Source organism: Zootoca vivipara, chromosome 8 (assembly GCF_965207765.1).
Source record: "Zootoca vivipara chromosome 8, rZooViv2.hap1.1, whole genome shotgun sequence".
NCBI classification, from domain to species: Eukaryota; Metazoa; Chordata; class Lepidosauria; order Squamata; family Lacertidae; genus Zootoca; species Zootoca vivipara.
Genome location: NC_142591.1, coordinates 86747528 through 86852103, shown reverse-complemented (window position 1 = coordinate 86852103; position 104576 = coordinate 86747528). Strand labels below are relative to the sequence as shown.

The following is a 104576-nucleotide window of genomic DNA, read 5'->3' as shown; positions in this document are numbered from 1 at the left end:
GTGTCACCATCTTTCTGATTGGCCAAGTTGAGCCACGTCAGGCAAGCACTGTCCATTGGGAGGGGGATAAAACTTGGAGATGCAGGACTCCTTTGGAAGCAGGGAGGTCTCGGTTCCAGTTTGGGGAGAAGAACCTGTGTCTCCTGTCCCACCGAGAGCAACAGACGCTTCTGGAGATCCCAAGAACGGGATCCCAAGGTAAGTTGGGAAAACCCACTGGACGTGATTTTTGAAGTCTAGAACTTCCTACCTTACCACCTCTGCAAAAAAGAAGGTCCTGATATGACAGGGGGACTCCCTACAGGGAGCCTCCCCCCCAGAACATCATCCTGACCAGAACTTCCCCCAGCGACAGCGCTAGCAGCGGGTCAGGGGAAAGCGGAATGGAAGGGGGAAGGCTCAGCGAGGCATCAGAGCCCTGGCAACACTCTGGGGAACAGACGGTGGAAGAAGGACTCAGCGACGTATCAGAGGCCCTGCACCACTCTGACCATCTAGGGGAGGAGGGGAGGAGGGACGGCTCAGGTAGGTGTCAGAGTCCAGGCACTGCCCCAGCCAGCAAGGGGAAGAAGGGACACCGTTCTTTCCGGCGCCCAAATTGAGGCGCGCGCCCAAACGCAGGGCAAAGGGGCAGCGTTTTGGGGTGCCCAGGTTATTATGCTGGCCCCGAAGCCGATGGACGCCATTCCCGGGTTCTGAGAGTGACCAGGTGGTCATGTTTTCTGCTATCTCTGCACTGTAAATAGCATGCACAATAAAACCTGGACTGGAGTGACTTTACTCGGGAGTAGCCGCAACAACTCCCTGACATGATCCTTATTGGGTAGATCTAAAGCTGTATTTTTATTTTTTTTAAGTATGTTAAAATTCTGTTAGGGATCTCTAACACTTTGGAGAATCTTAGGACTAGCATGGCCCTTGATTCTGAATGCCCCTTTGTCAGTCTTGGCTGTCACCCAAACCCTGTGATGGTGTTTAGGGACAGCCAGTGTGATGTAGTGGTTAAGAGCAGTAGACTTGTAATCCGGGGAACCGGGTTCGCGTCTCCGCTCCTCCACATGCAGCTGCTGGGTGACCTTGGGATAGTCACACTTCTCTGAAGTCTCTCAGCCCCACTCACCTCACAGAGTGTTTGTTGTGGGGGAGGAAGGGAAAGGAGAATGTTAGCCGCTTTGAGACTCCTTTGGGTAGTGATAAATCGGGATAAGATGGTTGGAGAGTGTTCTCGAAGCTACGAACATGAGTTTGACCAGGCTGCGGGAGGCAGTGCAGGACAGGAGTGCCTGGCGTGCTGTGGTCCATGGGGTCACGAAGAGTCGGACACGACTAAACGACTAAACAACAAAGCGGGATATCAAATACAAACTCTGACGTCTGTCCTTCCCCTTTGCAGGATGCTTCCCACCTGGATTTGGCTGCTGGCCCTGGCGCTCCAGGGAGAGTGTGCAGAGGCCCAGAGCTGCAAGCCTGACCTGCGAGGTGCTGGTACGACCTGGGGAAAGGGAAGGGTCAGGGAAGGCTGGTTTGTGGGCAAAGCCAAATGGTGCCCCCACCCCCTTAGGGCACTCTTGCTTCTCCCCGAACCAGTGGCCTCTAAGCTGCTTTGTGACAATGAAATTGTGGGCATCATCTTACCCAGTGGGTGGTGATTTGGCATCATTTTCCCACGATCCATTGCAAAGCCTGAAGGGTGAATCAAAGTCTTGACGCGACAAGCCATGATGGGAGAGTAATTCCACCCTCTGCTAATTCCACATCATGCCTTTCAGATGTCTTCTAAAAGTCGGATAGTTGTTTATTTCCTTAACATCTGATGGGAGGGCGTTCCATGGGGTGGAACCCACCACCGAGAAGGCCCTCTGCCTGGTTCCCTGTAACCTCACTTCTCGCAGGGAGGGAACCGCCAGAAAGCCCTCAGCACTGGACCTCAGTGTCCGGGCTGAACGATGGGGGTGGAGACGCTCCTTCAGGTATACAGGACCGAGGCCGTTTAGGGCTTTCAAGGTCAGCACCAACACTTTGAATGCTACTCAGAAATGTAGGTCTTTCAGGACCGGTGTTATATGGTCTCTGTGGCCACTCCCAGTCACCAGTCTAGCTGCCGCATTCTGGATTAGTTGTAGTTTCTGGGTCACCTTCAAAGGTAGCCCCACGTAAAGCGCATTGCAGTAGTCCAAGCGGGAGATAACCAGAGCATGCACCACTCTGCTGAGACAGTCTGCGGGCAGGTAGGGCCTCATCCTGCGTACCAGATGGAGCTGATAGAAGAGGTGAGGTCCTTGCAGACTGGAGGCGGGCAAATGTTGTCCCCATCTTTGAAAAGGGGGGAAAGAAAAACCCAGGTAACTACCAACCAGTGGGAAAGATTGGGAAAGATGGAGGGCACAAGGAGAAGGGGACGACAGAGGACGAGATGGTTGGACAGTGTTCTTGAAGCTACCAACATGAGTCTGACCAAACTGCGGGAGGCAGTGGAAGACAGGAGTGCCTGGCGTGCTATGGTCCATGGGGTCACGAAGAGTCGGACACGACTAAACGACTAAACAACAACCAACCAGTGAGCTTGACATCGATACCAGGAAAAGTCCTAGAACAAATAATTCCACAGTCCGTCTGTGAGCACTTAGAAAAGGATACTGTGATTACTAAGACCCAGCATGGGTTTTGCAAAAACAACTCTACAACTCTACGGATCTATGAATCTCATTTCTTTCTTTTTTTTGCTACAGTTACAAACTCATGGAATGCTGTTCCTCTAGTCATGTTCTTCTTTCTCTCCCCCATCTTCTTTCCACCATGCTGTTTCTCCAGCTCGCAACCTGGCCAGAGGCCGCCCAGCCTGTCAGTCCTCCATCTACTCACATCCAATTATTCCATCAGCAAGCAAAGCCATAGACGGGAATTGTGACGGGAACTTCTTCCATGGCTCCTGCACCCACACCAACGCTGAAAAAGAACCATGGTGGCACGTGGACCTGGGCGAGCAGTTTGCCATCTCCACTGTGGTGGTGAAGAACCGCGAGGACTGCTGCAGTGAGAGACTCCTGGGAGCCGAGATCCGTGTGGGAGACTCCGTGGCTGACCATGGGAAGTCCAACCCCCTGTAAGGACCAGTTGCCTCTCCCCTCCCCACCTGCTCTGCAGCAACTGCATCCCTTAAGATCACTTGTAGTCCCACCCCCAATTCATAATTGGTGAGAAGGGAGAGTAGGAGAAAAGTGGATCCTGCACATCTTTGAAGACCTCCTTCATATTAAGTTTGCGTCAGCCTTCAGGGAATCTGATCCCTCCCACGGTGTCAGCCAAGAAGCAGATAAACAAGTAGAGTTCTTACCAAGTGGTTTATTCAATATTCACAGAGAGAGACGAAGGAATGCCACCTCTCTTAGATAATGGCGTTGCTCCGAGAAAATTCCCACCCCCTCCGTCCCTCCTATTCTATGTCATCCCTGCGCCGGCTGATCAGTGCTTTCTGCGTCTGAGATTTCTGTTCTACTACTCTCAATACACGCCTGGTCCTGGGAGGGTGGGGGGCCAGGAATGCTTTCTAAAGACACTGACTCTGTCAACTGTCTCTCCCTTGATGTTTCTTCTTCCTGCTGTTCTTCTCCCAATATTTCCCAGCTTCTCCCCTCTGCAGCCTCTGAACTATGACCTTCTGCAAACCACCGCTCTAAATCTATACCATTCCTCCTCAGTCCAACCCCTAACAGTTTGTTGCCAACTCATGTTTCTTCTCTCCTATATTAAAACTTTCCCACATTCTGGTCACCTCTTCTCTGGTCTCCTGCTTATTCTCCCAACTCCACTGGTGAGCTGCCCACTTTCCAGCACCAAGATGGCTAATAAGCTTGGAAAGGCAGCCGGCAGAAGCTCACTTCTCAGCTTCGAACTGTAAGTCTGTTCCCGTAAGAAACCGTGACCCCCACCATCTTGGGTGGCGTCAAAAGAGGATTAGACAAATTCCTGGAGGATAAGTCTATCCGTGGCTTCTAGCCATGATGGGTATTGTTCTCCCTCCACTTTCAGAGGCGTATACTTGTTTCTGGGACTCCCAGGCATAGCTGCCAAGTCTCCCGTTTTCCCCGGGAAAACCCCTTTTTTACTTACCTTTTCCCGGTGGTCCCCCGTATCACTTCGTCTCCCGTTTTTCTCCATTATTTTCTCCTGCCGGCGGCCATTTTTTTCCTTTCCGATTTGCCCTTCTATGGGCACCAAAAATGGCCGCTGCCAGCTTCAAAAGTCGCATCTACGCATGTCCGGAAGTGCATAGACGCGACTTACGGTGTCGGCGGCGGCCATTTTTGGTGCCCATAGATGGGCGGAGCGACACCGGAAGTTGCGTCGGCACACTTCCTGACATGCGTACAAGCGGCTTTTGAAGCCAGCGGTGGCCATTTTGGGTGCCCATAGAAGGGCAAAGCAACACCGGAAGTTACATCGATGCAACTTCCGGTGTCAAATGGCTGCCGGTCCCGGATTCTGCAGTCCGGAACTTGGAAGGTAAGCTCCCAGGGAGAGGGGAGAGCCCTGCTGCTCTGAAGTCCCACTTGTGGACTTCCATTGGGGCACCTGGTTGGCCACTGTGGATGCAGGATCCTGGCCTAGGTGGCTTCAGGGGTCTTCCAATGCAGCTAGGGATGGTTTTGTGAGTCCAGTGCCATACAGAGGCGTCGGGACAAAGACATGGCTGACCTCCCTTTTCTCTTTGCAGCTGTGGGAACATCACCGACCCCAGACGTGGCTCCTTCACTAGCCTCAACTGCCATTGGCTCAAGGGCCGCTATGTCAGCGTGAATCTCCCGGGAGAAGCATCCACCCTGACGCTGTGTGAGGTGGAGGTCTATGGGACGAAGCTGGGTGATCAGTGTTAGGGATCACTAGAGGGGTGAAGGGACAGAGCTAGTTGAACCCATGTTGACTGTCCAATAAATATCCACGGAACAGCCTTCTTTTGTCTCTCCAATTTGTTCATCAGGCCGTCAAAACCAAGAGGGCGCATGGTTTTGCCCGTGCTAGAGAACAGAGCCCGAAAGCGGGCTGACCGTGTGTGGGAACTGCAAGTCCCGTTTGCTAAGAATCTATCACAATGGGAACTGAAACTGCCTTGGTCCTGTATACCTGAAGGAGCGTCTCCACCCCCACCGTTCAGCCCGGACACTGAGATCCAGCGCTGAGGGCCTTCTGGCAGTTCCCTCGCTGCGAGAAGCCAAGTTACAGGGAACCAGGCAGAGGGCCTTCTCGGTAGTGGCACCCGCCCTGTGAAACACCCTCCCACCAGATGTCAAAAAGAAAAACAACTACCAGACTTTTAGAGGACATCTGAAGGCAGCCCTGTTTAGGGAAGCTTTTAATCTTTAAGAAATTAGTGTATTTTAATATTTCTGTTGGAAGCTGCCCAGAGTGGCTGCCCAGAATTATTATTATTATTGTTAGTCATGCAACTAGAGATCTTGGTGAATTCTGCTCTAAGAGGAAGCAGATACAGAAATTCCCTCCGTTCTCAGTGTTCCTCAGTGTTCAGAGCCACAACTCCTTGAAGCGATTCCTGATTATAGTGCGGGGAAGGGAGGGGTTAACACCAGAAATTAGATATAATGCCTGGGTTGTTGTTGTTTTTTGACAGTTCCTAAAGCTGTTATCATGAAGCTCAGGAGAGGTTTACAACCCGTCAGGAAGATGGGCCATTATTTAGGAAGCGCCAAGGTCAAGGTGTTTGTAAGACAACCCGCAAGAATAACTACCGACTGGTTACCTTGACATTGATACCAGGAAAGGTCCTAGAACAGATCATCAAACAGTCGGTCTGTGAGCACTTAGAGAAGAGTCCTGGACCTCCTCTTGAGCAGCCCTGCTGGTTTTATCTCCCTCGTGATGGTCAGCTCTTGCCTGGCTCAGAAAAACCTAAGCAGATCCGAAAGATGTTGAGACCAAGAGATTGAGGACATCAAGTTTTCTCCTTCCTGTCCTCAGTTTCTTTCTTGTTCCCGTGTGCCAACACCTGTGGGTCCAGTTACACAACCCACAACTCTGGTTATGGGTTGTGTGTTCTCCAGCCTAACTGCAAGTGCATGCCACAGGTGGAAATAAAAAAAGAATTCACTGGCTAGTGCCAAATGATTTGAATGTAAGAAATTTATCATGCAAAGAAACACGGAAAAGGGTATTTGTTTTGGCCAGGCACCAACCATGTCCGTATGCTCCATAGCAAATAGTCTGCTGGGGCCTTGTGGAAAGAGGAGGAAGGTGCTTTTGTGTTGGAATCACCAGTGGGAAGGCCCTGGAAGCTTGACCCCTGAGGCCGTTTCGCTGGAACCATCTGTCAGGTGTGTCGGCGAAGCCCCACAGTAGACAAATAGTGACATGAAGTGCTTAGGGATTTTTTAAAAAAATTAAGTGGATCCTGCTTCCCACCATCTAGACCCATTAACTGATTGTTTTCTGGACCTCATTCTTCCCTAATCCGATCTCATTTTTTGACAGAATTACAAGCCTGGTAGATGAAGGGAATGCTGTGGATGTAGCCTATCTTGATTTCAGCAAGGCCTTTGACAAGGTGCCCCATGATATTCTTGTAAAAAAGCTGGTAAAATGCTGGCTAGACATTCAGTGGATTTGTAACTGGCTTACTGACCGAACCCAAAAGGGTGCTCATCAATAGCTCCTCCTCATCCTGGAGAGTAGTGACTAGTGGGGTGCCACAGGGTTCTGTCTTGGGCCCAGTCTTATTCAACATCTTTATCAATGACTTGGATGATGGGCTTGAGGGCATCCTGAGCAAGTTTGCAGACGAAACCAAATTGGGAGCGGTGGCTAATACCCCAGAGGACAGGATCACACTTCAAAATGACCTTAACAGATTAGACAACTGGGCCAAAGCAAACAAGATGAATTTTAACAAGGAGAAATGTAAGGTACTACACTTGGGCAAAAAAATGAAAGGCACAAATACAGGATGGGAGACACCTGGCTTGAGAGCAGTACATGTCAAAAAGATCTAGGAGTCCACAAGGGCCATCCAGTCCAACCCCCTGTCGAGCAGGAAACACCATCAAAGCATTCTTGACATATGCCTGTCAAGCCTCTGCTTAAAGACCTCCAAAGAAGGAGACTCCACCACACTCCTTGGTAGCAAATTCCACTGCCGAACAGCTCTTACTGTCAGGAAGTTCTTCCTAATGTTTAGGTGGAATCTTCTTTCTTGAAGTTTGAATCCATTGCTCCGTGTCCGCTTCTCTGGAGCAGCAGAAAACAACCTTTCTCCCTCCTCTATATGACATCCTTTTATATATTTGAACATGGCTATCATATCACCCCTTAACCTTCTCTTCTCCAGGCTAAACATACCCAGCTCCCTAAGCCGTTCCTCATAAGGCATCGTTTCCAGGCCTTTGACCATTTTCGTTGCCCTCTTCTGGACACGTTCCAGCTTGTCAGTATCCTTCTTGAACTGTGGTGCCCAGAACTGGACACAGTACTCCAGGTGAGGTCCGACCAGAGCAGAATACAGTGGTACTATTACTTCCCTAGATCTAGATGCTATACTCCTATTGATGCAGCCCAGAATTGCATTGGCTTTTTTAGCTGCTGCATCACACTGCTGACTCATGTCAAGTTTGTGGTCTACCAAGACTCCTAGATCCTTTTCACATGTACTGCTCTCAAGCCAGGTGTCACCCATCCTGTATTTGTGCCTTTCATTTTTTTTGCCCAAGTGTATTACTTTCTTTACATTTCTACTTGTTAAAATTCATCTTGTTTGCTTTGGCCCAGTTGTCTAATCTGTTAAGGTCAGATATTAGACCTTTTCTGTTAAGGTCTAATCTATTTTGATATGAAACAAGAGAGACAAGAGTGTAAGGATTGTGCTTCAGACAGAAGGGTCACAAATATGCGGGCAGCAAATAATCCCTTATACATTGTACATACTTAAGAATTCCTTAATTATGGGAGTAGAAGAGGGTCCCCCCAGTAAATGATGCCGGGTGAAGAAATAGTTATTGCAGAGAGGAATCAGGATTCCACGGGTGCAGAAAGGAAAGGTCAGTTACAAGTGCCGGAATATAATCGAAAATCTTGCTTCGGCGGAACATCCCAACCATGAGTTTGTCTTTCGTCACAGTTCATCAGTGACCACCATGGAGCGGCATAGTCCGTAGGATTGGTGAAAGCCGCTATGATCAAATGGGCCCAGGATTTTGGGTATACTGTAGAAATGAAAGAGTGGGAAAATTGATGGAAAGTGAAATGGAAATTCACAGCGCGTTACACTTTGAGGGAAAACTTTCCAAAAATGCAATACCGTTGGTACCTGACGCCATGGAAGCTTTCAAAAACGTACAAAAATGTATCTAGTACTTGTTGGAGATGTGGTGTAGAAACTGGAACTATGTTCCACATGTGGTGGCTATGTAAAAAAATCTTCTGGGACGACATGTATGTAGAACTTTTTTTTTATTATCATAGAATCATAGAGTTGGAAGAGACCACAAGGGCCATTTTTTTAAAAAGTCTCTATTGTCCTTATCTCTGAGTTTTCTGGTTAACTTTGCAATTTCAGCATATTCCATCAGTTTTTCTTGCCATTTTTCTTTTTCTTTAGTTGGTATCTTGTCTTCTTTCCATTTAGGGGGGGGGGCTAGTAATATCCTAGCCGCTATTGTGGCATACGGTACATAAATAGTCTCTTATGCTCTTTTGGCAAGTCTTGACCTGCAATACCTAGGAAAAAGGCTTCTGTTCTTTTAACAAATGTTATCTTTGAATAATACCTTCTTACACCAGATATCAAGGGACTCCTTTACTTTTTAGATATCAGATTTGTTTGTGCTGTATGATTTTGCAGAATCATAGAGTTTAAAGGGACCCTGAGTACCTCTTTTTTCGCATTGATAAACCAAGCTTTCTTCATTTCCTGGTGTGTGCAATGGGGCATAATGTTAAGGATGAACATGTATTTGTAACAGATGCACATTTGGACTCCAGCAAAAGATCTGAGTCCTCTCACCGGACTCAGATGCAAACGAGGCAGCTCAACTTTTTAATCTCCCCAATAAATGCAAGCTTCTTCCTTGCACCTGTGTGTGTGCTGGGAGTTGGGGAGCAAGTAATACAACCTTCAATCAAAGGGTTTCTCTTGGGAGAGAGTCAGGAACAAACACAAGCCCGATTTTATCTTTTTTTAACTTTATTTCATTCCTTTTTCATTTTTCATTTTTTTCTTCTCCTTTTCCCCTCTCCCTATTTCTTTTTATAAATTCTTACACATTCCTCTCACATTTCCCCCTCCCCCCTTTTCTCCCCCTTTCCCCCCACGGTTTTCTTACCTTAGATGTCTTCCCCTCTTCCTTCCCTTCTTTCTTGCTTTTCTTTCCTTGGTTTTCTTCTTCTGGTCTTCTAATGTATTGATTGGAGATTATGTTTTTTTTTATATTGGACTATGCTTAATTATGTTATGTCATGTAATGTTTGCGTTATATTATTTTGTAATGTTTCATTTTTTTTGTAATTTTAATATGAAAATAAAGTGACTTTTAAACCCCAGTAAAAAAAAAAATAGAAGGAGGGCGTGCAATTCTGGTTTCAACATCTTCCTGATTGGGGGAGTTGAAGAGCATAAAACCAGGGCTGCCTGAGAGCTCCAGGACTCATATGGAAGCAGAGAGGAAACGTTTGGGGGAAAGAAGCTCTGGTTGCTGGTCCCAACAAAGAGAAGCAAGGTAAGTTTTGTGAACTGATTAGAGGTTTTCTACAATCAAGTGGTTTAAATTTTATGAAATAAAAAATGATACCTGAAGAGCAGACTATCCCCCGTCTTCAGCTTGGAGCGTCTTTACAGGATGAATTTAACTTTCAAGACTTTGTTATACAGTTCCAGAAAATTATGGGTAGTATTACTCCGAGTAGACACATTGAAATAAATGAGAATGACCAAGATTTTTTAATGCTTTATTGAAATTTAAAAAGAACAAACCAAAGGCTTATCCAGAAGAAAGAGAAGAAAATGGTTTCTTGAGTTTCTAACGGCTTCCCGCCGCTCCATCATGCACCTACCACTTAGTCTATCTAGCGCACTATTTCTTTTCGTTTTCTTTTGTTAATTTTCATCAATACTATATTCTCTTATACCACAGAAGTCAGAATGACCAAGATAGGTGTATTCAATTGTTCCACTCTGAGATAAGCATAGTTGGCTACCACCCTATATTTTTGGAGGTCTCTTAAAAAGTCTGTTAGGGACCCCCCCCCCAGTGAGCCCCATTGCCAGAGGAACTGCCTCCTGCATCTTTAAGCATCTTTGCAGCTTGTCCTTCTTGCCAAGGGACAACAATCGAAAGTGTTCATTGCCTTGTGATCAGGAAGCCAGGCGGCGGTAGCAAAACAGGCAGCGTTTGCTCTTGATCACGAATGGTGCCCTGCCAACCTCATGGTTCAGGCAAGAGACCCCGAAGCACACAAAATCCAGATCTTTCATACATTGACCTGTGGTTCTGCACTTTCACCGGTTCTGTGTTCCCCCATCTTATCTATTCAGCAGCAGCGGTTTCTAACCAACTCCTCTGTCTCCTGCCTCGCCCTTTCAACAGTTTGAAAACTGCATCCTCTTAAGCAGGTACACAAACCTTCTTGTTGTTATAAGAAAAAACTGCCCTTTCCCCCCTTATGGGGTACCCAAGAGCTCATATAGAGTCCTTAAGTGGGTTCCCTATCGGTAGGAGAAAATAACAGAGGCCAACCAGAGAATATTGAGAAGCAAAGCAGCTAGGAAGCCTGATCTTTATTAAACTGTTGCAACAGGGTCCCCCGCTTGCCCCACGTAGGGAGGGAGGGAGGAGAGGAAGCCAGAACATTGGTGTGCAAGTGCTTATATGGACTTTTGAAATTGCCCACCCTGTAGCTCAAGACCACCCCCCAAAACATATGTACATCACAGAAAGAGGTGGTCCCCAGCAGAAATCTGAGTCTGTTGCTTCTCTCCTGTCTGCCAGGATACCTGATAAGGCCTTATTATTACCTGATTCCCTTTTCTGGGTAGCCTGGCCATTCCTTGGAGATGGTAAATACTTAGTTCCTGAATCTCTTATGCATATTGAGAGTTTGCTCAGATTAACAGATACTTGCCAGACTGTATTTGATGTAAGCTCCTACAGTCCAAAGACCATTGGAAAGCTTTTCCCATTTCCTTCCTCCTTGCAGAGAAATATTACACGTCAATTTGGGAGAGTCAAAATGGCTTCAGGATTGCTCTCCTGTACTATTTCAGACACGTGGTTGATGTACAGTGGTGCCTCGCTTAACGAATGCCCTGCTTAACGAAATTTCCGCTTAACGAAAGGTTTTTTCTAGTGGAGGTTGCCTCGCTAGACGAATTAGTTTTATGAAAAATTCGTCTAGCGAATCGCGGTTTCCCATAGGAATGCATTGAAATTCAATTAATGCATTCCTATGGGCAAAAAAAAAATTCAAAAAAAAATTCAATGCATTCCTATGGGATTCGCTAGACGGATTTTTCATTATAAGAAAAGACCCATGGAACGAATTAAATTCGTCTAGCGAGGCACCACTGTACTTATGTATGTGTTTGCCTTGTACATTTATGAACATTTATTTTACCTATATATAAGACCTTAGAATTCCTAGAACACTGTTAATGCAAGTTTCGCCATTCATAATTTCCCAGCACTTTCTCCAAACTCTCTCTCCTTCTCGCTCTCCCCCTCCCCCTGTTTCCATGCTGACAAGGAACACTCTCCCTCTCCCTGGCCGCTTCAGGAAGGGTGTGGAGCTCTCTAGCCCAGGCATCCCCAAACTTCGGCCCTCCAGATGTTTTGGCCTACAACTCCCATGATCCCTAGCTAACAGGACCAGTGGTCGGGGAAGATGGGAATTGTAGTCCAAAACATCTGGAGGGCCAAAGTTTGGGGATGCCTGCTCTAGCCAGCAGGTCTCATGATCCACCCAAAGGCCTCCTCTCAGCACTCCTGGCTGACTCTGAGCCCACCTTCCCCATTATTATTTTTTACTTTCATGGGGCTAAGACCCCCATGTCTCCAGCACAGACCCCTCCCTCACTGCTGTCTCATCTCCCCTCCTTCCAGGATGCTCCTCACCTGGGTTTCGATGCTGACCTGCCTGGCGCTCCTGGCATGGAGTGGGGACGCCCAGAGCTGCAGGCCTGAGCTGCAAGGCATTGGTAAGAGCAGGGGTAGGCAACCTAAGGCCCGGGGGCCAGATGCAGCCCAATCGCCTTCTCAATCCGGCCCAATCCCTCCTCAATCTGGGGCGGCCATGAATGATGCCATCTTTCAACATCAATGCCAAGGTTGGAGAGGGCCGGTCTCTGAGCACGTCCAGTGTGCTTTCATACTCAGTCCCAAGATAGGCCTTGTAGGACTATAGTCTACATCAGTGTTTCCCAACCTTGTACCTCCAGCTGTTTTCGGACTACAATTCCCATGACCACTGGTCTTGCTAGCTAGGGATGATGGGAGTTGTAGTCCCAAAACATCTGGAGGCACAAGGTTGGGAAACACTGGTCTACATTATCCTTCAAGACTGCTTGGGAAGAGGGAGGAGGAGCTGGCCAACCTTTCGATTTCCCATTTGCCCAATGCGACCTTCAGTCTGGTAGCTCATTCCTTCAGGTGAAATGAGGGTGAAGGTGCTATGAGATATACAAGGAGGGCAGGAGATCAACGCACCCTTGAAATCTCCAACATCGTGTTCAGATGTAATTCTCACTGGGAGGAAATGAGGGCAACCTCTTTGTTGCCACTGCAATTTTGTACTACCAGGATGTTTCGGGAGCGAGCAAAGCTGCGGATGGGAATTGTGGCAGGCCTTGGATTCCTTCTTTTGTTGCAACTTCTTTGATCACTGAAAGGGGGTCTCCTGAAGGGCTTTGCAAAGCCTCCCCCAGTCTCTGCTGCTTCCTGTTCTTGTCCAGAGAGGAGCTGTATCACCCTCTAACCATTTCTTCTCCCTCCATCTCCTTCCCATCCTGCTCCAGTTCAGAACTTGGCCAAAGGCCGCCCAGCCTTCCAGTCCTCCATCTACTCAAATGTGATTTTTACTGGAGGAAAGAACGCAGTGGACGGGAATTGTAATGGGTTCTTCAGCAATGGCTCCTGCACACACACTAATCAAGACCAGGACCCCTGGTGGTACGTGGACCTGGGCAAACAGTATGCCATCTCAGCCGTGGTGGTGAAAAACCGTCAGGACTGCTGCAGCGCGAGACTCCTGGGAGCCCAGATCCGTGTAGGAGACTCCGTGGCTGACCAGGGCAAGTCCAACCCGCTGTAAGTTTCATTTCCCCCAACCTCCACCCTGCCCCCTTTGCAAGGGTGGGACAGTGACAGTGACGAAAGATGGGGAAAGTGGGTGGTGGTAATTGTGTAGTAATTAATCTGGACTACAATGAAAGGTAGTGAGTCATATGAAGGAGCGTCTCCACCCCCATCATTCAGCCCAGACACTGAGGTCCAGAGCCGAGGGCCTTCTGGTGGTTCCCTCCCTGTGAGAAGTGAAGTTACAGGGAACCAGGCAGAGGGCCTTCTCGGTGGTGGTGCCCGCCCTGTGGAATGCCCTCCCATCAGATGTCAAGGAAATAAACAGCTGTCTGACTTTTAGAAGACATCTGAAGACAGACCTGTATAGGGAAGTTTTTAATGTTTGATGTTTTATAGTATTTTAAATATTTTGTTGGAAGCCGCCCCAAAGGGCAGGGTATAAATAAATTCTCATTATCATTATCATTTTTATAAACACCAGGGTGGCCAGCTTTTGGGGGAGACTGGGCATCTCACCCTTTGACTGGGATCATGAGGAATAGCATATATTTAGGAATGTATTCCTCCACAGTTTAGATGGAGATTCCACATTAAACCCACCCTACAGCTGATGTGCTCTCTCTCTCTCCAGCTGTGGGACGATCACAGACACCAGCCTTGGATCCATCAGCACCTTGTACTGCAATTGGATCAAGGGCCGCTACGTGAGCGTCAACATCCCGGGACGTGCCGAATATTTGACCTTGTGCGAGGTGGAGGTCTATGGCACCAAGGTGGATGACCAGTGCTAGGGACCAGCACTTGTGGGTGGTGGGTTTTTGTGGGTGGAGGTGATTTCATAGATCGTGTATCTCCAATAAATGCCCATTGAGCAGGCTTCCTTCCTCTTTCCCTTTTGCTTCTTGAGCCCTGGAAATCAAGAGAGTCTGTGGTTTTAACTGTGCCAGAAAGCAGGCATTGCAACACCAATCATTCTCACTCATTCTCATTTATTTGTATGTATCAGGCACCTCCTTATAGAGATTGTCTATTATATTATATATCTACATATTTTATATCTACATATTATATATCTACATATATCCCTTCAACCCCCAAGTATGCAGATTAAACAAGAGGGGAAACAGGCAGAACTACAATAGGGAAGAAAGAACAGAATATCGGTCTTGTAACAAATTACTCATCCCAAGGATGCCCCCATAACCTTGCACCGGCTCAAAACACTTGTTATAAGACCCTTCAGTTACCCAAACGTGAAGGATTTGTATCCTAACCTCACTACAGTGGTACCTCGGTTTATGAACACAATTGGTTCCGGAAGTCTGTTCATAAACTGAAGCGTTCATAAACTGAAGCGAACTTTGCCATTGAAAGTTACAGGTAGGTAGCCGTGTTGGTCTGAGTCGAAGCAAAATAAAAAAATTCCTTCAGTAGCACCTTAAAGACCAACTAAGTTTATATTTTGGTATGAGCTTTCGTGTGCATGCACACTTCTTCAGATACACTTCTTCAGACACACTTCTTCAGATACTTCAGATACAGAAGTGTGCATGCACACGAAAGCTCATACCAAAATATAAACTTAGTTGGTCTTTAAGGTGCTACTGAAGGAATTTTTTTATTTTGCCATTGAAAGTAATGGAAAGTGAATTAATCCGTTCCAGACGGTCCGCGGAGTAAGCGTTCATAAACTGAAGCAAACTTTCCCATTGAAAGTAATGGAAAGTGGATTAATCCGTTCCAGACGGGTCCGCGGAGTACTTAAACTGAAGCGTTCATAAACTGAAGCATGGGTGTAATTGGTTCCGGAAGTCTGTTCATAAACTGAAGCGTTCATAAACTGAAGCAAACTTTCCCATTGAAAGTAATGGAAAATGAATTAATCCGTTCCAGATGGGTCCGCGGCGTTCATAAACCGAAAATTCATAAACCGAGGTGTTCATAAACCGAGGTTCCACTGTACATGAATGTCTGATTCAGATAACCAAACAGTGGCACCTGCAAACATATGAATTTCTGGGAGAATGGCTCTCATTATTTGCTTACTCAGAAAGCCCTTCCCCTCTCCAGAGAGAAGAGTTGGACCCCAACTGTACTTAAACCTCACATTTTCAATAGTCAGCCAGCTCACAAGTGCCAACAGGACCCCCACTTTGCTCCTCATGGATCAGCTCTATGCCTCGCTAGATATGGACCTAAAGAATGGGCGAGAGATTTCTGTGCTCGGCTGGTATAGGAGTTTAACATGTGCAGGAGGCATAGATCTCTGAACCCTGACTTTGTGTTCCATTAGGCTTCAAAATCAGATATACCCACATGCTCCCCTTTTCTATTTTATTTTAGCATCGGAAGGTCAGTGGGTCGAATTCCTGTGACGGGGTGAGCTCCCGTTGCTTGGTCCCAGCTCCTGCCAACCTAGCAGTTCGAAAGCACATCAAAGTGCAAGTAGATAAATAGGAACCGCTACAGCGGGAAGGTAAACAGTGTTTCCGTGCGCTGCTCTGCTTCACCAGAAGCAGCTTAGTCATGCTGGCCACATGACCTGGAAGCTGTACGCCGGCTCCCTCGGCCAATAACGCGAGATGAGCGCGCAACCCCAGAGTTGGTCACGACTGGACCTAACGGTCAGGAGTCCCTTTACCTTTACCTTTAGCCAGTGTTAAAATAATTCTAGGGTGTCCTAAGTACACAAGGTAACTGCACATAAACCACACGTCTGAAACAGAGAACAATGCAGCAGCCCCTAATTAACCTCGGAGACCCTCTCAAGTCACGTAGCAGGAAAACTTGAATGGACCTCCACTCTGCAAGTATCGGTTAAGAGCAGAGCTGTCAAAGGAGCATATTCAGTGTATGAAGAGGGATCACGACAATGGGTTTGGGAGCCAAGGTGGCCACCATTTTTAAGAATCATAGAATCATAGAGTTGGAAGAGACCACAAGGGCCATCCAGTCCAACCCCCTGCCAAGCAGGAAACACCATCAAAGCATTCTTGACATGGGGCTGTCAAGCCTCTGCTTAAAGACCTCCAAAGAAGGAGACTCCACCACACTCCTTGGTAGCAAACTCCACTGCCGAACAGCTCTTACTGTCCGGAAGTTCTCAAAGAATGTCTCAAACAGGCTAGAAAGGTGGCTTCCAGTTCCACTCTGCCTTAAGGGAGGCAGCTCCCATGACAGTAGGAAATCATTGGCGAAGGAAAAACAAGGATGACTGAGGTTAATTATCCTTGCAAATTCCCCCCAGGGACAGGGGGGGACTGGCTTCACTCGCTGTTCATCTTGGTACCTGGCTCTCGTTCTGGCATGGAATGTGGGGGGCAGGGAGGCGGTGAGTGCAAAAACACTTTTCCTGTCGAAAACCCTCCAATGCCACCATTCAGAAACTGAGGTTTTCCTGTTAATTGGAGCTTAATTGGACTAAAGTACAGGCGCATGCTGGAAGAGATGAGATCACAAACTGCGGGACAAAATGAACTGCGAGGACTTTAAGGTTTGAACTTGAGATAAAACGGTGGGGGGGGGGAACGGGAGCCTATGGTTTCTTTATTTAAAGTTTCCTTCTCTAAATTTATGATTTGGCAACCCTCTTCTGAATGTTAGTTCAAATTATATTTGTCCAAGCGAGGATGGAAGAAATTGGATTATAAATATGGAATATAACATCAAACGGAACCATGTGTGTAAAAAAAAAAAAAGGAAAAGTGAGGGAAGCTCTATTTTGCAAAAGGTTTATGATGGAAACTTAGAGCTGACTCTTCCCCATCCTTTATTATTTACGGAGTGAACTGAATAATGCTACGAGGACTTGGAATTTAATTTAATTGAAGTATAATTGCTCATTTATCTTCAGTTGGAAGGAAGGAGAAAAGGAGTCTGTGAGCTGCCAAGGAACTGATAAGGTTCATATATGAGTTATCTGCAGTTTGACAGACCACTCTTCTTCCCAGGAAGAAGGAAAGGAGAGGGAAAATGGTGAAAACTATATTGGGACAGAGTGAGTTTTGCAGCTGATGTTAAAGTTGTAAAACAACGAAGCATGGGATAGAATCATAGAATAGAATCATAGAATCATAGAGTTGGAAGAGACCACAAGGGCCATCCAGTCCAACCCCCTGCCAAGCAGAAAACACCATCAAAGCATTCTTGACATATGCCTGTCAAGCCTCTGCTTAAAGACCTCCAAAGAAGGAGACTCCACCACACTCCTTGGCAGCAAATCCCACTGCCGAACAGCTCTTACTGTCAGGAAGTTCTTCCTAATGTTTAGGTGGAAAGTTTAGGTGAAAAGGAACAGGTGGGTTGTGGCGATGTGTGTTTGCAAGGTTGTGCACATACTGAACACAACCAAAACAGTTACAGGTAGGTACCGTAGCCGTGTTGGTCTGCTGTAGTTGAAACAAAATAAAAAAATTCCTTCCAGTAGCACCTTACAGACCAACTAAGTTTGTCATTGGTATGAGCTTTCGTGTGCATGCACACTTCTTCAGATATCTGTCTGGAGACAGATGAGGTGATCAGGCACTCCTGGTCAGTAATTGTACAGTTCAAAGTTGGAGTTAACTCTTGATTAGCAAAAGCAAGACTTGGTTGAATGCCAGGCCCAACGAGCAGAGAGGCAGCTCGTTCCCAGTGATCTTACTCAATCAGTTGCAGAGACTGAAAGTCCCCACCCCCTCACAGCCATAGCAGTCCCCTCCTCTCCAGGGCTTTCCCCAAGCAAGGAGAGACTTCTCCTGTGTGAAGCCAACTTCTCCTCCACCCTTTCCATCCCTCTTCTGGTTCTGCTTGTCGCAGCAGGAGGGGGAGACACCCAGGACTCTTCAGCAGCCTGACTCAGCTCTGCTTCTCGGCTTCCCTCCTCTCCTGCTTCAGCTTCTGCCTCTGAGTCTGGACTTCTCTCTGCCACAGACTCTTCCTGCTCACCAAACCCTGTTACCTCTTCAGCTTCCAACACCTCCTCTTCTCAGTTCTCCCTCTGACCACTCATCATTGTCCCATCACCATTCCCTGGACCCTGAGCCTTCTTCCTTTGGTGGTTCCCCAGCTGGTTCCTCCGACCATTCCTGTGCGTCCAACCAGTCCTCGACCAACACATATTACGACTGGACACACATACAAATTCCAGAAAAATATCTTGGTACTCTCAAAGCTGTTGTTGAATACCTACGAGGGCTGAGCATGCTTTTAGGCTCAGATGCAACAAGATAAACTTCTCACCTGCCCGTAAATATGCAGCTTCTTCCTTGCTCCTGACTGTTGGCTATTGTGGATTAAGTAATACAACCCTTAACAAAATGTTATTTCCTCTTGGGAGAGAGTCAGCAACCACATAAGCCCAGTTGGAAGAAAACCTGATCTTGATGGGCTCAATCCTGGTATCAACATCTCTCTGATTGGCTGGGTAATTCTGAGCCAGGCAGGAGCTGCCCCTTCGGAAGAGGATATAACCAGAACTGCCAAATAGAAAATCCAGAACTCAGGTGGAAGCAAGGAGGTCTCTGAGCCAGTTTGCGGGGAAGAACTTGTGGCTGCTGACCCACCAGGAAGGACAACAGAGGCTTCTGCTGACCCCAAGAAAGAGAGCCAAAGTGAGTTGGGGGGACCCACTGGATGTGATGTCTGAAGTCCAGAGCTTGAATGGGCATGTCTATATTGGATGTTCAATCTGGTTTGAAACCATTATAACTTTCAAGGCTTTGAGTCGAGAAAAAAGTATTTCTTGGAGGCAGGCTAGAAGTCTGTTAGGTATTTCTAACAGAGGGAGAGGGACAGTTCTTATGGGAGTTAAGCAAGAAGGAAGTCGAATCAAGCAATGCTTCTTCTTTAGCAATCCCTCGTTGATGATGAAGCTTGTCTTCCATGAACCTGGTCTTCACAGTGTGTCCGTAAGTGATTGTGGAGGCCAATTCTGGATCCATGTGTCCTTCCACAGTGGGGAGATCAGTTTCTGGGTGTGAGTTGATCGCGATGAGGGTTTGCCAAGCGTGCAGGGCCGGCTCTACATAGACCCCCGGTGGCGCAGTGCACCACGGCGGGTGGCTGGCAAGGAGGGCGCCGCGCGGAAACCAATTGCGCCCTGCGAGGGCGGGGCGGGCGGCGGAGCGATCTCCGCCCCTCAGCACCAGGGCGCGCGATCTGCTCAAGACGGCCCTGCAAGCGTGCCTTCCTCTTTGCATGTTTCTCCCTTTTGTCCTGAGTTTGTGCTGCTTCAAAGTGTAGTGTAGACATGCCAGGCTGTCTGCTGGTGATCCCAATTCACCTGCCTGCCTTGTCTTTCACCTTATTCTCTCTTAGGGCTATCAGCTAACCTTCTCTCTTGGTCCAGCACCCTTGACCTGCCCCCTTAAACAGAGGATTCGCCTCCTTCACCCATGCTACCAAGGAGGACCGAGCAGGAACACCACTTTCCTCAAAATGCTCCTGGCCATTTGAGGAAGGGAGTCCATCTCTCAGGCCAAAAGGGCCCTCGATTCATCTCATCCAAAGGCTCCTCTTTGAATTCCTAGCCAGCCCTGAGCCCACCTTCCCCACCTTCTTCCTCTTCCTGGTGCAAAAGGGAGGCAGAGACTCCTAGGGCTTCCGCAGGGGCTCCTCCTCACAGCTGTCTCCATTCTCCGCTTGCAGGATGCTCATCACCTGGACTTGGCCCCTGGCCCTGGCGCTCCTGGCAGCATGTGGGGACGCCCAGAGCTGCAGATCTGAATGGCAAAGTGGTAAGAGCTGCTAAGGGAGGTCTTACCTGTGGGTCAGACCCCAACCCAAGTGATACTTCTCCCCACCACCACCAAAGCATTCCACCTAAACATTAGGAAGAACTCCCTGACAGTAAGAGCTGTTCGGCAGTGGAATTTGCTGCCAAGGAGTGTGGTGGAGTCTCCTTCTTTGGAGGTCTTTAAGCAGAGGCTTGACAGGCATATGTCAAGAATGCTTGGATGGTGTTTCCTGCTTGGCAGGGGGTTGGACTGGATGGCCCTTGTGGTCTCTTCCAGCTCTATGATTCTATGATTCTATTCCTCATCTCATCCAGAGGGGAAATCACATTGATTCATAGAAAAGTAGTGAACCAAAGGCTTACAGGGATTTCGTGCCGGGGACTGGCAGGATGGTGCTGAGTGTGCGCCAGGGGAAGAGGGGCTGCTGCCTAACACAGAAGAAGGGGTGGGGTCAGTGATTTGGGAGGAACTGTTCCCGCCAGGAGGCAAGAGTCGGAGGCAGAGGAAATGTCCCCTGTTGCTGCAACCGCTCCCTAAAGCGCGGACCTGGAAATACCTACCAAGATGCTAGACTAGCATGCCTAGGTCTCCAGAGCTCTAGCAGCGACCGTGTTCTCTTTGATAATAAAGAGTTAACCATCTGGCATGTGCGTTCCTTTGATTGGGAAGGGCCTTTGGCATTGCCCCCATCCAGCAGATTCCTCCCTTTATGCGTTTGGACTGAGACTCTTCCATCCCCAGGAAGAGGAGAGGATGAAGCGCTGGCTGAGGTGGCTGCTCTTTCCAAGAGACCTCCTGATGGTGCCACCTCCAGCTCTCAGAACCACCAACCCATTGCACAACTGGGCATGCCCCAAAAATAGGTCTGGGGAGGGGTAAGGGAAGGCCACGACTATTGCCATTCTTTGACATCAATGCCAAGGTTGGAGAGGGCCGGTCTCTGAGCACGTCCAGTGTGCTTTCATACTCGGTCCCAAGATAGGCCTTGTAGGACTATATTCTACATTGTCCTTCAAGACTGCTTGAGAAGAGGGAGGAGGAGCTGGCCCACCTTTCGATTTCTCATTTGCCCAATGCGACCTTCAGTCTGGTATAGCTCATTCCTTCAGGTGAAATGAGGGTGAAGGTGCTATGAGATATACAAGGAGGGCAGGAGATCAACGCACTCTTGAAATCTCCAACATCGTGTTCAGATGTCATTCTTGTGGGATGGAACACTGGGGCAGACAAGTCACAACAGTTCCTAAAGTGTCCACTAACAGGAACTCGCCTGGAGGGACACCTGACTAAGTTCAGCTTCCTGTTCCTCCAGATATGTAGATGAGATGGATTAGCTGGCAGACAAAAGCTCCCAGCCAGCAGCCATTCTCTCTCTTAGCCTTCTCTCCTTCGATGGGAACACATCTCCAGAGAATCTCCAGTTAGGATGGTTCTCCCTCTTGGCCTGCAGCCAAGAGAGAGACCAGATGGGGCCTCACTTTACTAAGTAGACTCCAGATGTACATATCTGTAACTTTTCTACGTAAGCCTGCCTTTTCCGAGATTATGCTGTTAACTCAGGATGAAACTGTAAGTAAACTCTATCTTATTTTATAAACACTGTGTTGTGTATTTCTTTTAAGAGGGACAAAGGGGACTTTGTCAGGAAGTATAATATTGTACAGGTTTTAGCAAACCTGAACGCACACGCTTTGCTGCGCACAAAAGGGGAATGTCACTCTGCTGATATTGGAAGCTTGCTAACACAAGCTTGGATAGGATCTATCTAATAATATATCTTAATCCACATCCCTAACATTCCCACAATTCTCTTTTTTTTAAATATATTTTTATTAATTTTCCAATTAAAACCAATTATACCACATTCATTATTTCAAATTATACACATATATATCAATCAAACCGAATGTTACGCCAAATCATCTAGAAAATTTTTTTGGGTTCCCATGCTTCAAGAAATTGGGGATTCCTCGCAACAGTCCACTGCCGTCTTTTTTCTAAAGTTCAAATCGTCTCTCCAAGTTCATAATAATCCAGATCTTTCCCTTACAGTCACATAGATGTTTTCCACTTTCAACCGATTGTTTCCCAGCTGCTGAGATAAATATCAAACAAGGTTTCACAAATGTTCTTTCTCCTGTGTGAGTTAATCAGTCCAGCCTCCCCATAAATCTTCTTGGTCTGGAGCTCCCTGTTGCGTCGTCACGAAGCAGCGCCATCTTAAAAAGCTCAAATCACATCGTTTTCTCTCATAACCATGCAGATTAACGATCTCCGTAAAATTTACAGCCTTTCCAGGCAGAAGACCCAAACATCAAACCATAGACTCTTGGTAAATTAATGGATCTCCTTGCCCTATAGCTGAACTTAGCTTCAGGTCGCCGCTCCAATTCAAAGTGCGTCACAGCTCATAAATCCTCCGAACGCGTCCAGGCACTCCTTCCGTCCAACTAGAGGGGGGCTTTTCTCGTCGGCAACTCCACATCTTTAAAAAATATGCTCAGTAACAACAGTTTATAAAGTTCAACTCACACAGTCTTTTGCTTCTCTTTCACTCCAAACAAGCCAGGACATCGCGTCTGGGAAGGTACGAAGTAACACATATGAAGAAAAATAAAAAAAACTCACTTCCTTATTGCTCCGTCCCCATCAATCCTTCTTCCAGATGAAATACAGCCTCCTCTCCCTCAGCAGCATAAATTTCTCAGCAGTAAACAGCGCTTCTTCCCCTCCTTCTGAAGTATGTCCATAGATTTAAGCCTAATTATCTTCTTTAACCATGGAAATCCCCGCCATGCAGATTAGCGTCCGGGAGTCCTGGCCCTCGTAAGTGCTTTTCAGCCCAAGCTCCCCCCACTCCATAAACAGTCGGAGTGGGTCTGGGGGCATCGCGGGCCAGCGGCCCCTCTCCGTAACCCCCGGAGAGGGTAGGGGGTTGCCATTTACTCCCCTAGCAACCGCCAAATTCCTTACGAAGGTCAGAGGGATGGAAAACAGGTCCGCCATTCCTGCCGGCGGAAACCGGAACCAACATTCCCACAATTCTCACTGGGAGGAAATGAGGGCAACCTCTTTGTTGCCACTGCAATTTTGTCCTGCCCTTACACCGCACAATGACAGCCCCCATTTTATCCTCACGAGAGCCCTGCAAGGTGTGTCAGGCTGAAGGAGAAAGGACCAGCCTCAGCCTCTAGCTCTCAGCACCACCAGCTTATTGCAGGACTGGGCTTCCCCCAAAATGCAGGGAGGTGAGGAGACGGCATGAACACTGGCATCCTTTAATAGCCATTCCAAGGTTGGAGAAGGCCCGTCTCTGAGCATGCTCAGTATACTTTTCTACCAAAGTGGTTTAAAAGCCTAAACACTGCAGAGCCTCACCTCTAGGTTGGATGGCCATGAAAAAATAAAATCTGGAAATGCAAGTATTTTAATATCTGTGTGGCGATATTCCTCCCTCTTCTGTTGCAGCTTCTTTGATCACTGAAAGGGGGTCTCCCGATGGGCTTTGCAAAGCACCCCCGGGTCTCTGCTGCTTCCTGTTCTTGTCTGGAGAAGAGCATCTGTGGAGGCTGTATCATCCTCTAACCATTTCTTCTCCCTCCATCTCCTTCCCATCCTGCTCCAGCTCGCAACTTGGCCAAAGGCCGCCCAGCCTTCCAGTCCTCCATCTACCGACATGAGATTTTTACAGGAGGAATCAAAGCCGTGGACGGGAATTGTGACGGGTTCTTCGACTCGGGTTCCTGCACCCACACACAGAAGGAAAAGAACCCCTGGTGGTACGTGGACCTGGGCGAAGAATATGCCATCTCCACTGTGTTGGTGAAAAACCGCCAAGACTGCTGCAGCGCCAGACTCCAGGGAGCTGAGATCCGTGTGGGCAACGCTATGGCTCACCGTAGCAAGTCCAACACCCTGTAAGTTCCATTTCCCACACCCTCAATCCCTGTAACAAAGACATCGCAGGATCCATCCAATAGCATTTGATGTACTGTATGTCAGGAGCTGGTGTCAGGAGTAGGTCAGCAATTTTTTTAAAAGCCACCATGGCCATTGAAGTTCTCTCTCTCTCTCTCTCTCTCTCTCTCGTTTTTAGTTGATTTTACAAATATAATTTTACAGCAAAATCAAATACAAATCCATATAAAGAGATTTCTCTGAATCTCGTGACATTCCCCCCCCCATGGGTCTAATGCCAACGCTTGCAACTGCACATCAATCCATTATCCACATTTTTTGTCCATCTAATATATCCATCATCTTTGTTACCTTACAAGTGAGACGGAAATCCTGCTCTTGTTCCCATTTGCTTACAATGCTCTCTTCAATAAATTATAAATTTCCCCCATCTTTTTTTAAAAAAGGTCTTTGTTCCTGAGTGTTCCACTTTTATTCAAAGAAACCAAGAAAGCACAGGCCTGGTGATCTCAGGAACTCTTCCCAGTAGGTCTTCCCCCAAGGAGGCAATTGCAAGGACTGAAGGTCCCTGACTTCCCACAGTCCCCTCCACTCCAGGGATTTCCCCAAGCAATCGGAGACTGTGTCTATGCACAACCAATCTCCCCTCTGCTCTTTTCATTTCTCTGTATGTTCTTGGAGATCAAGGGGGTGGGGGAGATACCTGGATTCTACCACAGCTGGCCTCATCTCTGTCTCCCAGGCCCCTCCTCTCCTGTCTCTGAGTCTGGACTGCCCTCTGCCACTGCCTCGTCCTGCTCACAAAATCCTGTTGCCTCTTCAGTTTCCAACACCTCCTCCTCCTCCTCCTCCTCCTCCTCCTCCTCCTCCTCCTCCTCCCAGTCTGCTCCCTCTTGTCCTCTCCCCAAGTATCATTGTCCCACCACCAGTCCCCTGACCCTTCTTCCCCTGGGGGTTCCCTCGGGGGTTCCCTCCCACCACTTCTCTGCATCCAGCCAGTCCATGGCAGATAAGTGGATGGATGACCTCTTAAGAGTTCCAATTTGTAGTCAAAATTGGGGAGTAGGAGAAATTGAGGGTTCTGCCTCCTTTTTAAACCATACTCTTCTGGGCGGAACAGTGACTCTGATCCACATTTGGGGCTGGGCACAGAGATGGAACAAGCAGGTGGTAGTTACCGTATTTTGGAATATTCAGTCTAGACTACAATGACAGGGAGCAGCAACATTCGCGAATGATATGAGATCCGCCCAGGAGGCCAGCGTTAGAGGGAGAGCGCATTCTTGTGGTATCATTAGGAACGCTGTAAGTTTGGGAGTGAAATTCTCCACAGTCGAGGATGGAGATTCCACATGGACCCCACCCTAGGGGTGACCTTCTTTCTCTCCCTGCAGCTGTGGGACCATCACAAACACCAGGCTTGGATCCACCAGTGTCTTCAACTGTGATTGGCTCAAGGGCCGCTATGTGAGTGTCCAGATCCCTGACCTTGAAGAGTACTTGACCTTGTGCGAGGTGGAGGTCTATGGCAGCAAGGCAGAAGACCAGTGCTAGAGGTCCACACCTGTGTGTGCTTCGAGGGGAGGGCAAAAGTGATGGAACTGGTGTTGTCTCTCCAATAAAGTTTCATTGAGCGGCCTTCCTTTGTCTCTCCAGTTGACTTCTCGGGCCCTGAAAACCCAGAGAGTCTAGGATTTTGCCTTTGCCAGAGAGCCGCAACTGCAGCATTAATCAGTTTCATTCATCCTTGTTCATTGTATGGCTCTTGATTGTGATGGCGATGGTGTTGTGTAGTGGGTCTTCAGTGATTTCAGCTCAGTGCAAATAAGAAGCAGGAGGCGAGGATCCGGTACAACATCTCTTTACTTCAAAGAACAAGTAAGAGCCAGAACACAGGGAATGGGGAAAACTGGGGCTTATATAGTAACAGAGAACTAGCAGGGAAAAAGATACATTTTGGCGGGAACCAATGGCAAGGATTCCCTCCAGCGTAAACCAACGGATCCAAATCCTGCACTCTGAACCAGCAAATGATAAACGTTCCCGCTGGATCTTATGCATTCAAATAAACTCTGCAATACAATACAATACAATACAATACAATACAATACAATACAATAAACTCAATACATACTTGGCTGTGCTATTACTTTAATATACAACAGATGGGATCTCCAGATTCAGAAACAGTCTATCAGATTCTTTTCTTTTTTGTGAAATATTTTTATTGGTTTTTGCAGGAACAAATTTAAAATAATGAAGAGAAAAAACTTTTACAATATCCATATGGTAAAATGCTATACTATACTAGATGCTATACTCCTATTGATGCAGCCAATGCAATTCTGGGCTGCATCAATAGGAGTATAGCATCTAGATCTAGGGAAGTAATAGTACCACTGTATTCTGCTCTCGTCAGACCTCACCTGGAGTACTGTGTCCAGTTCTGGGCACCACAGTTCAAGAAGGATAGTGACAAGCTGGAACGTGTCCAGAAGAGGGCAACCAAAATGGTCAAAGGCTTGGAAACGATGCCTTATGAGGAACGGCTTAGGGAGCTGGGTATGTTTAGCCTGGAGAAGAGAAGGTTAAGGGGTGATATGATAGCCATGTTCAAATATATGAAAGGATGTCATATGGAGGAGGGAGAAAGATTGTTTTCTGCTGCTCCAGAGAAGCGGATACGGAGCAATGGATTCAAACTTCAAGAAAGAAGATTCCACCTAAACATTAGGAAGAACTTCCTGACAGTAAGAGCTGTTTGGCAGTGGAATTTGCTGCCAAGGAGTGTGGTGGAGTCTCCTTCTTTGGAGGTCTTTAAGCAGAGGCTTGACAGCCATATGTCAAGAATGCTTTGATGGTGTTTCCTGCTTGGCAGGGGGTTGGACTGGATGGCCCTTGTGGTGTCTTCCAACTCTATGATTCTATGATTCATATATGAGATTCTCTGAATCTCGCGACTTCCCCCCACCCCCTGCATGGGTCCTTAAAATAATTTTTCTAAGGCTACATATCATTACGTTCTCCACAGTTTTCATCTCTCCATATTATCCATGTCTTTCGTTTCTTCACAAGTTATTTTTAAAGTCCAGCTAACGCTTTTATTTGTTTACAATGGTCTCCTCAGTCAGTCATGAATTTCCCCCATTCTTTTTTAAAGTCATTATCTTCTTGATTCCTGAGCCTCCCAGGCGGTTTTGCCATTTCAGCACTTCAGTCCAGGAGTCCGGATTGCCATTCTTCCTCAGTCGGAACTGTTGGTTCTTTCCATCTTTGGGCTAGTAGCTTCCTTGCAGCTGGTGCCGCTTACATGAACAGACTTTTCTGGTCCTTTTCTGGGATGTCGGAACCTGTAATTCCTAGTAGAAAAGTTTCTGGTTTTTTGACAAATGTTATTTTAAACATTTTTTTTTTCCAATTCATTCCCCAAAAGACTTTGTTATCTTACGTGACCACCACATATGATAAAAGGTACCCTCCATTTCTTTACACTTGCAGCAAATATTGGAGCTTGTTCTATACATTTTAGATAGCTTAGTAGGAGTCACATACCACCGGCACATCATTTTCATATAATTTTCTTTCAGTGTACAACATGCTGTGAATTTCAAATCTGCTCAGTCTATCAGATTCTTAAGGGTAGCTGTTGGGGGATTCCGTTGCCTTCAAGCCCTCCTGAGAGGCTTCCTAGAGGCCCCTGGCTGCCCATTACTGGAAAAGGGACACAGGATGAGATACACCGGTGCAGTAGGTGGCGGTGCTGCGGTGCAGTGCGTGGTGGCAGTCAGCTCAGCAGGATCCTACCTTCGTCGCCAATGAAATATACTCGGAGTCGAGAGTGAATTTCATGCTCTTTATTCAGCTCGTAGTCATCAAGGAGAAGAAGAGAAGAATGCCCTTTTCCCAAAACCATCTGCTTATATACATTATTTACACAATGGGCTTTGCGTGATTGGCTACTTCAGGGCTACACCTGTGGGCCAATCAGTTTGTGGATTGACTTCTGCCAGTCGCCTGATTGGCTGCTCCTGCAGGCCAATCAGATTGCGGATTCACTTCCACCTGGAGTTGGATTGGGTGGCTCCTGCGGACCAATCAGACTGCTGATTCTGGATCCTATTGTTCTATGATTCAGCTGAGTACATAACAACACTTTTGGCCCAGTCCAGCGAAGCTCCTCACGCCTTCTCCTGCCTTACAAAGTGTGGGGTTTACTCATGAGTGTAGGGAAGAATAGGGAAAGGGGAAAAGAAAGACAGACAGACACTTTGACCTGCAAAGCTCTGGTTCGAAAAAAGGAGAGAGAGAGACCCTTCGCCCAGGCTACTTTAATCACACAAAAGAATTGCGTCATAGAATTCAAAACAACCAATCAAATGCATCAACACATCCCAAAAAGGTATCACATGGGAGAGGATCAGGTAGCAGAGAATAGGTGAGGAAAAACCAGGAAGGCCTTTCCTAGGCTACAGATCTATCTGCACTACAAAGCATGCGGAACAGGAGCAGAGGCAGGAAATCGTAAAGCAGTAAAACACACAGGAGCCTGTGAAATATAGCAGATCTACATCAAAGGCACTTTGGACCCTTTATGGTGGGAAGGATGTTGCAAAGGGGAGGAAGGCAGATGCCTTTTGCCTGTATGCACCTGTAAGGGGGAGAGATTACAGAGAACCTCCCCCTCTCATCAGGAGCAGTTCGTCCCCAAGCAGCCATGAAAGCGCGGGGTCTGAAGGGGCTACTCAGGAAGCAGAGAGAGCCAGGTCTCCGGCAGCATGGGAGAGCCCCTGCTCCACAGGCGGGAAGAGAGAGAGATGGAAAGGGGGGACGGAGCGTAGACCCTTTCCCCCGGCACCAGAATTAAGGAGGAGGAGAAAGGGGAGGAGATTCACTGTCCCCAGGCTGTTATGTTGGTCAAAGTCGCGAAAAGGGGCAGTGCCGGATTCTGAAACGGAATGAGAGGACATGAAACCGACAGCTCACTACACTGTAAATAACATGCACCAATAAAGACTCTTTTAAAGACAAGTATGTGGAAAGTCGTTACTCAAGAGTAGCCGTAACAACCTCTGACAGCACCAAATGGTTGTGCTTGCCTGAAACCATCTAAGGTGAAGCGTGATTTTCCAAGTATAGAGAAATGGAGACTTAAGCACCCTGTGGACTTTATATCGCAAATCATACACTCTATAACCCAGGTGGAAAAAGTCTGACATAATGAATTATAAAATTCAAGTCATCCTCTTCCTGACAGTAGAAGAACTTCCTGACAGTAAGAGCTGTTCGGCAGTGGAATTTGCTGCCAAGGAGTGTGGTGGAGTCTCCTTCTTTGGAGGTCTTTAAGCAGAGGCTTGACAGCCATCTGTCAGGAATGCTTTGATGGTGTTTCCTGCTTGGCAGGGGGTTGGACTGGATGGCCCTTGTGGTCTCTTCCAACTCTATGATTCTATGATTCTATGATTCTATGATTCTTCAACCACACACATGATCATAAATCTATGATTTCTTTCAATAAATCCCTGGGATGCTACTGCTACAACAAAGGACATAAAACAAAGGAGGCAGGCAGGCCAGTCTCCAGGACAGGCTGGTCTGACCCTGGGGACATTGATTCCACTGCAAGACAAAGGCCTCACTTTTCCAGGGGTCATTAACTGCCACACTTCGCGGCTCAAGGATCCACGTAGGAGACTCCATAGCCAACAATGGCAAATGCAGCCCCATGTAAGCTCTATTGCCTCCTCCTTTCCCAGGTGCAAAAGAGACCCAGGGCAGGATGCCAATTCAGACCACCCAGATAGATTAGGTACCCACCTTTGCATCCTTACAGATTCACAGCCAGGCGGCTGATGCAACAAAGCATCGGATCTGTTCAACCATTTCCCTTGGAGATGTTTTAAGTATTAACTGGTCTTTAAATATATAAAATATATAAAAAATCTCCCAGCTTCCAACTGTTCCCCTAAAACACCTGCTGCATCCCGTCGCATAACCCCACATAGGCAATTCAATGCATGACAGCCCCAAGGAGCGGGTCAGGAGGTTCGGAACATGAGAATAGCCTGCTAGATCAGGCCCATGGCCCATCTGCTGCTGAACATCCTTTGGCCACAGTGGCCAACCAGAGAGCAGCACATGAGCGAAAGAGCAACTCTCCCCTCCCGTGGTTTCCAACAACTGGGATTCGGAATTGTCAGGGGATTCTTGCGACTACTCTAGAGTAACGATGCTCCGCATGCTTGTATTTAAACAGTCCTCATTGGTGCAATCTATTTACAGTGAAACTGGTGTGTAAAAGCATGTCTGCTTAGTCCGAAGCAGAATCCGGCACTGGACCGCCCCTGGACCTCCTCCAACATAAGAGTCTCGGGACAGCAAATCTCTTTCCCCTCCTTCTCCTGCGTAATTCCGGAACCGGAGGGGAAAAGGGTCTACGCTCCATGTTTTCCTTTCCCCCCCTCTCTCCCTCTTTCCTGTGTAGCAGGGGCTCTCCCTTGTTGCCAGAGCCCTGGGTCTTTCTCTCCCCTTCCTGAATGGACTCGCTGCTATCGCTGCTTGTGGAAGAACTGCTTCTGATGAGGGGAGGGGGGTCCCTATATTCCCTTCCCCTTACAGGAATCCTTTCCACTTCAAGATTAGAGGACTCTACTAATTCCTGCGAAGCACTGTAGAGGTTTCAGCGTGGATCTTATATATTACTTGTTTCCCTTGGGGCAGGCGTTTCAAGCGCCTGGATTCCATTTCTTCATGGTGTTTTGATTTTAGGGCACTTTTGATTCAAAAAGCCACCCACTCCACTTCTTTTCCTAACCACAACAGTAACACAAACTTGTTCTAGAGTGTTGTCTTACACACACACCTTGGCCCTTCCTTCTTTCAAAGTCAATAAGGGCCCATCAATTAACTGTCTTCCTTACGGGCCCTAAACTTCTACCAAGGTTCATGATAACAGCTTTAGGAAATTGTGATGGTGGAGGGTGGGGGAGAGAGATAATCTTCAGTATTAACCCTCGCCTGCACTATCATCAGTTGTGGGGTGCAATCACTTCAAGGAGTTCTGGTCCTGAATGGTAAGGAATAATGCGTGCAGGTGGGATTTCTACACCCATGTCCTCTTAGAGCAGAATTCTCTGGCCTCCCTCCTTGTGTGACTAGTTCTCTTTGTGAGGGATCCCTGGCAAATAGGATTTGCCGTCTCCACAAGGTGTCATTTGGCTTCCTCTATGGCTCTGCTCTCTGGCACAGGCAAAATCACAGACACCCCCCCCCCGGTTCTGATGAACAAATTGGAGAGAAAAAAGAAGGCTGCTCAGAGGATGTTTATTGGAAAACCAACACCGATTCCATCAGTTCTGTTCTTGCCCCTTTCCGCATGACACGTAGCTGGTGATCCCTAAGGCTCATCCTCCAACTTTGTCCCATAGACTTCCACCTCACACAGTGTCAGGATAGCTGGTTCTCCGGGGTGGTTCACGCTCACATAGCGACCCTTCATCCCCTGGCAATGGAAGGTACTGATGGAGCCACAATTGTAATCTGTAATCTTCCCACAGCTGCAGAGGGAAAAGGGAGGTCAGCCTTGGGGTGGAAGCCATTCAGAATTACTCCATCTACCCTCCGGGGTATTTCCATGGCTGTGGGAGCCCTGTAGCACAGCTGCCAGGGATTCCTAAAGCACTCGGCTGATGATACTCTCTGGACTTGAACATGCAGGTAGAAACGGAACCTCGGATTCCATCCCACACGGTCCATCTCGGAGGATCGCATGGTCAATGTTGTTGTATGACAGGATAGCTAATCTGTGGGCCTCTGGATATTGTTGGGCTCTAGTCTCATCAACCAGCATGGCCAATAGCTATGGATGATGGGAGCTGTAGTCCAACAACATCTAGAGGGTCAAAGGGAAAGTGGGCAGTTATTTGGACTATGGACCAAATAACTGATGCAGGGGGCAGGATGGAGAGGAGTCGAAGGGAACAGCTCAGTTTCGTGCTTGCTGAGGGAGGTAGGAGTGTCAGGGAAGAAGTGGGGTGAATGGAGAGGGAGGGACATTGGGGAGGAAATATTAGAAGTTCAGCCTTGGGCTTATGAAACTTATGAAACGGCATCCGAGAGGACAAGTCAGAGAAGAAGCAGGAAATGGCTGTTGCCATTCCACACAAAAGCAGGTCTTGAAATATGGCCAGAACCAAGTCTTGCTCTGTCTCCCCCCACATTACATATAGGAAAAAGGAATTAGAAGTTAACCAAAAACTTTGGAAGAGCAATTTGAAGTCCACAGCATGGTACTCTTTGAAGGAGAACTACCTGAAAATGATTTACAGGTATTCAACTCCGAGCAGACTTGCTAAAATGTGTAAGTCTAAATGAGATAAGTGCTGGCGATGTAACAAAGTTGAGGGTACGTTTTATCATATGTGGTGGACTTGTAAAAGGGTAAAAGAGTATTGGGAAAAGATATATAATGAATTGGGGAGAAAAATGCTTAAATGTATATTTCCAAAAGAAAATGAGTCCTTTTCGTTGGGGATAATTCAGAGGGAAATTCCCAGGTGTCAAAAAGGACTATTTATGTACACCACTACCGCGGCCCATGTCTTGTTTGCCCCCAAATGGAAAACGAGTGAGGTCCCAACCAAAGAAGAATGACAACTTAAACTGATGGAATACTCGCAGCTTGCAGACTTAACATATAGAATAAGAGAACTAAAAGAATGCACGTTTAAAGAAGAGTGGAAAATGTTTACTGAATATATGGGTAAGCGTTCATTTAAAATGCTGGTAGCATTAAGATAAATTCAACAGTGTAAATAAGTTTGGGTGGATGTAACAATGGAGTGTTGTTGTTTAGTCGTTTAGTCGTGTCTGACTCTTCGTGTCTGACTCTTCCCATGGACCATAGCACGCCAGGCACTCCTGTCTTGCACTGCCTCCCGCAGTTTGGTCAGTTGTTGTTGTTTAGTCGTTTAGTCGTGTCCGACTCTTCGTGACCCCATGGACCATAGCACGCCAGGCACTCCTGTCTTGCACTGCCTCCCGTAGTTTGGTCAAACTCATGTTCGTAGCTTCGAGAACACTGTCCAACCATCTCGTCCTCTGTCGTCCCCTTCTCCTAGTGCCCTCAATCTTTCCCAACATCAGGGTCTTTTCCAAGGATTCTTCTCTTCTCATGAGGTGGCCAAAGTATTGGAGCCTCAGCTTAACAATCTGTCCTTCCAGGGAGCACTCAGGGCTGATTTCCTTAAGAATGGAGAGGTTTGATCTTCTTGCAGTCCATGGGACTCTCAAGAGTCTCCTCCAGCACCATAATTCAAAAGCATCAATTCTTCGGCGATCAGCCTTCTTTATGGTCCAGCTCTCACTTCCATACATCACTACTGGGAAAACCATAGCTTTAACTATACGGACCTTTGTCGGCAAGGTGATGTCTCTGCTTTTTAAGATGCTGTCTAGGTTTGTCATTGCTTTTCTCCCAAGAAGCAGGCGTCTTTTAATTTCGTGACTGCTGTCACCATCTGCAGTGATCAAGGAGCCCAAGAAAGTAAAATCTGTCACTGCCTCCATTTCTTCCCCTTCTATTTGCCAGGAGGTGATGGGACCAGTGGCCATGATCTTGGTTTGGTCAGTAACAATGGATTACTGATTGGTTTAGTTCGTGTAAAATATGCAGGGATGTATGGTATGCAAAATGAACCGTCGAAGGAGAAGAAGGGAATTCATTGATTTAATTCATTGATTGGTATCTGAAGAAGTGTGCATGCACACGAAAGCTCATACCCAAATAGAAACTTAGTTGGTCTTTAAGGTGCTACTGAAGGAATTTTTCTATTTTGCATTGATTTAAAGAATGCTTTGATGGTGTTTCCTGCTTGGCAGGGGGTTGGACTAGATGGCCCTTGTGGTCTCTTCCAACTCTATGATTCTATTCTATTCTATTCTATTGTAAGGTTTAAATAAACATTTGAAATGTAATTTAGAAAATTAAAGTGTGTGTGTGTGTGTGTGTGTGTGTGTGTTAACTAATCCAGAGCAAGTGAACTTGAGGGTGTCTACCAAGATGCAGTTTCTGAGGAGAGAGTGGGGAGGGGAGAGGCAATGGGAACTTACAGGGGGTTGGACTTTCCATGGTCAGCCACAGAGTCTCCCACGCGGATCTGGGCTCCCAGGAGTCTACTGCCGCAGCAGTCCACGCGGTTCTTCACCACCACGGAGGAGATGGAATACTGCTCCCCCAGGTCCACATACCACCACGGTCCATCTTCAGAGTTGGTATGGGTGCAGGAGCCATGAAAAAAGACCCCGTCAGAGTTCCCATCGACAGCTTTGCCGGCTGACGGATCTCTTGGATGTGAGTAAGTGGAGGACTGACAGGCTGGGCGGCCTCTGGCCAAGTTGAGAGCTGGAGCAACAGCTGGATGGAAAGAAGACGGGGAGAAGTAAGAACAGAAGAATAGCCCTGACGCAGCAGGATCAGGCCAAAAGGGCCCATCTAGTCCAGCATCCTGTTCTCTCAGTGGTCACCCAGATGCTTCTATGTTTCCTTCATATTAAGAACTAGCAGTTAACATACTGATAACAGCAGTGCTAATAAGCTAGGAATAAATGTCATTCTGTTTTACAAAATTTATATTGCATTTGCCAGTAAAAACCCCCACTAAATAATCAATAATTCTGGCAAGACAGAGCCTTTGTGGGTGACCAATTTCCAGGTGGGGAATTCATCAGCTCTGGTTGGGGTTGCGATGAGGTGCACAGTTTGGGGAAATTCCTCCAGGCATCTTTCTTCCTGGAGCCTCATCTGGCCTCCTTGGCCAGAAAAACCCATTATCACCTTGGGCTGGTACACCAACCGTGCCCTTTCTGGAACAGGGGTGGCTGGGCTGCTGCGATTCATGCATTGGGAATGTCACAAGTGGACTACTGTCATGTGTCCTATGTGGGCCTTCCCTTGGTATTGATCCAGAACCTGCAACTGGTGCAGAACATTTTGGCTGGGGTGCTGAGTGGAAGACCGGCCTGCAGAGATATGACACCTGTGCTGAGGGAACTGCCAATCACCTGCCAGGCCATGTTCAAACATTCAAAGACCAAAATATTTCTGGGCCAGGTAACCCAAAAGTCTGCCCTCTCGTGCACAGACATGAAGGATCTTTCAGATCAAGTGTTGCCAACCATTTTGAACCAGTGGCTACATTTTGCTGTGGGTGCCAGTTATGTCCTGGGTGCCCTGGTGGAGGGGAGGGGAGAGATGACATAATGCAAAATGATCAAGAGTATAATTATTGCTGCTTCTCCACGCACTCTCAGGCAACCTTCTGTTTACGCTCTGCTCTCCCCCTTCCAGGGAACAGGTTGGGTCCTATAGCTTGATACGGCATTGTGGGGAAATTTCACTGGTCCATTATATATATGTATGTATAATAATCTTTATTTAATTTACATATTTACAACCAAATACATTTCACTTACATCAAATTTTCTTCAACTTTGTTTTTACATAAAGCAAAACCTCTCAAAACTTACAGAGGCTTTGCAATGGATCACGGGAAAATATCACACACACCCCTACTCATTGAGTAAGAGGACGCCCAGGTTTTCACCACCACAAAGCAGCTTTTAAGCTATTGGTTTGGGGAGGAATAAGAGTGATCACGGGAGGGGAACCATTTAGCCCCACTTTCCCCTCCCTCTCCCCAGGTCTTACTAGAATGTTGCGCATCAGAATCGCAGCTCTGGGTCACCCAAAATCCGGCCAGGAGCACCAGGGCCAGCAGCCAAGTCCGAGCGAGGAGCATCCTGCAAGGGGGAAAACAGAAGGCAGTGAGCGAGGAGCCCATAATGGAGCCATGGGGGGGTGGGGGTCTGGCTCCCCCTTAGCACCATTGCAGGGCTTGGGTGACAGCTAAGAGTCCTGAATTCAGAATCTGTGGCTAGGCTGGCCATAGGAACTGTTCTTCTCCAAAGAAGAAAGATTTGGATAGAATATAAAAGGTTAAGATGTAAAAGATATAGAAACAAGGTAATATTAAAATAATAACTAGAAAGTATATAAGATTTAGAGTTTACTACTGAAGATATATAAAGAATCGCAGAAGGAGGAGGAACGAGGAAGTCAATAGATTAGTAATAAGGGTTATAAGTTTAAATTTTTGTGTTTTTTTGTATTTTTGTATTTTTTGTATTGTTGTGTTTTGTATGTTCTTTTTCTGTTTTGTATTTTGTAAATGTTTTTTATTTGTTTGAAAAAAATCTTAATAAATATATTATAAAAAACAACAACAAAGTGCTGGAGATCCCTAACAGTCAGTTAACAGGCTTTAAAAAATTAAAAATTCAGCTTTAGATTTACCCAATAAGGATCAGGACCTTTTTTGTGGAGGGGGTAGGGTAGGAAGTTCTAGACTTCAAAGATCACATCCAATGAGTTTTCTTGACTTACCTTGCCTCTCTTTCTTGGGATCTGCAGAAGCGTCTGCTGCTCTTGGTGGGACAGAAGACACAGGTTCTTCTCCCCAAACTGGAACTGAGACCTCCCTGCTTCCAAAGGAGTCCTGCATCTCCAGGTTTTATCCCCCTCCCAATGGGCAGCGCTTGCCTGACGTGGCTCAACTTGGCCAATCAGAAAGGCGTTGACATCAGGATCTAGGGGATCAAGATCAGGTTTTGACATCCTTCATCTGAGTAGGGTCTGAGTGGGCTTGTGTGGTTTCTGACTCTCTCCCAAGAGGAAATAACAGACACCTCCTTGGCAGGAGATGATTTTAGAAGAAGACATCCTCATTCCATTTATCCCATTTAGAGAACCGATGGGTGCCAAACTGAGCGCTGATACTAGCAGGTCCCAACCACATCAGCTAAGCTCCAAAATGAACACCTTGTGGTCAGCCCTGTGGAAGGAGAATGAGTTGTTTTGAACTTCTACCACCCCGTGACTCACCTCCATGTTCTCTGGGCAGCTGTAAGAAAATAAAATAAAAATTCTTCCAGTAGCACCTTAGAGACCAACTAAGTTTGTCATAGGTACGAGCTTTTGTGTGCATGCACATTTCTCAAACACCAGCCTTGGATCCATCACTACCTTATATGGCTCTAGGGTCGCTCTGAGAGACTCCACATCCCTGGACTGGCCAAGCGCTGTCTCACGGTGTGCATAGGACCAAGAGACATGGCTGGCGAGGGAGCTGCTGCAGTGCTCTGCAACACTTGTGCCATGCTTGTCTTCTTGGCTGAAAATGCGCACAAGTATACCTGCAGCAAGTGTGACCGAGCCGCATTGCTGAAAGAGATAGGACAATGTGAGGCCTGCACACTTCAAGCTATTGGGCAAGATGAGGAATTTCTCAATAGAGCAGAGCAAACTGTCCTGAAACAGTGCTGAGGGTGAGGGGGGGTCCCTAGGGAGAAGGAAGATCACCCAGTGCAGGGGACAAGTCCCTGGAGGAAAGTGATGCACAGAGAAGCAGGACTCTCAGGAGTCATACAGATTTTAAAACGTTTTTAAAATAATTAATCATAGAATCATAGAGTTGGAAGAGACCACAAAGGCCATCCAGTCCAACCCCCTGCCAAGCAGGAAACACCATCAAAGCATTCTTGACATATGCCTGTCAAGCCTCTGCTTAAAGACCTCCAAAGAAGGAGACTCCACCACACTCCTTGGCAGCAAATTCCACTGTCGAACAGCTCTTACTGTCAGGAAGTTCTTCCTAATGTTTAGGTGGAATCTTCTTTCTTGTAGTTTGAATCCATTGCTCCGTGTCCGCTTCTCTGGAGCAGCAGAAAACAACCTTTCACCCTCCTCTATATGACATCCTTTGATACATTTGAACATGGCTATCATATCACCCCTTAACCTTCTCTTCTCCAGGCTAAACATACCCAGCTCCCTAAGCCGTTCCTCATAAGGCATCGTTTCCAGGCCTTTGACCATTTTGGTTGCCCTCTTCTGGACACGATCCAGCTTGTCGGTATCCTTCTTGAACTGTGGTGCCCAGAACTGGACACAGTACTCCAAGTGAGGTCTGACCAAAGCAGAATACAGTGGTACTATTACTTCCCTTGATCTAGATGCTATACTCCTATTGATGCAGCCCAGAATTGCATTGGCTTTTTCAGCTGCTACATCACACTGTTGACTCATGTCAAGTTTGTGGTCTACCAAGACTCCTAGATCCTTTTCACATGTACTCCTCTCAAGCCAGGTGTCTCCCATCCTGTATTTGTGCCTTTCTTTTTTTTTTTTTTTTTTTGCCCAAGTGTAGTACTTTACATTTCTCCTTGTTAAAATCCATCTTGTTTGCTTTGGCCCAGTTGTCTAATCTGTTAAGGTCATTTTGAAGTGTGATCCTGTCCTCTGGGGTATTAGCCACCCCTCCCAATTTGGTGTCCTCTGCAAACTTGCTCAGGATGCCCTCAAGCCCATCATCCAAGTCATTGATAAAGATGTTGAGGGAATTAAGATTCCCTCACAGTGAGGTTGACTTTTCTGCTTTGATGCCCATGCTCTGTAGCATTTCTGCAACAGTAGATTTTTTTCTACTCCAAAGATCAAGGCTGCCTTAAAGCAGCAAAGTCCACTCTTTCCCACAGCCGCCCTATCTCTCTGGAGGTGGGGTCTCGCCTCCTCTACGAAACACTTGGTTTGTTCTTCTTGAAGAACATACATTTAAAGAAGATTGGAAAACATTTGTTGATGGAAAAGAATTGTATACAGCTGAAAATGCTGGCAGCATTAATATAAATTCAACAGTGTAAATAAGTTATGTTGGATACAATAATGGAATACTGAATGGTATAGTTTTTTTAAATAAAATATGCAGGGATTTATTATATGTAAAATGAACCATGGAAAGAGATTGCAGTCGTTAACAGTCATCCAAAGGTTTACCATACCCATTGAGTCAATCACCCATCTCCCACTACCCTTCTGAGAAATACCCCACCCCACCTTCCCACTATCTATAAGGGCCTGGTGACTTTTCCTTCAGTGTATCTGAAGAAGTGTGCATGCACACGAAAGCTTATTCCAAAGCTTAGTTGGTCTCTAAAGTGCTACTGGACAATTTTTTGATTTTTTTTCGACTGCATCAGACCAACACAGCTACCTACCTGAATCTAGAATCATGGAATGAGAAGAATGGAAGTCATTGAGTATTTTTAAATTGTAAAACAGAAAATTTAATAAAAATTAAATATATATATATGAAACACTTGGTTTGTTACTATGTTGTGTATTTTTGTGTTTTTATATTGTAACCATCTTGTGATCCTCAGTTGAAGGGCAATATAGAAATTTTAATCATCATCATCAAAATGTTGTTGGTCTGTAGGGGAAATTCCATCCCCCCAGATCTTCATTCCACAGCCACAGACTTTTTCATGTTTCCTCACCCAAACACCTTGGGAAATTGGGCTTTGGTCCTGTATGTGCACCATGAACTCAGCCTCTGAAATTCGGGTCCGATAGACTGAAGAATTCTAAGGCAGACGGTGGGAGGGCTGAGGTGAAAGACAGGCAGGAAGGCAAATCCGAAGAGCCCCTGAACAGCCTGGCATGTCAACATTAGCAATGTAAGCCTTGTTTGATTCAGATTCGGACTTGCTGAATTACCAAGCAACTGTCCTTCTCCAAAGAGCTGGAGGTCCTCATGGATTTTAACATGCCCTCAAGAATGAAAAATACCGTTTCTGGACTCTTTGAACTCTGGACCCTACACATTCACCCCACCCCCACCTCCAACTGGGTGCTGGCTCCCTCCCACAGGAGGAAATAGCATTCCTTTTTAGCAGGTGCCAAATGATCTGAGTAAAGGAAAGACTTCAAATGAACAGTTAATGCATGTTTGGAACAAGCAAATCCTAAAATGAGTATTTATTTTGGCCGTGGCCCATGCCCATTAAGCTTTGGAGTCAAGAGTCTTGTGGAGGGAGGGTGGATGTGCTTTGGTGATGCAGTCGGGGGTGGGGAGGGATGGAGACGCAACGTCAGTTTACCTGTGTGAGGTCAAGGGGCTCTCTTAAGAACTTCAGATGAACCTTCTGGATCAGAGTCCAGAATCCTGTTCTCTCAATGGCCAGCCAGATGCCCATGCGAAGCCCATAAGGAGCTGGGCACTGCAACCGAGTTCTCGCTACTTGTGATTCCCAGCAATTGGCATTCAGAGGAAGATCGTCCATGACAGAGGAGGAAGAACAGAGCCGTCTTGCCCAGTAAGCATTGAAGCCTTAGCTGCCCTCTGGCACTCCACTTAGAATCATAGAGTCATAGAGTTGGAAGAGACCACAAGGGCCGTCCAGTCCAACCCCCTGCCAAGCAGGAAACACCATCAAAGCATTCCTGACAGATGGCTGTCAAGCCTCTGCTTAAAGACCTCCAAAGAAGGAGACTCCACCACACTCCTTGGCAGCAAATTCCACTGCCGAACAGCTCTTACTGTCAGGAAGTTCTTCCTAACGTTTAGGTGGAATCTTCTTTCTTGTAGTTTGAATCTTACATAGGTCACTTACATAGGTCATAGATAATTCTGATAGAAGAGGGAAAGGTTGCTGTTCTTGTTGGCCTCTGTTGGTCTCAAGAGACAAAGGAGTCTCTGGAGGTGAAGTTAGACCATTGCGTCAGTAGCACCAAATCGACCTCCTCAGGGTTCAAGCCTGGGCAGTGTGTATGGAGGTCCTGGGCTGCCCAGACAGCAAGACCCTGCCCCCTTCAGTCTCGCTAGACCAAAGGAAAGCAGAGAAATTACATTTTGCACCAGCTTGGCTGCAGGAGTTGCCAGAAGGAGGTATACAAGGCGCCATCCATCTGCCTTAGGGACTGCACTCCGAATTTGGGTGGGGTTACTCACCCTTTTCTTCTCCTAAAGGTATCCCACAAGGCAGTAGAGCAGGCACCCCCAAACGTCAGCCCTCCAGATGTTTTAGACTACAATTTCCATCATCCCTGACCACTGGGCCTCTTAGCTAGGGATCATGGGAGTTGTAGGCCAAAACATATGGAGGGCCGCAGTTGGGGATGCCTGCGGTAGAGGTTTAGGACCAGAGTTTTCCTTCTCCTGGGAGAGCTCCCTTCCCAAGTTGATGAGCCCCATCCCTCCCTCACTTCCCTCTACACTCAGCATGTGGAAGAACCTCCTTCTTGACCATTGGATCCACTCTTGGCCTCATCCAGTCAACCTCCTGGAGCCTGCTTTTGCATGCAGTCCCTAACTCACTAAGGGTTTGTGACCCTCACCTGGTTTAGGTGACTAGTCAAAGCTGCAGGGCTCAGGAAAAAAAACCCCAGACTGACTGCTGCTAATGTGCCTACCCTCTGGCAAGATTCCAGGGGAGGAAGGCAGAGATGTTTCTATGGGTTTGTAGAGGCCATTTCAAAAGGGAAGCACCCCTCCCTCCACAAGGCTGACCACAAAGTGTTCATTTTGGAGCTTAGCTGATGTGGTTGGGACCTGCCAGGATCAGCGCTCAGTTTGGCATCCATCGGACCTCTAAATGGGATAAATGGAATGAGGATGTCTCCTTCTAAAATCATCTCCTGCCAAGGCGGTGTCATTATTTCCTCTTGGGAGAGAGTCAGAAACCACACAAGCCCACTCAGACCCTACTCAGATGAAGGATGTCAAAACCTGATCTTGATCCCTAGATCCTGGTGATGTCAACGCCTTTCTGATGGGCTGGGTTGATCCATGTCATGCAAGCACTGCCCATCGGAAGGGCCATTGGCCATCTCATCCAGCATCCTGTTCTCACTGTGGCCAGCCAGATATCCCAAAGATGTTTGACCGTGTGTGACAGAGAATGTGGCCTGAGCCCCAGGTGACACCACAGCTTCAGGTAAACGAAAAATCATTCGCTTGGCATGGGGAAAGAGGGAGGGCGGTGGCCTCAGGAGAAGCCCCCCCCCCCCTGCTCATGCCTTGCCTTGGGCCCCAATAAGTTCACTCACAAGAGGAATGGACAAAGGTTGGTTTATTGCATGAAAGGAAAGCGACAAGAGCGAAATGAGCGCTGCTCCAGGCAGCAATGTTGCAAGAGAAGGAGGCAGCTGTTCCTTTGGTGCTTACGCCCCTTGGTCTAAGAGATCCAACGCACCCTGGTCACCATTTCTTTCAGCTCCTGCCATCGGGACAGAGATATAGAACAGTGCAGGCAAGAACGAGCCGTCTCAGGAACAGTTTCTTCTCTAGAGCGATTTTGGCCTTAAATGGAAAGCCTGGACTTTGAAGTCATCTTATTTTACTTGTTATTTTGTATTATATTTACTGTTTTAAATTAGGTTTTTGTAATTTTGGATTATGCGGGATGCTTTATCGGAGTGGATGTAGCAACCGAGTAATTTCGTTGTTCCCGCAAGGGGACAATGACAATAAAGATATCTTATCTTATCTTATCTAAGAGGAAGAAGGATCCCCGTGGAAAGGCTAAAGAAGTGTGAGTTGGTGACAAGAAGGTCCCTGGTGGATCCTGAAGGAGCATCTCCTCCCCCATCGTTTTGCCCAGACACTGAGGTCCAGCACCGAGGGCCTTCTGGCGGTTCCCTCGTTGCAAGAAGCCAAGTTGCAGGGAACTAGGCAGAGGGCCTTCTCGGTGGTGGCGCCTGCCCTGTGGAATGCCCTCCCATCTGATGTCAAAGAGAACAACAACTACCAGACTTTTAGAAGACATCTGAAGGCAGCCCTGTTTATGGAGGCTTTTAATGTTTAATAGATTACTGTACATATTTTATTTTTCTGATGGAAGCCACCCAGAGTGGCTGGGGAAACCCAGCCAGATGGGCGGGGTAAAAATAATAAATTATTATTATTATTATTATTATTATTATTATTATTATTATTATGGTTAACCTAGGATTTAAGTATCCTTTTGAGACAACGTTAAGCTATGGAGAGGGCAGGGGATCTTTGAGATAAGTCATACATTAGAACCTCTTCATCCTGTTGGTTCTTTCCTATTAAGTTCCTGCCTGTTTCAGATTTTGTTCATTGGTAGTTGAAAAAAAGATATAATCCCAGTAAGAAATGGCCAAACCGGTTATCTTTCCAGGGTTATCTTAGTACTGTCTGTGTGGAGCCCATTCTTTTCACAGGAGATGTGACTCAAATGTTGTTGCCAACACCTGATTACCGTGCTGATCTGGACCTCAAGTTCCAGGGCATATTCAAGGCACGGACTTGCACCAGGGTCAAGTAAATTAACAGAGGGGTGTATTTTATATGATGTCGTGCCAACTTTTACATACGTCATGATCTACAGAAATAAACCATGGAACCTTGAGAAGTCTGTACTGAACCATGAGAAAAAGTTCAGATTGGCATACACACACCATGACACACGCTTGACACCATCCCTCGGTAAAAAGCCAACGATTTCAACCCCAAGGAGGTATTAGTGAGCACTACAGAAGATACTTCATCCTCTGTTGGCTCTGCATTGGGAATAATGGATCTACACTGTCTGGAGCAGAAATAGGTTACAGCTCATATGGCACAAAAGTTGGAGCTGGTACCTCCACTTGGTGGTGGACGCCTGAATTTTTACACACCTTCCGTGCAGGGTTTTTAAGTTCTAGTTAGCTTTCGCCAACCTGGTGCCCGGTGTCAATTATATTGTGCCATAGGGGACCTGGCAGTAGGGCTGCAGAGTATGGGGCTCAACACTATGGCAAGGGAAGACTTCATTCTTGCTGTGATGGGTTTTCAGCAGTCTCTTGGTCTATGCCAGGCATAGGCAAACTCGGCCCTCCAGATGTTTTGGGACTACAACTCCCATCATCCCTAGCTAATAGCACCAGTGGTCAGGGAGGATGGGAGTTGTAGTCCCAAAACATATGGAAGGCTGAGTTTGCCTATGCCTGGTCTACGCTTTGTGGCAGGAGCGAAAGCACAGCTCTTGTTGGTTCTCAGGGCCCGGACAAGCTGCTGGAGAAGTAGAGAAAGGGGGCTTGATGCAAGGAGGACTATGGCGTTGATTGACGCATCCTTGGTCTTTGACAGCCACACACCCTGAACACACGAACGCAGAGGCTGCTGGTGATTCCTAATGCATCTCTTCTGCTACAGCTCCATAGACATCCACTTCGCACAGTGTCAAATAACCATGGCGAGGAATGTGGATGCTCATGTAGCGGCCCCTGAGCCAGTGGCAGTTGAAGCTACTGACGGAGCCCTGTGTGACGTCTGTGATGATCCCACACCTGTAGAGAGAAAAGGAGGGTTAGACACAAGTGTGTGTTTAGGAAGCATTCGCAGACCATGGTCAGGGATGGTTGAATCAATCAATTCCGGTTTCTCATTTTTCCAATCTTAATATCAGTTCTCCACATTTCCACATCAGTTTGTGATCTCTTTTTCCCCCCAGTCATCACAAAAATTTGTCAGCATTTTCGTGTGAATTTATCCTAATATACCCATTTCCGCAAATCAATTTCCCCTAATAGCATGCAGTTTTGTATGTCGGGGGTTGGACTGGATGGCCCTTGTGGTCTCTTCCAACTCTATGATTCTATGATTCACTTGTCTGTCCTTTCTTATGCACACTTTCCCATAGGATGTGCGCATTACTCAGCTGGAGAACTAAATTTGTTGCTCAATTTGGAGAAGTCCAAATTCCAAAAGATGGCTGAGTTTTGGTCCGTGTGTTCCTTCAGAAAGTGTGGATTGGGTAAGTTTGCCTTTAAATGCCACTTGAATCAAATTTCTCCCTACACCAACCTTCTGGCTCAGTTGTATGAGCTCAGTTGTGATGAGCACACAATTGGCACACATGGGCCTCCACAGCGCTCCATGCTCTCCCATACCTACCTTCTATATTCCTGATCTGTTAGAGCAACAGCAGCAAACTTTGGTTGAAAAAGCAGGACTCTTAGCCTTTCCCATCTAAACTCACTTTAAATCACCGCACCAGCATGACTACGGGAATAAAACGGAGTTTGCTTCTGTCTCCCTGATGCTAAACATTTGGAAATAAGGGCCATTATGCTGTAGGAACGCAGGTGGCACTGTGGGTTAAACCACAGAGCCTAGGGCTTGCTGATCAGGAGGTCAGCAGTTCGAATCCCCGCGACGGGGTGAGCTCCCGTTGCTTGGTCCCAGCTCCTGCCAACCTAGCAGTTCGAAAGCACGTCAAAGTGCAAGTAGATAAATAGGAACCGCTACAGCGGGAAGGTAAACGGCGTTTCCGTGTGCTGCTCTGGTTTGCCAGAAGCGGCTTTGTCATGCTGGCCACATGACCTGGAAGCTATACGCCGGCTCCCTCGGCCAATAATGCGAGATGAGCGTGCAACCCCAGAGTCGGTCACGACTGGACCTAATGGTCAGGGGTCCCTTTACCTTTACCTTTATGCTGTAGGAAAGGCTAATATATTTTGAAAGTAAAAATAATAATCGGCTACCAGAACTGTAGCTAGGTGATCTTGCGCCCCTAGAAGAACCCTCCAGATTGCACACACACACACCCCCCCCAGCCACGGGCAAATGAGCTCTTCTTTCCGCCTCTCCTCCAACCCCATCCACCCATTCAATTCACCCTCTATTGAAACCTTTTCTTCTGAGGCAGTAATCAATACTTTTATTTACAGACATATTTATTGACATATTTTTTAGCTGAATTTGCGCCCCGCCCTCACCTGCGCCACTGGCAGAGGCCCACCTCACCCCCCTCCCAGCTACGGCCCTGTCGGTAACCATGTACATGCCTTGGGTGGTCATGGAGCCAGGTGCTGATAGTGGTCTCTTTGCCCCAGCCTCCCTCAACTGCAGCTCTCTGGGTGGTGATTTGGAGGACCCTGAGCCCAGGATACTTGAGGGCCCACCCTCCAACTGCAAACCTACCCTACAGTTGCCATGCCCTGTCTCTGGCTGAGACAAGACTGGTCTGGGTGGAGAAGGGACGGGGCCTTCTCAGTAGCTGCACCCAGATTGTACCCAGTGAGATCTCTTCTCTCCCACTGTTTTCCTGTGACTGGTTAAGACTCTCCTCTTCCGGTTGGCATTCGCTTGCTTGCCAGAATGATTTATATATGATACATCCTCATTTTAGAATGTCATTCATTCTGCTGAGCCTATTTCACTTTTGATGTTCTTAATGAGACACTTTTGCTTTTAAATTGGTCTAAGCTACCCTGAGCAAAGCAAAAGTACCGGAAGGACAGGGATATAAGCTTTTCTAAATAAATATAACCTCACCAGGAAATATGCCCATATCTCCCCCACACCCAACTAGCCTGCCAGCATCCTGGGAATTCTTGTCTGATGTGCTGCTACCTGTTGCCAGGTAGACCACCATCTTCTGATCTGGATTAAAGAATTTATTTCTACAGTATTTAATGGTGGACCTAACCCCCTGACTGCATACACCTATACATTTCATGGCACATTTAAAGCTCCTTTAATGGGATGTGGGTGGTGCTGTGGTGTAAACCACTGAGCCTTGGGTTTGGTGATCAGAAGGACGGCGGTTCGAATCCCCATGATGGGGTGAGCTCCCATTGCTCAGTCCCAGCTCCTGCCAACCTAGCAGTTCGAAAGCATGCCCCAAAGTGCAAGTAGATTAATAGGTACCACTCTGGGGGGGAAGGTAAATGGCATTTCACCAGAAGCGGCTTAGTCATGCTGGCGACGTGACCTGGAAAGACTATCTGCGGACAAACGCCGGCTCCCTTGGCCTGTAAAGCGAGATGAGCACCGCAACCCCAGAGTCGTTCGCGACTGGACCTAATGGTCAGGGGTCCCTTTACTTTTACCATTTAAAGCTCCTACCGCCTCCCACAAGAATTCTGGGACAGATAGTTTGCCCCTCACCGAGCTGCAATTCCCAGTACACTTCACAAACTACAGTTCCCATGATTCTTTTTTGGGGGGAGGGGTGCTTTCACCAGTGGTATGCACACAGCATCAATCAATTGATGCTTTTGAATTGTGGTGCTGGAGGAGACTCTTGAGAGTCCCATGGACTGCAAGAAGATCAAACCTATCCATTCTGAAGGAAATCAGCCCTGAGTGCTCACTGGAAGGACAGATCGTGAAGCTGAGGCTCCAAAACTTTGGCCACCTCATGAGAAGAGAAGAATCCTTGGAAAAGACCCTGATGTTGGGAAAGATTGAGGGCACTAGGAGAAGGGGACGACAGAGGACGAGATGGTTGGACAGTGTTCTCGAAGCTACCAACATGAGTTTGACCAAACTGCGGGAGGCAGTGGAAGACAGGAGTGCCTGGCATGCTATGGTCCATGGGGTCACGAAGAGTCGGACACGACTAAACAACAACATGCACACAGCACCTGCCTCTTTCCTACTTTCTTCCCGTTATCACAAACACAAGAGGAGACTAAGAAGTAGTCACTCCCAGCAAGTGTTCTTGAAGTGTTCTCTGAACCCCCAGAGATCATTCAGGTTCGGGGACCAGGTGATAGTTGGCAGCTGGAACTTACAGAGTGTTGGATTTGCCGTGGTCAACAATGGTGTTCCCCACACGGACCTCAGCTCCCAGGAGCCTTTCGCCACAGCAGTCGTCGCGGTTTTTCACCATCACAGCTGCGATGGCGTACTCGGAATCCAAATCCACCAGCCACCAGGGGTCCTTCTCTCCATCGGTGTGGGTGCAGGAGCCCTGGTGGAAGTTCCCAGCATAGAACCCGTCCACAGCTTTGTCTGCCGATCCGAGGATCTTATGTGGATATACGGAGGACTGGTAAGCTCGTCGTCCTTTGGCCAAGTTCAATACTAGAGTCGCATGATGGGGAAAAGAGGGGAAGAGGAATCCTCATGGTTTATTTGCTAACTTAGAATCATAGAACTGTAGAGTGGGAAGGGACCTGGAGGGTCATCTTGCCCAGTGGTGCATGCCATGGCACCCTGGGGTGCCTTGAATGATGGTCAGGGGTGCCACGGGCAAAACTGGCTTCTGTCCCTCTTTCCTTCCCTCCCTCCTAATGTGGAGAGAGGTTTGCTAATTGTATTATTGAGTTTGCATTACCTGCATTGTATAATTCTGATTGTGTGGCTTAGCCCCCATAATCCTGGGATGCTTTTCTCCTTAAAATGCTTCTAGTGCCTCTGTGTCTCTGTGTTAAAGTGTAATGAAAACATTCGACAGCTAGACAGGATGGCCTTGCCAGAGAGCACAAGGTCTGCAGTCTGCATCAGAAGATGCTCAAGGTCTCAAGCCCCCACTCAAGGCTGCTTGAGGATGCTACCGGGGTAGCATGAGTCAGCATGTGTTTATGCACAGGACCAGACACGCATCTTCCTTATATGTACTTGTGACACCCCTTGTGTTTATGAGGAGGACAGGACACGGATTTTCCTAATATGGATTTGTAAACTGTGACCCCCCCTTGCATGCACACATTTACAGAGGAGGGGGAAAGGAGCCCAAGAAGTATATAAGAAGCTTTGCAAATTTGTGTTTCTTTACTCTTGTCGTGGAGCTGACCACCAAGAGTCTCTTAAATTTAAGAATAAAATTCTTTCTCTGGATTCAACCCCCGGTGTCATTATTGGCTGTCTCTGTCCCTGCCTGGGCGCAACTTAAAGGACCCTTAGTAGCTAATAAGGCTACACTCTTATACCCTCTCGTGTCTCTGTCCCCCTGGCTACAAGCTCCCCAGCTGAATGGTGCCTGTGGGGCTGCCCAGGCGGTGCTGGTTGCCAGAAGCAGAGGCGGCCTCGGAGTAAGCAAGCAATTGGGCGAGGGAGCCCAGCCAGCCAGTCCACCAGCCCTTGTTGTTGGGAATGGGCAGACAAGTCCCAAGACCCTGTGGGGCAGTGTGAGGAGGCAACTCTCGAGGCATCCACAAAGCAATCCAGCTTTTGTGTTTTGCAATGGATTGTTGGGAAATTGGCAAATCTTTGTTATGGGTTGAGGTGATTCCCGGGTAATCACCTTATTATAACCATGCAGGGCCGGCTCTAGGTAGAGTCCCGGTGGCGCGGGTCTGGTAGGTGGGGCGCTGCACGCCGAAGCCGCGCCGAAGCCATGCTGCGCACTGCGAGGGCGGGGGCGCTGGAGCGATCTCCGCCCCTCAGCGCCAGGGCGGCCAACCTGCTCGAGACTGCCCTGTAACCATGTGCCAAAATGTCAACATGCAGCCTGTGCCAGAGGGTGAGGATAGGAACTCCTCATTGTGGGGAGGCAACATTTAGGTTTGGATTTGGCCCAGAGACACCCCTGCTTTCCCAATTCTTACCTGTAGGTATTGATTTGTAGCTCTGGGACTGTCCCGTCTCTACCAGGAGTGCCAGGGCCAGCAGCAGGGTCCAGAAGCTGAGCATCCTGCAGTTGGGAGAGACAGCGTGCATCTAATCCAGAATGCAGCAGCCAGACTGGTGACTGGGAGCGGCCGCCGAGACCACATAACACTGGTCCTGAAAGACCTACATTGGCTTCCAGTACGTTTCCGAGCCCAATTCAAAGTGTTGGTGCTGACCTTTAAAGCCCTAAACAGCCTCAGTCCAGTATACCTGAAGGAGTGTCTTCACCCCCATTGTTCTACCCGGACACTGAGGTCCAGTGCCGAGGGCCTTCTGGCGGTTCCCTCGCTACGAGAAGCCAAGTTACAGGGAACCAGGCAGAGGGCCTTCTCGGTAGTGGCACCCGCCCTGTGGATGGCCCTCCCATCAGATGTCAAAGAGATAAACAACTACCTGGCATTTAGAAAACATCTGAAGGCAGCCCTGTTTAGGGAAGTTTTTAATGTTTGGTGTTTTAACATGGTTTTTAATATTCTGTTGGGAGCCACCCAGAGTGGTTGGGGAAACCCAGCCAGATGGGCAGGGTCTAAATATTATTATTATTATTATTATTATTATTATTATTATTATGCACATAAGAGAGAGATGGCTTGCTGGAGCCATGGGTCTGTCTCCCCCTGAACAGCACGGGGGACACAGGAACACTGGAAGGTGTCTTACACAAGCTCAGACTCTTGCGCCATCTAGCTCAACACTGTCTACACAGACTCCAGGATTCCAGAATGTGGGCCTCTCCCAGCTGGGAATCAAAGCCCAGACCGTCTGGTCAAAGCACTGTGTGCTCTATCACTGAATCATAGAACCATAGAATTGTAGAGTTGGAAGGGACCCTGAGGGTCACCTAGCTATGGCCCTTCCCCCAAAGAGTAAAATATGAAATAAAATAGTGGGATGGTGTGTGCCCCTGAAGGCTGCCGTGAAAGAGAAGCAAGAGCTTGTGGTGTCTCTGAAGCAACCGGTAGAGCTTCAGTTGGAGTCTGAATACAAGACCTGGAGTACCAGGGTTTGGAGCAGGATGGGGAACCTTTGATGTTATTGTTGGATTCCAACTGCCACTAGCCGCAGGTAGCCTAGCCAATGGCCAGGAGGTCTCTGCAAGAAGAGGGAAACTGGCAGGTAGACTTTTATCTGTTGAGGCAGGAGCAGAAGCAGAGTATTGAACCCGGAGCAGTCTTTGCCAGCCTGGGGGCCTTCAGCTACTTTGGACCACAGCTCTCCTCGGCCCCATGAAGAGGATGAGAGTTGTCTTCTGAAACATCTAGAGGGCATGAAGTTGGCAAAGGCTGAACCAGAGGCAGCCCAAGGCTGAGGAAGGGAAACCACTAGACTGAGCTTCCCAGCATCTCTACACTACAGATTTAAGTCAGTTTCCATCTTTTTAATTAATTGATATGGGAACTTGAGTTCTCCAAAAGTTTAAATGTGCTTCCAAGAAACTGAGAGAAGGCTCCCTTTCGGACTACAAAATCAGGTGTTGGACTCTCTTTTCTGGAAGTCTTTCAGGTATTATGTGCAAGAGGTTCCCCTCCTTGACTTACCTTGACCCTGTTTCTTGGGACCAGCAAAAGCGTTTGTTGTCCTTCTTGAAGAGTTGGCAACCTCAGCTACTTTTTTTCTGTGCTTCTAGCTGAATCCTGGACTTCCTTTTGAGCATCTCTGGTTGCTTTATACCCTTCCAAGCCAATCAGAATGATGCTGAGGAGCGAAACTGAGGTCCGGCATTTGCCCTCCCATCTATTGCTTTAATTCTGCTTTTGGTTGTTGACACTCTGGGTGAAGTTGCACAACTCACCTTTTGATGCATCGGCTTCAGCTCTGTCTGGTTTTCTGCCTCTTCCCTAAATTTGTGCGGTGGCTCAATTCACAAGTGACAATGGGAATTTTAGAAATTCTCCAGGTTCCTATTAGATTCACAATTTAAAGCTCTGTGCCCAAGTGTCTCCCCCCCACCCTTCCAGGGTTTTGCCCACAAAACCCTGCTATTTCAGTATCAATCGAAGCAAACCTCAACCTACTGAAAACCCAAATAGACCTTTGCTCTTAATCAGCTTTAAAGAGCAGGTTTTTCAGGTCCGTTCTGGATTGCTGGCAACCTTGAATGCCATCCTCATTCATAATCATGAAACTTGGGAAGAGATGGAGCTTGATGGATCTTCCCAGGAGACGTATCCATAGCTACACATTCAGGGCTAGCATCAGCACCCAGAATCTTCGAGAGGGGGGGTGCCTTTAAAAAAGCCCAAACATTCCAGGCATTGAACAAAGCCTTGGAAGTTGAATTGCCTTCTAGCACAATGTTGTGGGGACATTATCGCCACTAGAAGCAACGAAAACAAGCCTTCAAGTGTCACCCACAAGCCTTGGTACTTTGCTCTTTACAAATTAGCCCCAGAGCAAACATATTGTTATGGGGCGCAGGTGGCGCTGTGGGTTAAACCACAGAGCCTAGGGCTTGCCGATCAGAAGGTTCGAATCCCTGCCACGGGGTGAACTCCCATTGCTCGGTCCCAGCTCCTGCCAACCTAGCAATTCGAAAGCACGTCAAAGTGCAAGTAGATAAATAGGTACCGCTACAGCGGGAAGGTAAACGGCGTTTCCGTGCGCTGCTCTGGTTCGCCAGAAGCGGCTTTGTCATGCTGGCCACATGACCTGGAAGCTGTACGCCGGCTCTCTTGGCCAATAACGCGAGATGAGTGCCGCAACCCCAGTCGGTCACGACTGGACCTAATGGTCAGGGGTCCCTTTACCTTTACCTTTACCAAGGTCTTAGTCCCTAGTGAATTCTGAGCAAAAGTTATCATGATTCACAGTGGGCAAAAATGACACCTTGTGCTTTTTGGGTGGGGCAGGTCGGAGACATTTCCATTTTTATTTTAAAAAGTTCAACACCGAAGTCTTGTGTGTTTGCCCAAGTAAGCTTTACACACCACTGATAGGTCTTCTTGAACAATACCTCTGTAATCATAAAAAAACACCAAAATATTCAGGACAAATTAAAGAAAGTTCAGGAGGAGTGGCGTGATTTCTGCAGCCCTGTGGGGTGTGCGGCCTTGGCGGGGGCCAAGTTTACTAACACCTAGTTATGCCCCTGCTGGTGCTAAAATCCTGCTTGCTGTCTCCCTACAGGCAACTGTTCAGCCGCTTTGAGAACAGGATGCTGGTCTAGATGGGCCATTGGCCTGATCCAGCAAGCTATTATGTTGTTGTTGTAAAATATGACCATCCAATAGAGAAAGATGACTCAAGTTTTCACCATCATAACAGCTGCTTATAGGTCATTGGTTTGGCGAGAAATAGGAGTTCTCCCTGTGTGTGTTCTGGGGGGAAATACACTATTTGGCTTTGTGTCTGACTCACTTTCCCTTTTTGCAACTCTTACCAACACCTGGCAGTTCAGGCTTGCAGCTCTGGGCATCCTTTCAGGAGTGCCTGGACCAGCCACCAAGTCGAGGTGAGCAGCCTCCTGAAAGGAGGGAGTGGGTCGTGCTGGAGCCATAGGGGTCTGCCTCCCTGTTAGCATCAGGAACAGTCAAAAGATGGGAACGGTGGGCTCAGAGCCAGCCAGGAATGCTAAGAGGAGGCCTTCAGACGAATCAAGAGCCCTGTTGACTAGAGAGCTCCATGCCCTTCCTCAAATGGCTACGGCGGGGGAACTTGAGTGGTGCAAAAGTGCTCCTGTTCAGTCCTTGCCAGCACGGAAATGGCGTGAGCAGGAGAGAGAGTGTTCTGGAAAATGACGAAAAAAATGGCAATGCTTGCATTAGCATGCTAATGTTACACGTTAAAGAATATGCGGTTTTCAAAAGTCAGCCTGCAAGAGTAAGTTTGGGGAAGTCAGTGAGGTGTGGTAGCTGTGTGATTAAATCTGTGGTTCGGTGGCCATTGAAATGGGGAACCTAGAAACTAAGGCAAAAGGTTGAAAGGGAGGGGCAGGATACCGCTCACTTGGTTAGAGCTTGGCTGCTGCTGCTGCTGCTGCTGCTGCTGCTGCTGAGAAGATGTTGTTGTTTAGTCGTTTAGTCGTGTCCGACTCTTCGTGACCCCATGGACCATAGCACGCCAGGCACTCCTGTCTTGCACTGCCTCCCGCAATTTGGTCAAACTCATGTTCGTAGCTTCGAGAACACTGTCCAACCATCTCGTCCTCTGTCGTCCCCTTCTAGTGCCCTCAATCTTTCCCAACATCAGGGTCTTTTCCAAGGATTCTTCTCTTCTCATGAGGTGGCCAAAGTATTGGAGCCTCAGCTTCACGATCTGTCCTTCCAGGGAGCACTCAGGGCTGATTTCCTTAAGAATGGATAGGTTTGATCTTCTAGCAGTCCATGGGACTCTCAAGAGTCTCCTCCAGCACCATAATTCAAAAGCATCAATTCTTCGGCGATCAGCCTTCTTTATGGTCCAGCTCTCACTTCCATACATCACTACTGGGAAAACCATAACTTTAACTATACGGACCTTTGTCGGCAAGGTGATGTCTCTGCTTTTTAAGATGCTGTCTAGGTTTGTCATTGCTTTTCTCCCAAGAAGCAGGCGTCTTTTAATTTCGTGACTGCTGTCACCATCTGCAGTGATCAAGGAGCCCAAGAAAGTAAAATCTCTCACTGCCTCCATTTCTTCCCCTTCTATTTGCCAGGAGGTGATGGGACCAGTGGCCATGATCTTGGTTTTTTTGATCTTGAGCTTCAGACCATATTTTGCGCTCTCCTCTTTCACCCTCATTAAAAGGTTCTTTAATTCCTCCTCACTTTCTGCCATCAAGGTTGTGTCATCTGCATTTCTGAGGTTGTTGATATTTCTTCCAGCAATCTTAATTCCGTCTTGGGATTCATCTAGTCCAGCCTTTCGCATGATGAATTCTGCATATAAGTTAAATAAGCAGGGAGACAATATACAACCTTGTCGTACTCCTTTCCCAATTTTGAACCAATCAGTTGTTCCATATCCAGTTCTAACTGTAGCTTCTTGTCGCACATAGAGATTTCTCAGGAGACAGATGAGGTGATCAGGCACTCCCATTTCTTTAAGAACTTGCCATAGTTTGCTGTGGTCGACACAGTCAAAGGCTTTTGCATAGTCAATGAAGCAGAAGTAGACGTTTTTCTGGAACTCTCTAGCTTTCTCCATAATCCAGCGCATGTTTGCTATTTGGTCTCTGGTTCCTCTGCCCCTTCGAAATCCAGCTTGCACTTCTGGGAGTTCTCGGTCCACATACTGCCTAAGCCTGCCTTGTAGAATTTTAAGCATAACCTTGCTAGCTGAGAAGATAAGAGGGGTATTATTCAAGTATTATACATGAAAAAAATATGGTAAACGCCAGGGCAGGAAGGTGAATTAAGGCAGTCTGTACTGCAAATCTATGGTAATTCACATTCAGACTGGCTTCTTTACCCTGGGACCTAACAGACTTTTACCATGACTTCAGAAGAAAATACTTCATGGTAGCCAAATAGGTTTTACTCAGAGTGTTCATTTTAATTAATAGATATAACTTAGGGTGCATCACACTTTTGCATGACCCATATTTTGATTGCATTGTGTACCAATTAATTTCCCCGGGTCCGAGAGCTTTTCTTGGTTCAGCAGGCAGTAATTTTTCAAGGGAACTTGTGGAGTATTTATTCTTTTGTTGTCTTGTCTTGTCTTTTCTTTTCTTCTTTAGAGCCTTAAAGTGCAAGCCTTTACTCCTGAGAAGTAAGTCCTACTGATTTCAAAGGAGCTTACTCCCAGGTAACTGTGTAAAGATTGTGCAGTCTTACACTGCAACCTTAAGCATTTTTACTCAGAAGTAAGTCTCACTGAGTTCAATAGGACTTACTCACTGGTATGCGCCTGATCATTATCACATTTTCTTCTTCTTCTTCAACTACTACTACTACCACCACTACTAATATAATATGCATGTGAGGGGGTGCCAAACTAAGTCTTTGACCCGGGTGAAAGAAAGCCTCGTTTCACCCCTGCAAAAGGGGAAGGTCATCCTGGGGGTGTCCCAGGATAGCCAGAAAAGAAATGGGGAAGCTGCGGGCCTGGAAAGGGAAGTAGCAGAAGGGGACAGTGGATCAGTATCAAACCACAATGATCAGCTGGTCAACATGTGTCAGGTCAGGCATAGTGTCAACGATGTGTACACAGTTATTTACCATATATTCAATAAACGTTTTCCAGTCTTCTTTAAACGTTATGTTCTTCTCGTTCTCTTATTCTATATGTTAAGTTGACAGAATATGCGCAGCTTGCCGACTTGACATACGGAACATGTATTTCCCAGACACAAGCACTGCTCACCTTGACCACGTCCGAATGCTCCCGTTCACACACGTCAGCCGACGTCCAGGAAGAATGTCTGTGGACGCATTCACTCACCAGCCGCGCTCCATTCATAAACACACAAAAAACATACCAGCTTCAAGCCATGAATATCCACACTGCTTCTGTCAACTGACTTCCCAAGGTGACCAACCAGCTGACTTCTGCAGCACCTTACGGCACCCGCTGAATCCATGAATTTGTCCAGTCTTCTTTTAAAGCCATCAAGTTCTCTATCCTTTCTCTTTTTTCTATCTTTCTATCCCTACCCCTCCCTGCTTTTCCTCTCGGCGATCCACGTCTGTTTGTGACATCACAGAAACTTTGACTTCACCGTAGCCATTACACTTTGACATCATCATAGCCATTGGCAACAACTACAGAAACAGCGGCACAACCCCCCATTGGGAGGGGGCAAGAGAGAACACTACTTTAAACATGTATCTGAAGAAGTGTGCATGCACACGAAAGCTCATACCAAAATAAAAACTTAGTTGGTCTTTAAGGTGCTACTGAAGGAAATTTTTTATTGCATTTAGAAACTTAGCGTTGCATTTGTTTCATATGAAACCAGTCAGACACAGTTTTGCTTTTTTTAACAACGGCATTTATTTAGGAATATAAACTGCCTTGCTCCAGACCTGCTGTTCTCTTCATTACTTTCACGATCGGTCTTGGGGAAAACCTCGCCGGCTTCCTGGAAAGGCAAACACGGTGAGTGGGATGGCCTCTGTCCAACAGCCTCCGCCAGACCCTCCACTGGCTGCTGCCTGGCAACTTCACCCCGGACGTCCTTGTCAACTTCCGCTGGTTTCTATCCATGAATATCCACTGGTTCCATTCACCCTGCGCCCAGAGGAGGGCACCTGCCGCCCCCTGAGCACGTATTTGCCAGCCACAAGCGCTACTCACCTGGAATACGTCCGGATGCTCCTATTCACACATGCAGACGCAAACCATTCAAAACCTCCCATTCGCTTACTTACGCACGCCGTCCGCCATCCCATGAAGAATGTCTGTGGGCGCATTCACTCACCAGCCGCTCTGCATTCACACACACACACACACACAGCTTCAAGTCATGAATATCCACACAGCTTCCGTCAACTGACTTCCAAAGGTGACCTTCAGCCAGCTGACATCTGCCGCACCTCATGGCACCCACCGGCTTCTGAATGCAAACTCCAACAGCCACCAACAGCTGCCAGCTTCTGCCGGGTCCGTTACCAGACACCAGCCAGCTTCTGACTGTGGAAATTAGCTGCCTTCAAGCTGTGATCCCACCCAGCAAGCGAACTTGCCTTCTCCCTGTTCCTCGGCACCCCATTGTGTGATGAGTGCCTCCTTTCTCCTGCCATGTTGTCTCCCTGAGGAAGGAGCCCCCCCAGAGCCGAGCGCCACAGCTGCTGCCCACTGAGGTCTGTGCTGGGAAGAGGGAGATGCCCACCTTTATAGCTATGCAACTGACAGGTGCCTTTGTGACATCATAGACAGCCCCCAGCCAATGGGAGCAGCTGTGGACGCATCACCATAACCTCTTTGGCCACCCCAACGGTGGCTGCACCTCAGCAGTGACATTTCTTTGTCTGTTAATAATAATAATAATAATAATAATAATAATAATAATAATAATAATTTATTATTTATACCCAGCCCATCTGGCTGGGTTTCCCCAGCCACTCTGGGCGGCTTCCAACAGAAAAATAAAACACAGTAATCTATTAAACATTAAAAGCCTCCCTGAACAGGGCTGCCTCCAGATGTCTTCTAAAAGTCTTGTACAGTAGTTGTTTTCCTCTTTGACATCTGATGGGAGGGCGTTCCACAGGGCAGGCGCCACCACCGAGAAGGCCCTCTGCCTAGTTCCCTGCAACTTAGCTTCTCGCAACGAGGGAACCGCCAGAAGGCCTTCGGTGCTGGACCTCAGTGTCCGGGCAGAACGATGGAGGTGGAGACGCTCTTTCAGGTATACTGGACCGAGGCCATTTAGGGCTTTAAAGGTCAGCGCCAACACTTTGAATTGTGCTCGGAAACATACTGGGAGCCAATGTAGATCTTTCAAGACCGGTGTTATTAAAAATACTGATAGTTCCCCCCCCATCTGTACTGATGCTCAGGTGGGGGTGATGTTTAGCCCAGCTGCTCAAGGTGTCTTCACACCCACCCCACTGGGAACCCGACACTTCCTCCTGGGACAAATCCTGCCACTCACAGGGCAGAGAGGGGCCCCCAAAGAGTGTGAGGACCTCCCATCCGGCACTGCCCACCAGTGGGGACAGGAAAGAGGGAGGTGGATTTGGGAGGCATGGAATCAAAAGCGCTCCTGTGTGGATGGAGGTGGACAAGTGTTCACATGGAAGCCATGACCCACTGGAGCATGTATTTATGCCCTGGTGTGGACGCAGCAGCAATGTCACATTGCCCGTTGGGTGCCTTTGGACAGAGTTAACAGAGAGCTTGCCCACTGCGGATTTGAAGCGGCTGATGTCTCATTTTGCAGCATCCAGACAACATCCAGAGAAGCAGACACGGAGCAATGGATTCAAACTACAAGAAAGAAGCTTCCACCTAAACTTTAGGAAGAACTTCCTGACAGTAAGAGCTGTTCGGCAGTGGAATTTGCTGCCAAGGAGTGTGGTGGAGTCTCCTTCTTTGGAGGTCTTTAAGCAGAGGCTTGACAGGCATATGTCAAGAATGCTTTGATGGTGTTTCCTGCTTGGCAGGGGGTTGGACTGGATGGCCCTTGTGGTCTCTTCCAACTCTACGATTCTATGATCCTCTTCATCCAAGTGGCAGCCCAGAGCTTCCCCCCACCAGAATCATAGGAAGTCCCTTTGTGCAGAACATGCTCTTGCACAGAACAGCCAAATAATAACAATAAACATTTCTGCTCTTGCAGGTACAACAGGCAGGAAAGGAAAAGAAGTAATAGACTTTAATTCTGCTTGGAGTGATTGAGTCGTGTCTTTTTTCTTTCTTTCTGGAATGCCTTTTCATACAAGGAAACAGTTACGGTATGCATGTCTGCATGAATGCCCTGGTGTGGACACCAGTGGCGCAGTGGGGGGGGGCACAGGGGCAGTTGCCCCGGGAGCAAAATTGTTAGGGACGCAAAATGTCAACACCCAGTGCTGCCTCAATAGAGCTGCGCCCTTCTGTCGCTGGGATCCCTCTCCAGAGAGCAGAATGGCTCTTCTTTTCCTATCTTTGTGGCTGCAATCCCCCAGATGATACCGATTTGAATGCACATGTGTAGTCCATCAATTGCCCTCCCCACCCACTATGGAACTCCCTGCCTCTTGACTGTACCCTTTTTGATGCCTGCTGAAATGTTTTAACTTTTTTAAACAAGCCAGCCCAGATATTTCAAATGTTTGTGTGTTTTCATCTGGCTTTTTAGTTTTACTGGTTTTATGCTTCAAATATTTTAAAAAGTTTGGGGGTTTTTGCAGTTTTTACTAATAATCTTATTGTTTTCTTTTCTTTGTCAACTGCTTTGTGGCTTTTTTAAAAAACAATTAAGTGGTGCATAAATGTTGTGAAATAAATCAATAAATATTCTGCCTTAAAATATTGCAGTTTTTTTTACCCTGGCCTCATTTGTGGTGAGGGACACTCCTCTCTTCTGCTTTTCTTTTTACAGGAAGTGATAAATGCTGAGTTCATGACACACTCAGAGACGGTGGCCCAATTTCTTCTGAAAACGACTGAAATATCCACAGGTATTGGGAAATGGCTGGTTCTATCGCTCCATTATGTTTCGGTGTGTTCAAGAACACACACACATTTCCCACCGAATAACATAGCGGGTGTTCCATCTAGAGATTCCTCTCTCTTTCTGGATGGTGTTAACAAAACTCCACAAAGCTCTCATACATAGATTTATTGAAAATAATCAAGGCATATGTAGAAATATTGCTCACATTCCAATAGGCTGTTCTATGGCTCTGAATGAAGATGGCAAGAAGAAGAAGAAGAAGAAGAAGAAGAAGAAGAAGAAGAAGAAGAAGAAGAAGAAGAAGAAGAAGAAGAAGAAGAAGAAGAAGAAGAAGAAGAAGAATTAAACATTAGGAAGAACTTCCTGACAGTAAGAGCTGTTCGGCAGTGGAATTTGCTGCCAAGGAGTGTGGTGGAGTCTCCTTCTTTGGAGGTCTTTAAGCAGAGGCTTGACAGGCATATGTCAAGAATGCTTTGATGGTGTTTCCTGCTTGGCAGGGGGTTGGACTGGATGGCCCTTGTGGTCTCTTCCAACTCTATGATTTTAATAATAATAATAATAATAATAATAATAATAATAATAATATATTTATACCCCGCCCATCTGGCTGGGTTTCCCCAGCCACTCTGGGCGGCTTCCAACAGAACAATATAACATAGTAATCTATTAAACATTAAAAGCTTCCCTGAACAGGGCTGCCTTCAGGTGTCTTCTAAAAGTCTGGTAGTTGTTTTCCTCTTTGACATCTGTTGGGAGGGCGTTCCACAGGGCAGGCGCCACCACCGAGAAGGCCCTCTGCCTGGTTCCCAAGAAGAAGGGCAAACTAGAAGCTTTTTATGAAGTTCTCTGTGGAGCTCTCCAAGGACGAAGTGAGTTTGCCGCCCTTCTTGGGTTTTGCCATAACTAGACTGCCACTAGATTACAAAGGATAAAGGGTCTGGGATGTACAGTGGAACCTTGGCTCCCGAACACCTTGGGAGCCGAATGTACCGGCTCCCGAACAATCAAAAACCGGAAGTGATTGTTCTGGTTTTCAATCCTTCTTTGGAAGCCAAACGTCCGGCGCAGCTTCTGACTGTCTGCAGGCTGAAAGTGCTATAAATGCCAGGGTGTTTTAGCACCAGAGTGTGAATCAGCTCCCCTTGAAGCTATCTGAGACCCAGGAAGAGGGTTGTATGATGCTCTTTCTTCTCACTGAAGGCTAAGTTGCCAGGGTAATGCCGGATATCCGCGACCTAAAATGGTCAACTGGCCTGGGCACATCAGAGACACTCCAAGGTGATTGCAGGGGTGAAGATACCAGCCTGGAGCTACGTGTGTTTTACTTCTCATGTCCTGTAACCTTTCCTGACATATGTGAAGATGTTTTATGACTCTTGGTTTGCTGTGTTTAAACTTTTGTGTTTATCAGCTTTTGTTCTGAAGTGCCTCAAATCCTTCTCAACTGGCACGTTGAGTTGAGTGAGCTCTGTCCTATTGCAATAGCTATAATAAATGCCGGGTCCCTAACGTTGGATGCTGGGCTTGGAAAGAGTTTCCTTGGTTCCGTGGTTCATTCAAAAGGTGGTTGTTCCTCACCTGGAAAACGAACAACATGGCATAGAGGTGAATTCTTACCACACCTTGGGTTCCATGGCAGAAGAAAAATGGAATGTAAGTGTTAGGAAAAAACAGAAATTTTCTTCTTCTTCTTCTTCTTCTTCTTCTTCTTCTTCTTCTTCTTCTTCTTCTTCTTCTTCTTCTTCTTCTTCTTCTTCTTCTTCTTCTTCTTCCCAGTATAAGCTGTGACATCAATTTATGCCACTTATATATCCAATAAAGCGGAATGTTAATAGATCCAGGATAGAAGGAAGGACTTATTCAGGCAGAGCACAGTTAAACTGTGGAACTGCCTTCCACAAGAGGCAGGGAGGGCCACTAACTGAGACGGCTTGAAAAGAAACTGACAAAATTCACGGAGAAGCAGGTTATCAACGGCTACAAGGCCGGGTGGCTATGCTCTGCCAGTAAATGCTTCCAAATGCCAGTTGCTGGAAGGCACAGAAGGGGAGACACCCCCCCCCCACTTCCAGGCTGGGATTCCTCCAAGCAACCTGCTTATTGAGTATTCAGTTCAAGAAGGATACTGACAAGCTGGAACGTGTCCAGAAGAGGGCAACCAAAATGGTCAAAAGCCTGGAAACGATGCCTTATGAGGAACGGCTTAGGGAGCTGGGTATGTTTAGCCTGAAGAAGAGAAGGTTAAGGGGGGATATGATAGCCATGTTCAAATATATGAAAGGATGTCATATGGAGGAGGGAGAAAGATTGTTTTCTGCTGCTCCAGAGAAGCGGACACGGAGCAATGGATTCAAACTTCAAGAAAGAAGATTCCACCTAAACATTAGGAAGAACTTCCTGACAGTAAGAGCTGTTCGGCAGTGGAATTTGCTGCCAAGGAGTGTGGTGGAGTCTCCTTCTTTGGAGGCCTTTAAGCAGAGGCTTGACAGCCATATGTCAAGAATGCTTTGATGGTGTTTCCTGCTTGGCAGGGGGCTGGACTGGATGGCCCTTGTGGTCTCTTCCAACTCTATGATTCTATGATTCTATTCACCTTCACTTATTATTATTATTATTATTTATTGAATTTATATAGTGCCCTATACCCAGAGGTCACAGGGTGTGGTGGTGTTTATGTGTACATTTCTCATCACTTTCCTAAGCACAAAAGGCTTTTAAAAAGTTGATTTGTTGCACTCGGGCAACAGAGTGTTTTAACTTTGCAGACCTCAATAAATGCCCAGTCCGCTCTTGAATCCCTTCTGCAGAAACCCCATTGACTAAGTATCCGTTCCAATTTGTCTGCACCAAGGCTGCACTGAAGTTAAATGATGTTGCATCAAGCAAGGGAAACTCCAGAGCGTTTCCCCACCACTTTCCTTCCTGCAAAAAGACAAACTTTTCGTGGGAGGGCAGAAGCAGGTCGCTGTGCAAGAGCACCAAATCCGCTCCAGTTTTACAACCAGGATTTGCCGGCACATGACTGAATCCCACCCCAAAATGGCAGCAGTCTGGAAGGCCCCCCAGTGACAGTCCGGAGGCAGCTCTGGTTTATCATGGGGGCTTTAATAGCTATCCCACCCCCCTCCATTCACAGACAGGGCAGGCGGAGGGAATTCCATCAGGTCTACATCAGGGCTCAAAGTCCAGGCAGAAGGTGACTTTGGGGGCAGGCCCAGCCTTGACACTTGCCCCACTGCTCATTCTTCTCACCCCAGAGACACCCTGCTGCCGCCCCCCTTCTCTGCCCCCCCACGCCCTTGTCTGTCAGGAGGGCAGAGAAGCCAGACTGGGAAGGGCCAGAGAATGCTGTGAAGGCTCTTCTCTCCGAGGAGGCAAGGCAGAGATGGCATCGTGAGCAAAGGGAAAAGGGGTCCCTGGGAGCCGAGACAGGGTTGTGCCCATGCCCCCACCCCCACCCCAGTACGTTGAGGCCTTGTCTATGGGAACAAGCTATTAAGTGTGGCAGAGGCGGGAGAGAATGCTCTCCGGAGAGCAGAGTTGATCCCAGTTCCAGACAGTGCCTTCTGGGTCTGGAGTCTCACTGGAAGTGGCATGAAGGCAGGGAGGAGATCTGGGCAAGAGCCCCCACCCTATTGCCCCTGCCTCTCCGCCGTCTTCTGGCTGTTGCCCAGCAGCTGGAGCTGAGAATATTCCTGGGTGAATTTGGCGTGGAACTGGCTGATCTTCTGCAAGACAATCTTCAGCTTCTCCAGAGGCGGCAGGATGGTCATTCTGGGGCAGAGCGAGAGCGAGAAAGGAGAGGTTCAGAGAAGCAGAACGTCATGGGGGTGCAGAGCTGGAAGGGACCCAAGGAGCACCGCGTCCGTCCCCCCCATCCCTTGACAAAGGCAAGCCTCTCTTTCTCGTGTGCAAGCAAGACTGGGACCCTGTCAGCAGGACCTGAGCACTGGAGCCCTCTCCCCTCCTGTGGTTTCCAGCAACTGAGTCTACCTCTCACTGTGGAGGCAGAACATTGCCATCAGGGCTCATAGCCACCAGTAGCCCTCTCCTCCTCCTCCTCCTCCTCCTCCTCCTCCTCCTCCTCCTCCTCCTCCTCCTCCTCCTCCATGAATGTGTCTAATCCTCTTTTAAAGCCATCCAAGTTGGCAGCCCCCACTGCCTCCTGTGGCAGGGAGTTCCACAGTTTAACTCTGCGCTGCACGGAGAAGGAGTTTCCTTTATCTGTCCTGAATATTCCTTCAGCTTCATGGGATCTCCAAGAGTTATGCGACAGGGAGAAAAACACGTCTCTGCTTTCTCCATGCCATGCACAATCCTATAAACTTCTCTCGTGTCGTCTCTTAGCGTTCATTCACACTTCTGCTTGTCCAATGACTTCTGTTTGTCCCAAGATTCCTAGGCACTGGTCCGAGAAGTTTTTCTTTCGTCCCTCTGCTCTCTCCACAAAACCCCACTGTTAACTGCTGAATTGAAACAAACATCAATCTGCAGAAAACCTGATTGACTTTTGTTCCGATTCAGCAAGAAACATCAGGTTTGGCTAGAGAAAGCGGCAGGACAAAACGGAAATCTCTCAGGCTCACACCTAAGAATCACAGGAGAAACAGAAGTGTGGAGGAGCCCTTCCCTGTTCCCAAACACAGAGTCCCAAACACTGCAGTTTTCCTTCATAGGGGAGTCGCTCCACCCCCCCTGGACCATAGCCACCAAGTACCCCGTTTTCCCCGGGAAACCCCCGTTTTTACCTACCTTTTCCCAGTGGTCCCCTGTATCACTTCGTCTCCCATTTTTCTCCGTTATTTTCTCCTGCCGGCGGCCATTTTTTTTCCTTTCTGATTTGCCCTTCTATGGGCAGCAAAAATGGCCGCCGCCGGCTTCCAAAGTCGCATCTACGCATGACCGGAAGTGTGTAGATGCGACTTTCGGTGTCGGCGGCGGCCATTTTTGGTGCCCATAGATGGACGGCCCGACACCGGAGGTTGCGCCGACGCACTTCCGGTCATGCGTAGAAGCTACTTTTGAAGCCGGCGGCGGCCATTTTTGGTGCCCATAGAAGGGCAAAGCGACACCGGAAGTTACGTCGACGCAACTTGCGGTGTCACATGGCTGCCGGTCCCGGATTCTGCAGTCCGGGACTTGGAAGGTAAGCCCTGGACCCAGCGGCGGCGTGTGACTCCAACACACCCAGGGCAGGGCAGGGTGGGGCGGGGCAAGCGGCAGAGAACAAAGGCATCGCGCAGCCAACCCCCACCGCCGCTGGAGCGACCCCAGCCCCGAGGGGAGGCTGTTGCGCCCTTCTGGCACCCCCCTCCCCAGATCCGAGCCTTGCAAGGCTGCTCGGTGTAAACAAAAGTCACCTGGCTCGGTTGCTTTGCTTGTGTTTTGAAAGACACTCGATGCCGCAGGGCCCCTTTTTGTGTGTTGTGTTTTCCTGTGGAAAGTTCTGCTTCCGAGTTCGCCCCCCCCCCTGCCCCACATCTCCAGTGGGATGGAGTCAGGCTTTGCCCTCCTCTCCCCACGGCTCCCCAAGCCGGTGCCAGCAGCCCCCAGTTCAGGATGGTAGTTCAGGAGCGCCAGCACCGGGGAAGCGGCATGCCCCCCTCCCAGCTGGTTGGCCATTTTGTCACCCCCCCCTCTTTGATGACACCCAGGGCGACCCGCACTCCCCGCACCCCCCCTTCCTACGCCACTGCCTGGACCTTTTTGGTCTCTCCCTTTTCTGAGCATCTTCCAACTCTCCCATATCCTTTTTGAGGTGCATTTGGATGACCTGAGAGCCCACCTGGAGTGGAGAGAAACCACAGGGAGCCAAGTGGGTCTTTACCTGAAGTGAAAGGTCCCTTCCTTCTGGCCAAAGCCACTCCCTGGCACGACACAGATGCCCGTCTCCTCCAGAAGTTTCAGGCAGAAGAACATGTCTGGCGCCTGGCCCAGGGCCTGGGAGAAGTGAAGGGGGGAGACAAGAGCCAGTGGTATAGAGATGCTTGGGGGGGGGCTGGAAGAAGGGAGCCAGTCAATGTTCTGGAGATGTGAGAATGGGATGCTACCCACTTGGAACCTGAAGCTGGTGGAGCTCAGACGTCTTATTCTGCCAGGCCTAGGCTGGCAATTGAGAAGCCACCCTTCCACAATTCTTAAATGATGCATGCTTTAACTTCTTTGCGGTCTTATTGCATGGATTTATGTTTTTATTGCTGCCAACCGCTTTGATATACCTTTTTAAGTGATGCGTCGGTATACAAATATTTGCATGAATAGATAAATGGGACGAAAGCAATGAACGGTTTTGTGGCCAAGAGATCCTTTCAGCTGGAGAGTCCGGGGCTCAAACTTGCAGCCCCTTTCTGCACACATAGTACCTGCCCTGCCCCTGAGTCCTGGACCCTCCCTGCGCATCCCTCTGGAAAGAGGATCCTGGAGTTGAAGCCCCAGGTGGAGGTGTGGCCTTACCTGTGCCTCTTGCACAGCCTGAGGTGGTAGATGAATTCGGGGGAAGGCATACATGGCCCCCTGCACCGGGTTGCAGCGGATCCCGGGAGCTCGGTTGAAGGTCTCCTCTGTGAGCTGGGCCTTCTGGGCCAGAGAGCTCAGCACGGCCTGCTTTTCCTGCATTGTAAGGAAGAAGAGAGACCCTCCAGGTCAGAGGATGGAGAGGGAGCAAAGGAACTAGGAAGAGGCCATGAATGGCCACGGTTCATCTCTCGCCCCTACAGGCCCAAATAGGGCTGCGGGTGGCGCTGTGGTCTAAACCACTGAGCCTCTTGGGCTTCCTGATCAGAAGGTTGGCGGTCCGAATCCCTGCGATGGGGTGAGCTTCCGTTGCTCTGTCCCAGCTCCTGCCAACCTAGCAGTTCGAAAGCACACCAGCACAAGTAGGTAAAGAGGTACCACTGTGGCGGGAAGGTAAACGGCATTTCCGTGCGCTCTGGTTTCCGTCACGGATGGTGTTCCATTGCGCCAGAAGCGGTTTAGTTCTGCTGGCCACATGACCTGGAAATCTGTCTGTGGACAAACGCCGGCTCCCTTGGCCTGAAAGCAAGATGAGCGCCGCAACCCCATAGTTGCCTTTGACTGGACTTAACAATCCAGGAGTCTTTTACCTTTACCTTTTACCCGCTGGCCTAAAGACACCTCCATGCAGGTGACTTGGAAAAATGGCAGAGTGTCTTAGATAGAATCATAGAGTTGGAAGAGACCACAAGGGCCATCCAGTCCAACCCCCCTGCCAAGCAGGAAACACCATCAAAGCATTCTTGACATATGCCTGTCAAGCCTCTGCTTAAAGACCTCCAAAGAAGGAGATTCCACCACACTTCTTGGCAGCAAATTCCACTGTCGAACAGCTCTTACTGTCAGGAAGTTCTTCCTAATGTTTAGGTGGAATCTTCTTTCTTGAAGTTTGAATCCATTGCTCCGTGTCCGCTTCTCTGGAGCAGCAGAAAACAACCTTTCACCCTCCTCTATATGACATCCTTTTGTATTAGATTATATTTTAGATTGATGTGGCCTCATCTCTCTGCTTGCCGACGTGTTAGAGGGGCGAGTGCTTGTTCACCACTAGCACAACTCAGCTGGCATTCAGCTAATCCACCAGCTTTTCAAAGTCCCGATAGTCATTTATACCTCCAGTGCCCCCTGCTGCCCACTTGCCTCTTAGTGCACCAACCAACCCAGTAATCACCAGCAGGGGGCACTACCACCCACTTTGGGAACGACTGTTCTAAAGGCATGGCAGTATTGGCAGTTTCTATTTGTTATTGGCTGTGACCCCAAAATTCCTCAGCTCCTCTCAATGCACCGCCAGCCCCCGTTTGACTCACCTGGCTGAACTGTTGGTAGGAAGGGTCTCCAGGCTGAGGCTGATTCACGACGACATCCAAGAGGACCTGCCCAGTGACTGGCGGGCAGAGGCGGGTAGAGATGAGCTTGCTCAGCTGCTGCACAACTAAGGGGTCCATGTTAATCAGCTCCACGTAACCCCCTCGGAAGCCGCACCTGACAACGTAAGGAAGTGGGCAAAACTGTGCAGTGGGATTGGACCCGAACATAAATATGAAAATATCCACCCGACTCTTCCTGGCTCCATTACACATATTAGGCAGGAGACTTTGAAGCCAGGGAAAAAGCCAGACTCTCCCCGCTTTCCATGTTACAGGAGGCGGAAGAGGCTATCCTCCAGACACTGCGGCAGAAGAGGCTACTCACTCGCCCATGAAGCACTTGGAGATGGAGTGGAAGGAGGCCAGCTCCACGCTGTCTGAGTACTTGGGCCCCATCTCAAAGAGCACATTCTTGAAGGAGTGGAACTGGGAGCCCTCGGCGTAAATGTTGTCCTGGTAGACCTTAGGGGTAGGAAGGGGCACAGGGTTGGCACGCAAGCATCAAGGCTGCAGCAAGAGGGCGGCAGCAGCAGCAGCCAGGATAAGTGCAAAGGATGTAGAACTTCTGCCTCCATCCCCCTGCTTGGCTTTGCTACTGCTTCCCCTGAAGGAAGAGAATCGATGCCTGGAGGAGGCGGCTGGACCCACGCACCACCCATTTACAGCAGCTGGCCTGATGCCAGACTTTGGGTGGGGTGGGGAGGTTCATAATAATAATAATAATAATAATAATAATAATTTATTATTTATACCCCGCCCATCTGGCTGGGTTCCCCCAGCCACTCTGGGCGGCTTCCAACAAAACATTAAAATACAGAAATCACACATTAAAAAGCTTCCCTAAACAGGGCTGCCTTGAGATGCCTTCTAAAGGTCTGGTAATTGTTGTTCTCTTTGACCTCTAGTGGGAGGGCATTCCACAGGGTGGGTGCCACTACCGAGAAGGCCCTCTGCCTGGTTCCCTGTAACTTGGCTTCTCGTAGCGAGGGAACCGCCAGAAGACCCTCGGTGCTGGACCTCAGTGTCTGGGCTGGACGACGGGGGTGGAGACGCTCCTTCAGGTATACTGGACCGAGGCCGTTTAGGGCTTTAAAGGTCAGCACCAACACTTTGAATTGTGCTCAGAAACGTACTGGGAGCCAATGTAGATCTTTCAAGACCGGTGTTATGTGGTCTCGGCGGCCGCTCCCAGTCACCAGTCTAGCTGCCGCATTCTGGGTTAGTTGTAGTTTCCGGGTCTCCTTCAAAGGTAGCCCCACGTAGAGCGCATTGCAGTAGTCCAAGCGAGAGATAACCAGAGCATGCACCACTCTGGCGAGACAGTCCGCAGGCAGGTAGGGACTCAGCCTGCATACCAGATGGAGCTGATAAACAGCTGCCCTGGACACAGAATTGACCTGCGCCTCCACGGACAGCTGTGAGTCCAAAATGACTCCCAGGCTGCACACCTGGTCCTTCAGGGGCACAGTTACCCCATTCAGGACCAGGGAGAAGAAAACTGCTGGCTCAGTGTGGGTGGTGAGGCTCTGTTCATCTGCAAATTGGTGGGTGGGAAGACTGCTTTGCTCATTGTCTGAATATTGTTAATGTCATTTGCTACCATTTATGGGGCTGTTGGCTTGCTCTTGTTTGTCCATAAGTTGTATGTTATATGAAATAGCAATGTGTTATATGATACCTCCCCATTCCATTCCCTCGTGTTATCATGTTTACGAATATATATATGTATATATATATATATATATATATATATATATATATATATATATATTAATGTAACTCACTTGGAGACCTTTGGGGGACAAGCAACTACCAAGTTAAATAAGTGAGGGAGCAAGGAAATGAGGCCAAGGGGCCAAGAGGAAAAGGGGGTCTCTAAAGCGCTGGCACAGTTCCCAAGAAGCTCCCAAGGAGCAAGGAAGCTTTATGAACCAGAGCATGGATGTTCTGCCTTGGCCTCCCTCATTCCCAGACTTTTTCTCAGAAGAGAGACCACCTGACCTTGGCCAAATGGGTAAATGGAGCAAGGGGGATGCATAAGAACATGGGTCCCCAAACTAAGGCCCGGGGGCCGGATGCGGCCCAATCGCCTTCTAAATCCGGCCCGTGGAAGGTCCGGGAATCAGCATATTTTTACATGAGTAGAATGTGTCCTTTTATTTAAAATGCATCTCTGGGTTATTTGTGGGGCCTGACTGGTGTTTTTACATGAGTAGAATGTGTCCTTTTATTTAACATTCATCTCTGGGTTATTTGTGGGGCATAGGAATTCGTTCATATTCTTTTTTCAAAATATAGTCCGGCCCCCCACAAGGTCTGAGGGACAGTGGACCGGCCCCCTGCTGAAAAAGTTTGCTGACCCCTGCATAAGAACATCAGAGGGCCCTGGGTGCTGGATCAGGCCCACCTAGAATCATAGAATCATAGTGTTGGAAGAGACCAAAAGAGCCACCCCTTCCAATCCCCTGCCTAGCAGGAGACACGATCAAAGCATTCTTGACAGATGGCTGTCAAGCCTCTGCTTAAAGACCTCCAAAGAAGGAGACTCCACCACACTCCTTGGTAGCAAATTCCACTGCCGAACAGCTCTTACTGTCAGGAAGTTCTTCCTAATGTTGAGGTGGAATCTTCTTTCTTGAAGTTTGAATCCATTGCTAGTCTACCATCCTGTCCTCCCCGTGCCTCTATTGGGAAACCCGCAAGTGGGACCGGGGAGGGGGGGGGGGCCTCGGATGGTGTGGAGTCCCAAAGCCTCACCTCATCGGCCAGGAGGAAGAGCTGCTCCTCCCAGGCAAAGCGGATGACGTCTTCAATGCGCTGGTGGCTCTGGACCTGCCCTGAGGCGGGAGAAGCGGAGACAGAGAGAAGTTTGCAGGAGGAGACGCTCTGCCCTCCTCCGGGTGCCCTACCACCCAAGGCTGCCCCTGCACAGTGGCATACCAAGCCCAGGCGGTACCCGGTGCGGCGCCTGTGCGGCACCCCGTACGGACTGTGCATGTGCGGCATCCCGTGTGTGCACACTCCGTACGGGTTGCCACTGGGGCGCGGCGGCCTTATGGGCTGCTGCTCGCGCACAGCGGCCATATAGCCTGCCACGCAAGTGGCAGCCCTAGTGTTACCCCCCTCCAGGGTGGCACCCGGGGCGCACCGCTCCCAACCCCTGCCCCTGCAGCTGGGATACCCTGAGCTTTGGGTCCCTACCGGTCGGGTTGCCCGGGTTGATGATGCAGAGGGCACGGGGCTGGCAGTGCTGGCGAGCCTCTTTCAGGGCCCTCCGCAGCTCCCCGATGTCCAGGGCCCAGCATTTGTCCTCATCCAGGTAGTAGTTGATCTGCACGGCGTCGAGTTCGGCCAAAGCGGCAGAGTAAAGCGGGTACTGGGGGATGGGGATCATCACCCCCGTACGGGAGCGCCCCTCCCCTGTGACCAGCAGCTTCAGGATCGTCTAAGGGGCAGACCAAGAGGGAGCCTCAGCGGTGGGGGGGGGTTAAAGGAACAGCACCAATCCTGCAACCAAACCTCGGCACCCCACTTCACGCCCTCGCTCACTCTCTAGCCCCAAGCAAGAGCTGCGCCCCCCCCCCCCGTACCCATATCGCATCACTGGCGCCTGTAGATAGGAAGATGTTTTCCGCCCTGGAGGGGATTCCGCCGTCCCGACGCTCAATGAAGTGAGCCACATCCTGGCGGATCAGCTCAATGCCTGGGCTGGCACTATAGGCACCTGGAGATAATAATAATAATAATAATAATAATAATAATAATAATAATAATAATAATAATATATTTATACCCCGCCCTCCCCAGTCAAAACCGGGCTCAGGGTGGCTAACACCAATAAAATTACAATAAGGCATAAAAGAAAAGAAATTAATTAAAATACAGATTAAAATACAATATTAAAATTTAAAATGCAGCCTCATTTTATGTAGTCCATAAAGCAAAACCATGAGGGAGGAAAACACAGGAGTCAGACTGAATACAACCCAAAGGCCAAAAGATGGGAGAGAGAGGAGGAGAGAAGGAATCTGTGACGAGGTAAGGTAAAGGTAAAGGGACCCCTGACCATTAGGTCCAGTCGTGACCGACTCTGGGGTTGCGCGCTCATCTCGCATTATTGGCCGAGGGAGCCGGCGTATAGCTTCCAAGTCATGTGGCCAGCATGACAAAGCTGCTTCTGGCAAACCAGAGCAGCACATGGAAACGCCGTTTACCTTCCCGCTATAGCGGTTCCTATTTATCTACTTGCATTTTTTTTGACGTGCTTTCGAACTGCTAGGTTGGCAGGAGCTGGGACCGAGCAACGGGAGCTCACCCCGTCACAGGGATTCGAACCGCCGACCTTCTGATCAGCAAGCCCTAGGCTCAGTGGTTTAACCACAGCGCCACCTGGGTCGAGGTAGAATATATATATATTCAAAATTCAAAAGAGGCGTTATTGGTTTTTGTTATTGGTTTGGTTTGTTATTGTTCCTATTTTTTTGTGTTTTTATTTTGCATTTGTATGCCACATATGGCCCTGAAATCATAGAATCATAGAATCATAGAGTTGGAAGAGACCACAAGGGCCATCCAGTCCAACCCCCTGCCAAGCAGGAAACACCATCAAAGCATTCCTGACATATGCCTGTCAAGCCTCTGCTTAAAGACCTCCAAAGAAGGAGCCTCCACCACACTCCTTGGCAGCAAATTCCATTGTCGAACAGCTCTTACTGTCAGGAAGTTCTTCCTAATGTTTAGGTGGAATCTTCTTTCTTGTAGTTTGAATCCATTGCTCCGTGTCCGCTTCTCTGGAGCAGCAGAAAACAACCTTTCACCCTCCTCTATATGACATCCTTTTATATATTTGAACATGGCTATCATATCACCCCTTAACCTTCTCTTCTCCAGGCTAAACATACCCAGCTCCCTAAGCCGTTCCTCATAAGGCATCGTTTCCAGGCCTTTGACCATTTTGGTTGCCCTCCTCTGGACACGTTCCAGCTTGTCAATATCCTTCTTGAACTGTGGTGCCCAGAACTGGACACAGTATTCCAGGTGAGGTCTGACCAGAGCAGAATACAGTGGTACTATTACTTCCCTTGATCTAGACGCTATACTCCTATTGATGCAGCCCAGAATTGCATTGGCTTTTTGAGCTGCTGCATCACACTGTTGACTCATGTCAAGTCTGTGGTCTACCAAGACTCCTAGGTCCTTTTCACATGTACAAATCTTTGAAGAGTGCTATGCAAGTTTAATAAGAAATACCATAAGATCAAATCTGATCGGACCCCAAGCGGGTATTGCGTGAAGAGGACGGATGATGATACTGAAAAATATTTGTACTGTGCAATGACAACACCACGAGCCTTCACTGGTTGCGTTTGTGCAAATCTGTAAAAAGGGCAATAATTGTTCCCATTTCACAGATGGGAAGCAAATGACTTGCCCACGGTCCTTTCCCTGGAGGCCTCGCTCTCCATCCCTTTGGGAGCTGGCCACACAGGATGCAATCTGATCCCTTGCAGGTTTCCCATTGGGTCATCTGGTTGGCCACTGGGAGGACAGGGTGCTGGCCTAGATGGGCCATTGGCCTGATCCTGCAGGCTCTCCTTATGCTCTCCAGAGAGCCACAATGCTCATACGAGTCTACAAGAGGCATCCGCCTAAAACAGCTTCTGCCAACACGGTGCCCTCCGAATGTTCTGGACCAGGATTCCCATCAGCCTCCGCCAGCAGACCTATATGCTCCTGGGGGCAATGGGAGTTGAAGTTTGAACAGGGGTGTAGCTAGCTACTCTGGTACCCACTAAGGCGGGGGTGGGGCGAGTTACCCACGGGGGTGGGACGGCGATCCGTGCACAGGGCGGTGTGGCAATCTGCCCAAGGGGGGCGGTGCGGCGACCTGCCCACATAATCCACCCGGCGAACGCAAGCCCCATGCTGCTGTTTTGGGCAGCACCGTGCCTTGAGCCACTGCATCACTCCCAGGAGAGACATGTGGCTTGGGTGCGCTGCAGGTCAGGCCCCACGGTAAATGCCAACCCCCGCAGTGTGCCATTTTGTCACCCCCTCAGGGATGACACCTGGGGCGAACCACACACCCCGCACCCCCCCTTCCTACCTTACCTTCCAAGTCCCGGACTGCAGAATCTGGAACCGGCAGCCGTGTGACACCGGAAGTTGCGTCGACGTAACTTCCAGTGTCGTTTTGCCCTTCTATGGGCACCAAAAATGGCCGCCAGCTTCGAAAGTCGCTTCTACGCATGTCAGGAAGTGCGTCGACGCAACTTCCGGTGTCGCTCTGCCCAACTATGGGCACCAAAAATGGCTGCCGCCGACACTGGAAGTCGCGTTTATGCACTTCCGGACATACGTAGATGCGACTTTTGAAGCCGGCGGCGGCCATTTTTTGTGCCCATAGAAGGGCAAATCAGAAAGAAAAAAATGGCCGCCGGCAGGAGAAAATAACGGAGAAAAACGGGAGACGAAGTGATATGGGAGACCGCCGGGAAAAGGTAAGTAAAAACGGAGGTTTCCCGGGGAAAACGGGGTACTTGGCAGCTATGCCTTCCTACGCCTCTGAGTTTGAACACTTGGAAGGCCAGAGAAGCTCCAAGCTGTTCTTCTGTGGGATGGAGGTGTTTCAGCAAGAGGGTGGAAGGGGCAGTTGGAACTTGGCACCCACCCTCAGGAAAGGATGCCCCAGGAAGGGCAAAGGCTCTCACCAATGCTCTGCCCCCCACACACTGCCAGCAGCCTCCGGGCCTTCTGCTTTGCATCCTCAGGAAAGTTGGGGTCCTTCAAGAGGTCCGGGAACATGCAGAGGGCGCTGACCTGCCAGGGGAGAGCAAAGCTGAGAACCAGCCTCTGTGGTCTCCAGAACCCCTCCCATTTCAGTCTAGTGAGGGGCACCCTCTCAGTCAGACTCTGGCCAAGCAGGTCCCCTCTAGGTCTTTGGACTACAATTCCCACCATCCCCCACTGATCCAATTTGATTAATGGAAACTCAGGGGAGTCAATTCTCCCCACCACCCTAGCCACTTCCCCCCTAACCTTTTAACAGTTCTGGTCCAGGCAGAAATCCAACAGGTCTGCCCTCCTGGCCCTCCCCTCTCCTCCTTTCCACCCGGGGCTGTCTCTGGTGTTCCACCCCCTGCATCCCTGACCTCAGCCCACCTGTGGCTGCCCCCCTCGCCGCCCTCCTCTCGGACCGTACCTGGCGGAGGAAGGTGATGGGCTTCTGCCCCATTGCCTGGGCATCGCCAATGTTGGCTCTGATCACCTCCGTGAAGGGCTTCTTCGCCCCCTGCAAAGAGGAGAAGATGTGCAGCTGTGGTTTTTGGCACAGGGGGCAGCCCTCGGCCAGCGCCACCAATCCCGCCCCACCCCAGAGTCAGCCGCGCATCAGCAATGAAGAGATTTTATCACACACACACACACACACACACACACACACACATCCATGGTGTGTCAGCAGTGGTAATATTCTGTGCAGTTCTGGTGGCCTCTGCTCCAAAAGGATATTGTAGCGTTAAGGTTTCTCCACACTTCCCCCCATCTCTGAGCACCTCCTTTTCTGTCTCTCTGATGCTTTCTCCAGGAAAAGCCACTCTTTAAAGCTCAATCGGAACAAATGGCAACTTGTGGAAAATCCAAACTGACATTTGCTTTGATTGAGCACTAGAGAGCGGATTATCACGGGGAAAGTGCCAGGGCAAAAAGAAAGAAACAAAAACATTTGGAGTGTTTAAGGGTGGAGCTTTGCCTGGAAAGAGCGGGGGAGACGGCCAGGGGTGGAGAAAGGGGGGTGCGGTTGTGGGGGGCCGCCCTGGGTGTCTTTGCTGAGGGGGGTGATGTTTGGTGCGCCGCCCACCCAAAACTCCCAAGCAGAAGCTGAACATGAAAAGTTTAATTCACGACAAAGAGTAGTTACAGGTAGGTAGCCATGTTGGTCTGAGTCGAAACAAAATAAAAAAATTCCTTCAGTAGCACCTTAAAGACCAACTAAGTTTTTATTTTTGTATGAGCTTTTGTGTGCATGCACACTTCTTCAGATACACTTGAAACAGAAGAGTCAGACCCTTATATATATTCAGAGGGTGGGGGTGGGGTGGGAACGGGTGATGGGCTGTTAGGAGTGGTAAACCTGTTGATGGCTGTTAACGACTGCTGATGGCTGCAATTGGTCCTGCGGGGGGGGAGCTAGGCACAAAAGAAAGCTAGATCATGCATAATGAGGCACAAAAGAAAGCTAGATCATGCATAATGAGATAAGAATCCGATATCTCTGTTCATCCCAGGTGGCTCCGTGGTTTTAAGCTTGGTAATGAGTCCCAATTCAGCAATTTCTCTTTCTTGTCTGTTTCTGAAATTTTTCTGTAATAAAACAGCTGCTTTGAGATCTTGTATAGAATGTCCTGGGAGATTGAAATGTTCTCCTACTGGTTTCTCTGTCTTTTGTCCAATATAGAGAGCTGAAGGGCACTGTTGGCATTTGATGGCATACACAATATTAGAAGATGAGCAATTAAATAGTCCTGAGATGGTATGTTGGATGTTGTTGGGGCCAGTAATGGTGTTGTCTGGGTGTATGTGGCAGCAAAGTTGGCATCTGGGTTTATTGCAGGCTCTGGTGCCAGTGTCCATGTTAAGTCTGGTGGTTGTATTATTGTGGGTGAGGAGTTGTTTAAGATTGGGTGGCTGTCTGTAGGCAATGAAAGGTCTTCCTCCCAGAGCTTGAGAAAGGGAGCTGTCATTGTCCAGGAGAGGCTGTAGATCTCTGATGATGCGTTGTACTGTTTTAGCTTGGGAGCTGTATGTGATGACTAGTGGTGTTCTGTTATTTTCTTTTTTGGGTCTGTCTTGCAGCAGGTTCTCTCTAGGTATCAGTCTGGCTCTGTTGATCTGATGTTTAACTTCATCAGGTGGATATTTTAGTTCTAAAAAGGTTTGCTGTAGATCTCTTAGGTGAGATTCTCTGTCTGTAGAGCTGGAACAGATGCGGTTGTAACGTAAGGCCTGGCTGTATACGATGGATTGTTTGGTATGTTTGGGATGGTAGCTAGAAGCATGTAGATATGTTTGTCGGTCAGTTGGTTTTCTGTATAAGGTGGTGTCTATACATCCATCCTGTATTTTTATAGTAGTGTCCAAAAAATGTATTTCTTGCATAGATTGGTTCATTGTTAGGTTGATGGTGGGGTGAAAGTCATTGAATGTCTGGTGGAAGGTTTCCAGGGTCTGTTGTCCATGTGTCCAGATAATAAAAATATCGTCAATGTATCGTAGGTACAAGAGAGGTTTGAGTTCAGGAAACGTTCTAAATCTGCCATGAATATGTTGGCATACTGTGGGGCCATGCGGGTGCCCATGGCTGTGCCGCTGATCTGGAGGAACAGGTCATCACCAAATTTGAAGTGGTTGTGGGCAAGGACAAAGTGGCAGACAGGCCAAACCCTACGCCAAAGGATAAATGGACATAAATCTGACATCAGGAACCAGACAGGCCAAACCCTACGCCAAAGGATAAATGGACATAAATCTGACATCAGGAACCAGACAGGCCAAACCCGACGCCAAAGGATAAATGGACATAAATCTGACATCAGGAACCAGACAGGCCAAACCCGACGCCAAAGGATAAATGGACATAAATCTGACATCAGGAACCAGACGACAGAGAAACCAGTAGGAGAACACTTCAATCTCCCAGGACATTCTATACAAGATCTCAAAGCAGCTGTTTTATTACAGAAAAATTTCAGAAACAGACAAGAAAGAGAAATTGCTGAATTGGGACTCATTACCAAGCTTAAAACCACGGAGCCACCTGGGATGAATAAAGACATAGGATTCTTATCTCGTTATGCATGATCAAGCTTTCTTTAGCCTCAGCCCTTGTTTTTTCCCTGCAGGACCTATTGCAGTAATCAGCAGTCGTTAACAGCCATCAACAGGTTTACCACTCTTACAGCCCATCACCCATTCCCATCAACCCCCCCCCCCACCCTCAGAATATATATATGAAGGTCTGGTTGCTTCTGTTTCTAGTGTATCTGAAGAAGTGTGCATGCACACGAAAGCTCATACCAAAATAAAAACTTAGTTGGTCTTTAAGGTGCTACTGAAGGAATTTTTTTATTTTGTCACGACAAAGAGGTTGGTGAGACCAAGTTGGGACAGGAGATGTGTTGTTTCAGGTAGAACTTATTAAACTAAATACAAGGATGTCACAGGCTAAAACACAGTAGTATGTGCAGAGCTTTTTCTTAAGCTTCGGTTTCCTAAAAAGCAGTTGTTACACTTCAGGTAGGTGTTGAGGTTTCCAGAACAGTTGGTAAAATGTTTACCTCGGCTTTTGTTCCTTCCCTCTCGTTCTCTTACTTAGTTACTACAGAGAAATACTTTTGATGCGGCAAAAGCTCCCTTCCCTGCCTTCTCTCCAGAAAAAAATCCCACCAGGAAGCCACAGTTGGCAGCCTCAGGAGAGCGTCCGCCATGAAGGCAGCCTGGAGGGCGAGGGGCCTCCTTGGGACCCCCCCCCATCCTCACCCGCAAGGCTCCTTTTGTGCTTCCCCCGCAAGGGGGTGTTGAGCCAAGAGGAAGAGGGAGAAACCCCATTCAGAGTCACGCACCGTGCAGGTTGCCATGGCAGTGGGACAATACGCTGGGTGACCACTCTCCTGCCCTGGCCAGCACAGTCCTGGCACATCATGGAGGCGGACGTGAGAGCCTTCAGGGGAAGGGGGATGCCAGCCAGGGGAGAGTGGATTGGGGGGGGGCTCTTGTGGTGCCAAGGTCAGAGAAGGATCCCACAGGGATGAGACCCTTCCAGCAACTCAGAATATAAGAAGAGCCTGCTGGATCAGGCCAAATGAGGTCCAGCTAGTCCAGCCTCCTGTTCTCACAGTGGGCCATCAGATGCTCCCAAAGGGAATCCCGTAAGCCAGGATCCGAGCACAAGAGAGTTATTCTCCCCTCCTGAGGCATCCAGCAACTGGGATCCAGAAGCATCACTGACTCCAACTGCAGAGGCAGAGCAGCTCAATCTTGTAGTGTGGCACCAGCTACACTTTGGAACTCCCTGCCACTTGACATCAGGCAGGGAGGGGGCCTTTGCTGTCCTCTTTTTGTTGTTGTTGTTGTTTAGTCGTTTAGTCGTGTCCGACTCTTCGTGACCCCATGGACCATATACGCCAGGCACTCCTGTCTTGCACTGCCTCCCGCAGTTTGGTCAAACTCATGTTCGTAGCTTCGAGAACACTGTCCAGCCTTCTTGATGGTCCAGCTCTCACTTCCATACATCACTACTGGGAAAACCATAGCTTTAACTATACGGACCTTTGTCGGCAAGGTGATGTCTCTGCTTTTTAAGATGCTGTCTAGGTTTGTCATTGCTTTTCTCCCAGGAAGCAGGCGTCTTTGGCCACCTCATGAGAAGAGAAGACTCCCTGGAAAAGACCCTGATGTTGGGAAAGATGGAGGGCACAAGGAGAAGGGGACGACAGAGGACGAGATGGTTGGACAGTGTTCTCGAAGCTACGACCAAACTGCGGGAGGCAGTGGAAGACAGGAGTGTCCGGCGTGCTCCAGTCCATGGGGTCACAAAGAGTCGGACACGACTAAACGACTAAACAACAACAACAAAAAGCCTTCTTGTTCAGACAAGCCTGTGTGGATGCTTAGAAAGTTTTAAATTGATTTTGGCATGTTGTTATTTTACCTTTCCAAAGGTTTTTAATTATTGTTGTTAATGTTGCTGATTGGTAATTTTATTATTTTATCGTTTGTGCTGCCCGCTTTGAGTTGTGCGTTTTTTTACAATGGAGCAGGTGTATAAATTTTATGAATAAATAAATAAAATAAATCTGCCCGGGGGAGGGGGGGGGAGGCACAGGATCAGAGAGGCACAACATTTGCAGACACTTCCAAGCCAGCGGTCTCCTTTCCCTACAAGCCCCTCCCTCCATTCTCCTCCACTGTTTTCCTTGCAGCTATTTCTAGATTGTAAGTCCCTTGGGGCAGGGAGCTGCATAAAGCGTCCTGTACACGGATGACCCTGTATTGAGCAGCAGAAGGGCTCCCACACACCCCCTGCAAGAGACCAGAGACCAGAGGGGTTGTGATTTCAGCGTAACAAAGGGCGGGGGTCGCAAATCCAGCCCTGACTTGACACTGGACTTTGAGGACCATGAGCTCAGCTAGTGTTGCCAGCTCCAAAAGGGACACCAGTTTGTGGAAGACCAGCTTAAACTAAGAAGCCCGGCATAACTTTTCAGATGGACGGGACTTGGCTGGGCTCCAGAACTAGAACCATAGAATTTTAGAGCTGGAAGGGACCCAGAGGCCATTTAGTCCAACCCCGTGTGATGCAAGGAACCCTCGCTGCAACCACTAAGGCTGCCAGCCATCACCATTGACCCCAGAAAAAACAAGTGCACCAGCTTCGTCTGTTGGGCTCCAGACCTTTCTGGGTCAGAGGACTCTCACAAGCACAGGGAGCCTCGGTGCCCCCTGGGTACCCGCCGCCCTTGGGCTCCACTCCAGGAGGTTTTCGGGAGCTGCAGCTGCTGCCCGCTGACCCTTTCGGAAGCCCACCACCCTTTGGGGCACCCAGATCAGCTTGCAAATACGGTATCTTTTGGGATGCTGGGAAACCTTAGTTTAGTGGTTTCTTAAGAGGGGACAGTCTTATAGTCTGGGTCTGTTCTCCAAGACATTTTGTCTAGCCGTTTATCACCTGTGTGTGTATGAATCGTAGAACTGTAGGGTTGGAAGGGAACCAGGGGTCATCTAGTCCAACCCCCTGCATCCCTGACAGATAGCCGTCCAACCCCTGTTTAAAAACCTCCAAGGAAGGAGATGCCAGCCCCAGTCCGCTGTCAAACAGCTCTTACCGTCAGACAGTTCTCCCTTATGTATGTCATTTCAAAGTTCTGTCTGCCACTCTGCACCTTTTGATCAAGGTGTCCAATACCTGCATCGGTACAGATCAGTTCATCCGGAGCAGATGCCAGACCCGTCCGAGTCCCATCAGACAGAAACCCAATTTTCTTTCCAGCTGTTTTGTTTCATATCATTTAGGTTTGCTTTTACTGGATTTGTGCTTGCATTTACAGCCTTGTGAATGCTCTGCTCAAACGATGGTCTAGAACAGGGATCCCCAAACTAAGGCCCGGGGGCCTGATGCGGCCCAATCACCTTCTAAATCCGGCCCGCGGACGATCCAGGAATCAGCATGTTTTTACATGAGTAGAATGTCTCCTTTTATTTAAAATGCATCTCTGGGTTTTTTGTGGGGCATAGGAATTCGTTCATATTTTTTTTTCCAAAATATAGTCCGGCCCCCCACAAGGTCTGAGGGACAGTGGACCGGCCCCCTGGTCTAGAAACATTGCAAACTGATAAATGATCAAAGTATCTAGCTAAATCCCCAACTCAAGGTGAGAGAGGAGTCTTGCCAGGGGTGGGATGCTTCTCTGGCCTGATGCCACGGGGATAGGCACGTTCCTCTCTTAGGATCATAGAACGGCAATGAGTTGGAAGGGACCCCCAAGGGCCATCTAGTCCAACCCCCTGCAATGCAGGAATCTCAGCTGAAGAATTCCTGGCAGACAGGCGTCTGAGCAATCTTTAAACACCCCCCTCGAAGGAGAGCCCCCCCCTTACCTGCTGAAGCTCCTTCTCCAGCTGGAGGGCTCGGGTGACAATGGGTCCCCGCACGGCATACTCCACCCTCTTGACTGAGGGGTTCAGGGTCTCGAGGGTCAGCACCTTCTCCCGCCGAGCCAGCCCATTCTCCGCCATTCCTGGCTGGCTCACTTGCTGCTGAAGGGCCCTGCGAAGCAAGAAGGGAGCAGGGCTGAGGGACGGGCTCAGTAACGCCTCTGTCCACCGCGGGCACCCCCAGAGCCTGGCACTGGGGAGGAGGCTGCGGCCCAGGACAGCCCTCGCCAGCCCATGCCTTGGCATCGCCCTTCAGGGGAACATTGGCCCTGACTGCTTCGGCAGCTGGGAGTAAAGTCCTGGCTGAGATCTGGGCACGGGCGGGGCAGGAGCTGGGCAGGTGGCAAAGGTCTACGCATTCCCAAGCAGGAAAAATCGAAAGGGTGCCAGGCTGGAGCTGGCTTGTCAAGGAAAGGGGAAGAAAGGAGGCTCCAGCTCTCCCCTGCAATCCAGGGGTGGGGGGCTGGCTGCCTTCCCTGCCCCAGAGGAGAAGGGCACCTACCCAGCTCAGCTACCAGGCAGGGGAAGAGGCAGGCTTGTTCCCACACAGGAGGGGAAGGAGTGAGCATTCTCCTTTTAATCCAGGGCAAGAGGGAGGAGACTCTGGGCTGCAAGGAAGAAAGAGCCACATTGTGGAGCAGGACTGAAAGGGACCTGCCACCTCGCCTTGGGGAACAAAGGCAGAAAGCAAACTCACTCCCCGCACCCTCCTGTCTCCCACAGAGACTTTCACTGGGCCTGCCTGGGCAGGGTGCCATCATGGGCAGAGGGAGAGGGGTTGGGAGGAGAAGCTCAAACAGAGGGGTAAGAATGCTCAGGGGACCTGCTGGGGAGCAGAGGGGGGCCCTGTCGTTTCATGGGTCAGGGTTGTGTAAGAGGGACAGCGAAGGATTCACACGAAAACTTCTCAGCAAATTGCTCCTGATGAATTTAGGAAGAATTTTGACACAACAGGCTGCTTGCGAAATGGAGGGTTCTGTCAACCCGTTTCCCCAATGCGTATCAGCCAGCCTCGTTTTGGCCCCATCCAGGATTCTAGCACGCCCAGAGTTCAATAGTCGGAAGCCGCCAGGTTGGCAGGTGAGGAACTGCTTCCAGCCGCTCTGTTTGTGACTTTTATATAAAAGCAATGAAAGTCTCTGTTTGTGACTTTCAATGAAAGCAATGAAAGTCTCTGTTTGTGACTTTTATATAAAAGCAATAAAACCTAGACAGCATCTTAAAAAGCAGAGACATCACCTTGCCGACAAAGGTCCGTATAGTTAAAGCTATGGTTTTCCCAGTAGTGATGTATGGAAGTGAGAGCTGGACCATAAAGAAGGCTGATCGCCGAAGAATTGATGCTTTTGAATTATGGTGCTGGAGGAGACTCTTGAGAGTCCCATGGACTGCAAGAAGATCAAACCTATCCATTCTGAAGGAAATCAGCCCTGAGTGCTCACCGGAAGGACAGATCCTGAAGCTGAGGCTCCAATACTTTGGCCATCTCATGAGAAGAGAAGACTCCCTGGAAAAGACCCTGATGTTGGGAAAGATGGAGGGCACTAGGAGAAGGGGACGACAGAGGACAAGATGGTTGGATAGTGTTCTTGAAGCTACGAACATGAGTTTGAACAAACTGCAGGAGGCAGTGCAAGACAGGAGTGCCTGGCGTGCTATGGTCCATGGGGTCACGAAGAGTCGGACACGACTAAACGACTAAACAACAACAATATCCCACCTTCCCTCCAAGTTGCTCAAGGCAGAGTCCTCCCCCCTCCTTGGTTTAATTTCTGCATAAGCTTTGGGCAAGCGAATCAGGATGAATGCTCAGTAAATGGGTCGTACGGGGTGGCCCACAAAGTCTGGTGCTTTGCTGGTATTGGGACTTTGTTTGTGCTACAGCAAAAGAACTTGAACGCGTTTTAAATGGACAAATGTCAAGGTCTGGCCTGCACTTGAATTCCTCCTGCAAAATACTGGCAGCCTGGAGGCAACCTTGTTATAAGCCGTTTCCTATTCCCCTAGTTTCTGCCTACCAGTCAACTGCCCTCCTTTCTCCCGTAGCAGTCAGGGAAACGATTTATCAATCATGCTTTCTGCCGGTGTCCCAGCAAATCCTGATTTCTCCAAGCGGGAAGAGGCCACTCTAGAGGAACTCACCTGGCACCCGAGCAAAAGGCGCTCATTTTATGGTCAGGCATTCTGGCAGGAGATGGCTGGCTTGTGCCAGAGCCGCTGACCAAAAAAACGAGCACCCTGATTTGGATCCTCCGAGTGTTGGAGGATCTGGTTTCTGGTGGCATCCCTGTGCCCAGTGATGAAGCTACATTTCTGGTGCCCTGAAGCCTGAACTGTTATGGGGGAAGGGCAATGAGATCTGGGTAAGCACTGTTATCTTCTTCAAGGGGGTTGTTGTTCCACGACAGATCGCCACAAATGAAGCTGTTGGGAAAAGAATGGTCTTTTGGGGTTTGGAGGCTGATGGCACTCTGCCCTGTTTCTCCAGAACATCTGAATCAGGAGAGGTTGTGCAACCCCTGGGTTCTTGCCTGCGTGAAATGTCAATAGGAGTATAGCATCTAGATCAAGGCAAGTAATAGTACCACTGTATTTCGCTCTGGTCAGACCTCACCTGGAGTACTGTGGCCAGTTCTGGGCACCACAGTTCAAGAAGGATACTGACAAGCTGGAACGTGTCCAGAGGAGGGCAACCAAAATGGTCAAAGGCCTGGAAACGATGCCTTATCAGGAACGGCTTAGGGAGCTGGGTATGTTTAGCCTGGAGAAGAGAAGGTTAAGGGGTGATATGATAGCCATGTTCAAATATATCAAAGGATGTCATATAGAGGAGGGAGAAAGGTTGTTTTCTGCTGCTCCAGAGAAGCGGACACGGAGCAATGGATTCAAACTACAAGAAAGAAGATTCCACCTAAACATTAGGAAGAACTTCCTGACAGTAAGAGCTGTTGGGCAGTGGAATTTGCTACCAAGGAGTGTGGTGGAGTCTCCTTCTTTGGAGGTCTTTAAGCAGAGGCTTGACAGGCATATGTCAAGAATGCTTTGATGGTGTTTCCTGCTTGGCAGGGGGTTGGACTGGATGGCCCTTGTGGTCTCTTCCAACTCTATGATTCTATGATTCTATGATTCAAAACAGATGAGGGCAAACGAGCTGAACTTGAATCCTGGCAAGACGGAGGATTTGAGGACGAGTAGCTCCCAGGTCCAAGAAACTGATTCTGCCTGCCCAGGATGGGGTTGCTCTCCCCAGCAAGGAGCAGGTTCACAGTCTGGGGGTGTGTCTGGATCCAGCACTACATGCATTGGATACATCAAGACTGGATTACTGCAATGCACTCTATGTTGGGCTTCCCTGGGGCTGGATCCGGAAGCTGCAGTGAGTGCAGAATGCTGCAGCACAATTGCCGACTGGAGTGGGCGCCTGCCAGCGCCTGCCAGAACCAGGCAGAGGGCCTTCTCGGTGGTGGCACCCACCCTGTGGAATGCTCTCCCATCAAGGAAATAAACAACTACCTGTATCTGACTTTTTGAAGACAGCCCTGTATATTATTATTATTATTATTATTATTATTATTATTATTATTATTATGTTGGGAGCTGCCCAGAGTGGCTGGGGAAACCCAGCCAGATGGGTGGGGTATAAATAATAAAAATTATTATTATTATTATTATTATTATTATTATTATTATTATTATTATGTTGGGAGCTGCCCAGAGTGGCTCGGGAAACCCAGCCAGATGGGTGGGGTATAAATAATATAAAATATTATTAGTATTACTACTACTACTACTACTACTATCTGGGAATTTCAGGCCCTTCCCCTCACCTGCCATTGCTCCATGCTCAGGTGGGCCCCATCCTTCCCTCGCCAGTGCCTGAACTTGGGTGTCAGTGGCTCCAGGGGGTTCTTTTGCCTTGTGAGGGACAGAGCAGAACCTTCTGGAACAGAACATCGTGAGACTTCTCAGGGTCAGTGCAAATGGCAAGAGGCGGCCAGGAAGGCAAAGACCCCATGCCTCCTCTTAGGGCCTCCATTCTGATGGGACAGCGCCTGCAGCTTTTCTTTACCAATTCATGAAAATTCTACTCTGCTTTCCTAAGACCATAGGAAGAGTCCTGATGGATCAGGAATATGGCCCATTGTCATGGGCTGGTTGGACACAGAGAGGAATAGTGGGAGGCACCGGCTGGGGAGCCCCCAAGGGAAGAAAGCTCAAAGCCTGGGGAGTGGTGGTGGGGGGTGTCAATGAGGGAGAAGAGGGAGGAGATGGGGAGGAGGAGGTGTGCGGTGTGGGGTGTGATCCATGAAGAAGAGTTTGGATTTGATATCCCGCTTTATCACTACCCGAAGGAATCTCCTTTCCCTTCCTCTCCCACAACAAACACTCTGTGAGGTGTGTGGGGCTGAGAGACTTCAGAGAAGTGTGACTAGCCCAAGGTCACCCAGCAGCTGCATGTGGAGGAGCGGAGACACGAACCCGGCTCCCCAGATTACGAGTCTACCGCTCTTAACCACTACACCACACTGGCTCTCTCATGAGAGGCAGTCAAGTACAACCTTCACTGTAATGCTGGAGAAGACATGCAAGGGGATGTTTGGTCCAGCCAGTCGAAACGTCCTGTTCCTCCTGGCTGGAGCATCCTTCCTTTTGCATGTGACCAGAGGTGGGCATGGCCTTACCTGGCCAGGGAACAAAAGGATGAGTCACGCAGCACTCCCTCCCTCCTTTTCCATCTTCCTTTCTTCCTGTGAACTGCTAGACTGCTAACTGCAGTCATTAGAAAATGACCTTAAAGACCAACTAAGTTTTAATTTTGGTATGAGCTTTCATGTGCATACACACTTCATCAGATACACTGAAAAACATCATTAGGTCAACCCACATATGGGGTAAACCTGTTTGTCTATGTTTGAAACCTTAAGCCTTGAGCCTGCCTGCAGGGATCACACTGTGCTCTGCCTGATCGCGAGTAAACTTTCTTTTTGTTACTTATGAATAAGACTGTGGTGTCTTTATTCTTTTAGGAGGGATTCAAAGGGTCTTACCAGGAAAATATTAGAACACATTTCAATCTGGGCAAGCCAGATTGAATGGCGTATTTTCTTAAGAAACTCACAGGAGTTTGCAACCAGAGTGGCTGGGGGAACCCGGCCAGATGGGCGGGGTATAAATAAATTATTATTATTATTTATTATTATTATTATTATTATTATTATTATTTCTGCTGTGCATGTAAAAAGGGGAATGTAAACTCTGCTAAGGAAAGGAACTTGCTAGCGCAAGTTTGGAAGGATACTAATAAACAATATAGGTATCTTCTCCTGCCACCCTGAAAATTCCCACATCAGAAGCTGAAGGGGTAACAGGGCTTAGTGAGCAGGGAGAGTTTGTGACAGAGAGAAGTCCAGACTCGGAGGCAGAAGTGGAAGCAGGAGGAGAGAGAGGCCAGGAGGCAGAAATGAGTCTGTTGGAGAAGAGGCATGGGTGTCTCCCCCCCCCCCACTGCAACAACTCCCCTCCCCGCTGGTCTCCCAGGACCGGAAGAGGCAAGAAGAGGGTGGGGAGAAGTTCACTTCCTGCAGGCATAGTCTCCAATAATTTGGGGAAAAGCCTGGAGGGCAAGGGGACTTAGACGGCTGTGCGGAGAAAAAGCAGACGCAGGAATCCACAACAGAATGAAAAGCTTGCTTGTAAAGGAAAGTTTTCCGTGGCCAATGACAGCCAAAGAAAGAGGAAAGGAAAGCTAACCTCTTGAGGCGGGGAGTTCCACACCTGAAGTGTCTCGAGTCCCTTGCTGCCTCCAGCTGAACCTCAGGAGAACTGTGAGGCAGGGTCTCAAGAGGGTCTCTGCAGCTGATCTGAGAGGGTGGGCAGATTCCCAGAGGCAATCCTTCAAGTAACTTTGAGACATTCCCTTAGTATTAAGAAGCAGGTGATTTGAGGGCTTTCTATGAAGTTCCCGTCAGGCTCCAGAGGCTGTTGCAGAAGTTGGCCTAAGAAAGGAAGTTGTTTGAAGCCATCCCTCCTTCCTCTGGTCTATCTGCAGACCTAGAATTATCACACGGTGTCAGAAATGCAGGCTGAGGAGTGCACCAAATCAGCCGGAAGTGCTTTTCTGGCTAGAAGCTGAAGATAAGAAGCTGTGGGAGCCACACCCAGAGAAGCACAAAAGCCTGTCCATGGGCTTCTCAACGGGACTTGTGGAAATGTTGCAACCACTGTCCAGCCTGCAGTCATCAGGGGGTGGTGCAGATAACTGGAAAAGGTCTAGCCAGAGGAAGCTATGGACTGTACTTGGCAGCAATAGGTGCGAAGGGGGAAATGGTGTGGTAAATTCATCCATTTTTCTACTTGTGTTACAGGTCCCCGGTGCCAGGCTAAATCCACCCAGTCTGAGCTTGAGGGGCAGGTCTAGCATCCTGGACCAGGCTTCGCAGATGGTGTTCTGGGGAACAGATCTCTTTCAGAGAACTCTCAAGACAACCTTATAATAATTCCTGGTTTGCTTGCGCAAAGCTTACACAGAGGTTAGATCCATAGCTGCCAAGTCTCCCGTATTCCCTGGGAAACCCCCGTTTTTCCAGCTGTTCCCAGCTGGGGGAAAACGGATTGTTTTGTTTTTTTCCCAGTTTATTCTGGCGCGGCGGTCATTTTGGAACTGGGCGGAGCATGCTCAGAAGCGACTTTTGGTGCTGCTTTGCCCAGTTCCAAAATGGCTGCAGCGCGACTTCTGGTGCGGCGGCCATTTTGGAACAGGGCAGAGCAGCATCAAAAGTAGCTTCTGAGCATGCTCCGCCCAGTTCCAAAATGGTGGCAGCGCTACTTCCGGACCAGTCCCTTATTTCTCAGGCCAGAACTTGGCAGCTATGGTTAGATCACATCTGGATAGATCACCAACTTGGATAGCTTTTTTTTAAAACGGCTCCTAGTCATGACAATTGCATGCTCTGAATGAATGAATGAATGATTTTTTTTTAAGGGGAACTATAAGGGGAAGAGAGTATAGGGAACCTCCCCCTCTTATCAGGAGCAGCTCCTCCCCAAGCAGCGATAGAAGGGGCCTGAAGGGGCTAGTCAGGAAGCAGAGAGAGAGTGCCAGGTCTCTGGTAGCATGGGAGAGCCCCTGCTCCACAGGCGGGAAGAGAGAGGGGCGGAAAGGGGGGAAAGGGAAAGGAAGGAGCGTAGACCCTTTCTCCCGGCACCGGATTTACGGAGGAGGAGAAAGGGGAGGAGATTCACTGTCCCGAGGCTATTATGTTGCTCGAAATCGCGCAAAGGGGCAGTGCCGGATTCTGGATCGGAATGAGCAGACATGTTTCCCACACCTCGTTACACTGTAAATAGAGTGCACCAATAAAGACTGTTAAAAGACAAGCATGTGGAAGGTCGTTACTCTGGAGTAGTTGCAATAACCCCTGACAACAGCCAAACAGCCAGCATACTAAAACCAGAATTTCTGCATAGTTCTTTACAAAAATGATAGAAATGATCAGAGTGGAATTTAACCATCAATATACTAATTAAATAGACTTAAAATGTGTATCCAAGGAAATAAGAACTTTTTTAAAAGGCTCTCTCAAGGGCTGCTAGTCACGACAGCTGCATGCTCTGTGCAGGATCATAAGCACACCATCAGAGCCTGCTGATTGACAACTGTGAGAAAGACACTTCCTGGAGGCCTGCTCTGTGATCCACAGGCTCCCCTTCTTGCCTGCTCCTACGGGGAGACCTGCTTGCTCTCAGAAATGGGAAGGTTGTTGCAAGGAGGTTCTGTTTGCAAGGAGGCGTTGGGTTTTTTTTAAGTGCCAGGGCACCAGCGTCAGAGAAACACGGCATGCCCTGGCACGGCCTCTCCTTGGCTGAGCAAACAGAGATAAGGCCATCCTGGTGAGGGGGAAAGGTCCTTGGCTGAGCAGCCGCTGGCTCAGTCGCTGCTATTCTGGGATAGCTCCCTTATCCCAGGGGCTACGTTTACTGGGGAAGGGGGAAAACCTGTACAGTACTCTCTGGACCCCACAAACTGCTGGGAAAACGTGAGCATTTGGAGCAAGGAGGGGATCCTTTCTTTGACCCGCTGGGGCCACATCCTTCTCTTCCCAACCCCACAAGCCAGCTTGGGCAGGTGGGTGGGGCAGCCCAGTTGTCCATCCTCTGACTTCATAATGACACCAGGTGACGGACGCCTGTCAGAGTCCCTCTTGCTTCTGAAACACCCCAAAACCACCTGGCTGTCAGGCATTAGGGAATCACAGAATCGTAGAACTGTAGAGTTGGGGGGGGCTGTGGATCATGCAGGAAGATGCAGCTGTCCCAGACGGGGATCAAACCTGCAACCTTGGCATTATCAGCACCACGCTCTACCCAACTGTGCTAGACAGGAAGGCGTTTAGCGACACTGTGCCTGTACCTCGAGAAGCAGGTGTTTCGTTTTTAAGGCTAAGACTGCCCTTGGGATCTCTTCCAGTCTACAGTCCTGTTATGTACTAAGCTGAATCATAGAACAATAGGATCCAGAATCAGCAGTCTGATTGGTCCGCAGGAGCCACCCAATCCAACTCCAGGTGGAAGTGAATCCGCAACCTGATTGACCTGCAGGAGCAGCCAATCAGGCTGCTGGCAGAAGTCAATCCACAAACTGATTGACCCACAGGTGTAACCCTGAAGTAGCCAATCAGGCAAAGCCCATTGTGTAAATAATGTATATAAGCAGATGGTTTTGGGGAAAGGGCATTCTTCTCTCCTCCTCCTTGATGACTATGAGCTGAATAAAGAGCATGAAATTCACTCTCGACTCCGAGTATATTTCAAGTCCTAAGGCTCTATCACCTGGAGGGAGGATCCTGCAGCAGACAAATCAGGGCACCTGGGGCAACAGCTGATGCAGCAAGCGTTTGTTGACCCCACCCCCACCCCCACCCCATCACCTGCCTTCCCTACACTTTGCTCCATTCCTCCCCGTCCAAACTCCAGAGAAAAGCAACTGAGGTTGCTGCCCTTTTTCCTGCTGCCGTGTGCCTCAACCAGGCAGAATTACAACGGGTGCAGCTTGCCCCTTGCGAATGCTGGGAAGAGCTTCTGCAGCGGAATTTCTGCCGGCCCTCCAAATGACCTTTTAAATTATTTTGCATTGCAGAGGGCTGGACTAGATGTCCTTTGGGGGGGTTCCCTTTCAACTCTACAGTTCTGGGATTCGATGAACAGTGGGTGGAAATGGAATTGTAGGGGGTACGTGAGCGAGAGAGGGAGAAAGAAAGGGAGGGGTGACTGACTCATGTAAATATTGTTGTTGTTGTTTAGTCGTGTCCGACTCTTCGTGACCCTATATGTAAATATAGTTAAGGTAATTTACTGAGACAGTTTTTAGGGGGGGGGGAATCCTTCCAGTAGCACCTTAGAGACCAACTAAGTTTGTCATAGGTTTGTCATAGGTATGAGCTTTCGTGTGCATGCACAATAGCTCATACCTATGAGCTATGTGTGTGAGAGCTGGACCATCAAGAAGGCTGATCGCTGAAGAATTGATGCTTTTGAATTATGGTGCTGGAGGAGACTCTTGAGAGTCCCATGGACTGCAAGAAGATCAAACCTATCCATTCTTAAGGAAATCAGCCCTGAGTGCTCCCTGGAAGGACAGATCGTGAAGCTGAGGCTCCAATACTTTGGACACCTCATGAGAAGAGAAGAATCCTTGGAAAAGACCCTGATGTTGGGAAAGATGGAGGGCACAAGGAGAAGGGGTCGACAGAGGACGAGATGGTTGGACAGTGTTCTCGAAGCTACGAACATGAGTTTGATGAAACTGCGGGAGGCAGTGCAAGACAGGAGTGCCTGGGGTGCTATGGTCCATGGGGTCACGAAGAGTCGGACACGACTAAACAACTAAACAACAACAACAAGGTGCTACTGGAAGGATTTTTTTTATTTTGTTTTGACTACGTCAGACCAACACGGCTACCTACCTGTAACTAGTTTTTAGGAAGGCCCCATATTCAGAGTTACCTGTTGAGCCATCTAGAAGTCTTCCTGGTTGGCCAGTGACCCCTCGCTGACTCGCCCAGGTCATCAGCATTTGGCGCCAGTTCCACTGTTCCCTTCCCTCGGGAGTTCTCAAGGTGAGCAGTAATGTCCCCTTGGGGGCTGTGATGGAGTTACTTGGGGGTGCTAAGAGTTGAGGGGGCGGCAGGAGGTGCGAATAACCATCAGACCGTGGAAATATGGGGTCCCGGAGCAACTTCACTGATTTAATTGAATTAATTAAAGGAAATAGTTTTAGTTGGATATTGAATCATAGAATCATAGAGTTGGAAGAGACCACGAGGGCCATCCAGTCCAACCCCCTGCTGAGCAGGAAACACCATCAAAGCATTCTTGACAGATGGCTGTCAAGCCTCTGCTTAAAGACCTCCAAAGAAGGAGACTCCACCACACTTCTTGGCAGCAAATTCCACTGTCGAACAGCTCTTACTGTCAGGAGGTTCTTGCTAATGTTTAGGTGGAATCTTCTTTCTTGTAGCTTGAATCCATTGCTCCGTGTCCGCTTCTCTGGAGCAGCAGAAAACAACCTTTCTCCCTCCTCTATATGACATCCTTTTATATATTTGAACATGGCTATCATATCACCCCTTAACCTTCTCTTCTCCAGGCTAAACATACTCCAGGCTAAACATTGAATGACTGTGCAATTGATTGCTATGGAGACCACAGGGACTGGGAGGAGATAATGAGAGCCATCTTCAAATATATGAACAGCTGTCACAGGGAAGATGGAGCAAGCTTGTTTTCTCCTGCTCCGAACGGTAGGACTCGAACCCATGGCTTCAAGTCAAAGGAAAGGAGATTCCGACTAAACATTTGGAAAAGCTTTCTGACTGTAAGAGCTGTTTGAGAGTGGAACAGTCTCCTTCAGATTCAGACTCTCCTTCCCGGGAGGTTTTTAAGCAGAGGTTGGATGGACATCTGTCAGGGATGCTTTTGGGGAGGTGGCCAAAAAAATCTGGGAACTGCACAGAGAGTGCTCACCTAATTGCAGAGTAATTTACTCATCTGAGAACAATCAACCAGTAAACAGAGACAGGAGGCTTAAATTATTGCCATTTCACCCAGTTTCTTTTCAGGTACCATATGTCCCTAGAGGCATGGAACGAGGCGTTATAAGGCAAGCGTCCTCACTGGGTGCCTGTGTCTCTCTCTTGAGCAACGAAGGTGATTAGCGGACTCATTTAATTAATGCCCTTGTTTTAAATTGGTTTTAATGCGCTGACCCGCCGGGGGACCTTGGGGTGAAGGGCGGGTAATAAACAAACAAACAAACAAACAAACAAACAAACAAATTAAGAATAATACGGATAATTAATTTGACTGCACCCAACGAGATCAATGGCCTCTTGCAGGCAGATTACTGCCCACCCCCTTCTCCTTTACCAGCAACATCCAGGTCGCAAAACACAAGCAGCACCCAGAACCTCCATGCCCGCATTTTACTTTTATGTGGGTCATTTATGCCTCATCCACAAAAGATACGAATTGTAGAGTTGGAAGGGACCTCGAGGGTCATCCAGACCAACCCCCTGCAATGCAGGAGTATTCAGCTGCCCCATTCAGGGATTGAACCTGCAACCTTGGCGTTATCAGGACCAAGCTCTAGCTAGCTGAGCTATCGGGGGCATCCCACCAGATGGGGCAAAGCAGGATCAAGGGCAGAGCCGAGCCAGGTGGGTCTTGGCAACCCCACTCCCTCAGAGCTGGCTGGGTGTGCCTGAGTCTCATCCTGTACCCAGTCCTGCAGTTGGAGAATTCACCATTCATTTTGCAATAGGACTGCTCCATGCAGTATTTGATTTTATTCTATTCCTGCAATGCAGGGGGTTGGACTAGATGACTCCTGGGATCCCTCCCAACTCTACAATTCTACGATTCTATTATTCTCCTACATTTATATTCTCACTTTCCTCTGGTGATTTTTATCATATGTGGTGGGCGTGCAAAAAAATTAAAAGATTTTGGGAAATGATATATAATGAATTGAAAAAGATTCTTAAATACACTTTTCCAAAAAAACCTGAAGCTTTTCTATTAGGACTTATAGGACAAGAGATTGTGAGAGAAGATCAAGTATTATTTATGTATGCGACAACCGCGGCTAGGACTTTATTAGCCCAAAAATTGAAGAGTGGAAGACAAAAATTATGGATTATGCGGAATTAGCAAGACTGACTAGCAGGATCCGAAACCAGGGAGAGTCAAAGTTCCAGAAGGATTGGAGTAAATTTGTGGACTACTGTATACGGAAAAGAACTGTAGAAGTTTAAAGACGCAGGACTGAAATAAATCCTACGAATTGACTTTAGATACTGTAGATGGAATAAAGAAACTGTAAGACAGGAATGGACCAAAAAACCGACTGGGGGGAGGGAGGGAAGTCAAAGCTCGGCAGAGCTAAGAAATTGTAACAATTGAGAAGATGTTTAGAAAAAAAAAATTTGTGTGTTTATTATGTTTATGTGATGTTGTGTTTGTTGGTGGTGGTTTTGTTATTGTTTAAATGTGTTTAATTGGAAAATTTAATAAAATGTCTTTTAATATATATATATATATATATTCTCACTTTCCTCCAAGGACCTCAAGGCAGCTACTCGCCGTTTTTCTTCTCTCTCCCCCTGCCACCCAGTGGAAATGGGTGGGCATAGAGCAGCCATACAACAATGGCAAGGGATTTTCTCTTTGGCCTCTAGCGGAGAAATGTTGCCCTGGGCAGCCTTCTCCAGTCCCAGCCCAGGGAATGAGCCAAAACGGGTGGCTACAAATTTAATGCATAAAATAAAATGCCTCTCCACCTCCACAGGAGAGCAGCGCAGCTCTGTTCTCCTTGAAAGGCAGGCGCCTCTCACCTCCAGAGAAACCCAAAAGGCCACACCTGGGCAGGGCCACACAGCCCCATGGGCTGGGAGCACAGGAGACCCCCAAGATCTCCAGGCACCCCACCTGGCTAGCACAGAGCCCCTCGCAGGAAGGGGCTACGGGCACAGTCCTGGCAGGCATGTCCAAAGTCCGTTTCAGGGGCTTAATCCGGCCCGCCGGTCGGTTTAATCTGGCCCCTGTGGCAGTTTATTTCCTGGGGTAAAATCCAAAAAAAAAAACCTCAACAACTTCAATCCTAAAAAAAGGTTAACAACTTTGGTCGGCCCTCACGGCCCTTCACTTCATCAAATCTGGCCCTCTTTGAAAAAAGTTTGGACACCACTGCAGGAAGCGATGGCATTTCTGAAGGTGTCTTTTGCTCAAGGACTCCTGGAAAGCCACAGAAGATGGCCAGGGTGCCCCCTGGCTCTGGCTGCTGCCCCCGGATGGCTAGAACCAGCGGCTCCCAAACTTTTTCAGGGCCCCACCCCCTCGGTTCCATCAACGCATCTCTGGTGCCTCCTATCCTATAAAAAGAATTGTTCAGAAGAGTGATTTGCAGCACGACCCACTAAGGCAAATAACGACAGAGGAAGGTTCAAAGCAGGAACAATGAATTGCGCACTGCTTGTTTTCTCCTGCTCTGGAGGGGAGGGCCCGATTCAATGCATTCCAATTTCCGGGAAGGAGATTCCGACTGAACATCAGGAAGAAATTTCAAACGGCAAGAGCTGTCCAACAGTGGAACCTGGGAAAGTTGTGGGCACTCCTGCATCTTTTATACAGAGGCGAATGGCCAGCTGTCTGGGGTTGAATCATAGAATTGTAGAGTTGGAAGAGACCACAAGGGCCATTCAGTCCAACCCCCTGTCAAGCAGGAAACACCATCAAAGCATTCCTGACATATGCCTGTCAAGCCTCCGCTTAAAGACCTCCAAAGAAGGAGACTCCACCACACTCCTTGGTAGCAAATTCCACTGCCGAACAGCTCTTACTGTCAGGAAGTTCTTCCTAATGTTTAGGTGGAATCTTCTTTCTTGTTGTTTGAATCCATTGCTCCGTGTTCGCTTCTCTGGAGCAGCAGAAAACCACCTTTCTCCCTCCTCCATATGACATCCTTTTATATATTTGAACATGGCTATCATATCACCCCTTAACCTTCTCTTCTCCAGGCTAAACATACCCAGCTCCCTAAGCCGTTCCTCATAAGGCATCATTTCCAGGCCTTTGACCATTTTGGTTGCCCTCTTCTGGACACGTTCCAGCTTGTCAATATTCTTCTTGAACTGTGGTGCCCAGAACTGGACACAGTACTCCAGGTGAGGTCTGACCAGAGCAGAATACAGTGGTTCTTCAGCTGTGTCCCCTGCATTGCAGGGGGTTGGACTAGATGACCCCTTGGGGTCCCTTTCATCCCTACAATGCCATTATTTATTCAAAATCCAGTTAAGGCTATTGAGTTGAATCGATTCAAGAAAACTGATGATCCAGATTTTCAAAGGCCGAGAGTAATTTACAGCTCCTGTGCCCACCCCCCTGCTGCCCCCTTGCCCCCCCTAGATAACCCCACCCTCCTGCAGGGGGGCTCTACCACCCACTTTGGGATCCCCTTGCTTGGAATATGTATGGGCCTCTGAATATTTCGTTGTGCAGCCCCTGGCAAATGCAAGGGTGGACCAAAGAATATCTCTGCTGTCCTGAGCAAGTCTGACGCTGGCAGTCAAAGAAAGTTAGTCGTGGCATTGCCCCCTCCCTCCTCTGCCCTGCCTTACCTGTGCCAGGCTGCAGAGGGTGCTGTTGGGCACTGCCCCCCAGACCTACTGCCTCTTCTTCCTTCTCCTCCTCTGTCACTCGCTCTCTTCCTGACAGCAGCCTCTCCTGGGCTCCTTCGCTGTCCCAGGCAGGCGTCCTCTTGGCAGCTCCCCTCCTCCAGCCAAGCTCCCCCTCCCTCCCTCCCAGGCAGCCGGACAGGCTGGTCTGACCTTTGCCAGAGCAGCTGCCTCCAGGGCCAGCCCCCAAGCGGATCAGCCACTAAATTTAAATCCTGCCGGCTGCCTGCAGTGCACCCGGCCACCCTCGGACTAAAGGGAGGTAGCCACCCTCCTAGGAGAGACCCACAACTCTCCAGGCCCCAGTTCCCTAGAGGGCAAGCAGGTATGCACACACACAAACACACACACAACCCTCAGGATTCCTCTCTCTCTTACACTCCGACCTTGTTTTCAGTGACAGAGCTCAGCCTGGGAAGCATGAGTGCGCTGTGCATGTGCAGAGTGCTATTTGCTCGCAACAGATTCAGGGGCGGCTGTCCAGAGTCCCATTTATTTGTTGGCTTGGTTTACATTCTCCAGCAAAGAAAAAGGAAGCTTTCTGGGCTACTCGCAGATAAGACAGAGAGCAACCAGAATCACACACACACACGGAACCTATAATTTTTAGGTTACCAACCTGGGAAAGTAACCCAACTAAGGGAAGGAAAGCTCTGGTGCTAAACCTCTGCTACCTTGTGCCTATATTTATTTGTGAAAAGGGTTCCAGGTGTAAACCCCAAGAAAAAACCCGCATCTGCTGCCTTGCGGAACATCTTCAGGAGAAGAAAAGGCTCAGGAGTGAACCCTACACAGATCTGGACTCCCTAAAGTGGTTGGATGGCGTCTTGTGTGCCTCCTTCCGGCAACTCACCTGGAGTACTGTGTCCAGTTCTGGGCACCACAGTTCAAGAAGAATACTGACAAGCTGGAACGTGTCCAGAAGAGGGCAACCAAAATGGTCAAAGGCCTGGAAACGATGCCTTATGAGGAACGGCTTAGGGAGCTGGATATGTTTAGCCTGGAGAAGAGAAGGTTAAGGGGTGATATGATAGCCATGTTCAAATATATAAAAGGATGCCATATAGTGGAGGAGAAAGGTTGTTTTCTGCTGCTCCAGAGAAGCGGACACGGAGCAATGGATTCAAACTACAAGAAAGAAGATTCCACCTAAACATTAGGAAGAACTTCCTGACAGTAAGAGCTGTTTGGCAGTGGAACTTGCTGCCAAGGAGTGTGGTGGAGTCTCCTTCTTTGGAGGTCTTTAAGCAGAGGCTTGACAGCCATCTGTCAGGAATGCTTTGATGGTGTTTCCTGCTTGGCAGGGGGTTGGACTGGATGGCCCTTGTGGTCTCTTCCAACTCTACGATTCTATGATTCTATGAACTCCTGCTGCCAAGCTGGTGCCAAATGTATTGCTTTGCATTCCTTCGGACCCCATCCGTGAGGCCGAGAGGGGGGGGGTCTTATCAGGACCTCCAGACCCACTGCCCAGTTTGCGCCCCACGGAGTCACTTTGGTGCTAACGCAGCATAAACAAGTTACCGTTTTTTGCAGCCACAGCAGGCGCTGGGATTCTCCAGTGCTTTGACTTCACCGCCAGAAGCACACTCCATTGTCTCTCGAGACAGGCGGCTGCGAACAACAACAACCAAAGACTGTTGGGCTGAAGCAAAATAAAAAAATTCCTTCAGTAGCACCTTAAAGACCAACTAAGTTTTTATTTTGGTATGAGCTTTCGTGTGCATGCACACTTCTTCAGATACACTAGAAACAGAAGCAACCAGACCTTCATATATATATTCAGAGGGTGGGGGTGGCGTTGATGGGAATGGGTGATGGGCTGTAAGAGTGGTAAACCTGTTGATGGCTGTTAACGACTGCTGATTACTGCAATAGGTCCTGCAGGGAAAAAACAAGGGCTGAGGCTAAAGAAAGCTTGATCATGCATAATGAGATAAGAATCCTATGTCTTTATTCATCCCAGGTGGCTCCGTGGTTTTAAGCTTGGTAATGATTTCCAATTCAGCAATTTCTCTTTCCAGTCTGTTCCTGAAAATTTTCTGTAATAAAACAGCTGCTTTGAGATCTTGTATAGAATGTCCTGGGAGATTGAAGTGTTCTCCTACTGGTTTTTCTGTTGGGCTGAAATATTTGTTCGACAACCCTCAAGCACCGACACTCTTACAGTCGATTGCGAATTCACAAAGGAGGGAATTGTCGCTCAACAGCTATTAGCCATGATTGCTATGCGGAACCTCCAGTGTCAGGGGCACTCTACCGCTGAACAGCAGTTGCTGTGGAGCAATAGCAGGAGCGTGGCGTGGGACTTGAGTCTGGCTTACGGGCTTCCCAAGAGGCATCTGGCTGGCCACTGCGGAGAGGGGAGGATGCCGATTCAGAATGGCCTTTGGTCTGATCCTGCTGCAGGGTTCTTTGATGCTCCTAGTTGGGGGTGAGGGTTTGTGGCTGCCAGGAATGCCCCACCGTGTCTTCAGCAAAAGGGTCTCCATGCCCCACTCCGAGTCCAGGAGAGGGCACATTTTCCCACCCACCCTCCCAGGATTATCTGCAGGTCACAAGCAGGAGGGAAGGAAGACAGGCGGAGACACAGAGGGAAGGTCAGCCGCTGGCTTGAAAGAGAAAATGTCCTTCGGGGTGGCTCAGATATCAGCAGCTGGTCAAGACATTCCTCCTGTCCTGCAGGAGCCTCTTTCTAGGCTTGCAAGGAGGGGTCGCAGAGAGAAAAGGGGGCAGCTCTTCCCCTCCCTCAGGATTTCGGCTGCTTATCAAGCCAAGGCCTTTCTTTGTTGTGGGATCATTCAAATGCTTTAGTCGGAGATTTTGAAGTGCAGGAGCTCATTGCGACAGCCCCCCAGATCTATGGTGCAAAGAAAGCTCTCCCCCCCCCCAATGCAGGCATCTGTGCTGATCCAATATTTGATGCACACAAACACGGCTTCGTTGAACTCTGACTTTCCATTGCAGAGGCTCTTCCTGGAAAACACAGAGAGCTTTGAGGAAGAAACAGAGAGTCTCTGGTCTGCTGAAATGCAACCTTTAGCTTGGGATTAGAAAGGCAAACAGCCTTGCCGAGATGTGTGACCATTTGAACTGCGAGGGCAGAGCGAGGCAAAGGCCTGCCAGCTCTCCTGGCCTTTCTGGTAAATGACGTTCTCGCCCCTGCCCTGGAAGAGGTCCCAGAGTTGGACTCCCACTTTCACCACCAGCCCTCCATTGCTCTGCACTGGATCGATCCACTTAGCACCTGGGGCTCTTGCAATTAAGTGCAAACTTCCGGGATCTAGGAAGGAAGGGAAGCAGCAAAACGGTGGCTCGTCTCGCCCTTTTGATGCATGCTTATTGGATGGAAGTGAGTTTCTTTTTAATATGCGTTAAGAATATTGAGTTGGGGGTTGCACTGACTAGATGACCCTTGGGGTCCCTTCCAGCACTACAATTCTATGAACAGAATACCAGCCTGCTAGATCAGGCCGATCCTGCAAGCTGGACCGGCGGTGGAGCAAGCTGATCGGGCGCCTGGGACAGCGCACATGGCCTGCGCCAGGGGCGGGGCGAGCCAGGGCAGGACGCTCTGTGACGAGGCGGCAGCGGGCAGGCCATTTGGGGCAGCGTGGAGCCTGTGGGCGCCCAAGCCACCACATCGCTCCCAGGAGAGACGTGTGGCTTGGGCGCACTGCAGGCCCCACGGTGAGTGCTGCCTAGCATTTTGTCACCCCCCCTCAGTGGTGACACCTGGGGCGCACCGCCCCCACTGCACACACCCCCTCCTCCGACCCGGAGCTGGACATGATCCAGCCACCTGCAACTCTCAAGAAAGATTCCACCTAAACATTAGGAAGAACTTCCTGACAGTAAGAGCTGTTCGACAGTGGAATTTGCTGCCAAGGAGTGTGGTGGAGTCTCCTTCTTTGGAGGTCTTTAAGCAGAGGCTTGACAGGCATATGTCAAGAATGCTTTGATGGTGTTTCCTGCTTGGCAGGGGGTTGGACTGGATGGCCCTTGTGGTCTCTTCCAACTCTATGATTCTATGATTCTACGATTCTCAGGAGCTGGTGTTCAGAGATCCCCAGACCCACGATCAGCGCGCGCACACACACACACACCCTGCCCTCTGCCACCTCAGTGGTGAACCTCCAGCCGGCCAGAAGGAGCTGGTTCAAATGCATCACCCTGGTGACCCCCTGGCTGAGATGTTGCAAACTCGTCCGCCTGGTCCCTTGTCCAGCAGGCAGGTCAAGCAGGAACCCGCACAGCAATCCTCATGATCATTTGGCCGGACCAGGCAGGTTTGTCCAGAGTCAAAGGTCTGCGGCTTCTTTGTTTTCCTGCGGTCTGGTGCCGTGTCCCGCCTTCCCCTCTGAACTCCTTTCGGAGAGATTGTTGCAGGAGAGAATCTAAGCCGAGCAAATGCCGCCTTTCTCCACAGCTGTCCAGGCACATGGCTGAGCTGAACTGCCATCTAAACCGGCGCTTAGCCCCTTGCACCACTCAGGCTCCACTGCCCTTTTCCGCATGCCAACCTTGTATCACTATACATCTCCCTGCTTCTCTTGCAACAAATGCCTCTCCTGGAGCACCCCCAAAAGCCAGCAAGCCAGCAAAGGCCAACCCAATGGCAAGCTTTTGAGAATCTGGGTGTGTTCACATTGGCCCCTTGGAATGCAGGGAAATGACCTGTTTTTTCACCGCTCCCCCATCCACCCACCCTTGGTTGTTCACATCAGCACAGCTTCATTAATGTCAGATTCATTTGCTTGTGTGCACATGGGAGGGGCTTGTTGATTGGGCAGGGATGTCTTTAGCCTATGCCAGGTCTTTACCCCACGCAAGGGATCAATTGGGAACTTAAGGACTCTGATTGGTGCTCTTGTGCTTAGCTTAAATAGCTTTAATTGGGTTTTGAATAATGTGTTTAGAGTTTCGAATTTTACTGTGTTATTATCACCCTTGGTGGGTCATGCAAACCACTATGCTTTTTATAGGGTAGGGGGCACCGGAGACGAGTTTATGGAACCAAGGGGGTGTTGCCCCCCCCAAAAAAGTTTGGGAATTGCTGCTATAGAGCAACAAAAGCAGGGCAAGAATGGACCCAGAAAATTAGCTGTTTGAAAATTGGCAGGAGTTCAGCAGGAAGCTTTGGAAATAAAGCAGAACATCTAGCCCAAAACTTTGGCAAATGTAGAATCATAGAATCGTAGAGTTGGAAGAGACCACAAGGGCCATCCAGTCCAACCCCCTGCCAAGCAGGAAACACCATCAAAGCATTCTTGACATATGCCTGTCAAGCCTCTGCTTAAAGACCTCCAAAGAAGGAGACTCCACCACACTCCTTGGTAGCAAATTCCACTGCCCAACAGCTCTTACTGTCAGGAAGTTCTTCCTAATGTTTAGGTGGAATCTTCTTTCTTGTAGTTTGAATCCATTGCTCTGTGTCCGCTTCTCTGGAGCAGCAGAAAACAACCTTTCTCCCTCCTCCATATGACATCCTTTTATATATTTGAACATGGCTATCATATCACCCCTTAACCTTCTCTTCTCCAGGCTAAACATACCCAGCTCCCTAAGCCGTTCCTCATAAGGCATCGTTTCCAGGCCTTTGACCATTTTGGTTGCCCTCTTCTGGACACATTCCAGCTTGTCAGTATCCTTCTTGAACTGTGGTGCCCAGAACTGGACACAGTACTCCAGGTGAGGTCTGACCAGAGCAGAATACAGTGGTACTGTTACTTCCCTAGATCTAGATGCTATACTCCTATTGATGCAGCCCAGAATTGCATTGGCTTTTTTAGCTGCTGCATCACATCATGTAAATTAATATTGTAAGCTGGCTCATGTATGATCACCCTGATACTACTATAAGCACAAATCTTGAAATGCACAGTCAAGAGGGTGCTCAGAGTGTCCCCAGTCCAATTCAACCAGTTTAAACTGGAAGCACATGACATTCCCACCCTTTCCTCAGAACACTTGTACATCTTAGTAATATTTCCAAGCCTGCTGTAAGGTCAGTTGTTCTTACGCCCATTTTGCAGACGTGAGGCAGAAAGGAATTCATCAACCCAGCCAAGAGCAGCAAGGCACCTTGAAAGTCAACCCTTTGCTCAGCTCAGGATCAACAGTGCAACTCGAGCCAGGACGGCTCCAGCTTACGGCTGAGCTTCAAACCTGCCACTCATGGCTCATATGCTCCACCGTCACAGTACATGAACTCAAGCGGCTGAATTTCCAGGTCACCTCCTCTGAGGAAGCACGCCATGGCTGCCCCTCGATGTCCATGTGCTTCGGAAGGAACGGACTGTGCAGGTCAAAAGCTCCTTGCCTGGCACAGCGGGCACCGGACGGCTGCTTAGTGCCTATCAAGCTGGCGACGACGCCCTGTCTTTTGGCAAAGGCCCATCTGCTCTGCTGGCAAGCCCAGAGGTCTGAGCACCTCCCACAGCCATCCTTCAGCACCCAAGGCAGCTGGGAAGCATCTCTGCCGATTGTCACCTCTTTGCTCTGCACATGGAAGTCATGAAACCAGATCCCATAGGGCATCCATCAGCCGGGGGACATGGGCTGTGAAGGTTGGGGAAGAGACGGGGGAGGGAGCGTGCCGGATCAGACCAGTGGCCCATCGAGTCCTGCATCCTGCTCTCCCAGTGGCCAACCAGCTGCCCTTTAGGGGAATCCCACAAGCAGTGGCTCTCCAGGGATCCAGACAGGGGACCTTCTCAGTTGAGGATCGATCCTGGGATCTCCTGCATGCAAGACAAGTGTTTTACAACTCCAGGCAGTGCTTTACAACTATGTGCCCCCCTCCCTAGCTCCTGCGTGGGCAGACTGCAAAGGTCTCTGGTGGTCAAAGCAAGAGCTGCCCATTCTTTGATGCCAGGCTGGGGCGCCAGGTTAAAAGAGGTTGGCCTAATGTGTACCACTAAAAGGAGAGGGAAAGAGCTGGCAGGAAGGAACCAGACTCATCCTTCGCTTTTTGGCCGCCCCCTGCAAGAAAGCAAGAGGACCAAAGGGGCCCCTCCCAACTCCCACAGTCCGTTCTCTGATAGAACCTACAAGCAGAAGGTCCTGGGTTCAATTCCTGATATCTCCAGGAAGGGCTGGCTGAAACCCTGGAGTGATGCTGCCAGCCAGTGTAGACAACACTGGCCTGACTCTGGATAAGGCGACTTTCTACATTCCAGATGTGAGACGGCTGTCCACCCCCCTCAAGCACCTATTTCCCCTCCCCGACTCCGCTTGCACTGCCATGATGAGGGCATAACGGTGCTCTGCAGTAGTAGTGGGAGAAACATTCGGCAGGGTTCAGCTCGCATTTGTGTAAAGCCCCCCCCCAGCTTTGTTGTGCCTTAACCCCGTTGTCAGGACCTTCATTCAGTATTACTATTATTTATTATTTATACCCCGCCCATCTGGCCGGGTTTCCCCAGCCACTCTGGGCAGCTTCCAACAAATACAAAAATACTGTACATTAAAATATCACAGATTAAAAACTTCCCTAAACAGGGCTGCCTTTAGGTGTTTTCTAAATGTCAGGTAGTTGTTCATCTCCCTGACCTCCAATGGAAGGGCGTTCCACAGGGTGGGCGCCACTACCGAGGAGGCCCTCTGCCTGGTTCCCTGTAGCTTTGCTTCTCGCAGTGAGGGAACCGCCAGAAGGCCCTCGGTGCTGAATCTCAGTGTCTGGGCTGAACGATGGAGGTGGAGACGCTCCTTCAGGTATACTGGACCGAGGCCGTTTAGGGCTTTAAAGGTCAGCACCAACACTTTGAATTGTGCTCGGAAACGTACTGGGAGCCAATGCAGGTCTTTCAGGACCGGTGTTATGTGGTCTCGGCGGCCACTCCCAGTCACCAGTCTAGCTGCCGCATTCTGGATTAATTGTAGTTTCCGGGTCACCTTCAAAGGTTGCCCCACGTAGAGCGCATTGCAGTAGTCCAAGCGGGAGATAACTAGAGCATGCACCACTCTGGTGAGACAGTCTGTGGGCAGGGAGGGTCTCAGCCTGCGTACCAGATGGAGCTGGTAGACAGCCACCCTGGACACAGAATTAACCTGTGCCTCCACGGACAGCTGTGAGTCCAAAATGACTCCCAGGCTGCGCACCTGGTCCTTCAGGGGCACAGTTATCCCATTCAGGACCAGGGAGTCCTCCACACCCGCCTGCCCCCTGTCCCCCAAAAACAGTACTTCTGTCTTGTCAGGATTCAACCTCAATCTGTTAGCCGCCATCCATCCTCCAACCGCCTCCAGACACTCACACAGGACCTTCACCGCCTTCACTGGTTCTGATTTAAAAGAGAGATAGAGTTGGGTGTCATCTGCATACTGATGAACACCCAGCCCAAACCCCCCGATGATCTCTCCAGGCAGCTCCCAGTACAGAGACCCACACAAACACAACCAGACACCTGTTGGGGTTTTTAGCAGAAACACTTTTAATGGTAGAAAAGGGTCGATCCAAAAGCTCCCCGGTCCCCACCACACCCCCGTCGTCGTCTCCCCAGTCAGCAACCCGGGAAAGTGAGCGCCCCCCACCTGAAGAAGAGGGCTTTGCCTGCAGCCAGGCAGAAGCCTTTGGGGCCAAAGGCACATTGCTGTGGGGCAACATCTGGCGGGATGCTCTGCGGTGCAAGCCCTGCAGAAATGAGGGGTGTGTGTGCAAAAGCAGAACCGTCGAGGGTCACGTCAGATGTCTTCCCGGAGCCCCAGTGACGAAGCTGGGCTGCCTCAGCGTCCCTGGCACAACTCTGGCCAGGAAAAGAAGAAGGAAAGAGGAGAGACAACGCTGTTTGCTACTGGAAGGCACAGTCACTCTCTGACCGCTGGGTTCCTGAGAGCTTCTGAACAGAGTTTTCTGCCCCAGGGTAGTCCAGGGCTTGAGGACAAACCGCTTGCATGGAAACGCGGCTCTGCAAGGGGACAGTTTGCTGGGTTTAGAATCACAGAATTGTACAGTCAGGGTAGCACTTTCTCCATTGTGAAACCGCTAGTGGTTTGGATTGGTTGAAGGCCGAACTCTTTCAGCTCACAGCTCTTGCCTCGCTTCCCGGCTGCGGAGCC

The 104576-nt window shown here is 48.8% G+C and overlaps 5 protein-coding genes across 11 annotated transcripts; 2 read left to right on the top strand and 3 right to left on the bottom strand.

The window, feature by feature from the left end:
• The first annotated feature begins 9640 nt into the window (after positions 1-9640).
• LOC118089696 (fucolectin-like) lies at positions 9641-14171 on the top strand. 3 transcript variants are annotated; one of them, XM_088675074.1, is made up of 5 exons: positions 9641-9719; positions 10538-10612; positions 12099-12193; positions 13010-13301; positions 13924-14171. In XM_088675074.1, the coding sequence occupies exons 3-5, from the start codon at positions 12100-12102 to the stop codon at positions 14081-14083; spliced, it is 546 nt and encodes a 181-aa protein (XP_088531200.1). In that variant the 5' UTR covers positions 9641-9719; positions 10538-10612; position 12099; the 3' UTR covers positions 14084-14171. The 3 variants fall into 3 exon arrangements, with proteins under 3 accessions (XP_088531200.1, XP_088531202.1, XP_088531201.1); XM_088675076.1 differs by having other exon boundaries at positions 9644-9719; positions 10535-10612; XM_088675075.1 differs by lacking the exon at positions 10538-10612 and having other exon boundaries at positions 9668-9719.
• A 5749-nt stretch (positions 14172-19920) lies between these two features.
• LOC148684934 (fucolectin-like) lies at positions 19921-25480 on the top strand. Its single transcript, XM_088675067.1, has 4 exons — positions 19921-20008; positions 22883-22885; positions 23634-23925; positions 25321-25480. The coding sequence occupies exons 1-4, from the start codon at positions 19921-19923 to the stop codon at positions 25478-25480; spliced, it is 543 nt and encodes a 180-aa protein (XP_088531193.1).
• Positions 25481-31291: 5811 nt separating this feature from the next.
• On the bottom strand, positions 31292-35841 carry LOC118089695 (fucolectin-like). Its single transcript, XM_060278182.2, has 3 exons — positions 35631-35841; positions 34034-34337; positions 31292-31479 (listed from the first exon to the last, which is right to left on the bottom strand). Exons 1-3 carry the CDS (start codon positions 35761-35763, stop codon positions 31320-31322), a joined length of 597 nt encoding a protein of 198 aa, XP_060134165.2. The 5' UTR covers positions 35764-35841; the 3' UTR covers positions 31292-31319.
• Positions 35842-41875: 6034 nt separating this feature from the next.
• On the bottom strand, positions 41876-50832 carry LOC118089775 (fucolectin-like). Its single transcript, XM_035124656.3, has 4 exons — positions 50709-50832; positions 49107-49192; positions 47349-47640; positions 41876-44114 (listed from the first exon to the last, which is right to left on the bottom strand). The coding sequence occupies exons 2-4, from the start codon at positions 49189-49191 to the stop codon at positions 43958-43960; spliced, it is 534 nt and encodes a 177-aa protein (XP_034980547.1). The 5' UTR covers position 49192; positions 50709-50832; the 3' UTR covers positions 41876-43957.
• An 11448-nt stretch (positions 50833-62280) lies between these two features.
• On the bottom strand, positions 62281-95622 carry GPT (glutamic--pyruvic transaminase). 5 transcript variants are annotated; one of them, XM_088676123.1, is made up of 13 exons: positions 95460-95622; positions 81290-81395; positions 80731-80899; positions 74279-74368; positions 73788-73896; positions 70668-70801; positions 70279-70522; positions 69835-69914; positions 67403-67539; positions 67018-67192; positions 65648-65803; positions 65022-65134; positions 62281-62968 (listed from the first exon to the last, which is right to left on the bottom strand). In XM_088676123.1, the coding sequence occupies exons 3-13, from the start codon at positions 80866-80868 to the stop codon at positions 62827-62829; spliced, it is 1518 nt and encodes a 505-aa protein (XP_088532249.1). In that variant the 5' UTR covers positions 80869-80899; positions 81290-81395; positions 95460-95622; the 3' UTR covers positions 62281-62826. The 5 variants fall into 5 exon arrangements, with proteins under 5 accessions (XP_088532249.1, XP_060134193.2, XP_088532250.1 ...); XM_060278210.2 differs by lacking the exon at positions 81290-81395 and having other exon boundaries at positions 95460-95618; XM_088676124.1 differs by lacking the exons at positions 81290-81395; positions 95460-95622 and adding an exon at positions 86539-86839.
• Between the last annotated feature and the right edge of the window lie 8954 nt (positions 95623-104576).

What these genes read in the sequence shown, in the direction of transcription:
- LOC118089696 (XM_088675074.1), top strand. Translation starts at nt 12,100, where the DNA reads ATGCTCCTCACCTGGGTTTCGATGCTGACCTGCCTGGCGCTCCTGGCA. An exon ending in GCCTGAGCTGCAAGGCATTG is followed by an intron (nt 12,194 to 13,009) that starts GTAAGAGCAGGG and finishes ATCCTGCTCCAG; the next exon opens with TTCAGAACTTGGCCAAAGGC. An exon ending in CAGGGCAAGTCCAACCCGCT is followed by an intron (nt 13,302 to 13,923) that starts GTAAGTTTCATT and finishes CTCTCTCTCCAG; the next exon opens with CTGTGGGACGATCACAGACA.
- LOC148684934 (XM_088675067.1), top strand. Translation starts at nt 19,921, where the DNA reads ATGCTCATCACCTGGACTTGGCCCCTGGCCCTGGCGCTCCTGGCAGCA. An exon ending in CGTAGCAAGTCCAACACCCT is followed by an intron (nt 23,926 to 25,320) that starts GTAAGTTCCATT and finishes CTCTCCCTGCAG; the next exon opens with CTGTGGGACCATCACAAACA.
- LOC118089695 (XM_060278182.2), bottom strand. Translation starts at nt 35,763, where the DNA reads ATGGGCTCCTCGCTCACTGCCTTCTGTTTTCCCCCTTGCAGGATGCTC. An exon ending in TTCTGATGCGCAACATTCTA is followed by an intron (nt 34,338 to 35,630) that starts GTAAGACCTGGG and finishes CTTTCCATCCAG; the next exon opens with CTGTTGCTCCAGCTCTCAAC. An exon ending in CATGGAAAGTCCAACCCCCT is followed by an intron (nt 31,480 to 34,033) that starts GTAAGTTCCCAT and finishes TTCCCTCTGCAG; the next exon opens with CTGTGGGAAGATTACAGATT.
- LOC118089775 (XM_035124656.3), bottom strand. Translation starts at nt 49,191, where the DNA reads ATGCTCAGCTTCTGGACCCTGCTGCTGGCCCTGGCACTCCTGGTAGAG. An exon ending in CTACAAATCAATACCTACAG is followed by an intron (nt 47,641 to 49,106) that starts GTAAGAATTGGG and finishes ATGCGACTCTAG; the next exon opens with TATTGAACTTGGCCAAAGGA. An exon ending in CACGGCAAATCCAACACTCT is followed by an intron (nt 44,115 to 47,348) that starts GTAAGTTCCAGC and finishes TTCTCTCTACAG; the next exon opens with GTGTGGGATCATCACAGACG.
- GPT (XM_035124622.3), bottom strand. Translation starts at nt 81,033, where the DNA reads ATGCCAAGGCATGGGCTGGCGAGGGCTGTCCTGGGCCGCAGCCTCCTC. An exon ending in GTGTGGGGGGCAGAGCATTG is followed by an intron (nt 70,802 to 73,787) that starts GTGAGAGCCTTT and finishes TATTATCTCCAG; the next exon opens with GTGCCTATAGTGCCAGCCCA. An exon ending in TCCAAGTGCTTCATGGGCGA is followed by an intron (nt 67,193 to 67,402) that starts GTGAGTAGCCTC and finishes TTACGTTGTCAG; the next exon opens with GTGCGGCTTCCGAGGGGGTT.